This window comes from Leptosomus discolor, chromosome 12 (assembly GCF_034619465.1).
Source record: "Leptosomus discolor isolate bLepDis1 chromosome 12, bLepDis1.hap2, whole genome shotgun sequence".
Lineage (NCBI taxonomy): Eukaryota > Metazoa > Chordata > Aves > Leptosomiformes > Leptosomidae > Leptosomus > Leptosomus discolor.
Window position 1 is genome coordinate 1,314,529 of NC_141402.1, and position 117,660 is coordinate 1,432,188.

Below are 117,660 nucleotides of genomic sequence, written 5' to 3' on the forward strand. Positions count from 1 at the left end.
GTGTGGTTATATTTGCAGATGCCAGGAGGAAACACAAAAATAAAAGTTTCCATGGGCGTGGGGACCAGGTAGAAGCCAAGGAGACAGCAGGGATTTGAGGAGAAGGAATGAGCAAACGTCTTAAAGAAAGGGACAGGAAAGAGAATATGCAGAAACACCCCCTTCCTCAGCCTGGGCGGCTTCTGGGACGTCACTTGAATGGCATCCCGAGACAAAACAGAGGCACTTTGTTCTAGTTCTGAGACTTTTAAAGGTAATGCAGAAATCCCCCCAGTCCAGATGATGGGAAATGGGGCTATGAAGAGCTCTGAGGTTTCAACAGGTCCTCCAAATTCCCAAGGGCTTCTCCAATCATCTTCTCAGAGCTGCATTGCCGAGATCTCCCCTGACCACGACACCTGCAGCTTCTTTGAGCTTGGAGGATGGGGCAAAGGCATCAGAGTGGACCCGAGAAAGGCTGTAGGCAACAAGGCACAGCCCTGACCATCGCTACAGCTCCATGGGCTGCTTCTCCTACCAGAAAGCCAGCCTATAGTCTAGTAGGCTGTTCTATCAGAAACCCAGTCCTTTGCCAGCCTCCCTCTGGAAACCTCATCCCCCTCGTATACCTTCCCTTCCTCAGGGACTACCAGCTCTTGACACGGCTCTGCACCCTTCCTTTCAGGGCTGGAGACGTTTACCTATCCTCATGTAAAACCCCTTTGTTTCCAGACTGACCACTTCAGCGTTTTCCACTCCCTTCTAAAAAGGAGAGGACGGGAAGTCTTAAAATCCAAATTCATCTCCATCCCACAGAGAAAGTGGTGTTCTCATTTCCATTAGTGTCATCTATTTACATGAGAAATGCTTGGTGAGGAAATTGAGGTTACTGAGAGGAGAAAAAACGTTACTCACATCAGACACAAATCCCTGCGGTGTGTGTTGCCGTGTGCCCTCTTGCAGACCTTGCCCCACATCTCAAGTAGGGCAGGCTGCAATTAAAACACACAGCAAACAGAAAGTGCCATTGACCCTTCAACACGAGCCTAAGGTGGGAAGTGGCTGTGCTGAAATATTAATTTAGTCAAGGTCACTTTGGAAGCTAATGGCTGTGCTGGGTGTCTGAGGTCTTTCCCCCTTAACTATGCTCACTCCACCTCTGAGGTGGTGCTGGTGGTGTAACAGGCACCAGCTCGGAGACCCGCATTCCCCGTTAACGCCCCTGCCAGCGCGCCCACCAATAAATCATTTCTACCTGCGAAGAGCAGCCACTTCAGGGCTGCCAGGAATCAGCCGCAGAGGCAAAGCAGCACTGCTGTGTTTTCAGTCACAGAGATACGAGGTGCAAAGCACTCGGTTGTCCTGCCAAGCTGATGGCACACCTCAGGCTTTAAAGGGCGTTAGAGAAGCGTTAAAGAGCATTAGAAATCAGCTTGAAACCAGCTTCTACCGACCCTTGCCAGGCCCCGAACAAACGCCGTGGCATCTCTCTCAGCGTTCGTTGTCTCTGGGCTATCTGTGCGTGTTGAGCATGCTCCTGCAGCCGTGGACAGGTCTGCTGCCAGTGCTCAGCCCTGCGTCTTTAGAGAAGTACCAAGAGGAGCTCAATTTAAAAGCTCTTCTGTGCTGGCCAAGGAGAGAGGTGAAAATCCCAAGGCAGGCAGCCTTTGGGGCCAGGGCTTGTTCTGGAGAGACACCTGCTGGCAACGCCCGCCGAGCCCGAGCTGAGCTCAGGGACACGCTCACCCTCCTTCCACGGGAGCCAAGTGGAAATAAAAGTGTAATGGGGCTGTAAGGGGAGTCTGGGGAAAAGGTTCACGCTACTGGGGTCCCAACTCCACCGCCCCTCGTGCCTGACCGGCATTTCACAGCCCCAAACCAGGGCAGGTCACGGGGGTGAGAGCACCCGACAGACACTTCGCAAGAAAACAGTGCCAAGACCTGCAGGGTAATACACCCAAGAGGTCTGAGCTGGTTCCATCCTAACCAGTTTTTAACCACCCTCCCGGCCAGCACTCTGATTTTAGGACAGTCAAAGAAACCCCAAATTCCCACTAGGTGTGAGCTACATCAAAGTAAAGTGAAACAGGAGCATTCTGGGGGCTGGATGGGTCGGCTCAAAATCCCGTCCTGTTCTAGGCAGGGAAAATCTAGGCGTGAAGCTGCACGTTACGTGCAGGGGTGTGCACACTCATGAGGAAGGACATTTGCAGAAATCCTGGCAATCAGTGCCAAGGAGGCACTTATATGCCTATAAGGTACTTTAACTCCTGTCGACTCTCTGGGAAAGCAGCAGATTCAGGGCAGCTTCTCCTCCCTTTGCACAGGATCTGCTGGCAGGAGGTTTAAACAACAGCTATTCAGGTGAGAAGTGACTACCAGGACAACCCCGGGACTAAGCTAAAGCTCCAGAGCAGTGCTTTGGGGGTTGTTTTCTGATCTTGTCACAGGGGATACTCTGTTCCTGACTGGCATTTCGCAGCCCCAAACCAGGGCAGCACAGGACGGTCACTACTGCAGCAGACACTGCTCCTTCCCACAGCTCCTTCCCAGCCCCAGCCCCTTCCAGTCACTGTCTTGCTCTTGCTCTGCTTTATATTCACTTCACTATGGGCACTTGGAAATAGACTTGGCTTCAGTTTTCCTTTTTGTTTTTGTTAAAAAAAAAAGCAACAGTCTTTTGATTACAAAGAGAGGTTCGATTTTTAGCAATCAGAAATACTATCAGTGTTTCTTGCAAGTCTTTGCGGAGTGTTTGTCAACTGAAATGTGACATGCCACTAAAAACATAAACTAAGGGAACACTTCAGAAAGTTTTACATTGGTCTTTACCACCTCACCAAAAGATGCTTTTTTTTAAAAAAAAAAATTTGGAAAATGACCCAATGAGTTCCTAGGAGGATATTCATTTTCTAGGTGCCAGCCCCTTTAATCTGAAATTTGCTAAATGAGACCACACGTCCCGTGTTCAAAGAAAAGAGGAAAATGAGAGAGAAGCCAACATTCCCGGGAAGGCATTAAAGCCAGCTTTGAAGTAAACCACAAATAAACTAAGATTAAGATACACTTATTCAAAACACAGGGAGCCCTAATGTTCGCTGGGTTATGAAACCCCCCTGGCTGTGACAGCTGCTGCAGAGGACGGGATCCTCTGACACAGGCTTTAAGAAGGGCGAAAACTTTTAAAACTGCCATTGCATTTTCAAAGCAAACCAGGGAGCAGTGGATGGATGTCCTCTGCTGGCGAGGAAGGTGCTTTCAGTTTGGATGCTCCCAGATCACTCTGGGCCTGGATAGTTACTCCTCTGCTATTCAAGCAGAGTATTTCTAAGGAATTCCTGGACAAACACCAATTAAACAGCAAGAAAGAGCTGGCAAGGTAAATTCTTGTAGGATCATATTCAATAGCCTCATGAAATTCCAAGCCATTTTTTCCCCAATCGCTCTTTACTGCCACTTTCCAGCCAGAAATGCAGGAAGTAACGAAGGTTTGTTGCCTCATAAAAATACTGGACAAGAAACTGAGGTTCTGCCTGGCTGCCTTGGTCCCTACAGCCCTTCCCATCTGTAACTACAGCCCTTCACTGCGGCTCACCGGGAGAGGCAAGGAAGCAAACTAGAAGGGTGACAGGAGGGCAGAGGGTTTCTTCTGGAGGGTGATTAAAAGGGCTGTTATGTCCAAACTGGTGGGTTGTGGCTGGATTTTTTCTTTTGTTGCCATGTGCATGTTACAGCCTTGTGCCAACCTTCTCACGCCACTCCTCGCCTCCCCAGCCCTCTTCCGAGAGCTGCCCTAATCATTTGTGGTCTGGGGCTTTCCTCCACAAATGGTGCTGGCCTCCAAGAATCAAATTCTCAGCAGCATGAAGGGAAACAACTTGCATGTGTCCCCTATCCACCTGATTTGTAACAAGGATTGGCCAAAGTTAATATCATTAATATATCTTATTATTCCCAACGCTTCAATTGAAGCTGGAAGCTCAGAGACTATGAGAAAGACCGTAGCACCCCGCCACGAGAGCTGTAATTCTCAGACCCTGATACACTGATGGACAGCCACTACAATCAAGTTCTTTTCTTTCTTTTTTGTTTTTCAGAACAAAGGAAAAAATACTCCAACTCCAACATCATTATGCACGAGACTTCACAGTACCACGTACAGGTGAGTACGCAAGGAAACAGCCAGTGTCAGCGATAGGTGCAATGGGTTCTGTTTGCCCTGGACCTCCGTTAGGCCAAAGAGGAGTCAGGAATCTCCTTACAACAAGCAAGTGTCGCTCTTCCCACCCCGAGAGGCAAACAGCAAAGCTGCTAGAAACCTCGCATTTCTTTTCTACAGTTCTTGGCCCCCCAATGCCTGTAGATAAACTGGTCTCCCCTGGCATCCCACCCAGCCAGGCGCACTCTCTGGTTCTAGCCCTGGACTGTAGGACCCACTCGCAGACTTCGCCACCCGCTGTAGTTTTCGTCCTTGAGCTGTGGGTCACCACGGTCCTGCCAGCCTGGACCGAGGAGCCAAGACCACACAAGTCCTCTCAATCACATGGAACATGCTACTGAAGCTGGGGTCATCTGGGCTTCTCCTCCAATTCCTTCGAGCACAAAAGGGTACGAAAGTAAAGAGCAGGTGTAGGTGGAGCACAGGAATTTCTTCACCACAGACACTTGGAGGAGATAAACTAAGGGACTATGAGAGCAGCACAAGTCCTGAGACAATTCCTCTCCCAAGACTGACCCCAAGTCCTTCCTACAAGTCAAAGTTTCAGGCTGGACTGGATCCCTCTCCTTTCCTCTTAACACATTGCCCGCTCTGCCTGCAACCAATACCAGCCCTCCTGCAGTCTTCTACTCCTCTGCTGCTCCTCTCCAACTCCTTGCTTTGGAGCAGCAGCAGCAGTTGTTCCGTTATGGCATGGCATTATTTCAAAGCCCAAGCAAACCAACCCTGGTGTAGCTCACAGGTCCTCCCTCTGCACAGCCAGTGTGCTGACCTGTACCAACAGCTCAGAAGTTACTGGCTTGTCCCCTTTCCCTTGCTGGGCTGCATCTAGGGCCAGTGTCTGGGGACCTTTTGAGGTCAGCGACTCGGTCCTCTTGCTGTGAGGTGTGACATGTGCTTGGGAGGTCACCATCTCGGGGACGGGCTGTAGAGCCAGCACTAACCTGTTCAGCCAGACACTGTCTGTCATTACAGCCTGCAGATGGGACATCGTTGATGAGAAGGGAGGACAAAAATGGTCATTAAAGAATGTGAAGTTGGTTTAATTACATATGGACCTCTTTTCCACTTTAAATTTAAAGAGGCATATGAAACCATCATTTATCAACAATATATTTCCTTTCTGAATAATCAAAATTCAGCAAATTACAGTGTTGAGTAATTGGGGAGAGGAGAACTGGGGGGAAAAAGAAAGACGTTAAAAAGACAAAGGAAATTCTCTACAAGGAAAAAGGAAATGGAGAAGCTGTTGTCCTCTCTCCCTCCTCTGCATTTGAAGGGGAGCAGTGGGAGCTGCTGTCCCTCTCATCACCTCATGCTTCAAACCCTTTTTGATCAGCACGGACAGACAGGTTAAACACAGGGTTCCCGTGGCGCTTACAGGAACTCATCTGCCCAAACAGCAGAGATCACGTCGACTATCATCTTTCAGCTCTCCCTCAGCTACTGTGTCCTCTCAGGTAATTCAAAACCCTTCAACCACAACAAGCATTAAGCCAAATTCATCTCCCAGTGTCACAGACATCCGCTCAAATAAGAGGAGCCAGACTGGCCGTCCCGGGCCCAGCGATCCCTGTAATGCAACACGCCGGTGCAGGCCACCACGGGAACGAGGTGCCCATCTGAGGGCAGCTGGACCTTTCGTCACTGAAAACCGGGCAAGGCGAGAAAGGAAAACACTCCCCGAGGTTCCTATTTGGTAGACAGGGCCCTCTCTTCTCTGGCTTAAGACCCCGCTCCAACAGAGAGCTTAAGTACACAGTTAGACATAAAGGAGCCTGTTCATTGCTTAAAACGAAATTTAGACTTTTACAAACACCTGTTTGGAAAGGGGCCCTCGTTTCCATCGGAGAAACTAACTCGATGGCCAGCTGCCCCCTCGGCGACCCTGCCAGCCACCCCCACCGGCGACTCCTACCAAATAAAGTCATTCATGGAGGCCAAGAAGGGACTTTAAACAGTGACACGTACATGAATTCTTCATCAATTATATGCCATATGCCACCCATTTTGTGAGTCTCTACCTTGAACTTTGACCAAGGCAAACAGGATTCCAGAGGCAGGCAGTGAGGTAGGAAGAGGTTTCCTCACAGAGTGTGTGAAATGCCTCTTGAAGTAATCTATAAGCTGATCAAAGTTTAACAGTGGATGGAGTCATTGCCCATTCTTACAAAAGCTACTGTATTTAAATATCTACCTGGACAAAAAGGGTTTCTAATGAAATAAATCAAAGGCAGTAGCAAGCTTCTCTCCCTCTATCAGTATCTAAAGTAAATGGAAAAGAAAAAATACTCTAATGAATCCAAGACAGACAAGTAGCTTTCCCCTCCATGAAAATTAACTTACTTAACAGTAAACAACAAAGGAATTTATGAAGACTGTAAACCTGGCAGTTAAAATAATGGAACAGATAAGAATGCCCGTCATCAGGTATAAACCAATTCTCTTCACTGCTCAGAAAGCAGAGGGTTTGGCACCTCTGCACAGATAATATTGACTTTGCGAATACCTTTTCGTGCACTATTTTACAATTACAGTAACATGTACCTGAGCATGTTTTTCATATCTGATTGCATGGCTAATCTCAGCTTTCAGCTCAAATACCTGCCAGGAGTTTTGTTTAGACAGTGCCTCACCCCATACCTTTGCTTTACGAACCCAGGATTGGGTCTGACACTCTGCAGTGTTTATCCTCTGCTCTCTGTGAATTATCCAACAGCCACCTTCACAAACTGGTCACCACAAATCCTCTCCACCCCTAACTCCCACCATTGACCATCGTGTTTAAAGACTCGGCCCTTTCTGCCTGTCAGGGCTACCAGTGCTTTAAATCTGAGCCTTACCCCTGCATCCACCCTGTCTGGGGCCGACTGCAACCCTGGTTCTTGCCTGTGCTTCGACACGACCGCCCAAGGCTGCGAGGACACGCATCCCACTGGGGTCCATCTGCTCTGTACCAGACCCCAGCGTTCACAGCCTCTCCAAGGGCCCTTCATAGCCTGTTTCCACTGCAGGACAGTGCTGGTTCCCTCCCTGGGGCTGGAGCAGGGTCAGCTTTTGCTGCCTCTTAGTCCGCTTCCCACTTTTACAGGTAGAAAGGACTTCCTTCCCAAGCAACTCTCCCATCCTCCTCCATTGCCCTCCGAGGCACATGCTGATCGTGGACACTACCCCTTGGGTTATTTAATCCGCTCATAAGCCGAGACCGCTGCTGGGAACAGACAGATTTCCCCCCAGCCCTTTCTCCTTCTCTTCTTATGTTTTGCTTGCTTGCCAGTCTTCTGGGACAAAGACTGCCTTTTTGTGCCATGCTGGACCCCGACCCCCGATACGGCACCACTGCAGCAAGGAGTCAGCACCAGAAAGAAACTGCCTGAACCCTGAAAAGGTTATGTCTGACCACTGGGAGAAGGCACAAAGACAAGGGATCAGAGGGAGAAAAGCCAGGCAAAACTCATCCCTGCACTGAAGGCAACAAAGAGCCTCTCCAAATTTCACACCCCCAATTTGTGTCTTGCTTTAATTGTACCCCATTTTTCCAGCTCTTGCTTTCAAACCGGGCTGCAGGATTTCTGCACCAAAGACAAGCAGGAGCCTCCGCTGCTGCCACCCACCCACACACTCAGTGCCCAGCAGGGCTCCTTCTGGGCTTGCCGCACTGTTGCCCCCAGCGAACGCGTGTAACGCATCTGCTCTGCCCCCGGTACCGGGGTCTCCCTGCCAGAAGGGTTAATCTCCTCCGGGGCTCTTCAGCTGACCCACAGCTGATTCAGCAGCAACCCGCTATTTGCCCTAATGCCATTGAGCAGGGGAAGCAGGGCGAGAGGGGCAGGCTGGTGGAGGGGCCATCGATACGCCAGCAAAGAGAGAAAGAGCTGGGACCTCCTGGCGAGAGGCCCTAGGACCAGCAGTGGCACAGACATCTTGGTCAAACCTATAACCTGCCCATCCGAAACCCTCCTGCCTTTCTCTCCTGGAGAAAGCTGGTCACAACAGAGGATAAAGCGCCTCAGCCCCCTTCCCAGTCAGGCACATTCTCCTTCTCCTCTCCTCGCCAGGAACACAGCAGGGCAGCAGAGGAGCAAGGTGAAGTGCGACCGTTTCCTTTTCCTTCCTGAATTTTTTCCCCTGCCCTGTTGTCACCTGAATGCGTGGCCTGGCTGTGCTGCCACTCGCGCAGGGACAACTGCCCAGAAAACAGCCTGACTGCTCTGAGCAGGCAAAGCTCCCAGCTCCTCCTGCCTGGCAGTCCCCTCTGCTGGTGAGATGCCCGCTCTCCCCATCCGCAGAGAGCAGCGCTCGCTCTCACCAGCTGCTGATCTCTGGAGTGGAGAGAAATAAGATACCTGGATTTCTGGCCTCCCCCCACTGCTGGGGGGGCACACACACCCTTGGGATGTGACACGCTTCTCCTTCCTGCAGCTGCCTCCCTGCCCTGCCCTCGCACAGAGCTCCGGGAGCAGCCCAAAGCTGCAGAAGCAGCTGGATCACACAAACTTTGTGAACACGAGTGCCAAGTGCAAGGCTGGGATCGTCGCACGCTTCAGGCCACAGTTAGGGCAGGGATGGGAAAGCAGACGAGTGCAGTCACATGTGGGACATTGTCACCTTACCCGAGCTGCTCCCGGCCCCAGTGCATGCATCAAGGCAGCTCAAGAGGGGAGGACAGCAAGGAAAGCCGGCTGGCAGCGGGCAGAGCACTAGGCTGGGTTTATAGGGTGGAGGGAGAGAGGGAAGGAGGAAAACTAGGGTAATCTGGCAAAGCCACAGCGCAGGACAGAGGCAAGTAGCAAAAAAATCGCTTCTTACAGTCAGCAATGCCAATTTTCACTGCCTTGAGGGTCAATTTGGGGACTACTGGGGGGAAAGTAACATGAGGGAGTTGAAGGGCTGGTGCAGTCTGCTGCCAGGGTTGAGCTGTCTTGCAGACCAGGTAGCTTTGCAGCACGGCAACTCTCTGTCAAATCACCCAGGGCAGGGGACCTGGCCAAAGCCCACGCATCGCACGGATCCCACCTCAGCAGAGAGGACCAACATTTACCCACGGCTTGTGTGAGCTCATTGCCTGGGACAAATTCCACGCAGGGAGATCTGCTACATGAGAGGAGCAAAATGCAAGTGCTTTTAGCTTGGCAAGTGAAGCTTAACTACTGTATTTAAACTTCCAAGCCAGTTTCAGAAAAGCCAGGGGACTAACTCATGCAGCATCTGCAAACACACGCTGCTGGATGGGGGCCAGAGCTGCTAGAACTGACATGAGATAAATATGCAAGTGGTGAAACTTGTTATGAAAACCCTTGCTGCGTTACGAAACCCTAATCTTTCACCACTGTGGCCAGGCTGGCACTAACCACCAGGACATACCCTTTCTGCAGGGCCTCTTTCACGCCTGTGCTCTGAAGAACAAACAGTAGTTCAAGCCTTTAGAGATGGTTTCACCACTGATTTACGGTACACACACCATCAAAGCTTCTTCACCTGTTTTCTCCTCCTCTCGCCCCAACTTCAGCACTTGGCCACCTTCATCATGGACAAGAGCGAGTCCATCGTGACGGTGGATGATGCTATCCGAAAACTCATCTTGCTCAACTCAAAAGAGAAGATCTGGACGCAGGAGATGCTGCTGCAAGTGAATGACAAGTCCATTCGCCTGCTGGACTGCGAGTCACAGGTACCCAGAGCTCTGCCAGAGCTACTCACGGGTTGACACGTGGGTGCAGTGGGTGCCCTTCCCCTTCTGCCTGGGAGGGCCGTGGCTAAGGAACCCAAACAAGGGCGAATCTCTACTAAAATCCACTCCTGGGTGTGCGGGGGCTGGCTCACTCAAAGGGCAGGCGGGTGTGGGATGATTTATTCACGGCTCCAGAGCACAGACGCTCCAGGTGAAAGACAGCTCGAGCTGTGCTCCAGGCCAACAGTAAAACTGCTTTCTGGGGGAGTGATGCAGACTTACAGGTGCACAGAGATCTGCAGAAAGCATAAGCAGGAGGGAAGGACAATATTACTCGTATTAAAATAACACCCGGGATCACCAGTCTGAGAACAACGCCCCAGTTTGTCAGGTGATACGTGTACATGCACCCAGGGCACCTAATCTGAGGGGAAAGAGCAGCCAGATAGTGGGAGAGGGATGGTGCTGCCCTGATTTTAGCTATGAGAAACTAAAGAATATTAGCACAAGGCCATCCAAGGAGGCAGTGGGAGGGTAAGCCCCTCACAGAAAGCACCTTTCCTCCCGGTGCTCTGCTGGGACGCACGAGAAGCATACTGGTGTAGGCAGAGCACAGCAACAAGATGACAGTGAGCAACAAAGCTCAAGTTATTGAAGTCTCATGCTGGGCCCCTTACTCAGGGCTTGGAGAAGAACAAGACCTCCCCTCTGTTTGCCATCCACCTCTCTCCTATTCCGCAGTCCCAAGCCACTGCCCCTCTACATCCACCTTTGAAGAGCCCAGCAAACCACTGCTGGGAAGCACAGGCTCTGCCAGGTCTCTCTCCTCAAATAGGGGTCCCAGGAGTTCCTTCATGGGACCATTCCCCATCCATTCAATAGTTCCCCATTGCCTGACCCCTTCCTCTTTCTCTTCCAGGAGGAGCTGGAGGACTTCCCTCTGCCAACAGTCCAGCACTGCCAAACAGTGCTGAACCAGATGCGCTATTCCTCCATCCTCCTCCTGGTGTGCCAGGATTCGGAGCAGCACAAACCTGACATCCACTTCTTCAACTGTGACGAGGTGGAGGTGAGCAGGGCCCTCCTTGCTGGCATGAAACAGAGAACAAAATACACTCCTAGCTGTCTGCCAGCCCCTTCTTTCTTTGCCCACTTAGAGCCCGCAATCCTTCCCAAAGCAAAGCTCTTAGGAACATCCCTCTTTTATCTTTCAGGCGGAGATGGTTCACGAGGACATAGAAAGTGCCCTGGCAGACCACAAGCACGGGAAGAAGATACGACCACAGACACTCAAGTGAGTACTGCAGGAGAGAGCTGGGAGTGGAAAACCCAAAGAGCCCCATTTCCAACGGTGCTTTCGCACACCAGTCTCTCAGAAACGGGACCGGCAGCCACTGACAGGGTTGTTCTGCTGCTTCCCTTGCAGAGCAAACCAAGAAAAGATCAAGCAGAGACAATCCATCCTCCCACCGCCGCAGGGGCCAGCACCCATCCCAATCCAGCACGACACGCGAGGCTCAGGGATGAACAGGAACCGGGTGGCACCACCTTCCCAGCACAACCCAGGTACTGGCAGCACTCAGCGAGTCTGTCCTGGGGAGAGGGGACTCGTTAGCCCAGACAGGTCATTTCAGGCCCTGTGTTGCTGGGACACAGGGAAGCCCCGTGTCTTTTCACTGTGTTATAAGGTAACAGACACATACCAAATGCACACCGTTTTGTGGCATCTCTGGCTGTGCTTTATAAATGCCTAAAAATTGGGCCACAGCAAACATTTCTACCCACTAGGCCAGCAGTACCCATCTTCTCAATGGCCGCTCAATAAACCAAAGCTCCCAGAAACTCCTTGTAACAACGCCTGTATTCTGGCGATGCTGAAATTCCCCAAAGAGGTGAAAGCCCCTCATAAAACTGAGCTGCCAGGTGAGGCTTGGACCAGGCACTGGGTGATCTTAACGTGTACAGACAAGACAGCAAATTCCTGTCCCTCCTGCCTTCACAGGAGCCAAGATTTCACCCTCAGAAATCAAGTGGTTTGCACCAATTCTCCTAGAGTTGATCGTGGAAATGCAGATCTGAACTCACCTCTCTCATGTGCTAATCCAAAATCTTACTCCAAAACCATGCTGACTTCAGCCTCTTTGGCTTGAAAAAACTTGCATTTCTCTTTGGAGAAAGAAGTAATAGAAATAAGCTCTTTCTCTGACAAAAGCTCAAATTGACTAAAACGATGAGCAAACTGTAAGCCTTTTTCATCGCTGCCTATTGCGCCACCTTCTCTTAGGATTAATTTCTAGGTTCAAGGAAAACATGTAATCAGGATACTATAAGAAACTCCAAACACTGGCTGAGGAGAGAACACGCTCCTTTCCCTGGGATGGGATCTGAAGCCGAGCAGCTGATCTGCAGCCTCTTTCAGGTCCAGCTTTGGGTAGTGAAAACAAGATCTGTATTTCAGAGCTGGACCACGTATAAGCATTTATATTCTGATGCAGAGCAGTTTTTAACAAAACAGCCACCCTTAACTCTGCCCTTCCTGGGATCCTTAGCATAAAGCTTTCAATCCAGCGCTGACATCAGCGCAGCTGGGCATTTACCCAGGCAGGACTTGTGGAGCTGAGAACACAGAGCCTGGCACGAAAGCAGGTGACAGGAGAAAGCCTTGAATGGTGCCTGCTTGCTGAGATCGCTTCTGCTTTCAAACACGCCTTCTTGCTTTTTCTACAAAACCTGTCAAAACTAATCACCTCATCCTAACACTTACGGATGACGTACATTTTTCACGGTCCTTTGCCAAAACTGTCTCCCCAGTTCTTGCACTTTGTGCGTCCTGCTGTCCAAACACCCGCCGTGCTGGCCCTTGCAAACCCCACGTCACCCAGCTGACACCTTCTTCTTTTCACAAGAGGCCACCCGAGCAATTGTTCACACTGGAATATCACCCCCTTGCTGGGTGATGTCTTCTGGCAGCTGGGAGGTGCCTGTGGGGGGGGTTTTATTGCAGAAGGATTTTTTTAATACCCATTAAAAACACCTGAGAGACTGCACACGAGTCTGGACAAAACCACTGATTTGTGCATAGGCCTGCCTGAAGGTCAGTCACGCAGAATTCCTGGCCTGCTGCTTTCTAGCAAGCGCCAGTTGTGTTCACTTCCAGGTCTTACTTCTTCTCTCTCAACTCCTGCTTAGTTAAAGTGGCACCTCTGGGACACGGCTCCTGCAGAGCTGGAGGCTGGAAGGGAGAGTGGGAGTTAATCCAATCGCACTTTACACACCCGTGGAGCGCTCCAAGCGATGGCTCCGTTTCGGGCGCAAGTCAGCTTAGATGCCTCAGCAGCAAAGGAGCGAGTGACCGGCAGCAGCCGGGGCGCGGGGCCTGCCGGGTGCTGCCCGCAGCCGGCTGCCCTTCAGCGCCCGCTCACTGCTCCTGTGGAGAGCTGGCCACGTACCAACACAGAGCGTCAGCGGGCAGCTGCTGCGACCTTGGAAGGTTTCATCGGCCACTTTGATCACCTCCTGCTCTGCCTGATCTCCTGAGGTGCTGCCATAACCCAAGACCAACCAGCCAAGCTGGGAGTTACCATCCCATGGGTCCCCGCATTTAAGGAAGCCTATTTTCAACTTCTGACAGTAAATACATTTTTCTCTCCCTCATTTGCAGACTACGAACGACGAGGCTCCAGCTCTCATGACCACGAAGAGTCCCGAGCCCTCTTAGCACAGAAGATTGAAAAAGAAACGGTTGGTAACAAGAGCAGCGCGCGGGCAATAGGCAGAAGGAGAGGGAGAAGAGAGGAAGGAAGCCAGGGGCTCCCCCATGAGCAGACATTTCATGCATACTCCAGTCATTATTCAACTGGTATCAACTGGGCACAAAGTGAACAAAAGCAGAGCTCCATCCCTGGGTTGGGTACAATCTCCTTTGACCTGCGGCAGCTCCACCGATTTCAGAAGCTCTGCTCCTCCCCAGCCCACAGTCCGGTCTTGGCGTTATTTTCCCCATTAGCAGGGGTCACTTGTCACATTGGTAAGCGCAGCACACAACCAGCCCCAGCTTTGTGTTTGGGAAGGATGAATTCACCTGCATTTCATGCCTGGATTCCCCATCCCTGTGCATTCTTCCAGGAAATGGAGCAGGCCGGGAGCAACACGCCCTGGGATACGGGCTTCCCAGCTGTGTGCAGTTTGGGCTCTCTTTCACCTTGGATTGTTGCATTTCTGTCCTCACAGCAAATCCTGAACTGCACTCTGGATGACATCGAAGTGTTCGTCGCCAGGCTTCAGAAGGCTGCAGAGGCCTTCAGACAGCTCAACCAAAGGAAGAAAGGGAAGAAGAACAAGAAGAAAGGGCCAGCAGGTAGGGTGTAGCAGCCAGAACAAACGGGGCACGCAGGGGCATGGAAGAAGTTGGGAGGAGTCCTCAGCTCACATCCTAGCAAGGTCAGATGGATGCAGCGGCACGGCTATGGACCCAACAGCAGCTACACCAGTTTGGAAGGTGCTGCTGGTCTGTGGGGGACCTCTTGCAGAGCACACAGAGCTTAGTGAAACCTCCAACACAGAGAAAGACTTCTGGCTTTTCTTGAACCCTTGATTTTCAGTAGTTCTAGTCTCAGCACACATTACTGTTGTGTCTTCTGCATGCCAGCAAGACGAAACTTTCCTGAAAAGGGATGTTCTAATTAAAGTGTCTTTCTCTCCACCTTCTCATGAAAGAGGGCATGCTGACTCTTCGAGCAAGACCCCCAAGCGAGGCTGAGTTCATCGACTGCTTCCAGAAAACCAAACTGGCTTTTAACCTCTTGGTAAGACACAGACGGTATTTTTGTCCCATGCGGTGACAGGGCTTTTTCCCCATACATCCCAGTAGTAAGCGTTTAAAGGGGAATTTGAACCGAAAACACTATCAAGGGACAGAGGTGTGAATTCCAGATTCTTCAGAATCCGGAACAACCACTGTGTCAGGCTTGTCCAGGTTTCCCGGGCCAAGCTGTTAAACTAAAACTAGAAGCACAGAGTCCAGGATGGGACTGAGCAGCCAGGGGCCTTGCAATGCCTCGCTCTTTTCAGATACAGTCCTGACTTAAAGCATTTGTGAAGCCGTGAGCTTAGAGAGCCAAGCACTGCTGTGCCCGCCTTGCCGGTAGCTGTGCAAAGGCTTATACAGACACCCCCACTCCAGATATTCACTTCTGCTTGTGGCCTTTAAAAGTCTGGGTAGTTTTGAGAGAGCCTGAGTCCTTGTTATCCCTACAAAGGGCAAAACGGAGGACTGCAAATATTTTAAAAAAAAAAAAAAAAAAAAAAAAGTCTTATCTAGTTTCAATTGTTCTCTTCCAACTCTGCCTACAGAGCAGCTGTAAAGCTGCCTCAGCCAGGGTCCTGGAAAGTCTCCGGTTAACAACAACTGGGGTCCCCCGTTGCCCTGAGGTTCCTGGCTCCTCCTCTCTTTCTCCCCTGGAGGAGCCACCAGCTTAAGGAGGGGATGAAAAGCATAAGCGTAAAGATGTCCCAGTGCTGCCAGCTCTGCTTAGTGAAGTAGGCGAGACAGGATTCTGTCAGCTCCGGCCAAACTCGCCCAGCGAACGCAGCCTAACAAGACCCTTCCTGAGACATTATCAGTGAGGAAACCACAGAGACTGTAAACCACCTCGATGCAGGACACCAAGCTCCAGCCTTCTCTTTCAGAAGCAAATATGCGTATTTTTTGCCTGCTCAGGACCAGAACTGAGTCTTGGAGGTGGCAAATATCAGTCACCAACAATCCCTCCACGTGACAGAAAAAGAGAAGGCAAAATCAGGTTAGGGTTAAACTGGGTTTCCTTTTGCTTTTCAGGCCAAACTGAGAAAGCACATCCAGAACCCCAGCGCTTCAGAGTTGGTGCATTTCCTGTTTGGGCCCCTGGAACTGGTAAACCTTATTCACAGGTTTCACTGTGAACTCACTTTTTATTTCTGCTTTCACGCTTACAGGCAGCGAGGTTACGCAGAGGAATCACAGAATGGTAGGGGTTGGAAGGGGCCTCTGGAGATCATCTAGTAGAGTTAGAAGTCCGCTCACAACTGGCTAAAGCCTCCTCAGTAAAGTCTAGAAGCAACAACGCCAGTGTTTCTGGCCTCTGGTCTGATTTCCAGCTTGAACTAAATACACAAACCCTAGCAAATATGAATCTTTCCACCCCATTAATAAAGGCTTACTGCGAACAAAAGCGCCAGCCAGCTACGGTTCCCATCGGGAAGCTGCCCGATCACACCTGCAAGCAGTCACGGCTCAATATTTGCACTGAAATAGGAAGCAGAAATCACAACTTGAAAAAACAGAGGGGGACAGAAGGGATACAGAAATATCAAGTATTTTCCATTTTTTAAAGTGCCAGCTTGCAATGCACCCCGTCTCTAACAACACCTAATTTTTAGATCAGACCTTGCTTTGACTCCAATAGAGAAATTCTTGTGTTCCTCTGCACTGTCCAGCCTTCTTCAAAGATTTAGGTTGATTTTCTTGAGTCAACTGAGCTCATCTAAGGATTAGCTGCTGCCAACAGGAGTCAGGCCATCCCTTGGCGTGAAACCTTGCCCTCTGGCTTTCATCTTATGCCTTGGAGAACTGAGTCAGGAACTATTTGCCTTATCTGTCTATTTGCTTTTTCTTAATGAAATCTGCCTATCAGTGCAGTGCACGGGTAAGAAGGGGATGCTGAGGGAACACAGTTCCCTTTTAGGTGGCAGCAAACCATTACTTTAGTTCATCTGTCTTGTGAAACCTCATCCTTACATACGAAGGCATAGAGGAGAACTTAGGAAGCGCAAGTCTCATGGGAACGAGCCTGGTTTTTGAGGTACTCCCTATGGAAGGTACATTGGCTTCCTTTGGAGTGGGCAGGCATAGAGACTCCAAAGGATCCGAGCCGCTCATTTTTCTGTCTGACTTCCATCCCTTTGTGGGTTTGGTATTTTGAACATTTCCTGCAAAATCTCTCATATTTGTGTGTAATCCAGATCGTCAATAGCTGTGGTAGCACTGAGCTTGCCAGGTCTGTTGTCAGCCCACTGCTTTCTAAAGACGCCACAGATTTCCTCAGAGGACACCTCACACCGAAAGAGATCAACCTCTGGGACTCCCTGGGAGAGACGTGGACCAGATCCAGGTGAGGACAGAGCTGCCACCTCACCAGGCTCCCCAGGCTCTTGAGAAAGGCAGAGGGGCTGCTTGGGTTTATAGCCGTGTCAGAGGGTCAAGGATGCCCTGATGCCCCCTCTTCTCCCTGACACGCTTTCAGAGACACATTCCACGTGAATCTCACCACATTTTCCCCACTTCATGTCCTAGAGCTGAATGGCCCCGAGAAGCAAACATCCCCACCTACATCCCCAAATTCCGCAACGGCTGGGAACCGCCCGTGGAAATCTTCCGCGGAGCTCCCTGGGAAATAGACATCGGACACTTGCAAGAAGAGGTTAGTCGCGTGTCCCCAGGCATCCTCTCTTCTCTTCCCTTCCCTCTCTCCCCCTTTTTCAGAGCAAGAGATGGATCGTGGAGTTTGAGGTGGTGTGTAACAAGTAGTCAGCTCAAAACTGAGCTGGATCTGGTCGCTCCAGTTAAATCCAGAAAGCAAATAAGGCCAGAAAAGGGCAGCAATAATCAGCCTCACCTCCTGACCAACAGGAAATGGGATGCTCTGCCATGACTGAGCCCCAGGGATACAGGTTGGCCTGAAGAACATTTCTTTAGTGTGCACTTCATCGTGACCAGAAGCTTCCAGGCCATGGGTCATCTACCACTACCACTCCCTTTTCTCTGCCACAGCTTCTCCCATTCCTGTAACACTGCCTCCATGTTCGCCTTTGCAGCTATCATCAGCTAATGGATATCCCTACCGGAACTCCTCGCTCAAGCGCGGCCAGACCCCTGATCAGACACAGGCTGTGGATGCCTTTAAACAGAACGTAACTCAGCACGTCAATAGGTAACGTACCAGCACCACCCGTGGCACGGGCGCCTCCACTCCCACCTGCAACCTCACAAACACCCACTGCAACATACCACGACACCAGGATGCTTCGGCATCCACGATCCTGGTGGATCACTCTCTGCCATTATTAATTCAGACTTGTTAACGAGATCAGCAGAACTCAAAGATCAGACCTCAGCCAAGTCCGCCCAGGTGTGTGCCGAGATCACAGTCCTGGGACAGGCATATTTCCTGCTGAACTTGTGCTTTTTTTCAGAGTAGTTTGAACTAGTTTTCTAACCAAGAAACCCTACATTAGCGAAAACACCCATGCATCAGTACGTTTATTTACACCAGGGCTTCTGGCTGCAGAGAAGTATCAGGAAAGCCCCAAACAACATTACAATATTCAGCCAAGGTCACTTGTGTAAAACCTAGGTGCATACAAAGTAAACATTAGCCCCAAACTCCTCACCTCTTCCCTCACGACTCATTTACCTTCTGGAATGCTACAAAAGAAGTAATTTCTACCTAACTCGGGCTTTCCTCCCCTCCCTGCCTTCAGGGCACTGCTGGGCAAGGCCACCACTCCCTTTCTTGACTGGTGGATTCAGCCTGACTCTGCTCCAAGCTCTCCCCCACTCATACTTACAATTTATGTATTGTACGTGTCTGTAACTAGACCAAGAGTTGTCCCCAGTCAAGCGAGCTAAACACAGCACCACAGCCACGGGATCAAATCACCGAACCAGTGGGTTCAACCTTTTTCAGACCACCAAAAGCTATTGAATGAAGACAGTAAAATGAACTGAAACTCAGCCCGATGGGCTTGCTTTGCAGTCAGGCATCACAGATGCCTCAGAAGCAGTCCACAAAGAGCCGAGTTCCCTCAGATCATAGATTTAAAATCATTGACCAAACCCAAGAACTTGGCAATGAAAAAACACCAGGCTAAAAGCCGCAGTTGCTAGCAGTGCTGGAAGGGCTGGCTTCACCCAGTTACCCAGAAGTTCACATAAACTGGAGGAGAACCTGCCCCCCTGCGCGCATACCCACTGTCAATACAGCACCCGGGAGTCTCCTGCACCGCGTAGCTGTGCAGGTCATAAGCAGAAAGAGCCACAGAAGGTGCATTAAAGTATCTCCTACCTGCCCTTACACAACAAGGCAAGACAGTTTTGCCATACTGCAAACATTTTTGGAATTAAAAAAACAACACTACACTCACCCTAACCAGAGAAGAAAAGGATGAGATCTGCAAAATTCTCCTAAGCCAGGCAAAAAAAGAAACTACGAAAAAATAAGCCGTTTCAGTTTGGGTCAAAGGAACCTTTCATTGCACTTTTTCTGCCATTTTCCGCTTTGACAGTCTACCATATTTATTTTGTCTCTCTCTCCAAATGAAAAGTCAGTTCCACACTGAAAGCGTATATTACCGTGTCAGAAATCCCCAAGCAAAATACTTAAACACGTTCCTTTTCCCCCCAAATGTATCTTAGAACAGAAACACTCAAACTCACTTTTCCTGGGAACCCGCAGGAGCCAGTTTCAGCAGCTCAGCATTCGTTGCCTGATGAAAACCCACAGCTTTCCAGTCAGTTCTACCTCCACTCCTTTTCAACACCCTTTCTCCCAGCGCTGGCGCCTGCTTCTCCCCTGCTCTGGCATATGGGGCAGCTGTTTCCACTAATCAGGACACGAGGGTTTCACACTCACTTTTTCACAGGAGGTGCAATCAGAGCATTTTTGTGCTTTCTCAGTCTTCCCAGCCCTTGCAGAGCAGCATCTGACAGGGGAAGAAGTCCTTTCTTCCACCCTGAAAGCAGCAGCCCTGCGGTCCCCCAGGGGGGCCACCAACCAACCAGCCCTACAGCTTTTTGCTTGTTTGTTTCCAATCACAGGATGTTTCACTCAAATAACGGGTGAAAATCTTCCTCAAAATCGAGGAGCAAAGGGCACTACCCTCTCCTAACACAAGCACAGCTGGCTCTCTGCCTGCACTGGCACAGTCTTCACCGCTCCTCCTTTGCCAGTGAACCTACACTGCCCCAGTTATTAGATGGGCCTCCGTTCAAACTCCCTTTTTTTTTTCTCCTGCAGGAATTTTGAGGCACAGGGAATGGCTCCGCCGAAGAGATATGCCAAAATCCGCTACGACTTCACCGCGCGAAATGCCAACGAACTCTCAGTGCTTAAGGATGAAATCCTGGAGGTACGTGAACAGGCTCGGGGAAAAGGTGTGCCCTCCTCCCCTTCCCAGGAACAGCAGAGAGACCTCGAGATACCGGCAAGTGCCAGCTCAGTCGTGCTTGGTGTTTTCTGGGCAGTAACACAAAGCTTTGCTCAATCTAAAGCTTTAGGTCCGAGCTGGAGCAGGCTGACCGTACGCACTGGGTCACTTGCTCAGCTGAAACACAGCAGTCGCATCGTAAGGAGCGACGAGGAGGGAGGAAAACAAGTCACTGCTCACCCACTTGCTGGGCCTGTGTTCACTGATACCACTCCCCCTTCTCCAAGGAATTCTCTTCTGTGAAAACATCTTGTTTCATAACCTTTCTCTTACTGCAGCACCGGTGGCAGCTGGAGAATGTAGGACATGACTTGGTCTACACACTAACTGCAACAGACCTATGTCTTGAGAATAAGACTTCTGTTCAAAAATGCAGCAGAATGAGAAATGTGGGTGGGTCTTGCCAGCAAAGCTCAACCACCTGGGAAGGTTACTTTAAAAAAAACTAAAGAAAAAGATCACAGTTCCAGGTAAAAACAAGCCCGCTGAAAGGAGCAGGGGGGCAGGTACAACAGGAGGTACCTCAGCAAGGGCAGTCTCCTCTCCTGGCCACATCGTGGTTACGAGGTGATCACGTTGTGTGTTACGACGTGGCACGTGATCAAGTTATACAATAACATGCTGGCATCTGTGGCACGAGTTGCTCTTGATTTATTTTTTTTTTTTAATACAAAAAGACAACACAAACTCAGTCACTGAAGAAAAAAAAACCTGGAGAAACAGGCAAATTAAGTAGGAACTATGAGCTCTTCCACACCCCAGGTCTCTCGTCCCCCAGAGATGCTCCCCTGTTCAGCATCAGGGTAAGTTCTGACGCGCTTCAGGAAAGGCTTCAGTCCTGCATCGCAAATGGGTGCAACAGAGCTGTTTGCCAGCTCCTGGCCTCGACGACGTTACTCTGCCAACTCCGCGTTCCTGTGTGGTTTATTTCCACGACATGCCGTTTAGGTGTGCCAGAAACCTGCTCTTCTCACCAGCAAATTTATTTTTTTCCCCTCTCAGGTGTTGGAAGATAATAAGCAGTGGTGGAAGTTGCTGAACCGGAGCGGGCAGGCTGGTTATGTCCCTTATAATATCCTGGATGTGGTGAAACTGGAGGAGCTGGAACAGGTCTGTAGTCAGGTGATATTTAACTGGTAGCCAGCTGCAGGGCATAATCTGTCTCTGAGAATAACCTTGTCATTAGACCTCCCTGGATTTCTTAGGATGCTGTTGCACCAGCTGGGATGAACCCCCACAAGCAGACAAACCAGGATCCTGGAGATTCCCGAGTCTCCTACAATAAAACTCTCACATTTTGGCAGTTACCTTCCCCTCCCCAGACAAAGCCTATCCTTCCCATCCGCATGGCAGCCTTGTGCTCTCCTCCTGCTCCGAGACATCCAGCACATCACCTGCTGCCAGCAGTGCCGGGCAGGCAGGGTTATGGGACAGGCAAAGGCCGAGTCCTAGGCTGTAGGCAGCAGCCTGCTATGAAGTGAGACCCTAGCTCGAAGGGACACCCACCCCGAGCCCAGCACCGGGACTTGGCACCCCAACAGAAAAGGTCGTGTGTTGAGGAGTCACCAAACAGCTGCTGGCTATGGCGGCTTGAAAGGGATCCCCTTTTTGCCAGAGCCCACCCCCAAACCCACCTCCTTCTCAGCCTATGGTTCATCACCTCTCTGTTGTGAAACCCTGCTGCTTGCAGGGCTGCGCCAAGAAGAGGGTGAGAGAGCCAACGCAGCCATAAAAGCAAGTTTTGCCACGTAAATGCTGAGATTTTTGTTTGGGATTGAATTAAGGACAGGCAGTTCCCTCATCCAGTTCAGTTCAGCAGCAGGAACAAGTTAGCAGAGTGGAGGCAGATGGAAATACCATCTAAGTGAGCACCAAGTGAACGTTGCTCTCAAGCACCTTGCATTACAAAAATGTGGAGCTGGAGAGCTTTGAATGCCCTACGGAAGCTTCCCACTTCAGTATTTCATAGCTTGGGCAAAGCATAAGGTGTCCCAGCAGGCCTCTGGACGAAAGCCCTGTTAGTTTAATTGAGAAACTGTCAAAAGAACTCTTTCCAGACTGCTCTGGGCACTTGGCGACGGTCCCACTTAACATCCAGTTAGTAGAGCAGTGATGCTTTAGCTTCAAATGGGATTTCTGTTTGTTTTCATCTAAAAACCCTTTTGCTTCCCTTGCTCTCCGAGGAAGTCCTACAAGCAGTAATTTCTGCACAGCAAAAGGCTAAAGGGCCGAGTCACACACGTGAGAGCAGCAGTAAGGAAGCATAAACCACCGTGCCGCCCCCTGTGACGAGGGTGACCTGTTTTCCAGGGGTGTCAATGCCTTTGTGCAGTCTTTGGCCTTTGGTTTGGGTTCTGTTTGTTCCCACGAGGCTCCAGAAATTAACTTCTCCTGTGCAAATCCACCGAAGGTCACAGCAGCCTCAGCTGAGCGGCCCCAGATCCGCACAGGGAGAACATGGCAGTTTGTGCCTCAACTTGAGTGGGAGGCAAAAAGTTAAAGACAATGAAAAAATGGCCAAGAAAAAAAAAATTCTTACACTTCTTTTTCTTTCTTTCTTATCACCTAGTCTAACCAGAGGTACAAAGGAGACCCAGGCCCCAGGGGATACGGACCATCCAGCCCAACTCACAAGCTACCGGCCAGCTACGCCGGGGATAAGTGGGGCAGTGAAATGTTATCGCGCAGCTCTCCCCAGGACGCCAAAGAACGTACGTGTCCCCCACCGCGCCCCCAGCGCCCGGCACCTTTTGCACCCGCAGAGCAGCCTCAGGCAGCCCGAGCACACGGCACCACGGCTTTGCATTTCGGGGCTCCACTGAGAGGTTTCTGTGAGCACCTGCTTTTGCTCACTCTGTCCCAGAGCTTTTCTTTCTTTCTTTCCTTTTACCACAATGGTCTGTTCGCTGGGTTTGGTTGCTGTCTGCAGGCAACCAGGCCTGCCCAAGCGCCTTCCCTCTCGTGAGGCTCTGCACGAGGAGCGACTGCACCTTTTAGCGATAAGCCACAGCCCAGCAGGGGTTTTGGAGGAGCTGCACAGAGGAGATCCCAGGTAGTGCAACAGAGCAGCACTGAGGAGCTCGCTGACTCACGTCAGGGGTTCTCAGGCAGCCTGGGACAAGGAGGGCAAAAAGGTGATCACCTTAACCCTCCTTCCAGCTTGACCTTCCTCCTCCTCACAAGGAGAGAGTTTTCCTTCCCCACCAAAACATGTAAGTGTGTCAAAGCAAACGCTCAAGTCAATCCCTTTCTCTCTGTTTGCCCTTCTCCTGCCACACACGCAGCGCCCGCCTGGCCTGTTCCTTCAGGTGGTTTCAGCGAAATCCCAGCCACCAGATCTGCCAAATGTGAGACCCCCCACCCCTCCCTCACCCTGCGCGTGGCACACGGGCTCACAGAGCATTATCGCCCCCCGCGCACGCCAGCAGCAAGCTGCCTCCCCAGGGCCACAACCAGCGCTCATCCCCTGAGCCCTTTTGGGACGACGGAAAGCCCCACAATACGAGCATCATGGACACGTATCTATTAATAACACTGAGTTATGCTCCACAGTCCTCAAGAGTTCCATGGAAAAAGTGATACTAGAGGAGATGTCACTGGAGTTTTAGGAGTGTGCTGCTCACTCCCAGCTCATGCTTCCTCCCACTCCTGTTGAGCTGCACAGCAGAAGCTGGAGCTCTGAGGACTTGGATCAGCAAGTGCATTATTAGAAGGAGCAGAGAGGACTGAGAAGTAGAGGGAGCAGGGCCACAGCTCAAACCCAAGACTCTTAATTGCAGGTACTCTCAGAACTGGCCTTCCACACCAGGCGACAGCGAAGGGGCAATGGGAAGAAACCAAATGGCAGCACAGGGGCACAGAAAAATGGGAACCTCGTTCTCAGAAACGGATAGTCAGGCCTCCCTGACCTCTGCTGCCTCACGGGGTCTGGGGTTTTTCCCCTCCCTGCTGCTAAGATTGCAGAGCAATTTCCTTATTTCAATAGCCCGAAGGGAACTAAGTAACTCAGAAACAGGAAGATGACAAACTAAAGCAAAAACAGACATCAGGGAAAAGGGACTCTGTCCCTCGTCACCCCTTGACAGCACCAGTGGGAGCAAAGGCACTGCCAGATCAGGTCTTACACCCTTGACCAAACTTCTGCTTGTTGGTGTTGCAGGGTTTTACATCCTTTGAACGAGGAGTGATGAGCAGGATAGGTTAGCAACACGAGAAACAATTTGTCTCAATACAAATTTAAATATAAAACAGGTGAAGATACGGGCCCTTACCAGCACCTGCTACAGTCACCAGTCGCACAAAACGCATGTGTTCTTACCAAAATGTTCTATTATTTTGCCAAACGTGACACACTTTTCCCCCCCAAGTGCTTCTGAACAAGGATTTTCCAGGCAGATTGATGGGTAGTTTTGCTCCCACTGGCTGAAAGCAAGTGCAGACGCGAGCTCTCCTTTTTCACCCCAGACCAACCTCTACCCGGTTAAACACGGACTGGGCAATACGTTAACCAAGCCAGCTCAGAGTCGGCTGGTGTACACCACGACAGAGAATACACTTTTCTCTAGAAATTGTACAGCTGTATCAATGCTGGCCAGCATCAGAACCAGAGATTTCCTTCCTCCCAAGAACAGCAGCAGTTGCTCCAAGACTCTCCAATCAGCCTAATGGACGTTGCTGGAGCAAGGAGGCCAAAACCTTAGACATGCAGCGCTTGTACCAAACCGTGCCCTTCTCCTGGGGGACAGCCACGCTGCAAGAAACCCTTAGGCAGCTTTTTAGATTCAGTGACCGCTGTGTGGACGATGAGCATTTGGCTGTAATTTTGTGATTCCTCCTCTCCATCATGCTGGGGAAGAGCTGCAGAAATCTAGCTTTCTCCCAGAGAGCAAGCGAGGTTTCAAAAGCTGAAGGAAGTTGGGAGGAAAGGGGAGATTCCCACAGTCTGCTCCAGCAGCCTGCCAGCCTCCGACCCCGGGCCAGTCTCCCTCCACATGTTTGCTCCCAACGGAAGTTTGAAGGTCAAAATGTCAGCACTCAACCTATTGCTCTAAAAGCACTTAAGCTTGTTCTTTAAAACTAAAATACAAAAGTAAGCACTTTCCTTTGGTGTATTTACACAGTTAATTAAAATTGAGACACATTTTGATCTTCCTTACATTTTCCCCACAAACACATTAATTTAACAGGATTTGTGACTGAAGCCTTGATTCCTACTCTCTACCTTGTGCCTTCTTTCCCCAGAACTTATTCATCAAATGGATGAGCTGAATGATGAGTTGCTAAAGAAGATCACAAACAATAAAATTCAGCCTCCCCAGAGGAATTTCAAAGTGGAAAAGCCTCAGCAAGTTTTTGTGCCCCTCACCTTCGAATCCAGCACTGAGGAAGTCAAAGCTTGGCTGGAGGCGAAGTCATTCAGCAAAGAGTAAGATCTGCTTGACTGTCACCTGAAATGCTGGTCCTTCATTTGAAAAGGAGCAGGGGAGGCAGCTTGCAACATTTCAACTGGATTACAAGTCCCTTGTATTTACTTACAGAGCCTCTCCTTGCTTTGTGTCTTCCCAGGACAGTGGAGCACCTTGGCATCCTTACTGGAGCTCAGCTCTTCTCCCTCAACAGAGAGGAGCTGAAGAAAGTGTGTGGTGATGAGGGAAACAGAGTATACAGTAAAATCACAGTGGAGAAAAACCAACTGGAGGTAAGGAGCTTTCTGGGCATCTCCTGCCTGAATGGGTGCCTGTACCAGCAGTGTCAGAGATCCCATTTGTCCTGGTTTGACACCATTAAACACAATTAAAAAACAAACAAACAAACCAACCCAACACAAAACCAACCAAAACCCACACAACCAAAAAATCCAAACCACCTAAAAACGCTGAGAAGTCTTTTAAGGAAAAAGGCCCCAAATCTGTAAGGCAGATCACCCTGTCTCCACTAATGTGCCTTCTATACCAGTATCACTTATCCCTTTGAAACTAGCTCTGCTCTTACAGCGTTAGTGAAATACTATAATTTAACTGCAGACTGAAGCTAAAATTCAAACTTCCTCTTTTGTTTCCATTCTAGAAAAGCAGAGGGGAGTCAGAGCTCCAAGAAATCATGAAGCGTCGCCAGGAAAGGATCGATTCCGCTAATTAAAATCTATCACCTGCTTTATTTCAGCTATTAGTCGTAGTAGTGCAGAGAAAGGGAATGAAAGCAATGATCCCCAGTCCAGACAAGAGACAGCAGGGCTCCACTTGGCAGTGTAATTGCCATCAAAGGGACAACTTCTGGAACACTGTTGATAAGGGTAGACAATAAGACCGTGTCCCATTGGGAAAGGTGTTTTAATATTGCATGAAGTATTTTTTTTTTTATAACTATATATTTTATACTGAAATTTTATGTGCATGCGGTCAGAGCAGAGCAGAACTCACACGTGTCTGAATGTACGACAATGGCTGGATTCGAGCAAAAAAGACCCCGCCAAGCTTTCCTCGTAGGGCTGTACCTGCTCCCGCCCCCTCGCCGGCAGGGCACACAGCACAGAACAAGCCAGCCTGAATGTTTAGAGGCTGGACCACGGAAACAAGCCCTTCCCCCCACTTTCCATTGCCTTCTCTGTGGCAAATATCCCCTGCAGCCCACTAGCCAAGGCCCTGTGACAATTCACTGTCCTCCTTCTGTCCCTCCACGCCCCCTCGTTGGAGGAGGCTACGATTGCAACACAAGACTGGCGGCTTCCTTAACCACCCACACCAGTTAGCGCTGCCTTTGCACACTGGAAACGGGCTTTCGCGGCGTAGGAACGAGCAGGAGCCAAGTGACAACTGAAGTGATTTGAATCTGCAAATAGGTGAGCTCAGCCTGATCATCCCCGCTTACGCAGGGGCTGGGGCTCAGAGCAGCTGTGCAGCCCTTCACCTCGGCACTGAGCCTGCCCCGGAAAGCCGCAGCGTTGCCCAAGCCAGGCCTCACACGGAGACAAATCGCCCCTGCCGTTTGCTCCCAACCCAAAGCCCTTCCCGGGGCGTTCGCCACTCATCCCCACCTTCACGTTTTCATTGCAAAGAGTAATCTGAAACGCTTCCTAAATCTCTTAAGAAACAAAAGCACGCTTGGAAAGGCTGTTTTAATACAAAATAAATGGCCACAACAAAAAAATAACAACCTGATTTAGCAGAGGCTGTTGTTCTTCACTTCCTGGTTTTCTTAAGAACGTTATGTGCATATGTATATAGCTGTCGAGTGAAACACCCCTCGTCTCACACTCTGTAAATAGGGGTGAGGGAAAAATCCCCTTCCCTAGAGACGTAATTCAGTGATTACACATCAATAATTTACTCAAAGTTTTAAAAGCTCAAGCAAGCATGGAATAGCTTTCCTGTCCACGGCAGGTTTGGCCCACGCTGCATTTCTACCTATATTTTACTTACACACCAACCTGATGGCAACTCAGTAAAGCAAACACACCTACAGGAGCTGCTCACAGACTGGGAAGACTCTGCCTTTCTCTCCCCTTCGCACAATAACTTTGGTTGAATGGGAATGCAGGCCCAGGCTCCCCAGACACTTACACACGTGCTTTCCTTGGCGTGCCGTGAAGGGGCCCACCCCCCTTTAAAGGTTAAGCCTTTGCACAACTTGGCCTGTCCTTGCACATTTAATGGGAAAAGCTGTACAGGTGTAAAGCAGAGGCTGGGGAACACGTGTCGAATCTGAGAATACTGATGTACCTCTCAACTTTGCCTTTGTTCTTCCAAAAATATTTCTAATGGATGATGTCTTTTCTTACGCTTGGAACAGGACATTGCTACCCCCAGCAGAATTGGGGTGCAGGCAGGGAACTCACAGGGGAGGATCAGGTTTTTAGTCACAACCCTGCTGGCTTGTCACAGCGGCTGGAATTTGCAAAGGACACTCACCTCATCAGGGAGGGATGAAGAGGACGATCCTCCTGAGAAGCCCCAGCTCTGGATTAGGGTGGAGATGGGAAGCGGGTGTGAACGCTGGCAAACCATTGGTGTTAGAAGGGAGGAGGCTAAACAATGTCTAAAATGAAAACAAAAACAAATGGTGAGCTAGGAAACACGCCACCATTCTTGTCTTTGGCTACAAAGGAAAACAAATCACACAGAATTGTAGTTACTTGGGATTATAACAGAGAGGTACACGACAGCTCTGTAAAGCCGGGAGCCACGGGAGCATTTTGTAACAAACATACCAGTGGACCTTATTGCAGAAGTCACTTTTAAAAATTTCCATATGACTGAGCTGTGCGTCTGTTCTATTTGTACTGCCTGCAGATAATGCTATAATGTACTGTACATTAATGTAATTGAACGAAGGATAAAGTGATATAACCACGCACTGTATAAGATTTATTAAACTAGTTAAGTTATAACTCCATCTGTCTCTTTCCCTTGGCTATAAATGAAAGCAACAGGACCCAAGAACAGCTGTTAAGGGCTGGCTTTTCATAATGACTTGTTGCTCCAAGATACGCAGCAGAGCACCTGAAACCATGCTTCCTTTTGCTGCTGGGGGACTGCCACTCGTAAGGGCCTTGCTAACCATCCATGTCTAAAGCCAGGGGTCAGTGAAAATCCCACAGAGGAGAGCAAACAAGTGCCAGGAAAGCTCCCAGCTGCATCCAAAACATCCCCTTCCTCATCATATTGAAGAACAAACTCTCTTACCTCTGGGACATGCAACTGAGACAACACACCAGAGTTTACACAGACAGATACTGTTGAAGACTACATTTTGCACTGGGAAGCTAAAAACGCCCAACTCCGGTCAATGCCAGCTAAAGCAGGGCCGAGAACAAAGAGGAGGGAAGGGATATGCAGGGGAGGCTCTCTTGTTCCTTGGCAAAGGACTCTGGAGACAATGAGAACATGTTTCCTACACAGTCACAGAATTCAAACAGGACGTAAACCTAACGCCTCTTTCCATTATCCTCTCTCTGGGCTGAATAAAGCACGAGATGGTTGTACAAAAGCATATTCTTCTATATCAGGAAGGGAAATTACCATGGCAGCTTCCACAATTGAAACAACACAAGACAAAATGAGGGGAACAGCTTGATCCAAAGGGCCTCTGTTTAAAGGCCAAGGGGCAGACTCTGCAACGTTTCCAGCCACATCCCATTCCCTATTTCAGAATATTCAGAACAATATTCCAGGATCGCCTTCTCTGGAGTTTAAATGAAGGTTAGGTGAATGACAAGCTGCAAGCGCCCAAGCACGCGTGCCGGGCTGTGCCGGGCCGTGCCAGGGCCGGGAGCTCTCTCTGGCCCTGGCGGACAAGCTGTGTCCAGCCTTGCCACTACAGCGACAGAGGAAACGCACCACTCAGCTCCTGCAACAGGTTAACCCGGTCGTGGCACGGCTCCGAGTCTTTCCACAAGGCTGCCGGACGGGGCGAAGGCCTCAGCCTCACCAACCCTCCCGCCGCCATCTTATGAGCCCCCTCCCGGAGAGGCCCCGCGGGCCCAAGCGGGACGAGTGTCTGCGGGGTGGCTCGGGGGCCATGCCCGGCCGTGAGGAGGCCCCACGGGGGCTCCGGGGGACAGGAAGGCCCCCTCGTCCCCAGCCCACCCGGGCAGCGGCTCCCCCGAAGGCCGCGCTGCCCTCGCCCCGCTCGGAGCAATGGCGGGCAAGAGCGACCGCATCCCCCGTCACCAAGGTGACCACGCCCCTCCCCTCACAGAGCCGCGAAACCACCCAATCAAAATCTTTCTTCCTCCCCTCGCCCTGCCTCGGCTCCTCCTGGCCGCGTCCATCTTGCCTCCGCTCTCCCGATTGGCTCGCCGCCTCCCTCCTGGGATGGGATTGGCGGCGAGCGGGCGCCGCGCCCCGCCCGGCGGGTGTCGGGGGCGAGCGAAGCGGAGCGGCGGGTGCGCGCGTAGGCCGGCTCCCCTCCGGGCACACAGGGTTCCTTATAGGCGGCGCGAGCCCCCCCCCCCATCCCGCGGATTATGTCGGTGTCCCCCGTGAAGCGGCAGAAGATGGAGTCGGTGCTGGACCAGCTCAAGCACCACACCACCGTGGTGGCCGACACCGGGGACTTCAACGGTGAGAGGCGGCGGGGGGGGGCCCTGTCACCGCATTCCCCCCCCCCCCCCGCGGAGAGTGGGCGCGCCCGGCTGAAGAGCCGAATGCCCGAGGGGGAGCGAACTACCCCGGCGGCGCAGGGGGCGGGGGTCGCGGTGCGCCCGGGAGGCGGCGGGGCCGCGGCCGCTCGGTGCCGGTGGCGGCGCTTTGCGCAAGGCCGGCGCTGGGAAAGGCGCCGTTCCCTAACGCGGCGCTCCGGGAAGGGGTCGGGGTCTGTCCCGGCGGGAGGCGTCGAGCCGCCCCTCCCTTTGCCCCGAGTCCTCTGGGGTCTGACAGACACCCCCCCACCCCCCCCCCCCCCCAGGCGTTACCGGCTGCCGGGCCGGAGCGCGGATAACGGCCTTGATGCAGCCGCGGCCGGAGCGGCTCCCGCTCCACCGAACGCCAAGCCAGGCCGAGGAGCGCGGCCCGCAGCGCTCTGCCCGCCGGGGTTCCGCTACGGTGACTCCCGCAGCTCGCAGGGCTGATCCAGCCCGGGCAGACGCTCCTCAGAGCCCCCAGGGATTATTTTCCCCAGTTTGACCCACGCTGGACGCAATGGTCAGCGCCAGGTGCTGGTACTGGTAAGTGCCGGACTCGGCACGATGAGCTCTGTGGGGCCAACAAAGTTGGTTTTTCCAGTAACCAGTGGAGGTTTCATTTTTGGGGTTGTTTGTTGGGTTTTTTTTGCGGAAGCAAAGCGGTTCTGAAGGACAGAAAATAATGCAAGAGCGCTTTCGTTTTCCTCTCCTGAGAATGAGCGAGCGCTCCCCTCGCTGAGGAAGCGAGGTGGCATTCGATGATGAAGCCACTTGTTCCAAAGCGGGCACTGCCGGAGCGCCTGCACGGGTGTGCAGCTTTCCCGGTACATCAGAACTGACAAATCCCTCCCCGAGCGTCTCTGGGTTGTGTGGAGCAACTCTTGAATCCTGTCCTGCCGTCCCTGCAGTAATCTGCTGCTTACCTAATCCTGTGGGTGATGAATAAACAATCCTAAATGGCAACTATCAAGTGCCTTATATTAGTAAATTTAAGGTTAAGAACGCGGAGAGGCAGCCACAGCTCGGACACGCGCCTCGCGACGCCGCGTGTGTCGTTAGCATGTGCGCTCACCGTAGGGAACGAATGTCTGTGAAACGCTTTGGATCGCTCGATTTCACGTGTCGGGCCGCATGAAACGTTGCGGAGAAACGGTGACGTTTAAGAGTCCCTCTGACAGGAGACCACCCCGGTACCACAAAAGGTTGGGAGCATCGATGCAGCTTGGAAACCCAAGCGATTCGGTACCTTCAGCCGTGCCAGGCTGGCAAAGCTTTGAGTAGCAACAAACCCAGCTAAAGCCCCGCGTGCGCTGAAATTGCACGAGCTGAAAACTTGCTGCTGTCTACCCTGGTTTCAGAAAAGCATAATGGAAAAAAACAACCCCAAATCCTGGTGATGGCCGAGGGGGTGGCAGCAAGGAGGCCGAGCTCTGCCCGCTGGGAAGTTTTAGCAAGCTCCTTGGAGCAGTTTTGATCTCTGGCTGCCGTTGTCACCGGCGGGTCTTTTCTACAGCCCGAACAAGGCTGCAGTCGCCGCCTGACACCGTCCCTGCTCAAGGCACACGCTGCTGCTGGTTGAGGCGCGGTGGTTTTGAGCTCCAGTTCCCAGTTTTTAGATAAATGTGTCGGTACGGCGCCGGGTAGGAAAGATGCTGGTTTGTACGGCTCCTGGAGCAAGGACCTGCAGCGAGTGGCGGTGGCTTCGCCAGTAGCGGCACCGGTTTGGCTTCTGCACGAAGCCGGACCAGTACGCGCTTCCTCTTTTGCCCAGCTTTGTGCTCGCAATGACAGAAGGTGGCACAACGGTCACAGACCCGCCACTGAAAGCTGCTGACTGCTTTCTGACAGGCCTGAAGGGAGGCCGGGTGAGGAAAGCTGGGTGACAGGCTGACAGGTTACTCGTGCCTGTGTCCAGACACCCATAACAGCCTTCAACGCTGCAAGGCTGGGAAGAATAAAGTCAGTCAAAATGCACTTCTCTAAAATGGTGCGTATGCTTCAGCACCGAGTCCCCTCGGTGCACCGCGTTATTCTAAGCGGCATCGCTGTGAGCTGAAGCGCGGCTTGAAGGACCTGTTTGTACGGAACGGACTTGTGCCAGGATCATGGTCATTGCCTAGGAGGGAGCTACGGAAAAACAATACTTGTTTTCTTCCATGACTGGAAAAATAAAGTTGCACTCGCTTGAGTTTTCATCCCTGTGCAAAAACGCTGAGGAACGAGCTGGTAATAACTATTTTGTCGTTTTTGACATTGAGCTGTGTCAACAAGGGAGTTTGTAAGCAGAACTCACTGAAGGGCCTGCAGAGGCTCTCCCCCGCTTGCTGAGTCAGGCTCTGCGTGCCAGGCAGCTCAGCTGTGCTCAGGGCCAGCCAGTGCGTTGTCATTGTCATTACTGCTCTGGTAAACAAGGGGAATCACCTGAAATAGGCGGAGTCCAGGGCTTGAGGTAAGCCAAAGGTTCAACTATCTCCTGTCAGGAAGGAAGCCTGGGAGTACAAGGAAATGACAAGAGCAGAGACTAAGAAATGGTCTGCAACCACTTGAAAGAGTTTTAAAATGCAGTAGAAAAAGTCACTAGAGCCGAACAGAGGAGTTCTCCTCTTCCTAGTGCCAGGAGCTGTAGACAGATAAAACCCCCAACACCTCACTGCCAGAAGGGAGGAAAGATCCTCTTGGGATTCCTGAAACTCAGCTATGCCAGCAAATACAATGTGGACAGATAGAAGCTGAAAATTAGTCCCACTTCTCTTCATCTGCCACAGCTACAAGTTTCTCTCTTTTGGGCAGCGTCTACAGCAGTGAGTGACCTTCGCTGTACCCTCTCACTGCGCTGCTGCTCACCCTGTCCTGCTCCTGCCGCGGGATTTAACCCCCACTGTGCGCGGCTCCGCGCTGCCACCAGCGCCGCTATCCTCCAGCCGTAAGGGTTTGCGTTCTCCCCTGTTGGAGCAAAATCCTTCCCGTGGCTCAGGCTTGCCGATTGTTCTGAACAGGCCGTTTTTATTGCCCTAGCAATTGAGGAGTACAAGCCCCTGGATGCCACCACAAACCCGTCCCTGATCCTAGCTGCTGCTCAGATGCCAGCTTACCAGGAGCTCGTGGATGATGCTGTTGCCTATGGGAAAAAACTTGGCGGGTAAGCAAAGAGGGTTTTTTATCTCAGTAGATCTGTACTTAAGATGCTTATTTATACAAACAGTGGTTAGTACTACCAGCAATATACTGGTGCTTTCCCCTCCTGTACTCATGGGTGTATCTCCTGCCCCAAAAAGCCTCAAGCCTTAAAGAAAAACTTCCAACGCTCATTTCCGATGTGCTTTGAAGTGCCTCCCCATTTACCAGTTCACACGCTGCCTTCTAGGACTGCTCAGGAAAACACTCTTGAGCCGACTGTGTTCTAGGGAAGTGTCCGAAGGCCGACACTGCTGGTGCTGCCCAGAGGGCAGGACATAAACGTGGAGCAGAGCAGAAGTGGTGATTTGAGTTGTGGAATTCAATGTTAGCTGGGCTGTGAAATTTCATCTTCAAATCCATGGCAAGGTGCAAATGGGCTTTTTTTTCTTCTTCCCCTCTCCCCATAGAAATGATTTTGCGCTTCGTGGTTTTCAGGTCAGAAGAGGAGCAGATCAAAAATGCTTCTGACAAACTTTTTGTATTATTTGGAGCTGAAATACTGAAGAGGATACCTGGCCGTGTGTCCACAGAAGTAGATGCAAGGTTGGCTCTTTTTCCTCTGGGTTACCCTGGATATTTGTACATACAAAAAGAGACACGATGTGAGTTGGAGAAAGATGTTCTTGACTAGACAGCTCGCTGTTATAAGACTAGCAAGAGTTTATACTGTTAATATTTGTTTAATTAGAGAATGGATTTTACCTAGTTTGCTTGATTATAACTTGGTGACAAAACCTTATGACAAGTAATGCTGAGCTAGGATTTTTGTGACGTTCCAGTTCTTCCTTAAGCAAGGGAAGCCTCGTGCTTCCAGTATACTTAGTTTTGCTATTCTGTGTGATAATGTCTTCTCAGTTTACCAAGAGATCTGTCTTAACAGTTTATTTCAAGACTTGCATCAGATTTGTCCGTTAAGCTGCTCTCCCAAGTCACTATGAAAGACCGGAGGCACAGTTTAGTCTGTAACTTTCGCAAGAAAAGCTGTCATGAGCTCTGGATCCTCTGAAGCAAAGCGTAGCAGCGCTGTCGTACACCCCATGAGGGGCTCTCAATCCAGGAAGTATCTCCGAGAGCAAAAACCTGCTACTGGCATATAAATGCTGCTAAAACGGACTCTGTTTTTTAATGGGGGTGGGAGGGGGGAGCATTTTTAAAAAAAAAGTCAGTTTTAAGCAGTCCTGCTCTTGTTTCAAAGGTTGTCCTTTGATAAGGAAGGAATGATTCAAAGGGCCAGGCGCCTCATTGACCTTTATAAGGAAGCAGGAATTGGTAAAGATCGCATCCTCATAAAGCTCTCTTCAACATGGGAAGGAATCCAGGCTGGCAAGTAAGTATTTCCGTACCTGGTGTGCTGACTCAGAGCGTGCTTCTGCCTGTTCACAGCCACCTGACTAACACGTTCTGCACTTAAAATAAAGAATTGTTTTGAAAGCACCAGGAAATCTGTTACTAGGGCTCCAGCTAGCAAGCACGGTGCTCTGCTACAGCTTTCTGTTGAAGTAGGAAAAGTTTGTTCACACAAGGGCCAGGCCACAACGGAGTTTCCTGCAATAACACGCGAAGTTGTCTGCGTTTGGTTCAAGGAACAGCATTAAATAAAGCAGAGTCTGGCAGCGCAAAACATTTGTTGAAACTTTAAAGCTGATAAACTGCCCCACATTCCTGACAGAACTCAAGAAATTCCGTAGTTTTAAGCTACTAGCGTGTTACTGTAATACCAGTTCAGTAGGGAGCAAACTGCTGTTTTAAGCCAGCCTGTGTCTGCAGGGTTCTGGAGGCAGAGTACGGGATTCACTGCAACATGACCTTGCTGTTCTCCTTTGCTCAGGCTGTTGCCTGTGCCGAAGCTGGAGTTACTCTGATCTCCCCCTTCGTAGGACGTATCCTGGATTGGTATGTTGCAAATGGAGATAAGAAAACCTATGAGCCTTCAGAGGATCCAGGTAAGCTTTCCTTTTAACCTCTCATTAAAAATACAACAGCTACTTATTCAAATGCAGTTTACTCATATAAATCATCTTGTGGAAAAAAAAAAAAAACACATTGGTTTTGAGCACGTTCTACATAATTGTTTCTACTTCAAATGAATTATTCTGAAAGTTGCCAATTTCTCCTTTTTAGGAGTGAAGAGTGTCACCAAGATCTATAACTACTACAAAAAGTTTGGCTACAAAACTATCGTGATGGGCGCTTCGTTTCGAAATACAGGAGAAATAAAAGCGCTTACAGGCTGTGACTATCTCACCATTTCACCCAAGCTCTTGGCAGAGCTCAGCAAAGAGTACGTCAAGTTAACTCCCACGCTCAGTGTAAAAGAGGGTAAGTCCACAGCAGTCCGCTTCTGTGTAACATGGGCTCGCTCAGGCTCCCTTTCTTGAACGTTAAGGGGGTGTGGTTCCAGTCAGCTCTGTGGTGCTGGCTTCCACCCTGCTCTAAGGGCAAGTCTTGACCCCTCGCGGAAGGAACTACTGGAGCCTCATTACAGCAGTACTGCTGCACGCGCTGACTTCTTTAGGGTCTTGGGTCCCACAGAGTACACTAGCCACAACGCCACTAGCCAGGACTACAATGGGGTTTGAGTGTGCTTAAATACTGGGCACCCTCTCCTAAAAGGACAGGGAGAGCAGAAGGAGGAACTTTGTATGCTCAGCATGAAATTTTACTGAATATTAGCAAAGATGCCAAACCTGGTTTAATTTTATGTTAGTATTGCGTCAGCGATGCAGTTAGCTCTAGACACGCCCAAAGGGGCGCTTTCCCTCCAGAAACTCTAGAAATCAGTCGTATGCCAGAATAAGCAATCTAGTGATCCTGCGCCACGATGGTTTTGAATGCATGTTCCCATTGCACCACTCCTTGCTTTTCTGAAGCCTTATTAAAATGCTGCTTTGCAACTCGGAAGATGAGATTTGTGCACAGCTGTAGTCATGGGTTGCTGCTTACAGGGTGCTAGCTGGCTTGCAGGCGTGTTATCAAGTGAGCTTTTGTTAGGTGCTGCCAAAGAATCAAAGACCCAATTGTTCAGCATATTTGCTTAGAATGTCTCACTGCTGTAGGACTGTTGCATAATTCCTGATAATAGGCCTCAAAGTACCGTACCATTCGGAAGCAGATACAAGATAATGGCGCACACACACACACAGACGTTGTATTTTTAAGAGAAACTGATTCTCTGGGCTACCCCAAGCCAGATCAGGAGCGGTTTCACTCTCGCATCCCAAAGTGTGCTCCTGTAGCAAGTGATGTTGAAAGTGGGGTTTGGAATTTTTCAACAGCTGGAGACAGAATCTTGAGACTGGTTTAGGAAGCCTGTGGATTTTGATAATAATCTGACATTATGGCTTGTCTCTTTTTGAATTCCCCTTGCACAGCTCAGGCATGTGAGCTTGAGAAGATCCACCTGGATGAGAAGGCATTCCGCTGGCGCCATAACGAAGACCAAATGGCTGTGGAGAAATTATCCGACGGAATCAGAAAATTTGCTGCAGATGCAATTAAGCTGGAGAGGATGTTAAAGGTAGGGGTTACATCACGCTGCCTCTTGCCACCGCTCATGCAGTGCAGCTATGGCACAGTTCCTTGTGGGGTGGCTCCGGATTAGGAACCTGCAAGCAAGTCTGAGCAGGTTTTGGTGCAGGCGGTACCCGTTGTGTGGGGCAGGCAGCTAGCAGACTGGCCACCGAAACGGAGTGAACTTGGTAAACCTCACTGCAGCTCACGAAAGAATTCATGGCAGATGCCTACAGCCACACCTGCTGCTGGAGGCCCAAGGCAGTGCTCAGACTGGCAGCTGATCAAGATAATGCTGCTGTCAAAGCAAAAAGTCCCTCAAGTCTAATTCTGAACTGTCAGCAGGGGTACAATGCATGTAAATAATCTTCAGGTAGCAAGCTGAAATCAATCATGCTTGTACTTGGCACTGGGAGGCACCAAGAACCGATTCGCTGAGTGTAGCCAGGCCAGGTGAAAGTCTCCTGTCAGTTTACAGAGAGTCTTTCAAATGGGATCAATTGAACTGTGACTTTTGGGGGGGGAAAAGTAGACACCAGGTGTACCCAACGTAGGCACTTGTTCCTGTTGGCTGACAACTACTTACTAGTGCCTTAAGCCTGCACTGCTAAAGCACAGTTCCCAAACTCTTACTCAGCTTTGCTTACGTCTCTCTTTCTAGGAGCGAATGTTCAGTGCTGAAAATGGAAAGTAGAAAAATCAGAATTTTCCTGAGTGGTCAAGGCTGAATGAGTGGATCACCTGAGGTTAAATGGATGTACAAATGTCTTACCTGTAAAAGTCTTATGCTATGTATGGATAGATTTCTGTATCATGCTTTTTTATCAATTTGCAAAGGGACAAATAGAATTTCAAATTTTTGTGGTACTTTTGTCAATACATGCAAATTAACACAGACTTCCCTTGTAATGTGTTCATTTCACTGCTGCAGGAGACACCTCCTGACACAGTATTTTAATTTTTTCACTTTTTGTATTAAATTCCTAATTACAGTCCTAACATTAAGGAAGCAGTTTTGTCTTTCACGCTGTTACGTGGCACACACATCTGTAGACACACTAAACATTTAGGTTCCAGTCCCTTCCTTTCCTCTTTCTGCAGCCAAGGTGGCAGCAGTCGTGACTTACTGGCTGGCAAACCTGGTGAATGCCATCATAATTTGTATTTCAAGGCTTTTTAACGGGGAGGGAAAGCTGTATCATAAGCAATTTTTAGGAATGTTGTCAAACATCAGCTTTGTTTCCCACTTGCCTCAGAGCCTGAACCAAGGTAACAGCAAGAACATGTAACCGATTGAAGGTGAAAATACCACTGTGATTTCAACACAGGCATAAGCTACAAGTGCCCTGATGCTACTGAAGGCTATGCTTTCCAAATTAAGTAACCAAGTCTCTCCAGCAGTTATTTATTCACTTGAGAATTGGTTAATGGGAGCTGACAGAGTGAACATGTGGCTACAACTCCAGACTGTTTGTTAGAGCTTTGTATATTGTCCTTGGAGGAGTTACTGCTTTTCTGTATGCAACAGTCATGGAATTGCTGCCAACCCAGCCCCACAAATGAGGGGGTTTTGGGGTTGTTTTTTTTGTCTGTTTGGTTTTCTTTTTAAGTTCTGTCACCTCCTCCTTTCCTCATTGCCCTTAAGCTGCTCTTTTTGTGAAAGAGCTGTGGCAGCCTTCCTTGGGTATGACCTAATCCTAATGCAGCACTTAACCAATTACAGGGCTTTCTATTAAGTTGGGACGCAGCTGATTACATTTCACACTGTATTTCGTTAAGGCTAATTAAATCTCTTATTAGTTTATATAGGTCTGGTTCCATCAAGAGTAGACATGAGATTCCTGTTTATAGGTAGATGCAATTAACTGTTTCCTGGCAGAGTTGCCTGAATTTAGCCTCTTAAAAAGGGCAGCGCTGAGGCTACAATACTTGTAGGCACGTGTTCCATCCAGCATGAATAATCCAGGAAGAACAAGCCAAGGGAACAATCGGTCACTAACACCAGTGTGACACAGCAGCACTGTTGGCAGGACACTTGCCGTAACGACCTGGGAGCTGTTGTTTCAGCCACAGTGACAGCCAGCTGTGTGCTCACAAACCAGATGCAAGTCTGATCACCGTATGGGACATCCACGAGGTGCTGCACCCTCCAGGCCTTGCCCTGGACCTGCCCACACTGGCTGGCAATAGTGCCAGTCTGCCAGCAGGAGCTGAAGAGCTGAAGCCACCCCAGGGGACTGATCTGGACCCCTCCGCTCTACGGGTGCAGGTAATGGTGAGAAGCAGAGAGCGCAAGGTGTGCAGAGGGAGGTGACCTTCCTCCCTTCCTTTCACAGGCCAAGCTAGCATTAAAAGCTTTACCCTGCCCCCACCTCCCTACTCCGTGCCACACAGCCATCTGACCTACCACACCTCAAAGCCTGCGCTGGGATTTACATCACTGCAGTCATTACACACTGTTAGGGAGCATGTGTGTCCTGCTGAAAAGGGAACGGAACTTCAAGTAGAGCAGAGGCACCAAGTACAGGTCTGTCAGATCTCTGCTTTGGCTCTGGCTTTCTCAACGTCCGTTTTCTGCTCCAGAATAGAAGAGGAGAGGTCTAGCTTCTTAGCAGACCACAGTTTCCAAAACCAGCAAATTTGGCTCCAGGTGTTAACAGCTACAGAAGTACAAAGTCATGGCTTCCTCAGGCAAGAAAATGAGGCTTTCGGCCAGTCCAGAATTGCACTTCCCTTAATAAAGCTGCACAGCACCATCGTGAGACTGAGAGCTGCAGAGATGACAGACCAGTGAGACCCACGGCAAGACAGAGCGACCAGAGGTGACTGCTGAAAGGTAACAACTCCTGAGCAGGCACTTCAACGTGTTTTCTGGAAACTGCTATGACAGTAATGAGAACAGATGACGGGGAAGGACGGGGATCCTCAGCCAGACAAAAATATTTCCTGACAGCAACTAGGCTACTTCACCTAGTGAACGGTGAACATTAAACACAACGTCAGTGATGAAGAGCTCAAGTATTTCCCATATTCTGAAGAGGAAGATCTGGGGCTGTAGAAGTGGCAAGTACAGAACTACTGTGGAGAGAGGCCTGTGCAGTTGCTGCTGGTCTCCCAGAAAAAAAAGGATCGACCTTCCCCACGTTCACTGACAGGTGATAAGCCTCGCTCTCGGCTGTAACTTCACCTGGATGACACTCAGCCTGCCACAGCTTGCCTTACACCAAGGCAGGCATGCCTGACTTCTTAGCAAAGGAATTAGGAGGTATTTTAGGCCACTGCTGCATTCTTACAAGTGGAAGGGTTTGATTATACTGCAGAGAAGCTGCATGAGGCCAAGCTACCCGAGGTAGCGCTGGCCCTGGCCGGTCAGTCCGCAGACCAGCTTCATTCTAGGTGCAACACAGAAGGACCATCTGGCTGAACTTTGCATTACCAGCCGGCTGGCATCAACAGGAATCTCTTTGTTGATTCCTTTAGATGAGTCATTCCGAGATCTGTACCTATTTGACATTAAAAAATTGCAAGGCAATGCAGTGCTGTCCGGTAGCCCTGGGGCACCAACGCATCTTTTCTGCAGAAGAACATGGAGAGCTACGTGCCAGTTTCATGGCACAGCTCAGCTGTGCATCTGCTTCTGCTGCACCATCATTTCTCTGCATCTGTCCTAGGCTTTAGCTGCTCCTGATGAAGGGTCAACTCCAGAAGCAGCTGGATTTGACAGCAGTTCTTTGATATAGAAGCTGCTTTTCTCACAGCCAAAACCAACTCATTTCATCTGGACCAGGACTGGCTCTTGGGAACGCGACCTGGTGGTTATCTAGGGGTTAATCCTGCTCCAAAAATCCTTTACAATCCAGTCCCCTTCCTCCCACTTTGCTTGCAGAGTACATATTTTCCTGTTTCACAGGACTTCTGCATTAGCCCTTCTCAGGAAGACCTGCTGAGCCACACCTGGTGAATACAGGTAGGGCTCCACTGAAATCAGCCAAGGGGCATCAGTTTAAACTCCCCAAAATGTCTTTACTGTTTTGTGTATAACTCTCCAGGAACAGAAGTGTTAGTTGTCACTGAAAAGTCAGTGGGGAAGCCACGTCTTTAGGAAGATGCAGTCCTTTCAAACAAGACTAGGAAGCAGACAATGACCGAAGGAATCCAAGGTTACCCTCTGACTTGCATTCTGCAGGTGGGCTGCTGCTGCCCCTGCAGGCTGCCTGAAAAACGTTGTCTTCCCCATTACCAGCAAATTTGTTTTTTGCACACACAGCATCACAGCGCAGGGCAGTGAAAGAGACCCAGCTCCTAAAGACACCAGCCCCTTACACAGAGAAGCGTGACCCACGCGTCCAGGTGCAGTGTCACACTGCGACGTTTGGAGTCACCTCTGGCAGGCGACTTTTCTTAAAAAAAAATCCATACTCATTCACCTGAGAGCTGCTTTCATTTTCTCCCCAGTCCTACCAAATACTCTACAGTTTTTAAGTGTTTGTTTTTTTCCCCCAACACTGCTGCCTCCCTAGCACCCTCCTCTAGCACCATGACAATGCATGGACATGACCACCAAGTGAAGCCCCTCCACCATCTGTGACTCTTTCATCCGCCTTTTGATAACAACCATAGACAGCTCTGACTCTTCTGCTGACCCGCGATGCGGAGCACGGCTGTCTGGATCCTTGCTCATTCCCAATTTAACAATAAACTGCCAGCCTCCCTTCCCCACTGAGGTTGTGGGAGTCTACCAGTCAGAGACCAAAGACCTCTGTGCAAAGGCCAACTCCAAGCCCTTAAAGAGCCCAGAGGGGAGGAAGCTGCTATTCTGGCTCACGGATTGAACCCATCAACATAAACCCACCTGTAGACCCCTCCACCCTGCACTTCACTCAGCCATCAGAACATGGTCCCCCTTGATCTCTGTGGCTACCAAATAGCTCAGGAACCGCCTGGAAGGTGCCTGGTCTCCCTTTGGATAACCCTGCTGCCCTTGGGGAGCGCACTCCCTACGCGCCTCTCGTGCCTGGGATCCTCTTTTAGCCTGGAGTCCTGCTCCCGTGAGAACACAACCCAGCTGGGGCCCTTCTCAATTTCACCTATTTTGCATCTTTCCCTTCTACTACCAGAGAAGTCCAACAGAGACTCCTTAGACTTCTCCAAGCCTACGGCATTATGCGCCCGTGGCTTAATCAAAGCCCCTGTGTAGGTCACCAGTTCACACCGACAGACTGTGAAATGCAAACACCATCGTGTGCCTATGTCATACGTTACGTCGTGTCTCACATCCTGGGTTTTGGGTTATGGTTACGAGGACAAAAGCCCTGTCAGCAACAGGGATGAACCGTCATGGGATAAGAATGCAGGGAAGTCTCCAAAGTGGGTACCCACCTCCTTACTGTCAGTCGGGTAACTGGTAGCTCAGAGTGACAAACATGCTGGACTGCTCTTTTCTAGGCAAGGTCTGTCTGACAAATTGCTGCCCTTTCACTTTCCCTGAAGCCTCTTTGTTCTGGAGCCTTCTCAATCAGCAAGAAATCAACAATTTTTCTAAAACTATCTCCCAGTCAGCCCTAAAATACTAACAGATCGAAGCTGGTCACTGGGTGATGAGGATCCCAGTAAAACCTTTCTGCTCTGGAACAGTGTGTCCCAAGAGCTGGTAACAGCACGCATCTCCGTAAGCAATCAGCCTTGCACCATGGCAGGGTGGGAATTCAGGCACACAGAATTCGGGGGCTTGCTGCTGTGAAGCTGGGCAGTTCAGAGCCACTGCAAGAAGTACCCCTTCTTCCTCCTGGATGAGGGAAGTGCCCTGCACCCTCACACCACCAGCAGAGATACAGGATTTGTCACCTCATGTAGCTGTGACACAACTGGTCAGGGTCAGTAACACTGTGGGGTTCAAACCTAACTGAAGCACTCCAAAAGTTGCTCAAGAGACAATAAAATACTGCAGTGAAAGAGGAAGAGGAGGCAGGAAAGCTGTCTCAGTAACAGTCAAACCTTACTCTGCTTACCTACAGCCACATGGTCCCCTCAAGAGCTGAGGGGGCAGGAGATGAACAAGTTACACCTAAACTGTTCAAGGTCACAGGATCCCTTACCTGCTCCAGTAGCAGCTGCAGTTTCCCATTTCAGCACTGGGGCTTTTTCTCTTCAGCACAGGCCAGATGTTTTGAGGTGACTGGTGTGCATGGCTAAGTCACAAAGGCCACATCCATTCTGAAACGGAGCAAAACCACAGCCATAAACCTTCAGCCTATGCACCTGCTTATCCAGTCACACAAAGCACCTTTACCTCATAACTCTTTCAGAACTTCATCTTTCTTCAGGAGATGAAAAGATCTCTCCCAGGATTCTGTCTGAGCCAGGCTTACAAACTCCTTCTAGTGGCTTCCCAGATCCCCATAGCTCCTCAGATTAAGAAATCAGGAGCAGATGGCTGAAAACCTTTCTGGGAGCCAACAGCCACAAGGACAAGCTTGGACTCAACAAGTAGGGGCAAAGAAATTTCTGTTTTGCTCATAGAATTGAAAAAAACAACCCCCACAAAACACACAAATCATGAAAAAATATAAATTTGAGACTTACAAAAAGCAAGATAAATGGAAGTAAAAAGGTGAAGTACCTTTTATTTGGGGCCAAATGCAACATTTTGTCTCCTGGCTTTTTCTGCAGTCTGTAAAAATAGATATTAGATATATTTCAAAGAGAAAATGTGAAATAACCAATTTCAGTGATTTTGCTGCTTCTTGGCTAAAAAAAGTTTGTCATACTCAGTACAAGGTTGTTGAAAATGTGTTCGACACAGAGGTGCAATTTGTAGCAAATTAATTTAAAAAACAGAAGATCAATAATCCCAAGGTCATCTCTGGTCTCCCTATGGCACGTTTTATTACTCATCCCTTAGGGTACGCAGGCAAGAGCCTCCTTGTAACACACAGATGTATCAAAATACAGCCCCTGCGCTGAAGAGATGCCCGGCTGCAGGCACCCAACACCTCAGCAGTACTTGAGGGCTGTCCCTTGCCAGGAACCAACTGGGCTTGGGGCCTCCTGCTCTCATCGTGACACCAAACGGGGCTCTGCAGCGAGGCTGAGCCCCACGAACCCGGCCTGAGGCATCAGGGCTGAAGATCAAAGCCCGTGGCTCACAGATCTACCATACAGCCTCAATAGACCTGCAAGTAATATTTAGTATACCATAGGAAATAGCCTATGATAACTGTTAGACTAGGATTAGCTACGATTAGAAGTTTAAGTCTATACAAGTAACTATTAATACACCGGCATCTCAGATCAAGTTGGTTTTACTGTAGCTTATGTGGGAGTAAAAGGATCAGGAAGTTTTGGAGGGACGAGCCAGATAAAGCAGCCAGTCCCAGAACCTGCTGAGCTCTGAGGAGCCATGGAAGCTAATTTTTACCTTATGATATGATTCTGCCCAGTTCTTTTATATGGATTTAACTACTTTTATACTTGAAAACAATAGAACCGAGATTTGGCAGCACAACCATTCCTCTCCCTCCTTGAACCAACACACATGTAGAGGCTTCCCCCGAGGACACCCAAACCCATCTTGAAACTGAGGCATGCCGGATAGGGTTTGTCCTTGCGGATAATTTCTCCTTCGATCAACCCTAACGATGGTCTGAAAGAACACTAATACTCTCCTTTTTACTTCTGCTTCTCTTTTCGTTGTCTGTTCGTATGTTTTGCACAAATTCAAGCTCACATAACTCGTGAATGTCCTGTATTTGTCCTGCATTATTGCTTGTTTTCCATACTGTACACCTTCCTTGGCAAGTAAAATCCTTTCCATCTGCTACGGTGAAAGCTAACCCTCTTTGGGGTGGGGGGCTTGGACTCTCACCATTTCCCACCAACATCTAGAGGCCAAGCCTGTGCTTCACTCTGTCCTCCTGGTTGAGGAAGGCTGTGCTCTGACGTAGGACGGGATCAGCTCAGAAGGGACAGACCCCTGCCACTAACAGCTGAGGACTTCCCAAGGCAAACAGCGACCCGGATAGCATTGCCTTGGATGCAGGAGATCCATCCACACAATGCTTCAGGAGCAAAATAAAGCAAAGCTCTGTTCCTCTGCAGTTCACTTTAACAGGTAAATATATCCCCAAGGACATTCAGTTGCCACGTCACACCATTTGCATAGAAGCAAAAAAAAATCACAAAAGTCTGCTTTTATATAAGAAAGTAGTGCCATGGCTTGAGGGAAAAACAATAAATCAGCCTCTGACGGGTCAACTACAGGGACCTGGGAAAGTTACTTATTAAAACAGCTGAAACAGAAATCTCCTTGTTATTAATAACCACAAACAACAGCTCAGGCTCCAATAGATGATACGCATCTCCCTTGCTCCTTCTTAAGGACAGCCAAAACACTCAGGCTGCAGATCCTTTTAGTGTAGCGTCCTGCCTCCAACCATGGCCACCAGCTCTTGGGGAAGGTCTCCACAGAGCAAAGGACACAGGCCCAAGAAAACACCCTTTGTGCTTTGCTTTCCGGTGGAAAATCCAGCAGAGGACTGCTTTTCTGGGATCAGAAGACCTGCATGTCTCAGCCCAGCCTGACAATGGGGAAAGGATCAGCCTCCTGCCACGTGGAGAGTTTTCCTCTGCAGCGGTATCTGACCAAAGCCTGGAAAGGGACTAAGCACGCTCCACTCAGCACCTGCACAGCATCAGGCCCTAAGCTGCCATAATACCACGGAACAGCTATCATAAAATGCAGGATCAGCACCTAATGTCTTCAAAAAAGCAACAGGAGCCTCCTCAAATACCCCTGAGCCTAACAGCCCGTAACTGCCACTCTACGTGCATCAGCCATGCTGTCAGCCCTTCATCCCACCGGCAACTGCTGCTTGGTCTCCTTCGGTCTCTTTTGCTCTTTCAAACACACCACCAGTAGCGATGATCAGGTTAAGCCTGATGGTGTTCCCCACCCTCGGGACCTGGCAGCTCACGCAGGCAGTGCTAAGGTGACAGCAGTCGCGGCTGCTGCCTGGAAAGGAGGCAGGGTCAAGCTCCATCATCTCTAGCTGCTTTCTATAGGGCTGCTGGGCTTCACGGCTTTAGCCTGAAAGTCTTAGAAACTTTATACAGAAATTGTACGATTCAGCATTTGTATTTGAAGAGAAAATTTCTCTTCTGCTGCAAAAATAAGTAAAACCCCTCCACCATCCAGAAAGCAAAGGGCAGGCAGGCAATTCACGACTCTAACGCAATGGCAGGGCTGGCTGCTTTTGTGGTGCATGCAGACTCCAGCTCTGACGGGAGCACACCATGACAGTCAGCATCTGACACTCTTTCCTTGCCCTTCTGCAGGACAAGGGACTTGCAGGTCCCGAGTCCCCCAGGGTTGCACACACAGGGCATCTGCACAGCATCTGTGAACATCTCCTGGGAAAAAGCAACTGCAGGAGGCCCTGGCAGGCTTCTGGGAGTTTAGTGGCCACTGCGCTGTCAGGGTGAGCATTGTCAGAGGCCACCGGGGGCTCTGCTGCTCAATTTTTATTTCAGTATAACAGAAGGATGCTTATGATCTGACCTTTGGGGGTTTGACTGTGTTTTTGCTTTACTGCTGGGACCTAAGTCCGAGCTTAGATGTATCTGTATCATGCAAAGTGAGTATTTGCAAGGGGGTCTCCCATTTGTCCTGTAAATCCACACAATCACAGCACCCCCCAGGCACAGTTTTGTCTAAGGAAACGTAGCATTTCTAGAAAGCAGAGGGGACTCTTCTCTTGCTGCAGCCCATAACACCCAGACACATTGCTCAAATGGCATGGGATGTTGTGCCTAAGGTCAGAACTCTGCTTCACCTCTGCAGCACCAGAGTAGTACAAGTCCTGCCTCTTATTCCCAGGGATCTGTGACTCCAGTTTATACTGCTGGTGTTTGACCTAGGAGATGAGGAGACCAGAGCACGCCCACAGGCTCAACCTCACCTTCAGTGGCAGCACACCTATTTGGATTTCACTCAGTTGTTCAAGGTTAGAAATGAACAACTTAAAAGAATCTGCTACAATTCAGGGTTGGCCCGTGGCTTTACACAGAGCACAACTGCAAAGTGGAGACCTTCACAGAGTAAGAGGGTTTAGGGACAGGTGACACTGAGGAGGGATAATTTCTAAGGGAAGCACCCAGGGTAGCACTAGTGTGTGATGTTCCAGGAGGCAACAAAGGATTGAGGCTTTCATGACAAGATTTCTAACTATGCTGCGCTCATCCTCCTAAGAAGGAGCATGGCAGAGCAGGGCCTAGCGACACAGATTACGGGGAAGCCCCAGGAACAGCTTGTTACGTACAGCCCAGCTGAGTGTACGTAACCCCAGGTTAAGGTGCATTTTGTGCTACTGCAGCCCTGGCTGGCAGCCCAGGCTTTTCCCTCTTCCCACTGCAGCCCACTTGCCCAGCACAGGTACACACAAGGGACAGGCCCTTCCTTGGGGATTCGCAAGAGGCAAGGGACACTTTTGCACTTGGTGTTCGGGGATGGAGTTTGCTGGTGGCTGTGGAGGAACGCTCTGTACAGAGCGGTACCACCACCTCGTGGGGAGGCCGCAACACCCCACAGCACCTCTTCCTTTCCACAATCCAGAGCAGCCACTAACCGATGAGCACAAGGGCAAAGTTATCAACCCTCCCTCTCTCGTTTCAAGACTCAGCTCTGCACAAACATGCAAAGCATGGCAGGCACAGGGTTGGAAAAGCTTTTCCTTCCTCTTTCAGCTCCCTCTTGCCTTCCATGACACAATGTGCTGAGGGAGACGCTGCTGCTCCCAACAGTTGCTCTCAGCAGCTCCTGTATTCTTGAAGCAAAGGTGCAAGAGGAGAGGTACAGGAGAGCAGAGCTGTTGGGAAAACAGCCACCAGGGTCCACAGAACTGACTTAGTACATACATTCATTTATTTTCACTTTAAAATTAGAGATTCATTTATAAGGACTACCAAATACAGCCATCACAGGCTATTACAGACCACATTAAACAAGCCAGACAGTATCTGATATGCACCATTTGAAATTTTAAAGCAAATCAGGATCAAAGAGTAATTTCCATTTATTCTGGGTACTTGTTCTGATGCATTGGCATTACAGAGGAGAAAGCAGTGCCTGTGTCTAGTCCCAGAAGGATGACAGGTCAGCTTTTGACACTCATGTTTCTAGCAGAAACTTCAATGTCTGCCCATAAGAAGAGAGGAAAATACAGAATATGCTCCCACGCACTAAGCCCCAACAAGATGTAACATTCACATGTAGTTCCCTAAATAAAAAGCCAGCAGCTGGATGCTAACAGGAACAGCTGTCTAAGGAAGTAAGCCTGGCTGATCACATCCCTAGGATCAAAGCACCAAGCGCTCCAGAGCACAACACTGAAACAATCAGGATTTGTGCAGACTGAAAATCTCCAGAATTTGAAGCTTTCCATTTGTTTGAGAAGCAGTTTCTGGCCTTGGGACAAAAGGGCCTGTCATGTGGTTCAAATGCCAGAATCCTCTATAAAGAGCTGATCACAAAGACAGTGAAACACCAAGCGTTCGCAGGCATTGCCACAGGCTCGTCCTCCCTGCCGCGTTCAAACTGCGCTGCTCAGGGCAGGTAGAGGGGAAAAGCACCGCGCTGCAGAACATGCGCTGAACGAGCTTGTCAAGAGCCGGCATGTTTGGAGGACTCCTGGTATGGCCTCCAGCTGATTTCCCACCAGTTCAAGGCATACATGACTTCTAACCCACACCACCAGACAGATCATAAGCACCTGTCTTTACCTTTAAGTTAACTTTAAGCTAAAGATGAGCAGGCAGTGGTGAAGCAGAAAGAACGCGAACCACACCACAAGCTGAGATACTGGTAACGATCACCAGGCACAAGGCAGTGAGACACAACACTTCTCATCTGTGCTAACAGCACCCCCAAAATCCAGCTGTTGTTACTGGTCACAGCCTTGTTACATGTAGTCAGGTAAGAAAAGTATTTAAAATTGGGCCCCTAAGCAGTCTGAGCACACTTACAACTCGGGGAAGGAGAATACACACTGATTTAAGGCATGATGTTTTAGTCAAGGGGCAGAAAACAAACTCAGTATCAATATCACTGCTCGGATGCCCAGGATCTGACAGTTCACCAGCCTGCTGCTCAGTTTGACCAGGAAAGAAGCATAAGAGGCAGAAGACACAAGCTGAGGTATTCAAATTCCTCACACAGGAAGTTTAAAATGCGAGACTGATCCAAAAATGATCACCCTTTCTGTGATGGCACTTCATTTTAGTTGATGTAAATACCTTTTAAGCAAAAGAAAAAAATAACAAAAAACCCCGCAAGTGTTACATTTGTAGAACAAAATTAGCACGGAACTAAGGCAGGAAGCATGCTACAACACCCCAAGCTACAGACACACTGTTGCCTTTGAAGCCTGTACTTCAACCCTGCTGCTTTTAACTAGTTTCCAAATAAATAAAAGTTAGATATTAGCCTGATGCACTGCTGAAAACTTCTGTGGAGTCCAGAAGCTTACTGCTGCATTGAAAGCTTTTCCAGAACAAAGAACTAAATGAAAACTTATCATCAAGGTCATCAACTCTCTACATACCGTTCTTGATGAAACAGACTAAGAGTGCAACTCATTCTGTGCCCATGTGGTAGAGAAGTCAAACAACAGCGAGCAAAGTTACAGATATCACCTTCATGTTTTAATCCACTGACATAACACCCCCACCACCACCACCAAAATAAAGAGTAACACTTTCCTGAATGTATCTGGCATGACATTAAACAGCTTAACGTATTTTCTACTTTAGTTTTATCTTTTCCCACATTTTTAGAACTACTTTTTCCAGTCCTTGGCTGAAATTGGACATATGGCATGAGTACTTAGAACCGTCATCATCACCAATTGCTCTCAATTAGTGATTTCTAAAGATGACACCATGCTAGCCCACCATCCACGTGAGAGTGAGTTGTCTTTCTTTGTTGCTAGAAGTTAGGCCACATCGACACAGCCAGCATCCTCCTCCTCACCCGCATCGGAGCACTGTAGGCACTCGCACACATCACCTCTCCAGCCACTTTCTGCTGGATCATGCACTTCTCCCTCTGTTCTGCAAAAGCAGCTTCAATACCAGGGACAGTTTAGATTGCTGAAGAGATAGGAAGGGAGATGGGATGTGAAAGAACAGACACACACAGTAACTCCTCTTTATCTGCTCCCATATGGGAAGAACAAGGAAGAGCTGGGAAAATCTGAAGGCTGTGTACTTTGTACATCAGTGTACTTCCCACTACAGGCACAAACAGCAGTCCCAACAGGCCCTGGCTGCCACAAAATAAGGAAAATAGTACAATAGAGCATTGATCGAAGCCTGAAGTGGTCCAAATACTGTTTGTTCACCTGGCAGCTTAACGATGAGCCTGGACAGAACTTCACAGCTATGGAATGCAAACGGGACCCGGGCTGGCAGCAATATTCTATTTTGACAGGCAGGCAATGCAAGGTCCAGGCATTTTGACAACATCACACAGAAGCGCAGTCTCAAAGGTCAGACAGACTCGGAGCCTCTCACACTCCCACTTCAGAAACAAGACTCTGCTTTGCAGCTGCAGTCAGGGGTTAGATCGGGTTTGGCAATGCTCCCTCACCTCAGAAGCCACATAAATTGCACCCACCTCTGCCAGGCCCCCAGATACCTGACTCCAGCCCACAGAGTTCCCTGCTCAGGCAAACAGTGGAGTCCAGGGCATGGAGCTTCACCTCCTCTAAATAAAGCTTTCGTGGCAGAGAGCATCTCCTTGCTGCAGGTGCACAGCGTTCAGCACAAAGTGACCCCAATTCCAAACACTACTGCAGCACAGACACAAAAGCTTTCCGTGTCAGTTCAGCAGACAGCCCACTAGCAATCCAGATGGAAAGTATGCCCTGGTGGTGACAGAGGTCAACAAATCCCTAAGACTTGTCAGGAATGAGGATTTAAGCTATATGACAGTTTAATTTCTATCAAAGCCCAATTTTAATTTCAAATTCTAATTTTAATTTCTATCAAAGCCAAAAATCTGTAAGCTGGGCTCCAGAATATAACAGTGGAAGACTCGACAAATCCCATAGCAGATTATCTTTTAAAGTCACGCTGAATTCTTGAGACAAAACTAAAAAAATTAATTTCCACAGAAAAGACATAAATTTACCCTGCTTGATGACTGGTTATAACCAATACATCATATTATCCTGTTAAGAAAAAAAAGTCAACCACAAAGGTCCTTTCCCTCACAGAACACTGCAGAAATGTTGCCCTCAGTTCCAAGAGTGAAAGAAAAATGTTAATCTGTCTACGTTCCCATAGATTTAGTATGTCTGAGCCTGCAACAGCTAAAAATATTCTCAGCCTGATTATTCCTTCCCATGCTCAACTTCAAGCCACATCTGCTGCTCAAAAGGAGAGAAAAGGCCAGATTTCATCTTACAGCTGGTTCCCCAGAAGATGTGATCCACACTTGCCGCCTACATTTTTATTTCCTTTGTCCATGAAATTCCAGCAAGAGACAACCACAATGTACTTGCCAGAGAGGAACATTTCAAACATTTCAAAGAGAACAAAATCCATAAGATAAGCACCACAAAGGAGAACAGATAACCAGTCAGAAGACCACTGAAACACAGCGGAGCAAACTTCTTTAAACAATTCCAATAATGTGCACAGGCAAGGAAGGAAACAAGGGCACATTGTGCCAACAGCATCACCACAGTGAGCTGCCTTCAAACAACCGGTTCCACTTTATTCAGCTTTCTGAAGCATTTCCCACCCTATTCCAAGTCTATCCAAGTGTCCCAGACACATCCAGAGTTCAGCCAGTAACTTTGTGACCCACCAGAAGAAAGGTGAGAATGCATCTGGAAGTGCATTTCAGTGAAGGTCTAGGTGTAGGTTTTGATATTTGAAACCCAAACACCAGCTGGTTCACACAGTTCCAAGCCCTCTTTGGGGCACAGGTACTAACAGTCAGCACAACGTCAGCCTAGAGCCGAGGCTTCAGCTTCAGCAGTTTGGATTCACAGCAACCACCAGACACAGTTCCCACAGCTGTAAATTAAGGGTCTAGAGAGAAGCAGTGAAAAAAAGATGTAGCACAACAACGCCAGGTGGTTTCATAATCGCTTCTGAAGCGTGATGCACTTCAAAGTTCTCTTATTCACAACCTTCATCCACTCTATATATGCAAAACCCGACATTGCCACTTCACCGTCACAGTCACTTCATAGTCCAGAACAGAAATTCAGAGGATGTTTTATCCAGTCAACAGACAAGAAAATCCTTAGCCTGCTGGCTCTTCATCCATCCTATTTGCAAAGAGACCTGCTCCTTCATTTCCTGCTGAAACACATCCAAACATGACACAACCTGTTAGTCCACAGCCAGGAAAGGACTTTAAAACACATTCACCTGAACAAAAGGGAGATTTTTGTGGTTACTTATACATGTTCTATCTGGCAAGATGAAAGACAGTCAAACAGCCATTACCAAAGAAGTTAAATCCATTCATTCCCAGAATCCTAAAACACAGCTGACTACATGCTAACTTGCCAAAGCACAAAGAACACAAAGAGATGTTTCTCTTCACAGAAATGTTTAGTGAAGCCTATTCCGCATTTCACTTTACCAGTCCTGACAGACAGCTGTGCATTTCCCAACCCATTTTACCTCATTTATTTATTTTTTTTTTAATAACCACAAGTACTTTTTACCAAAAGACATAACCAACCGAACAGCCAGACCAAACAAAAATGACACAGTTAACCAAGGGAAAAAAAGTCTTTTCGGGACAATATTCCTGGAACTAAAAGACACTCACCACTGTCTGTTCCCAGTTCTTATCTCCCATATCGCCTCACCTGACATTGCAAAGAATAAGAAGATTCTGGACCGCAGGAAGAGTGGAATTCTCATTCTGGCCTGTCACCAGGTGCCTGTCCAGCACGACGTGAACAGCATCCGGACTGCTGGCTAAACACAGGAGAAAAATAAGCGTTGTGTTAGTGGACACCAGTTCAGGGTCAGTATCACACCTCTCACAGAACTAACACACACATTTAACTATTCTGACCAGACAGATCTGCTGGGGGACTGACATGCTGACCTACAGCCCCAACAGACAGGGACAACCTTGAGCCCTAATCCTGAAACAATTTCACTAGAAAGTCCTTCTCTGAAAGGACAGCAGGACTGGTCCCTTGAGTCACTTAATATCAGGGGAGCGAAGTGCATGCATCAAGAAATTTTCATAATAAAAACCTCAAAGTATGTATTTTACAGTTGTAACTACCCTGCAATACAAACTCTTCTTACACAAGACATCAAAGCTGTAATCCCCGTATTACAAAGAGCCTGCAGGGCAGCACTGATTTCCTGGCCAACTACAATACCCCAACACATTAATATCTACCAGCAGTCGTTCAGTGCTCCAACCAGTATTTTTAAGTTACCTCATTCCAGATAGACCCATTATTTCGTCAGTAATGAGCAACTCCTGTTCTCTTCCCCCTCTCCCAGCCACCGACACCCTAAACACAGCCTAAGTGCCTTCAAACCCCACACGCTTGTCCTCCTCTTGCTTTGTTTGTCTGTACCACTGCAACCAGGCGTACGGGATGTGACAGGTACCACCGAGCCCCTGGCTGCCGAGCCCTCTGCACCGAGCCCCCAGCCTCCAAACCCTCTGCACTGAGCCCGTCATGCAGAAGGTGGCAGCAGCAGCTCTTCCAAAAGCATAAAGATGCCATTTGAACACACAAACTGGCCGACAGCAGCATGGATGGAAGACGACGAAGCAAAGAACACACGGTAATTCAGTAAGACATCGGCATTCCTTCTTGGTGCAAAACGGATGCACGGCATCAGGAGCCTGGCTCTGTCTCCTACCCATGCCATGGGCAGTGTCTCTCATTTTACCACTTCAAATTGCATCAGTTCAGAGGGTGGCACTGTTCTGTTCAATACAGGATGACTTCAATACCACAGGCACCTCGTTAATTCTCTTTAAGGACAGATTCTAAACAAATTACCCAACAAAATAGGAGACTGAATGACAGCTGCAATGGAAAAACAGGGCCATTTACAGCTCATTGTTTAATCTCCCTGTAGAGCTTCAGTATGGCAAGAACACAGCATGTAAAGGAAAACACCGCTTTTCCCTGCACATCCAGAAATAATCTAGGAAAAAAGTGACACTGTGTGCTTTAATGGATTTAATTTCTCTTACAGGACAGAACTTCAGATTTTGAGGTTCAAAGTCAAACTGCCACATTTTGCCTAATAATAAATGAAACTACCAGTAACAAAACAAGAAAAAACCTACAAAACCAGATCTAGCTACAAGTAAAATACTTGATGGTAAGAGACAACTAATCACAGCAACCAAAACCATTGAGGATAGTGCCTCCAGCTTTAAATAAGGAAGCATTTGCTTGAATAAAAGGCAACCCCAAAATCCAGACCTTAACCTCTCCTGGCAGAGCCCACGCTCCCTGCCACGCAGCACAGTACAGACGTTCCCCCGCGGGTACAGGCTGTGCATCTGCAACTCTCCTGCACGCACCCTTCCCTGCAGGACAGGTTCTTCCTTCACAGCAGGACAAGCTTCACCAGGGGGTCAGAGCACGCGTGGACAGCCACGGAGCTCAGCGTGCCGGACTGTGCTGCCCTGCTTCTCCACACGCAGTATTTCATGGCATTTATTCTTAAAACACTCATCATTTCTGACCCACTAGGGTGTCTGTCATGTCCACAAAATGGGAATGCAAGGTGAGAAGTTCTGACAGAGTCCTGTTCAGCTGGGGCAAACTGGCACACGAACATTCATTTCCAAAACATGAAGTCCTGGACAAGAAGAGAATGACATACCACTAAATGTAGCTCCAGAATCTTTCACGAAATCTTCCACGATAATGGGCAAACTGGCAAAATTCGGCTGCCTTACTAGTTCGTACACAGAAGGCTGAAAAAAGATCAAAAGGAAGTAAGTCTGTCTTGCTTTTTATAAAAAAGTCAAGCAAAACCAACATGTATTTCCCCCAGCAATTTATTTTTCTGTTCCCTCTATGATTCTCCCAGCTGAAAACTAAATGATCATAAGCAGCTTCTACGGATTTTCTGCAGGGAGCAAACTGAAAGCTCTCCAATGAGACAAAGGGAGAACGACACTAAGCAACTTCTGCACACGACACTGAGCAGTGCACGTGCAAGTAACATCCTGAAAGCACAGACCTGTTCGGCTGCTGGGCACGAGCATTTGCACACACCCGCTGTGCCACCTGCAGAGTCCAAATAGCAGTACTCTGCTTTGGGACAAATATGAGAAACAGCTTAAAGAGAGAAAAATTAATTAAGAGTACTTAGTTCAGGTTTTATATCCACAGGAGGAAACTGAACTTTATAGTTTCCATAACTACAGCTAGGCCACATCATGCTTTATTTAAAATATTTTATCATGGACTGTAGTGCCACATACAAGCACAGCAGGACACTGATAGCTCTTCTGAGTCCCATAAACTTAATTTCTTAACTTTGCATGTAAATTCCCAACCCTAGAAGTTGTACTATAGAGGCTCACATCATCTTGGCACACAGGTACAACTGCTGTATGAATGGTCTGTGAGGTCAGAGGTATGACTGCACGTTTAATTAACATCAACAGTACCTGGCTACTTCATGAATTACAAGCCAGTTTGTATAAACACCTTTTTTCCTTCAACTTCCTCTACCTTCCAAAATGAAAGGGCACCTTGAGGAATACAACTTACCTCCAGCATTCATGAAACCAAGGAAAGTAATTCTCAAAAGCCCTCAACTACAAATCCAAAGAGCTCCAGCAGTCATCTCCAGCATTTCATTGCTTCAGTTTAAAGTTTACTGAACAACCGGAAGGAAAACGCTCTCCACATGACAGCAAAGTGAGACAATCCCTTCAGGCGCTCAGTGCTGGGCCCCCTTGCCAACGACTACTCTCCACATCTTGCACATAACCCCACAAGGGTACCAAAACAATGATTTATATTTGTCAGAAGTTCTAGGATAAGACCCCAAACAGCAAAAGTCAGGTGAAAGCTCAACCTACCCCTGTCAGGCTGTATCCCTGAAACACCCAGGATTTATCCTCATTGGTGGCACAACACAAAGCTGCAACTCCATGTCCAACGGCACAGATAGGCTCTAGGGAAAAACCAAAGCACCTTTGAGAAGTTGTGAGCATATTCGCATGTGTTCATGAGATTCATCATGTTGCAGCATGTTGCTTCCCTGCAATAAAATCATACTGCACTGTTTATGCTCTCCTAGGCTGTAAGGGTTTTCCTGCACACCCCAGTAAGAATCACCCAGTCTGGCAAAGAGTTACTAGCTGGTAACTCCAAGGCCAGAGACAGCACCAGTCCAAGAGAAAAACTCAAAAGGCAAATGAGAAGCACACACAAGTCTTCATTAACTACAGCCTTAATGACAATCCTGGTACATTCCACATTTGGCTCAGCCTTGAATCCTGCAAAGCTATTTCTGCACCACTGTAAGGCAGAGAACCCTCTTCTGGCACAAGCACTGAAAAGCTACTGATATATTTTATATGTATTTACATATAGAGAATATTTTTTAAAAAAGACAATACATTTCTCTACAGCAGCTCTTTCCAGTTCTAAATGCTCTTCAACTATGTAAACATTTTTAAGCCACTGGACAGTAATGGTCTGACACAAACAGCACTATTTTATTTAACAAAATAGCTAATGATGTTCACCTACTGTTCTCAGCGCTGAAGTGCTGCAGTATCTTAGCCAGGTACCCACTGTTTGCAAGGTCAGTCATAGCCCCAGGACAGTTTGGAATCAGCAAGGCGTGGTACCTAGCACCTAGTGAGGGGGGAAGGATAAACTAATTGTAATACAAGCAACAAACCAAAAAGCCTGACCATAAACCCATTTCAGATTTGACAAAATTAATATAAGAACACACAAGTCAGTCAAAAACTGGATAAACTGAGTGGACTAGAACTAAAACATTTACGTGGAGCATAAAAGGTCCTTTTTAGGACAAGGAACATACATTTTAATACCTCCTTACTCACACAAAGCTTAAAACTGCTGTCTGCTAGCTTCTACTTTAGCAAAATATTTATTTAAGAAAATTACAACATTCAGTGCGTATATATATGCAAAAGAGAGAATATATATAGTGTGTATATATATAAAATAAGACAGAATTCTCAATCCAAGATAAATGAGAAAACAGCAACTGTAATTGCCATGGCTTCCTCTTAAAACACAAGTTTTAAGCCTTTTCCGTGTCATTCTTCCCTAAAGACCCAACACCAAGAAGCCTCTGTTTCCCTGACAAATGGAGACGACACACTGGCCAACGGTAAAGCCCTCACCATCAATCGACTCCAACTTGGTAGGGTTTGCATAGGATTTCATGCGGAAGTCCTGTATCCAGCGCATGTTGCTCTCATTCACATCCACAAAATCAATTGACTTCCCCTAGGGAAAACACAGAGACTGTGGTTAGTGTCAGTGCACAGACATCTATGGCATTTCTTGAAGCATAACCATGAGGGATTTTGAGAGACTTTAGCTCTCAAAAACCTGAAGTTTTCCCACTTTTTCCACTGAAGCAGTTCTAATAGTTCTCCCTCCACTTTCTGTGGATAAGAAAGAGGGAGAGTTCAGAACCATACTCCAGGAAGCAGGCACTCCCTTCAATATTAAGAAAACAGAGATTAAAAAAGTCCCTTAATTTGTAAAGCAAATTAACTTCTCAAAAAACATTTCGTGTAATTTTCTCTTGTCAGTTATCAATTGGTTTCAGATTGAAATCACAGTAACTGCCCATTTTTACTTACCCCAGGAGTGGCAACTTGCAGATTAAAAGCAGAGCTACTCAGTGTAAAGCAGTGAAGGAAGGACTGGGCTGACACACCTGAAAAACAGAGCCAACAACTTAAGGAAACAAGTTACATTTTAATCCCAGCCACACTAGCTCATTTTACCTAGCAAGGTACACAAGCTTGGGGTTTTTGCTTATCTAAAAGCTCTCAGTAATTTCAGAGGGCTATTTTAAGACGTAAAACCACACAGCCTGCTAGCTCAAACCCGGACAACTGAGAAATACAAGATGAAAGTATCCTGCCTGTCCGGGTTGAAGGCTTAAGAGCACAGAATCTGGCTTCCCCCAGCTACCCATGCAGGCGCGGCTCCGCTGCACGTGTGCCCAGAGCAGGTCGGTGCAGAGGGGAAACCCAGCAGCTCTTCAGCCGCACAGCTGAGCGCGGGGGGCCACGCAGGAGCGCACCGCAGCTGAGCGCTTCGGGACACCCAGCACACCTGCACACAAGGCAGGTGCACAAGCAGCAGCGGCCGTGCACAGCCGTGGGGAGCAAGGCTGAGCCCAGCTGCGGGGACTCCGGGGCGCGCACGCACACACACACACCCGCGCGTGTCACAGGACGGTGCCTGAAGCCGGGAACGCCCATGCACGGCGCAGCCGAGCACACAGGGCGACACCAGCACGACATGGGCCATGTGTGCGGGGCACACCTCACCGGCGAGCGTGCAAAGCGCCCCACACCCGGGGCACCGGCCACACAGCGCGGCCCGCGGCGGGCCGCAGGGGACCCGGGGGCCGCAGGGGCGCGCACGGCCGGGCGAAGCCGTGGCGCCGAAGCGAGAAGCGGGGCCCGGCGGGACAGGGGTTTACCCACCCCTCCTCACCCCGAGGGCGTCTCACCCGCTGCCGCGGCGCTGGCGACGATGAGGCAGGTGGGCTTGCCCAGCCGGTCCGACATGGCGGCGGGCGCGGCGGGCCCCGGCGGCGGCGTGTGCAATCGCCTCACGATGCGGCGCATGCGCAGTGCCATAACATCGGGGGACGCGCGCGCCGCCTGAGGGGAAAGGCGGGAAGGTGGTGGGGGCTGATGGCGGCGGGGAGGGTTGGTGGGGCCGCCATGGCTTTTAACCCCTCGGGGGGACACCGCGGCGATCATGCGGATCACCTGGTGGCGCGTCCCACCTGCCTCCCTCCGCCCCGCCACCGTGCAGCGGCTTCCGAGCTTTATTTCCCCTTCATAGTCAGCGTGGTGTGTCCTTAGAGGCTCCTCCAGCCCTGCTCTAGCAGTACAGCTGTTTTCCTCGTCAAGTTTTATACTGGGGTTCGTTTTTTTGTTATATTTTGTTTATTTTTCCTCATCAAATTGATACAGGTAGCCAGTAGGACTGAAGACTTGTTATAGGGACCGCCCCACCTCAGAGGAGGGGAAGTCGGGGGCACCATGTTGTGGATTGAAAACGAAAAAGCAGGCATTAATGTCAAAATGTCAGCTAATTGTCAACACCCAGCTGCAGTGCTGGGTTTCAAACTCCCTGGCTCCAACTACGCCAAGTCCCTCCTCAGCCGACCGAACACCAGACGCTTTCCCGCAAAGCCCCGCCACCACGACCCGTGGTTTATTGTGCTAGTGATGTGTTCCTGATGCGTGAGATAAGGAGGAACAAAACTCCTTAGACAAACCCAAGCTGGTTTTGAGTTACTGGCTTCAGCTGTTCTTGGCTTAAGCTGTTCTTAAGTTATTTTGTCTCTCAGGTTTTGCTCTTGGTGCCTCTCACCCTCAGCATGAATAACCTCAGGGATGTTGTGGAGGGTCAGACGTACGTTCTGCTCTTTCGCATCCCTGGAGAAGCCACAACTAATTACGTTATATGGGATGGTATGAGATGCACACGGATCTGTCAGAGATTTGCTGAATAAAATGATGGGTGAAAAACATGGATGAAGAACGGGGTCATTTCGTGGAGCCACTGGGATGAGCATGGGAATTGCAAACTAAATAAAGTCATCCAAACCTTCCTGAGGCTGTCCTTCCCATCCTTCCCATGTGGTCCAGATTGCCCCCTTTGTGCATGCTCTTAAATCTCTAACGAGCCATTATTCTCCAAGAAAACCCATCATTTGTTGCAGGTGCCGTTGCTTTCGGCTCTGTGGCGCACCAGAGGAAAAGTAATTTTTGTAAACCTCGCTCAGTTCCTGGTTTTGCGTTTTTCATCTCTGTGTTAATATGTTTATCTCTTGATGATTGCTAGTGTATTGCAAAGAGACAATGCCATTGTAAAAATGAAAGATATAAAATGAAGACAGTACAATTCTGCCATTAATTTTGTTTCTTTATTTGAAAAGACCTAATTTCTGGCCTGGTTTCCTAAAGGAAATGTAGCTTATGCCGTCAGGCTGTCTGCTTGTCTGTCTTTTCAATCATTTGTCCATCAGTCTCCTTTTCTCTCCAAAAACGTGTTCTGAAACCGTAGGGTGGTTAACTGCAGAGATACCTGGATGTTCCTCTCGCTTTGCTCCAGCTTAGCCACCAGAAAATTATTTTTAAAAACCAAAAGCAGAACCAAACCCAAAGTGTATCTTTCCTATTCAGTTTAGCTACTGTGCAGGGGACTTAGTGCCACTCCAGCAGCCTAAGCCTTTGTGGCACAGAGCATCACATTTATGCTCTTTATTCCTTGCTTTTTTTTAAATCCAGTGCCTTTGTTGCCTAAATCCAAGAGCAGAAAGAAAACTGTCTCAAATCCTGCCCCATCAGCTCTTCCCATCCTCCCTAGGCTGCCCAAAATACAAAGCTTTAGAGGACTTGACAACGATTTAAGGTGAAGACATGGAAAAAATGGCCGTGAGAGTGCCCCAGTTGCTGGGAGATCAAATTGTAGAGTGATGTCTTAATACTTGATCTTCCAGCACTCGGCAGGTGCCTCAGTGTTACCAGAGCAGCGTTTTACAAACAGTCTTCTGTTGAATTCCCTTCCAGCAAGCACTGGATATGCTTTGCGGCCCCTCTCTGCTTAATTTGGGAGGTTAACGAACAGGAGCAGTAACTGGCGCCGTGACACAAGGACAATATCATTTGCTACTCCGCGCAGACTGTGCTTTTGGTACAGCCTGGACCCTACGGTTCTGTTAAGGCAGCTGAGCGCTTCCTCGTCTAATCTGGTAGAACGTTACCACAGCGTTTCTCATGTAAAGCGCAGTAATTTGGCACTGTGCTATTTGCTGTGGCCCAGGGGTGGCTGGAGTAGAAGGGAGAAGGGAAAAGCAATGCAGTTTAAGACAATTGTAAACACAGCCTCTGCTTTTCGTACTTTTTTAATTTATATAAATATATGGAGGGAAAGAAGTAGATCAAAGACATAACGGATGGGTGGAAGATATCCAAACCAGTGTTTGAAAGCACGGAGCTGATGTTAGCTTTGCTCCCTATGTCGGCACCACAACCGCACCGCTGCGTCTGTGCCGCTGCCTTCCTTGGCAGCGAGAAGAGAGACACATGTTTTGTTTGAAGGAGGCATAAGAGGGAGATCCCCCAGCCCATTCCCCCTCGTCTCTATCGAGCGAGCAGCGCTGTTCCAGCTCAGGCCGAGGAGGACCGTTGGTGCACGTGCCTCCGCTGATTCCAAATTAGGGGGAAACCCTCCACGTTGCAGCATCGCCCGCTGCCGTACCACCCTGCCGCCTTCCCCGCCGCCCTCTTCTGTTACGAGGAGCCGGGCCAGGCTCTCACTGGCAGGGGGTGCGTTTCCCCAGCCTAGGAACTAAAGCAGAGCCCCAGCTCCTTCGAGCAGCGCTCTCTTGCAGCCCGGGTAGGGCAGGCCAGGGCTCTGTCTCTGCCCAGGCAGCTCGTCCATACCTCACTGGCCCAATCTGTGTGCTGTTGCACACACCCTAACTGGGGGCAGTGGGGAGGGTCAGGCACCCACCCGCCCCAGCTTCTCAGATTCAGGATTCAGACTCAGAAAAGAAGAATTTATTTGCTCTCCCTCTCTTACGAATATTAAGCTAAAAAGTGAGTCCTCAGCTGTGTTTCTGCCACAAAAATCTCAGATAATTAATGCTTTGGCAACTAAAGGCTGCCCCGTTTTCCTGACCCGAAGGAGTTTACAATTTTTGTCTTCCCAGTTCTGAAGAGATTCACTTCCAAAAGCCTGCAGCCTGGTTGGAAGCTGGTGTGACGTGACAGCAACTGTTCGCAGTGCCGTGTGCTGCTGAAACCCTCCTCCCCTCTGGCAGGTCAGAGGGAATCCCTGGCTCGCGCCGATGTGCCGGGACCCCTATGGACACCAGCCAGGTGCTCGGGGCGGGGATCCCTCCTTGCGAGGATGGGCCAACTTAAAACCAAACCCGAGCAAATCAGAGCACCCCCTCGTTTGGCAGGGGAGAGGTCACAGCCAACAACTGTGCAGCAAAGCCTGGAGACCACCCTGCAGGCCGGGATCATCGGGATCAGAAAGGGTTTCCTCTGCGGCTCTGGATGAGCCTTTGATTGTTCTACACCTTAGTTCCTAGGAGGGAATAACAATACTCGTGCTTCGCCTGCTTTCCTTGGGCAGGCTGGAGTTTACTGGGGGCAGGAGCTGCCTTTTCTTACAGGTCTCGCTGGGATTGCTAATCCTAGCAAATAATGAGCCTGCGGGAAACACGGTCGTGAGTAAGGAGTGAGAGGGAGAACAGCCCTTTTCACTCACACCCCCACATACACAAAGATGCTCACAGGAGGAATTATACAATATATCTATGTGTGTATATATATCTCTATATATAGTTTATTTCTCACAATCCTGGTAAGAGTTACAGGTGTACTGGGAATCATTTACAGTTTCACAGCATATGGAGTGGCCATACAGCTTCTGATGTGAGTAACATACAGTGTGTAGAGAGCACACGTTTCCAACCCATCCACCCACCACTCATACAATGGGTTTTCAAAGCTAATACTAGATTCAGCTACGTAGAAAGCCTGGAAAATGTTCGGGTACAGCGTTGGGTGTCGTACAACACTGTCAGTCACAATGGGACAAGCTAAACTACTTTAATTTTCAATCTAGTATTTCTAGTCTACCTGCATTATTGCATTTATACGCTTTTTTTTTTTTAAGTCAAAGTAAATAGAATACTATATGGGAAAGGAAAAATTCTTGACTATTTTAGGATTTGAGCTGCAGCCCATACAAAGTGTCCATAGAAGCATAGACAAGATTATAAATTCAACAAGGTATAAATTAGCTGTATAGCTTTGTGTGTAGGTAGGTGTCCATTTCCCTCCAGGAAATGTGTCTAGCAGCATATTGTCTCTGAAAGCGAAAAAAAAAAAAACAACCCAAACCTGTATGTTGAACACAGGTAAATATGTGTCAGTGACAAGCAGGTCTGTTTGTACAGGGAAGAAATCAAGGTGTCACTCTGAAAATTACCGTCATTTGGAAAACACCTCCCGGGGCTGACTCAAAACCCACCGATGTCTTTGGAAAGATGCCTGTGGCTCCCAAGGTAGCAGCAGGCATTTCCCCACTACCAGTGTCTGAGCTTCCCGTCCGACTTCCGAGGACTTTGGATCAGTCCCAGGAAAAGTAACAGAATCCAAGCAAGCCAAAACAATTTAAAAAATCCCCTGTAACCTGACCTTTGAGTTCCCTTTCCACAATTTCGGGTTCTCCACAAATTTATAAACAACCTGCACCTACCACTACAAGAGAGTTGGTTTTCACTGGGGAGTCGAGATTGCACCTTTTAAAGATTTCGGTTGAAATGGTCTTAACCAGTGACTCGGGGAAAGGCACCAGGCTGAAGAAGGGCTGCTCAAAACTTAGTAAAGCCAAATTATTCACTTGTTGGTTTGTTGTTTTTTTTTGGGGGGGGGGTTACATGACAAAATTGTATGGCACCCTTGTTCTTATCAAATTGCCCCAGAAACTTGACTGCTTGAAGCTGCTGTGGCAAAACCAGGGATACAATGCAGGTCTTTACTGTTGCAAAGATGATTAAAGATTCCTCTCTTCCTGCTGGGAGTTTTGGTGCTGTAGCATCATCGTGCACAGACAGAAAGAACCTGTAACTTTATCTTGGGTACGCTGCCCTGGGGCTTTGCATTATGAGAGATGAAAAAATGATGGAACAGTCTGTGAATTTCAAGCTGGGAGCAACTGAAAGAGAACCAGGAGCAAGAGAAACGTGTTGGTCCAAACCCTATTTAACCCAAGTTACATTTTTTAGCCCCAAAAAATATTAAATAAATATCTATTTAATCGGCAGAGCATAACATCAAAGAGCAGAGAGCGTGAGTCCCCAAGCGCTGCATGTTAGAGCATCCGAACAGGGCGCACGCTGCCCAAAGCGGCGGGCAGAGCCAAAGTCTGTCACACGACTCGCAGCTTTGGCTATCGGCGAGCGTGGCTGGTGGAGCGAGATGTGAATTTTGAAGGCCCAGCGGCCTTGCCTGGCTGTGTCAGATGGTACCACCTGAGCCACCCGTTCAAGGGAAGGGTCCTCACGGCCTTCGGTGTCCCACCGCTAGCCGAGGATGACAGAGCGAGCTGCAGCGTGCCCCTGCACGTGAGCTGATGCTTCGAGGCCAGCAGAAATGCAGGTCCTTGACTTCAGCGGAGAGCCAGCTCTGCAGGGCTCGAGAACCTCTCTTCCCTGCCGGCATTTTTGGTGCTCCAGTCGCTGGAGGGCTGCGGAAGCGCTAACTTCAGCCAACGTATGCTGGTGCTGCGTCAGCAGCCCTCGAGCAGCCAGCGTACCTCACACCTGACTGGCAGGCAGGCTTCAATCCTGAGCAGACCTCGTGGCCATGCAGTGACTTAGTGACAAGGACAAGAAAGGGACCTTCCAGCTGTGGTTTTCTCATCTGCTGAGCTCCTCTGGCAGACAAGAGCGCTCAGCATCTTGCAGACTCAGACCCTCAAGCCTTAACGATTCGGGCAGATGGAAGCGTCGTACGTTCCCCGCTGTGCCACACCGTTCCTGCGTTCCCCTTGGGTGCTCGGCGGCTGAACGTTGCCTCTATCTTTTGGGGTGGGGCTACCCAAAACCTGCCTGTGCCTTGGAGCCAGGTTTCTGCCTAGGTGTGGAGAGGCCACACCTGCGGAGCTGCCTGGGAAGAAGGCAGGGAAAGGAAAAGGAATACGGTGCAGAAGCCAAAGCAGTAAAGGACAAGCGATGAATCACATCTCCAGAAACCAATGGAGCCGCATAGTTTGTAGGAGATGAAGACCTGGCATGAGCAGACAGCCTAGGATTTTGGGCATTAAAAGGGAAAGCAGGTCACAGGGCTGGACTGATGATCTAAAAACAGAAGAAAAAGGCACCATAAAACCCCTTTGCTCAACAGATTAAACTCCCCCGGGCCAGTCAATCAGCGTAATGTGATCCGAGCTACCCACAGCAAGATGCAATAAAAGATTAAGAAACATGGTGTCAGAACAGACCCAGCCAAGCCCAGCCGAATGGCGCGTGGGGCCTCTTCCAAGCCAATGTCTCAGTTATGTTGTGGTACCCTCAGTAGCACCTTGTGTCATCGGCTGGGCTCCTGAATTCAAGATAATCTAGCTGAAGGAGATCAACCTCCTGCATAGCTACCTTCCGTTGGATGAACCTAGACTACGTACCATCTCATTTTTGCCACGTGTTCACCATGACAGCTAAGACACCTTATCCCGTGCTCTTTGCCCTTACTGCCACTTAAAAAATAACTTCCCATTAATGCTTAAGTAATACTTCGAACAGGTAAACTTCAGGAGAGAACTAATGTCCAATTGAATGAGGACAGGAGAGGTTTTAAAAGGAATGGTGGGCCAAAAACGGTCACTGCAGGACAAGCGTTTAGGGACCGATGATGGGCTGACAACACAGCGGCAGTGTTTAATCCGCAGTGCTGGGCAGGCGCTGCTCGCGTTGCCCTCTCCTGGCTTCTTCGTAACCCGCAGAGCATAAATCCCGAAGTAGGTGGGTGGTGCCGCAGCCCCTGGTGCAGAAGATTGCTGCACAGGCTTCTTCACCTTCTGCGGTGGAGGTGTCAGTGAGTGCCCCTCAGAAGACCTAAACGTGCAGGCAGCCCAGGTCAGGTCTTCAGCACCCGCAGATTTCTCCCTGAAAGAGTAAAGGACCAAAGAGCTCTGGTGTAAATAACAGGAAATATCCTGATTCCAGCCTCCTGCGCCGAGAATTTAACTAATGCAGATACAGACTTGTTATTATCCAGGTCAAAGCCCGTGAAATTGTGCTTTTTTTCTCTGCACTTCTCTTCTCTGTACTGTTTCTTGCACCCTCGCAGAAGCAGTGACGTGAAGCTTTCTGGAGAACTGATTGAAATTCCAAGAATTTCACCTTTCAAATACATTTTTTCATTGCCTTCCTTTTTTGGTGTGTTTCTTGAAGAACAATTTTTCTCTCAAATCTTCAGGACTATTACTTTCAACCGATTCTGAGAATAGAAGGACGCAGATTTCTGGCATTTCCAGGAAAGGAAAGGAAATGTTTAAGGCAGAAATCACCTCTCACCAACTCTAGGGGTTTTTAGTTGCACTGTTGTTGTTCATACACGAGCGCTGGCGGAGGGATGAGCACGGCCGCGAGCCTGGCTGCCTCGGGTGATACCAGAGAAGACTTTCCTCACATTCAGCAGAAGGGCTAAGGAATGCTTTTGTCAGGTTTAAAGAGACCATGCCATTGAGATAATTTTACATTTTATTTTACATTTTACGATGACCTGCAGTCATATCCCTGGTGCCGATAAGACCTCGAAGGCCAGAGCAGAGCACGGTGAAGCCAATGGAAAAATTCCCCTTGTTTTCAGTAGCCTATGGATCAACCCCTAAATTTTGATTCAGCAGAAACATAAACCCCTTTTTGATTTATCACTCCACCTAAGGGAGCCAAGAAGTGCTTCAGGGCAAGTGACTGTTCAGTGCTTCAAGGGTGAGCCCGAGAGGTGAACGGCACCTGCAAGAATGCATTCTTACCCCCCTGAAAACGCTGCTGCATTATCCTTCGGCTTCCAGATTTATTTGCATCCTACTGCAAAACTGTTCGGAATAACAGGACTTATCCACAGCATATTAAATCAGTAGAAAGAGGAAGCAGACATGTAATCCGTTTCATCTTTCTTGAAGCTAGAAGCATCAAAAACCTTCTACTAAGTAGTCCAAGAGAGCGTAATGACATCTTTGTATTCGACTAAAACTGATGGCTCCTTAAAAATAGATTGAGATCAGGTGTAGCGATTGAATCTAGAGTTTTAGCGATGAGCTACAATGTCTGACGTCAGTTTTGCAAATTTATAATTTATAGACTTTATCAAAAGAGTAAACTAGCAATCTAGATCTCGTCAAATCCCAAGCACAGAATCTGATTAGTTTTAAGCGTTAGTTCATTCTCCCCACGGAGATACCACTAGAAGGACTTCATATCACAAACACCACACAAAGAATAACATCAAGCAAATAACGGCATGTGCTCAGTACGAGAAAAGACAACTATTTATTTAGCACAGCGAGGTCAGTCATTTAAGCCTTCTGCTTCGACAGATTTGGTTTCAATCTCACTTCGGTTCTGAGAGAGGTGAATTTGCTCTTCTCAGCCTAGTTCTCGCTGGACATTATTTTTTTTTTCTTTTCTCCCTCAAAATGAACCCACTGCACAGCCTGGCACATTAAGGCAGAACAGGAGGTGTTTGCTAAGAGGATGTCATTTGCAAGTCAGGACTGAAGCGCGTTGCCCCAGCTGCGTGCTTAGGAGCTCGTATGGCCTCTACGCTTGATCTACCTGACTCCAATCGACACTAGACCCACACTTCAAAAAGCGCTACAACACAGTCCAGTATAGTCTAAAAGTGCCTTATTTTAAAGCGAGTAGCCCACACGACTATCCGGGGAGGGGAACAGTAATTTTGAGCTTCTAGCACAACGGGCACATCGTACATTCAGCAGTTCACTAGCCATACATTCTTTGCACTGAGAAGAAACCAGGACTGAAAAGGAATCCAGGTGCTGCATGGCGTGATGCGAATGGCACAAAAAAGACACCACGGACACTTTGTGTGAATGCAGGGGAACAAATGAAGGGTCATCTCCAGGTTGGCTTGGGTTTTCCCTCCCCAGACTGCAGTAATAGAAACATTTCTGTATGTATACACACATGTGCAGAATATTCTTCAAGGCAGGGTGGTGTATATACACACACACACACAAACACAAGTGTTTCCCAAACCAAACCACCCAAGAGGCGGGTTCCGGTGGGGAATCCGGACAGCAGACAGCAATGGTGAGTGATCATAGCGAATGGGAAATCCCTTACGAGCAGGACATACCACGTTCACTGCCTAGGGAGGGTTCGCACGCGGTTACATACCCAGCTGACGAGCTGCGGTCCCGCCACCATCTCTGCGGTGTGTTCCTGGATGAAATTACTGGCCTCGCTCTAAGGGGGGGGGGGGGGGGGGGGAGGTGGACAGAAATGGTTAAGGCCCATGTTGGCTGAGAACTGTTTTTGTCCCCTCTTCTGTTGCCAAAGGTTAAGTCAAGGAAATAAAAACACTTCAGAAAGTAAAATGGGAGACGCAAATAAAGCAGGTGTTTCTTCCCCCCCCCTCCCCGTATCTCTCTATGCTGGTCAGGGCAGAATGGATAGATGCTCTGTCTGTAATGTTGTCACACACTGCTAAAAAAAATAATCACATGCCAGGGCTGAGAAGGAGGGACAGCCAGGACAGGTAGAAGCATCTTTTCAAGACAGGCCTCCCACTTGAAAGCAGAAGTCGCTGTCTGAAAGTCACCACCCTGATTTGGCAAACCCTGAATCACAGCAGGAGTGACCCATCTCCCTTCCTCGTGAGCAACATAAGCAGAATTTCCCTACGGCCAAGAGCTTTGTGCTTCAGAGACCTGAGGGAAGAGGAGCCCAGGAATAGCCATCCCCACATAGTCCTGCAGGTCAGGTTCCTGGCAGGACTGCACTGCCATTTGCTTCTGCCTTGTGCACCCAAATTTCTCTCGTGGGGAACCAGAGTGCGTGGTTCAGGGTGCAAGCAGGAGCCGGGGGAGCCGGCATGCAATGGGGTCTCTCCCCAGTAGGGCAGGAGGATGCGCCCAGGGCACTGGGAGGGGCTGGGGGCTCTGCAGCCCTCCCGGACTCTCAGTGTAGGTGCAGCCCGTCCTCTTGCAAAGCCCTGCCGCAGTCGCTGCAAGGGAGCTGTGCTGGGGCAGCTCCTGAGCTGTATTCTCTCTCACATCTCCACTTCCCTAGTTTCTTTGCCCTCCCCCTCGCAAAAAAATAACCTCTGAACATCTGCAAAACAGGATGAGGGGAAATCAGTTCTCTAGGCAGGAGGGGCGTTACAGAAACACCCTGCCATGGCCGCTTCTGCTTCAAACCCAATCAATTCTCCAGGCTGTAGGTGACATACTGCTACTAGGAGACACATCCCCAATGCACGCAAAGAGTGCTTTGAGCTACCAGGATTTCACTTGGGGCTGTAGCACTTGTTCCAAAACCCACTGTGAACCCAGCATGCCCACCCCCTGTCTCGGTACTGGTAAAGGCAGAGGTCGACATTAAACTCAGCTGGTTGTTCATGAGAAGACAGCATCTGATGCTCCCAGAGGCTGCGCACCTTTGGGAATATTTTATGAGCCTTGAGGAGAAGAGGATGACAAAGCTCACCGCAGGGATGGCCAGGCTGCATCAGAAGATTTTCTGTTTGGGGAAGCCGTGTGCTTTGAGCAGGCCAAATTTGGAGGTCAATAAGACAGACATGAGCCAAGAGAAGAATTGCCAGCTCAGGTTATACAGACCCCCACCCTACCCAGCAGTCTTGCCAGAAGCAGACACTGCAAAGGCAGTACCTGAGGAACGTTCACCTTTGTCTGGCCCTGGACCCACTGAGTTTATACATCCAGGCTCAGTTAAAGGTGTATGACTAAGGCTCTTTAACTGAACTCTCTCCACTTTGTCACAACCTCTTGCTAATCGTCGCTCCAAAACCCTGCCCATCGGCTGCAACTGCTGCTGAGCTCCAGAGACCCTGCGGTTCTGACCTCATCTAATCTCTGACCCAATTTAGAAACAAAACAGAAGGTCTTTTTTGCAAGAGACTTTTTTCCTTTTTTCTGTCTCTAAAACCAGCTCATGTCTTTTTCTACCTTCTTATGTACCAAGAGACCATAGCCTTCGAGGGGGGGGGGGAATCAGCTGAAAGGCCTGATTCCAAAGCCTAAAGAAATGAACAGAAAGAGTCCAGCTGACCTTAAGGGACTTTGGGCTGAGGCCACAGCATCTTGCAAAGCCCAGCCTAACTTTAGGAAATACTAGATCCAAAACAAAGTCTCCGCTGCCCACAGGACCTTGGCAAGCCATGGGATCCTGAAGGCTGCCTGCCAACGTGCAAGAAACCAAGCAGACGGCAGCTGCTGCCTGCCCGAGGTTGGCATGGGACCTCGCCAGGTATCTCCACGCGCTGCTAACTGCGCTGGCGGTCACCTCTGCTTGATCCCCCGCTGGCAGCTCAGCCAGAGGAATGACTTGACGTGACATTCATACTCAGCTCTGTACCGTGCTGCAGTCTCAGCCACCAGCTGCAGCCAGCCTGTTTTCTCTGGGGCGCTCTCCAGTTGGGGTTTTAAAGGTGGGTTGATGAGCAGCAGGTACACAAGACACCTATTAGAGATCACACTTTACTGTTTGGGTCAAGGAGCCGCCTTCTGCCTGCGATTGCCCAGTGCTTGCTGGATAACCACCAGCCCAAGACACAGTGACAGGCCGACTGGGTCTTGGCACTAGGCTCCATCTCCCCTTACATATTCTTTACCACAACCCAACTTAAAAACAAACCAAACAGAAACCAAAACACAAAGCGAGGACTCTGGATGGGATGTAGAACACTTTGGACTCGAAAACGGGGGACTTCGAGAGAGATGGGGGTGTCACCCAGGGAGGACAGCAGGGGAGGGGAGGGGACACCGTCGTTTACACCGATCAGGAGAAGCTGTAATCTATACACAGTGGTATAAGCCAAGATATATTACATGAAAGAACACACTGAGTGCATGGAGTTACCCACACTGGGTCAAACTGGCACAGTTGTCTTGAACAAGACTCTTGGAGTTGCAGTTGGTGTTTGTTGTTGACCTATCTAGCGCTCTCGCCCTCTCTATATATATAGATATGTATAGAATTTTTCTGCATGCATTTGTCTCAAAAGGAGCTGTACAGCTGGGTTGGGTTTCTCATCCCCACCCTGTCTCGGTCTTCATTTTTTCCGGGCTAGGAACGCCACTCCCACAATCACAGCGAGCGCAGCCACCGCCACTCCTCCGACGATGATCAAGGGCTTCATGTTGTCGAAGATGCTGCCTGGTGACTCCTCGGAGCTGTTTCCCTTGTGGTCAGAGTCAGGGGACTGGCCGGTGGCCTCTTGTGTCTCCGTGGTGGCGGTGCTGGGTTTCAGGTTGCTGTGGTTGTTCACGACGGCAGCATCACCACCTGCCTTCTTGGTGGCGGAGGTGGCAGTGGCAGGAGCAGGCTGCTCTTTGGGGATCTCCTTCTTGTCTGCATTCGTGGCAGGCCCAGGGTTGGGCTTTTCTGGCTTTCCGGAGCTGGGGGCCTTGGCGTCGGGTTTGTTTCCGCTTCGGACGTTGCCTTTGGAATCCATCCCTACGAGTGCTGCGGGTAGCAACCGGACACGCGTGGGGCTATCCCGGCTCTTCGCCTTTGCCCAGCTGCTGGAGAAAGCAGAGGAGCCACCTGAGCTCAACCCCTTGGAGCAGTTGGCTTGGGATGATTCTCACGCTGGCAGTGTCCTATCTGGACATGATACGGCACCTGGAAGAGGAAGGAGAGCAATGAGAGGTGAGTGAGAGGACAGAGCCGTTCTACCTGCAGGCAACAGAGGAGGACAGAAGACAAAACTGGAAAACTGTTGGCTCTTTTTTTAGTAACTGAGAGCTGTATTCAAAGCACCTGCTACAGTGCCTGTACCTGCAAAAGCAAACAAGTCACAGTGACTACCATCCATGGCGGCCACAACTCGGCTCCATGGGTAATCAAGACAAGTCCTCCCTGGCCACGTATGTGGTGCCGTTTGTGTCAGTGATGAGATACACTCGTGTCCAACCCAATAAATCAAATCTTACTTTTCATTTGCTCACCACAGCTCCCTTCCCCCTGGGTAGGGAAAGAACATTTTGTTCGATGGGAAAGCGGATCAATAGCTCCTCCCGGCTTGTATCTCACCCTCTACCCTTCTTTTTGCAGCATATCCCAAGGTAAGTTTAGGAAGTGGTTAATATGTGACCTTGTGTGGTACCCTCCATCCAGATGGGTACTCCAGGAAAAACAGGATTAGTTCCTCGGTTATCACAGGTATCAGAGCTGCAAGGATTATTGCTGTCAGCGTTGCTGGTGGAGCTAGAGCGGAATAAGGCAAGCGCCAGATCCTCGGCTGGTGCAAACCAGCGTATTGACTCCCGTGCAACTGCGTGAATTGACTGTAAAGCTGGAGCCCACGGTGATTGAGAGATCTCACTCCTGTCTCCTCCTTGCAGTTAGCTGGGGTGGCCCGCAGAGCCGAGCAGGACGCCAGATGTACCGCAGATGATGAGCTGGAGCCATTTTCCCCAGGGAGCAGGTGAAAGCAGTGAGCAGCAGGGCTGCACCCAGAGAATTCAGCAAACGGACACAGTGGGCTTCAAAGGGTTGTAAAAACACAACAAGAACATCACCCCAGCAACCTGCGCAGGGTGAGCTGGGAGATGGAGCTCCCATGGCTACACCTCTGCACAACGAGAGGAGAGGAGACGGCCGCTGGGCAGCTTGCCATCAGGCCTCCGGCGGTGCAGCACCGTGTCCGCCTGGAGCTTGGGAAATAATGAGTAAACAAGAGGCAGATCCGAGTCGCCGGCTTCATTACCTCCCTGCTGACCTTCAGCCCTGCCAGGAGCCTGCCAAGAGCTTTCTGCCCGCTAAGTGAAATATGAACTTATTAGCTGTCTGGATTTAGAAATACAGAGACTCCTCCAAAACCTCTACAGATAGATGTTTCTGCCAAAGTGGCTCAGACCGCAGATCGCTTCTCTAACACCAGACAGGAGGACGGTCCCAGGGTTGCAGCAATGGTCTGTGCTGCCGACTCTTCTGGCAAACCGGCTAACGAATGTGGTGTTTTAACCTCCATCCAGGCAGAAACACTGGCCTGGACAAAACCTCCTTACAGAAATGCCAGGTTTGGGTCCCCAGGAAAGCTGGGCAACATCTTACAGCTTGATATTAGATAGAAACTCCCCCCCTCTCCTGCTCCTCCTTGTAAGCCGTTGTTTGATGGCCACCATCTTCTCCAAGGTCAGTCAACTGGACTTGACTGAGGGAAGTGTAGCACCAAAATCATGGAAGTCCATAGCTCTCATGCTGCACCAGGCACGGTGATACGAGCACGCCCTGTACTGAAAGGGCTGTCTGAAAGGTTGGCAGTTAGCCTAGGAGGGTAGTCTGAGCTCTTCCTGGAGCATGGACATGGGACAGGCACTTCCAGAAGGCTTTTCACAGGACCTACCTTACTCACCTCCCTTAGAGAAGATGAATTTTCACCGGGTAGTATTTCCTGAGATGGAGCCTGAAGTCTTCAAAAGGCATTGGATGATCCAAGCTGGCCAGTTTTGAAATAAAACATTGAAAGGCGAGAGGCAGATAACCTGCCCCAAGGGCTACTTAGCCAGCATTAAGCAGGCCAGCGGCTCTACTTCCCTTAGATTTTCAGTTCAGTCTAACCCCAAGCTCCTCCCACGGAATAAAAAAAAATAAAAATAAAATCAAACCAGCTCTTCACTTGTTTAAAAACCAGCAATCACGTTTCCCTAGCAGCTCTACGTGGGTGAGAACTACTTTGTCTGTAAAAAAGCGTGGTCTGAGCAATACTTACATTTCTGAGTTTGTGATTTTAAGCCGTTCTGGAAGCCCAAAACGCCACCACTTTCTCCTCATGCTTCACTGAAGATATACCATACACTTGGGCGTCTTGTACCACACAAACACAATCCCAGATGCTCACCAAGCTTAAGAGCTTCTCTTGGCTTAGGACTTGGTAGAGAAACATGGTTTTGGCCAAGTGCGAGAACATTTTCCTCTCCTCTCACTTTGTAATATTTCTGTAGACACCCTCTGCCTCACCTTTTCCCCCCTGCTGCCTCCAAAGAGCATTCACACTGCTCTGCTCAGCAGAAATCCTGCGTAGATCCAGGCCTGAGGCTGCACGCAGTCACTCACAGGACTCTGGTCAGGCAGCAATTTATCCTCATTTTACAGCTGGCACAACCACGACACAAAGTGGAGCCCAAGGCTGAACAGGGCTTAGAGGTTAAAGCAGGGAGAGCCAGATTCATCATGTCATAAATATTCAATTCCCTGCTTGGTCATTTTGATATCAATTAGCTGGGCTGCTCACAGACTCACTAGTATTTGTGTGCTTATACTACATGAACCCAGCGTTAAGCTGCTGCTGCTTCCCCCAGGAAAGCGATGGGCAGCCTACAGCGGTAGCGGGGTAATTCACGGGGAGGAAAAACCGGCCCCTTTGCTGAGAAATGGGGCCTCTGCGCAGCCCGAGGGCCCCACAGTTTATCCGCACCCCTCGTTGGGCAGATCTGCTTTCCAGATTCCTGGCAGCAGGAAAGCTGGTTTTGCTCAGAGCCTGCGCTGTGCCACGGAGCCTTGTCCCGCAGCCGTGCCCTGCACGGCTGCAAAGAGCTCGTTAAAGAATTCCTTGGGTTTTAGGTGGGTTTCCACTAAAAGCAATACAAGCCCCTCACGCAGATTAGAAAAGGTTTCGAATGATGTAGAAACCCAACTAAGCCAAAAATTGGTATCAGCGGTTCTTAAGTGTCCACGTGACAGGGCTTTCTGTCAGTGGTTTTCCATCGCTGGAACTGGCCACAGAAGTGCCCAGCATCTCTCCAGACCCTTTGGCTGGGCTGAGCTGGTGCTGTCAAACACTGCAGCCGAGAAGCTCGAGCACCCTTTCTGCCCCCAACGGCTGCAGCACAGCTACCAGAGCCACCGGCTGGGGTAGCATCCTGCTGGCTTGCAGCCCTCTGTGCTGCCCTCCCCCTCCTCTGGACCCAGGGTGCTCTCAGCAGCACATCCTCTTCCACCATAGTACTTAACCCCCTTCTGTATATTATTAGCTACCTCCCAGTCAGACTCCCCGCTTTGGGCATCATCCCCTCTTTCCTTTTGCTCTCCTTCCCCTTCCCAGCCCTGTTCCTCCAAGGGCATGAAGATGTGCTCATCCCTAAGCAGCTCTGTGTCTCACAAACTGCAAAGAAAGGTGCTTTTCTCCATTTCAAACACAAAGCCTGCACTTGCAGACATGAGGGTTTTTTTCCCCAGTCCTTTGTCTCCTCCTCTTCCCTCATTCCATCACACAAAGTTTTTCTCTAATGGCCTGTCTCTCTACCTTTGCTTTCTTCTTTATAGCTCCCTCACATCTATTTATTCCTCCCTTCTCTCTCCTCCTCAGCTGCTGTCTCTGCCTGTCTACCCATTCCTCCCCCGCCAGCTCCCTCTCTGCCTCCCACACAAGACAGCAGCACTTGGGAGTAAGGTTTTGTGAGAAAGAAGCTTCATTCCCTCCCTTCCCCCGCCACCCCCACCCCCCCCCAACTCCATGCCATTTCTTTGTTTAACAGTTTGCGCCTTTTCAAGGAGGTTTTCACTTGCCGGCAGCTAACCAGCTCTTTCCCAGGCTGGAAAGACAGAGCAGAGATCATGAAAGCAGTGATCAAGGAGAAAAAGGAAAAGAAAAGCCCTCAGAATTCCTGCCACAGCAAGGAGCAGCACACCAACACCCCAGCCCTCCTGGGATGCTTCTGGTTGGTGCAGCTCTCAAGGTCAGTGCAGCCAGACCCGCCAGCGCAACAAGCTGGCCCCAGCCAAAGCAACAGTGCCGACGTAAGGAACGGCGTTCCTTGGCTCCCTGAAGGGCACCTTCTCTGCCTCAACCCCCCCCCAGCAAATTAGCAAATACATCTCTTCGTCTGTCTCCTGTGCGCGCAGATGAAAGCTGCATCAATCCTGCACCGAACGGAGCAGATGAGTCATTGCTGGCTTCATCGCAACATATCACCATGAGAAGATCCTCTTCCCTCTGCAGAGCCCCAGCCCCACGCCCTAGAATCTTCCCCTCGCCGTTTCAGGTTGGAAGGAAAAGCCCGCGACTTCGCGAGGCCGAGCAGCCGCTGCAGGGTGCGGGGTCTGGGGTGCGGCGGGAAGCGCGGAGGGTCCCAGCAGCGCTGGGCGCGGGGCTCATACGCAGGGCGCTCCCTCCTTCATGAAAAGCAGACCTCTTCCCTTGGGCCCTCAACTGCCGCACCGACAGACCGGCAGCAAGAGACAATTCAACCAAAACCACCGAGATTACCTATCCGAATTCCTACTTGCAGCAAAGGTCCATCCACACGCTCCAGGCGTCCTCTGGTTGCAAACATCGGTCTCAGAAATAGCTACAGACCGTGTCTGACCTGTAGCAACGCTGTGCAGAAAAGACCTCCTGTATATCCTCAAATTTTCTTCCTTACCTCCTAATCCCCCCTTCACTTCTTTTTGCCTGCCTGGAAAAAAGGCAGGAAGGTTGTCCTTTTGGGGGCAAAAAGGAGAGCTGTAAGCACCAAAGCCTCATTCTTTTGAGCTGCACGGCCTGTGGTGGCTTTCAGGCAAAGAATTAAATGGGTCCTTATCACTAGCCAAGCACTAACGCTTCTTCCAGCCTCATCACCACTGGCAGCCCACACACCCCTTAGCCTGACGCAGCTGAACCCAGATGAAGACCACCCCACAACTCCACATTTCTCGAGCCAGGCATGGTAGCAGTCTGCTTAACCCCACGGGTTGGGGACAGAGGTCATCTGCAAGGAGGCACGGTCTGCAACCAAGCCTGCTCACGATTCCCTTCGAAACGGCGTAGCTGGAGGTCAGAGAGAGCTGAAAGCACTCCGCAGCGCTGGAGGAGACAGCTTGTGCCTCACAGCACCAGGGCCCTTCGTCCTGAAGCCAAGGGAGGGCTTTGAACCACAGAACCCAGCGCAGCCCCCGTATTCTTCAGTCGATGGCTCTCACACCAACACAGCGGAAGGTTTTCAGTGTCGTGGAGGAAGAACACGCACTGAATACCAAGTCATTTCGGGTCCCTTCAGCGGGTTCGGTAAGTCCCAGCTGGCATGCCTGCGTTGGGTCATTTAAGACCCAAACTAGCTTCCTAAGGGACAGAAAATGGCCCTTTTCTCAGACAGCTTCCTCTTGGTGAGCGCAATTTGCACCTGCCAAAACTGGCTCACAGGGTTGAATTACCATCACGGATTCAGGCGCCGGCAGCAGCTGGTAGGTGAAGAGCAGGTCATTTTAGAGTGAAGTCTGCAGATTTCGTTCCTGTGGCTGTCAGCGCACATGAACAGGGGAAATTAGAGTTTGGCCACTTCAAAGAGGCACCTGAAAATACATAACTTCCTGAAAAGGGAGAAAAAAAAAAAAAAAAAAAAAAAAGCAGCAGTGTTCTGACTACGACAGGTAGGGCAGCTATGAGCTGAAGTGACTGGGACCAGGCTGTTAGAAACCAGGGTGTTACTGGGGGGGTTAAGTGCTGCCACAGGCTTCCTACATGACCTTTGCGTTTCACAAACTCTCTCCTTCGGTGCAAACCAAGGCCATACAGGGGGCTGAACTCACCCATGCGAGACCCTCAGGTGGAGGACAGCATGTATTACCATCACCAAAGAGGCCTTGGCTGAAGCTGTCGGAGGAAAATCAGCTGGAGCACACGGCTGAGGTGAGTTCATGACGTGCTGAGGGAAGCGCCAAGTAAAAGGTAGCCTGTTCTGACAGATCAAGGCTTCCCCAAAGAGGTCTGAGGTTACTGGCCACAGGGCAACGGTGGTTCATTGCCACTTGTCATTTTAGGGCAAAAGAATAGGCTGCAGTCGAGCACGTTGCCCTGGAGAAGGCATTACTTCAGAGAGCCACTGGTGCAGGGTTTGGGGTGTCCCTCCTAAGAGCCTGAGGCTCAAGACCAGTCTCACCTCCCTTTCCTCCCCCAGACTGGCGAATCTCCCCATGCACAACGTGGCTCAGAAGAGAATTAAGGAAAGGAGGGGAAGGAGGGACTGCGAGCACGGGCTGAAACGAGCAGCCTGCAGGAGGGGGCGCAGGTCCCGGCTAGCTCAACTGACATCGTGTAAGAAACCATCAAAACCCACCTAAAAAAAAAACCCAACAAACAGAAACAACAGGATTTGTCCCACCACTGCTGCTAGCTGAAGGCAGAGCTGGAATCACACTTCTGAGTTATTTTAGGGTAGAAATTAGAATCAACTTGCTAACTCATAGCCAGGCTAGCCCTACTTTCCCCGCCGTGAGATTCACCTTAGAAACCTCACGGGCTCAAAGGTAGCACCTCCAGTGTCCCTTGAGGACATCTGCCCATCGGAGAGTTTGTATCAGTCACCAGGGCATCCCACTGCCTCTGGAAACCCAAGGAGAACTGTCAGTCAGTCGTGTCTTTTCATTTGTATAGCTCTGCTTCAGTTTAGGGTCTGCTCACCCGAGCTGTTTGGTAGCTTATGTCTCTGCCTGCCTTGCATTTGGCCACCGTTTTCGCCGGTTCATGCTCCCGAGATGCGCTCTTCCATGTCTGCGGGTGCTCCTGCAGCCCTGCCCCTGCTCCAGGCTGAGCCCCTCAAGCATCTAGAGGACCAGAGACTGTCCTTTGGGAAGTGTCCTCAGGCGCCTGCAGCCGTTTTCTCTGCCGTATGGGGAGTGATCGGTCAGGGCTGGAAGGATTTGTGTTCATTCCCATTCCCCTGCCCCATCCCGGCCTCCTCCTGCAACTGAGCAGCACATTTTGTTTCCCAGTGCTTCAGCTCCCCGTTTCCAATGGGGACAAGCAGCACTTCTCCCCCTTTCTGAGCTGCTGGGGGAATAAACACGTTAAAGGCAGCGAGCTGCCAGGCAAGCCCCTCAGGTAGGTGAGAGCAGAGTAGCGTGACTAAGCCTTTTCCCCCCATCTCCGAGGAGTGCTGCGAAGACAGATGAGGTAATGCAGTGCCTCTCGGTATTACCATAAATATTAAAACAGCTTTACATAAGGAGCTTGTGTTTGTTCACTTGCCGTGGGCAGCTCCCCGAGGAGGATTTTAGCTCCCTGATGGTCTATTTTGGCCCCCGACTCCTGACGCAATGCACAGCGAAGGTGATAAAACACAACGCAAGCGGGAGGCGCTTTTCAACAGCCTCAGCCCGCCAGGACCAGGCTGTGCAGGGAGACCGCTGCGCCTGCCAGCCCTCCCAAAGCCAAGCCTCGGCGACGGCAGCCCCGAGTTACAGCAAACGCTGTTGACCCACTTCACTCCGATGAGATATTTATGAATCCTTTCCCCAATCTGCTGTTTGCTACTCCCCACGTCCCTCCCCCCCCCACCGCCCCTGGCCCGGGATTAAACATTTCCCTCTCGAACCAACCCTTTGAATCTTGACGTGGAGATGCTGAAAGTCTTTTAACAGGCGGCAGCAGCAGCAGCGGCTTCAAGTCGCTGCCGCGGGGGGAGATTCGCCAGCAAAGCCTCCGCTCCACGGCTGCGGCAGTCCTGCGGCTGCACCGAGACCCGAGCGCTCTTGTCGCTTCTCCGGCTGGTGCTGCCAAGGACCGAAACTGCAACCAGCACCCACACGGCCCCCAGAGCTCAGCCAGCCTCGCAGGACCCTGCCCCTCGCTCCCTGTGCCACCGGGACACGTCACCTCTGTCCAAGCCCGGGCGATGCATCACTGTTCGGAGGTTGGGTTATACCTGGCACCGAGGCGTGGGAACGGGACGGGCTCCTGCAGCCCGGCAGAACTGGCTCTGTCTGACACCTGCAAAGGGGAGGGCTGTGGGACGCGGACCCTGGGCACCCCGGTGGGCCAGCAGCTGCACAGAGACGGAGCGAAATCCCAGCTTGCAACTCAGGTGCCAGTGTCCCCTCCAGAGGCTGCCCGGCCACGCGCCCCACACGGGTGACACAGCATTTCGGAGCCCTGCAGCCAGCCCCGACACCCTCCCTGCCAGCATGAGCCCAGAAAAAGGCTAAACTGCCTTTTTCTACTGTGTGACTTCTGTGGGAGATGATGTCTGAGCCAAGTGTCACATCTGCAAGCCACGCTTGTCCTGACCCCAAAGATCTCACTGGGATGGATGTGGCAGACATTTTATTCCGAGAGATGGAGGCGACACTGCAGACGCACGCACCAAACCCCTGCCAGGGGCTTTACTTTTGTTCTTCTGGTTGGGTTTTGGTTGTTGTTTTTCAAAACCCAAGACACAGCTCTAACCCACCCTGTTCAGGCTCTCTGCCTGTACACAGCCATGTACATCACAAAAACATACTCCACATCTCTGTCCCGTTACCTTCTCTCACCCTAGGTGAAAACAAAGCAATAAGAACCATGAGAAATGGTAAACCTGACTGACTCTGCCCTTAACCGCACAGCACCGAGGGAAGGACAGCTTGCTGCTGTTTCCCCCCGCCCTTCAGCAGACCCACAGCGAGCTCCCGTCGCACCTTTCCTGCTGCACCATCTGCAAAAGCTCCTTCCAGGGCTCCTCGCAGGCACAACCCCGGCCATTTCTCTGCAGCGACACAAGCTGCAAAGCCCTTGCAGCTCCGGTCAGCCTCCTGCCCACAACGCTGTCACAAATCCACAGGCTGCTGCCAAAAAACCCCAGCCAAGCCCACTCCTTCCCTCCTCCATCAGTGTTCACCGTGCACAGTCCCAAAGGGGCAACTCACCCCCTGGACTCAGCGCTGCCTGGCACCCTGCGCGGGGACGGGCACGGAACCGGCACAAACCCCTTTCTCTCACGCCTCACCTCACGGCTGCCCCAAAACAGGGCAGAAACCAGGAAAGCGTCACCAAAACAGCCGGGGGAAATAGGAGATTTTTGTCTCAGACTCTCCAGCGGTGCCAATCGCCTGCCCTGACTGATACCCATGCGGGTGGGCACTGAGTCACACCCGGCACGGACCTGACCCACCATCGGCAGGAGAAGTCACGCCTGGCAAGGCCACCCAACCTGCCTGGTCACCCACCCGGGTGCCACCAGCCCTCGCGCTGCAGCTGGACCAGCCGCACTCTCAGCCACAGTTTACAGCATTAGAGAGAATTAGGGAGAATGTGAAAATATTTTGCAGAGGTTGGGCTGGAAACGTCCTTCTGCTGCAAAGCCTGGCTTCTCAGGGCCGTAACGCGGCGCCCCCCCAAAGGGGGACTCTCATAACCAAAACAATTTCAGAGCGCCTCACTTGGCTGTGCTCTCCTAGCTCTAATCCTGGGTTTGAGCCCCGCTCAGAATCAAATATTGGGTTTCCACTTTATAGATCCTTTTTTTTTCAGTGGAACAAGATCGTAGCTTTTACCCTTCAAACACCACGAGGTGTTAGATCTTAAGCCTCTCCCTGACTGGGCTGAGCATCGCTCACCCCAAGACAGACATTTAGGGGAGCAAAGAAAAGGATTTACAGCCAAGATGACTTCTTTTCCATGGCAGCTATTAGGCAGGACACGAGACCAAAGCACTGGAGTAGCTTCAACGGAGCAATTCAGGAGACGCAGTGGAAGGTGCGGAGCCACCAACACGACCCGCGGTGCATCCTGCAGCCCACCCTGGGCACCTCCTCAGGTCTTGACTTTTGCCCCACTCAGCATTTTGCGAATACACTCGTTTTGTTTCTTTATAACGTTTTCCCAGCCCCCCCCCCCCCGCCCCGAGACAGCAGCTCTGTGGCACTGGGGACGAGTTGCTGCACCGAAAGGTGGCACAGCCCTTCTTGGGGACAGGCTGGCGCCTGCTGTGAGATCAGAAGAGAGGCCATGGGAGCCCAAAAGCCCCAGCAGAAGCTGGCCCGGCAGCCTCCCGTTGCAGCCCTGCAATCAAGCAGCTAATTCTTGTCCTTCCAAGCTCAGTGTCAGTGACACCCCCTCCTCCATCACCTGGAGGTCTGCACCGCTCTTGGCTCTGCTCAGCCATTCTCCCAGATTGCCGCTTGCTCCAGCAGGGAGGTTACTGCCCCCCCCCCCACAAAGCACTTGGGTCTCCCCAGGGAATAGACCAGTGAGTCCCCGTAACATCCATCCCAACGCCCAGGCTGGGGCCATGGGGCAAGTCTCAGCTCTCTGCTCAGCGTTGGGTCTGCGGTGCCAACTCGGGAACACTGTGGTGGCGCGGTCAGCAAGTGGTTCGCGCCTCCTTTCTGCCTCTTGGAGAAGGGTGAACAGCTCATTCCTTTCCACCACAAAGCCCTGCTCTTTACACTGAGCCTGCCAGCGCTTTGGAAACTGCTTTAGGGCAGATGCTTCCAGTTTGGGGGGGCTGCTCCCCAAGAAGCTGGGAGCCGGTGCCCAGATGCAGAAGGCGGGTTTCCTGACACAGCGATGCTTTTAAGGCCCCTTCCTGGCAGTCAGTGGGTCCTGAATCTCAAATGCAACCGCCGCAAGCCCAAAAGATGAGGCAGGGTCATCTCGGCCACAGCACACCAGCCCCAAGCGCTGCAGTAAGCAGCAACAAATTTAACAACTCTCTTCAGCTTACGGGCGTCCCAAACCCACCCCTTCCGACCGAGGCAGGACTGCACCAGGCTCTCGTGGCATCACCCTCCTTCGGGGCTCGGCCGTGGCCGGCAAAAAGATGACAGAGGCAATTCTGCCTGCGCAGAGCCGGGTCCTGGATCCGACAGCCCACAGATCTGCAGGCGTCAGCCCGAAAACTGTCGCTTTGCAGCTGCAATGTAAGAAGCCGCTGCAGGCAGAGGAGGCACCCGTTCAGCGCGAGGCAGTGACCTTCTAGGGAGGCTCCTGGCACGCTCTGGGGTAAAGCCCATCGCTCACCTTGTGCGGCAAAACCAGAGCACTCTCTCCCTACCCTGCGGGAAGCTGGAGAGGGTCTGGGGAAGGATGACCAAAGCACCGCCAGCACAGAAGCGTTTGCTCAGAGAGCTCCATCCCTCCCGTCCGCCTGCCCCCATGCCCAACCAAGGATGGGGAGAGTGTGCCAGGGCTCTTGCCAGCCCCTTTAGGGGAATTCTGGATTTTCTTCCCCTGTCCTGCCACAATATCATGGGGTTAGAGGCCGGTGTTGGGCACCGTGGCTGATGGAAAACGCTGAAGGTCAAACCCATGAAGGTCAGACTTTTGTAGGTCAGTCCTGAGATGGAGCAGGAAGCTCAATCTAGCATAGTCCACCCTCCCTCTCCTGACAGCATCCTGCCCAAGCTCCACCCAGGAAAACGGGGCTGCAACGGGGAGAGCTTCCTCTTCGTACCCCCAACGCCAAAGTTTTGCCAGGCTGACCTCGATTCGAGAATAAAAATCCTCTTCCTTCCCACCCCCAATGCCAGCAGAAGCTACCAGATGGTCAGAGAGAGCTAAGCAGGAGCAGGGACCAAATCAACAGGTCTCTGCCAACACACAGGGCGCAGATGCGCGTAGATGCGCAGAGAGGCAGGGACATCAGACCCAAAAGGCAGGGATACCCCCCCCCCCCCGTGCATCTCATCCCTGGAAGCACACGCACACCTCGAAAGAGGAGCCCTGCTCTGGTGTCCTCCTCCCTCCCGCTCCTCTGGTGCTCTCTTCTCCCCGTAGCTGACAACAGGCACCGTCACCTCTGTCATCTCTCCCCATTTTGGTAATTCTTGGGGGGGGGGGGGGGGGGGGGGGGGCAGAATTCCCTTTGCGAGCTCCTTTCCAGCACAAGCTGGGGGCCATCGCACAGGGTACCCCTTTGAGATCAAACCCCCTCTGCCGAACAGAACGAGGGTGCAGACTAACAGCCAGGGCTGCTGGCTGCTCCCAGCCGTGCCTGCTCCGCTTCGCCGCCTGCCTCGGGATTAACAGCAATTAAAAACAGAGACATTAAACCCATCCAGGCGACGCGAAGGGCGAACAAACCCCACTGCCCGTGCAGATGGGAGAGGAAACGCAGCTGGAAACCCGATCGAAACCGTTCAGGGAGGCGTACGGGCTTCCCTGCCAAGGCTGGAAGGTTTTTTCCTGGGGTTGCTGCTTCCCCTCCTCCCTCCCAGCCGCCCTGTTTCCGGCACATGGCCGACTCCGCTTCTCCTTCCTCGGGGCCGATCTGCCTCCAGAGCCCTTCTGCAGCACCAAACCCCCGTCTCCATCCCCGGGGTTGCTGCCTCCACCTCGCTCAAGCCTGGTGGCAGTTGGCAGCGGCCAGCCCAGCTCGGATCAGGCAAGCGCAGCACATCCCACAAAGGCAGCGGAGGCGACCGCAGGTACGTGGAGGCAGCAGGCAGGCAGGCAGGCAGCAAACAGCAGGCAGGGAGCAGGCAGGGAGCAGGCAGGGAGGCACCCACGCGTTTGCAGAAATGCCTTCTCTGTCTGCCTGACCTTGGGAGCAGAAGAGGGGAGCTGGGGTGGGAAGGGAACCGCTCGGGACCAACCATCCTCACTGCGCTCGTTGTTTTGGGTTCGAAACAAACCCTCTTGCCTCTTAACAGGGAGAGCGGCGCGGGTACGCGCTCCCGAGCCGGCATGGAAACCCCCGGCCTCCAACCCAGGGAGCTGCGAGGAGGTGGGCACTCACCTTGAGCAGGTAGATCTGCGCCTCTGTTTCGCTCTGTCACCCCGAGTGCGAACGTCACCCGTCTGCCCGCCGGTGCCCAGGGACCCCCGGCAGCTCTGCCCCCCTCGCCAGCCCGCGCGGAGGGAAGCGGCAGCCCTTACCTTCCGTCCTGCAGCCCTGCACGGGTCACACCTTGGGAGCTGGCTCTTCCGCAGAGAGGAGGGAGGGAGGAAGGCAGAAGGGGTGGGAGGAATTTGGGAGTTTCCCACAATGCACCTCTGCAGACTGCATGAAGATGGAGAGCGGGAGGGGCGGGGGGGGGGGAAGAGGCAGCGCTCCAATCCAGAGGGAAGGGCTGGGGCTTTGGGGTGGGGGAATGACACAGGATGGCGAGGCGGGGGGCTGGCAGGGCGGTTAGGGCAGGCCAGCTGTGTCTCCACATCCCTGGGTACCTGGGGCTGAGCCCTGGCTCGGAGATTCGGGGCTGTCCCTGCAGCGCAGAGCCCCCCCCCCCCCCCCCCCGCTCACTTCGCTCCAAAGCCTGCCGGGGTCTGCAGCGATTGCAGAGAATAGAGCCACAAAGGGGGGGGGGGGGGGGAAAGATGCTGGGGAGGGGGTCAACCTGATGAATTGGGATGCTTGTGCGTAGACAAGAGAAAAAAAAGGAATATGGGGCTCCCCCAACAAGGATAAAGGATCTCTGAGTGCGACGATCCCCCAGCAGCGAGTCAGGGGCTGCAGCTTGCCTTCCCGAGGAGCAGCTCTGCACCATGGAAGCTGAAAAGCTGCGCCTTGGGGTAGCTGAGTGCCAGCTCTGCTCCCCTTCTCCCCAGACCCTCCCTTGCCCCAGCAGGCCGGGGTCTGACTCCTGCAAGGGACTGCGGGCAGCCCGAGGTCGGCTCGGAGCCGGGCACGCAGCCCAGGCCCCGCTGCGGAGCGCTCAGGCACCCAGCCCGGCTGTGCCAGACACGCCGCCTCCTCCTTCGCCGCACGTTGGTTCAAAGCAAACAGCCCTCCTTGTCACAGCCTCCCCTCCTCCAGCCAGGCACAGCTCTCAAATTCACACCACTCGGGTCAAACCTTGCTTCTATCCCAAACTGCAGCCAGGTCCTGAGCTCTTTTGGCCTGATTGTCTCAGGAAATAAGGGCTGTGTGACGCTTGCCCACCTTCCCCCATAGTTACTTCGCACCCACTGACCAGCTTCGTAAAGAAGACGCAGACACAGTAAGGAGATTATACTCAGAAATCCACAAGGAACAACCTTTGCCAGCTCAGCCACTCACAGAATAATTCACTTTACATCTGTGGCCACTGTTCTTTTTCTCCCTCCCATACACAGCAGACAAGCAACAGCTCAGCCTCATAGCCTGTGCAGTAGGGCAGAAACTCCAGAGAGAAAAATCAGCGTTTTTCTTCCCTGACCCTCTCTGGCTCTGCCAAACAGCCCGCAAGAGCCAAGCTGGTGTCTCTCGCTTATGCCAACGTGCCAAAAAATACTCAGGCTGCTTAAATTCCGCTGCAGAGAAGAATTCTGCCCGAGTTTGAAGGAAACTGCAGAAAACACAGGGGCTGGATGTGGGAACCCAAATCTCCCAGGAAGGGCCGTGCTCCAAGGGGCTAGTTTCGGCTGCAGCTACCACCACTCCCTCGGAGCAGGGAAGAGCAAGGTTACCTTGAGGTAGCCCTTGGCTTCAGGAGCTGCTGGGCTCCGATGCGCTGGCACGGAGAGGATCAGCTGTGGCCGACGCTGATGTCCCCTCTGCCGCCTGTCTGGTCCCACGCTCGGCCGCACCAGCCCTCCCCGCTCTTTCAGGGACTTGTGCCAGGCACAGCCGGCACCGTTCAGCTGCTTCCCCTCTGTAACGCCTCCCAAACCTGCCCATCGATCGGCAGCAGCGGAGAGAGGCGAAGGTTCTGCAAAGCTTGTGAAAAAGCTGTGATTTAAGGCAGGAGAGACACCCAAACCGCGGCTCCCGGGAGCTGGGCGCAAAAGCCTTCTTGCCAAACCTTCTCGCCACTTCGACATGAGGCAGAAACACCCTGGGCCTCTGCGCCCGCCCTCAACACGGCAGGAGGAGGGACGGAGCCTCCCGTGGGTGGAAATTGCCGGCTCCAGTCCCCAGAGCCTGGATGAACTGAGGCCAGGGGGTTCCGGCTGCGATTTCCTTCGGTTCACACATGCTGCCTCCGCCTGAGGAGATAAACAGCCCCACACGATGCATTCCTATGCCTTGGATTTTTTGGAATTCGTATTCTGTGCCTCAGATTTTGAATTTCAAACCTATTTTTACCAAAGGAAAGGAGCTGTAAAACCAATAGCCTACATACACACACACACATTGCAGAGAGAAGCAGCCAGGAAAGCAGCACCAGAGCTCGGGAGCCCTCAGAAACCCCCTGGCACCGAGCCCCGGGGAGGGTCCCCTGCGGCAAGTGGGTCACATCGCCCCTGGCACGGCACAGGGCAGAGCCGAGCGCCGGCACAGCGAGCAGCGATTCAGCTCAAGTCACAGCAAGGTGAAAACAGCTTCTTCAAGGTCAGGTGGAGAGGGGGAACCTTTAGCAACGGGGCTGCTGGTTTTTTCCTCCTCCCTCCCGCCTCGCAGCACGCCCCAGGAGGAGTTAGCAGGGATGGGAACAGCCCTGGCTCCTGGGGAGCCCCCTGCAAACCCTGCTCCGGGGGGGGAGCTTGGTGGCAGCAGCATCCTTGGGAGGGGACATGGTGTGCCCTGCACTTTCGGAGAGAAACGGCTGATCCCGGACTTGATCCATGTGCTGCGAGCAGGAGGGACGGGATGACGGCAGGCTCCGAGCGGGGAAACTGAGCTGGATGGACACAGCTCAGCCCACGGTGCCGCAGAGCCGAGCTCGTTTGGGGGTCTGTGAACCCCTGAATGGACATTGTTTGGGTTGAACCCTCTCCCCTTCAGCTCTGCCCAGCCCCTGGCAGAGCCCGCTGGCCTCCCTTGCAGCAGGAGCCGCCCAGCAGGGACCCCACGAGCCTCGCCACAGGGGCTGCACCCTTTGCCATTGGCAGATGTTGTCAATAGGGAGCCTCTTTTTCCCCCTTCCTCCTTAAACTCCCCATAAAACATCCTAAAACATGCCTTAAAACATCCTTTCCCAGCATCCCCCAAGGGCAGCTTCACTAGACACATCCCCCTGAAGCGTTTTCTTCTCCGTCGTGCCTGGGGGACACCAGCCCCGCACGAGCTGCGGGCGCTCGCCAGCCTCGGCTGCAAAATCCCCACGTGCCTCAACCCCAGTGCCCCAGTCCCTGCCTCCTCCTCAGCACGGCTTTACCCCGCTCCTAACCAAGGCGCAGGTACCCTGTTCAGAACCTGGAGGGTGAAGAGCCGGAGAGCAGCTCACGGCATGGGCCCCTGGGCATCAGAAACCCCCGAGGGAACCCCTCGCCTTTCCTAGAGCCCCACTTGCAACCCACCCGTGGCTGGAGAGGGAGGAAAAGGCAACACAGCAGCAAAAACCTGCGGCCATCGGGGCAGCAGCCGTCTCTCCTAACCTCTGTGGTTCCAGGGAAGCGGGATGAAGGACGTTCCTCACGGCGGAGCGGTTTGCCACGGCAGCCAAGGGGGGTTTGCGGTTGCTGCAGCAGCCGAAGCGCTGCCCAGCTTAGCACCCTGCACAGAAACCCCTTGCAGTGAAAATACGAGCCCCCTTGCCCCCGAGGGGCCACCAACAGCCCCAAAGCCCTGACCAGCCTCATCTGTGGCCTCCCCAAGCGCTGCCGTGGGCCCCTGGGCTCTATTTAAGCTCAGCCCTGGGCACACAGTCTCTGCTGGAGTGGTGCTGGGGGTGGGGAGCGTGTCTCCAGCTCTGTCCCCCGCAGGAGCTTCAGCTCAGGGCTGCAGGCAGCTCGCCTCTCCGTTGAGCCCCTCGGAGATACGGACGTGGCTCTGGGATGGACCTCGCACCCGTGCAGTAGATAGTCCTTCTCTAGTCCTAGTCTGGACTCTAGGAAGGATCCCAGGTCTGGGTTGTCACCTTGTTTCGGGTCCTCGGCCCTGCCCTGTGGCTTTGTTCCTAGTCCTGCCTCTGGCTCCGGGTGCCCCCCAGGTCTGGTGCATCCCCCCACCCTGTTCCAGCGCTGCCCACCCAGTGCAGACCCTGCGCCTCACCCAGCGGAGGCTTCTCCGACGCTCTCCTCCTGGCAACGCCGAGCTTATTTATGGTATTGTCAGCTTTCACCCATAGTTCACATAATAATTAGCAATAATAATTACTTAGAAGCATTCTAGCTCTACAGTATATGGTAACAATCATAATTAGTAACATTTTGCAAAACTGCAAATGCCATTAACCGCACAGCAGGGAGCGTTAAGAGGACAGAGCAGCATTTCTACAAGTCTCCATCCTTTAAAAGTTTCCAAGTACCTCCCCATAACCTGACAGCGATGGGATATTTTCCCCTCCCCATATAATTTCCAGTTACCCAATACATTTGCCTTTAGCATGAGCAAGATTATGCTTGTTATATTTATATTATGTTATATATATGCTTAACACACAATTCTTTCAGCCTTTAACTAACCCAGTATTGCTAGGGCTTAATTTTCCGCCCATCTCAAACACTTTTTCCCTTTCTTGTTTGATTTCCTCCCCTACCCCCTTTGCAAATCCCTCCTGACTTTCCACGGTGGCTTAAGGGGCTGTTACAGGGTTCAGGGTCCCTCACCAGGTCTAGCTCCTTCCCGGTGAACTGTTGTCCCACCAGGCTGAGCCTGCAAGAGAAGAAACCCGCCAAGGTCACGAGGCTGTTAAAATTTCGGAGCGTTTTTGCAATGCTTTAACTGTGAGTCCCCAGCCTGGGCGGATCCAGACCTCAGGAGCTGTAACTCTCCAGGCTCTCTTGGGAGCTGTACCGGTTTTTATTCTTGCCTCCCAAGTCACTACTATTGCTTTAAGTTGTTAGACCAAGCTCAGCAAGACCACCACAGGGCATAGGTTAGATATTTAGTCGTGAAAAATCCCGGTGCAGGAATTACTGGCTACTCTGGTTAGACTGAAAGGAAACAAAGCTCCAGATGGGCAAACTCTGACAGCCGAGGCCCGAGGAGCTGCCCTAACACACAGCTCCCGCCCTGCAGAGAGCTCTTCCCGCCTCCCGTGGTCGTCTTCAGGAGTCCAGCAAAGATGCTGCAGACCTTCCCGTGGCTCGAGACGGCAGCAGTTGATCTCTTGGCTTATTAAACCGTTTCTCAGCAGTGTTTTCAGGCTTCCCACGTACTCTGCTGTGCTTTACACAGATTTTCTTCCCATTGTCTTTCCGACCTGTCCTTTTTTTTTTTTCCTTACTTTCTTACCATCTTTTCTTACCTCCTCGTGGGCACCTTTGGCCAGCAGGGAGGTGGCAGAGGCGCAGGAGCATCACCGTGTCCTGCTGCTGCTCCCCTCGGCCGCGGGATCACTCCTTCCAGCAACCCCCATCTTTCCTTCCCATCCCCTTTCATCAGATCTCCTAAATCCTTTAACGCTCTCCAGAGCCCTGAACATCCTTGACCCATTTTTCCCCCCCGATGCACCACCCCTGCTATTGCCGCTTCCCAAACATCCCCTGCTCCTCCGCTCCGGTGTCCACCCCCCTCACCGCTGAAAGCCACAGCTCCTGCTTGCCCCACGTTAAATTTCCCCCTTTCCTCCTGAAAACCCAGGGCACGGTTACTGCCATCGCCCCGTTTCATCTGACTTCACGTCCTCGGCGAGAGGGGCCTGTCCTGGTCCCTCAGAGCACGTCAGAGCACGGGCTGGTGGAGCACAAGCCCTGAGCATCGAGCTCTTTCGTTTCCATCCGACCCAAAGCCTGAAGACATCTCCAGAAGCGCCACACTCCAACCCCCAACGGGGCTTTGGTTTTGCAGTCTCGCAGGCCCCGGGACAGCCGTTACACTGGGACAGCGGCTCTTGTTCCCAGCTCCTCCTTCCTTTCCCCAGCTCCTTTCTGTCCCTTCTCCGTCACCCTGATAATCCTCTTCCTCTGACAGCTCCCAGCCTAATTCCCCGTTTCCCGCAGCTATTTTTAATTTCTCTATCCTGCTCAGCTTTTGCCAGCACCTAAATTTAGCTTCATGTTGCCCGTGATGGGGCGCCCTTGGAGGTCTCCCTTGCTCCAGGGCGAAAGCTGCGGCAGGCAGCCATCCCCGCGGGAAACTGCGGCTTCCCTCCGATTTCCTGGATTTACGGGAAACTGAAGGTGGCTGGATCTGCTCCCGGAGTGCTGCGGGATGGTACTTGTCTCCTAAAGACACAGGAGACTGGAAATGAGGAGGAGAAGAGCGATAGCAGGGATAAGCAGTCCCAAAGAGGGTGGAGGAGAAAGCTCCGAGGCTTTTCTTACCCAGACGAGCCTGATAAAAGGCCTGGGGACCCCGAGCAAAGCGCGGTTACTCTGGAAGGGTCGGAAATCCAGGGGCTCCGCGGTTTTTCAGTCAAACCGGTTTTTCAGTCAAATCTGTTGTTAGGAGGAAGGTGAGCTGCCAGCACCGGGGAGGCGAGAGGCAGGAGAGGGGCTGCAGCACCCGCGAGCGTCGGCGCGCTCTCCGAAAGCTGCCTTTTCTCCCCCAAAACCTCATCTTCCTGGCGGGGCTTATTGCCGGGAGGCCTCGAGGGATGGAATTGCCCATCCGGGTGGTTTTCATGGAGGCCGGCTGGCGAGCGGCCCCGCGGCGGGGCAGGAGGAAGGGTGTGCCGGATGTCGGGTTGCCGTTGAGAAGCGAAACCCTGCCCGGGGGCAGGACGGGGATTTCGGGCAGCGGCTGAGCCTTTCCGGCAGGGCCCCGCCATCCCGCCGCCCGGGCGGTGCGGTGAGTGCATGGCGGCACGGCCGGCCACGCCGCGCCGAGGGGGACCGGGCTGTCCCTGGGGTGACCCTGCTGCAGCGCCCAGTCTGGTTACAGGCCCCCAGGATGGTGTTGGGGGTGTTTTTCTGTCTCTCCTGGGCCCCATCCCCGGGGGGGGGACATCCCTACGGTGCCGGATCCTGCAGCGCCCACAGCCCTTGTGACCTTGCCACGCTGGCATGACTGTCCCCAGCCCTCCCCCAGCGCAGGAAGAACGGGGCTGTAGGGGACAAACTCAGTGCCCGGCTCCAAAACTTCTTGCCGTGGCGTAGCCATGATTTCTAACCGTTGACATTTTCAGGTGACACCCGGTGATGGCAGGGGAAAAGCACGCGCTAGCCGTCCTCTTACGAGCACTGCAAGGTCTCACACCTAAAGACTTCCAGGAGTTTAAGACGAAGTTATCGGAGGTTCCCGTGGCAGGAGGATGGAATATCCCCAAGGATTCGCTGGCGAAGGCCGCCCACCCGTGCGCGCTTGCCAGGTGCATGGGCGAGAACTGCGGCGGAGACGCCGCGATGGACGTAGCGATCGGGTTGTTCGAAGAGATGAACCAGAGAGACCTGGCTGAGAAACTCCTGCATGAGAAGGTGGAAGGTAGGAGACCAGTGTACATTTTGCTTTTCTTTGTCTTTTTCTTTTCCTCCCCTCCCTTGAGTGATCCTGGAGACGGGCAGAGGTTGGTAAGAGCAGTTTTTGGCTTCCCAGGGAGCCTGGGAAGATGAAGGTGTCCCGCTGTGATCTGATTCGCCTGGGGGCTGTAGCCACCTCTCTTCTTGCTGTCCCCACTTGCTGCCGGGCTCCCTCTTCTCCTGGGGAAGGGCCTTCAGCTCTCAGCACCGCCTGGCAGAGCCTTTCCTCCTGGGATGGGGACTCAGGGCGTCTCTGCAGAGCTCACGTTTGGTGACGCTTTGGAGCCGGGGACATCCCCGAGGGGAGCCCAGGGACGGCGCCTTTGGCCCCAGGGGCACGAGCAGAGGGGGCAGAGGCTGCAGGTGGCCCCAGGCAGTTGCATTTGCTTCCAGGAGGGGTGAGGATCTCAGGGTGGTTAAAAGAGGGGTTGATGGCTCGGGATGATGGGGGGACCCGGCAGAGGAGAAGGACCCCCCGCAACTGAGCAGAAGCCCTAAATTCTCGCAGGTGATGTCCTTATTGCTTCTGCCAGGTGTAGGAAAGCCCTGAAAGGAGCGTCCCGTTGGTGTGGGGAGCGCGGTGGGGCTGGTTAGGAGCAACTCGGGAACCCGGCTGCGCTCGGGACTGACTCCACTTCTCACCGGTGCAGAGTACAGGCGGAAATACAGAGAGCACGTGGTGCGGGGGTTCCTCCGGTACAAGGAAGCCAACTCCTGCCTCGGGGAGAACCTGTCCGTCAGCAGCCGCTACACCGCCCTGACCATCGCCAGGAAGCCTGGGAGCAAGCATGGAGGCGGGCGGGAAGCCGTGGGGGGCGGCCACGGACGTGCCAACACCAGCGACGGCCCAGCCCCCATCACCGTCACCGCGCAGACGCTGTTCGAAGCCGACGAAGACGGGCAGACGCCGCGGGTCGTGGTGCTGGTGGGGGCCCCGGGGATGGGGAAGACGATGACGGTCAGGAAGGTGATGGTGGAGTGGGCGGAAGGGACCCTCTACACGCAGTTTGACTACATCTTCTGCATGGACTGTAAAGATATCGCCTTTACCAAGGAAGCGAGCGTGGCAGACCTGGTGTCAAAGTGCTGCCCTCACAGGGAAATGCCGGCTGGGAAGATCCTGGATGACCAGAAGAAGATCCTGTTCATTTTTGATGGCTTTGAGGCCCTGGGATTTTCCTTGGTTCTGCCCGAAGACGAGCTGAGCTCTGACCCCAGGGAAGTGAAGCCGCTGGAAACCACCCTGGTGAGCTTGTTGAAGAAGACTGTTCTCCCCGAGTCCTCCTTGCTCATCACCACGAGGCCGACGGCTCTTCAAAGCCTGGGGCGGTGCCTGGAGGGGGAGTATTATGCAGAAATACTGGGATTTTCAGCAGCCATGAGGGAGGAATATTTCCACAGGTATTTTGAGAACGACAATAAAGCCGACGTGGCCTTCAGGTTCGCCAGAGGCGACAAGATCCTCTACAGCTTGTGCATCATCCCCGTCATGAGCTGGACCGTCTGCACCATCCTTGAACAGGAGCTTTACAAGAAGAAAACCCTCGCCGAGTGCTCTAAAGCCACCACGCGGATGAGCTTGTTTTACCTCTCCTGGTTAGCGAAGCGCAGGGGCAGGGACAACCCACAGGACCTCCAGCGGTTCCTGCACAAGCTTTGCTCCTTGGCTGCCGACGGCATCTGGAAGCACAAGATCCTCTTTGAGGAGAAGGAAATCAAGGACCGTGGCTTGGACCAGCCAGACCTTCTCCCCCTCTTCCTCAACGAGAAGATCTCAAAGAAAGGCGTAGACCACGAGAACATCTACAGCTTCACCCACCTGCACCTCCAGGAGTTTTTTGCAGCCATGTTTTACGTTCTGGAGGACAAGGAGGAAACGGTCAGCGGCTCGGGGGCTCCTGCAAAGGATGTAAATATGTTGCTAGAAAGCTATAGCGAGTCCAGGAAGGATTTGCACTTGGTGGTGCGGTTCCTGTTTGGCCTGGTAGGCCAAAAATCGATAGAGTGCGCGGACGAAATCGGGTGCAGAATTTCACCGCGAGCCAGGGAAGACATGCTGCGGTGGCTTCGGAGGAGGCACGGAGGCATCTCCCAGCCCAGCCAAGCGCTGAAGGCTTCAGAGTTGGACACTTTCCACTTTTTGTTCGAGATGAACGAGAAGAGCTTTGCTCAAAGCGCGTTGGGTCGTTTCACTGACCTAGACTTGCGGGACATCAAGCTGACCCTGTACGACCAAACGGCTCTTTCCTTCTGCGTCAGGCAGTGGGCTGGGCTGGGCTGCGTCACCCTCCGGGGATGCTCCTTCGACCAGCAGGATCTCCGGGAGGAGCTGCCCGCGTCAGTGCCTCAGTAAGTCCTGCCCCTCTCTGCTCTAGCGACCCACCCCCAAAAAAAAACCCAAAAAACCACAAAGTTTTCTCCTTTTCCACCCCAAAGGACAATTTTCAAGGCAAACTGGTTCCTTCCACCCAAACACTTGTCCTTTCCCCGGGGGTTTTGTTCCTCAGCAGAGGATTTTACTTCTTGGGGAGAACAAGGACCCCGCAGGCTCCTCCATCTGCTGCACGCGGTGGGGTTGATGGAGGTGATGGAGCCTCTCGGCTCCGCTTCCCCAGCCTGAACAGCCCCACCTGTGCCCGGCCGGCGGCCTGGCTTCACAGCCCCTTGTGCAAAAGGGGGAGAAAGCGAGGGCTGAAATTCTGAGGGAACCTCGAGCTTTGCTTGAGAGAAGGCGACTCCAGCAGCAGCTCGGGTCACCCTTGGCATCTCCAGAGCCACGGAGGTCCCTCCCGAGGGAAACTCATGGGGGGGGGGGGGGGGGAATTGTTTACCGGCGTCGAAGCCAAGCGCTCCCGGTGAGAGCTGCCCGTGCCCCTCGGGGCTCTGTCCTCCTGCAGCGCCGGTGCCTCGGGAGCCGTCGGACATCCCCGTCCCCCGGCTGAGCGGTGGCGGGAGGAGCCGCACTCACCCATCCACCCGCTCTGCCAGGCGCTGCAGCACCCGGGCAGCGACCTGCGGGTGCTCCGGTAAGAGCCCCGGGGTGGGTGTGGTCCCTCCGTGCTGATTGGCCAGGGAGTGGGTGGGTGTGGTCCCTCTGTGCTGATTGCCCATGGTTGGGTGTGGTCCCTGCGTGCTGATTGGATGGGAGGGTGTGGTCCCTTCACGCTGATTGGCTGGTTGATGGGAGGGTGTGGTTCCTCCGTGATGATTGGCTGGGGGGGAGGAGGGTGTGGTCCCTTCACGCTGGTTGGCTGTGGGGTGGGTGGGGTGTGTGCCTTGTGTGACGATTGGCCAGTTGGTGGGAGGGTGTGGTCCCTCCGTGCTGATTGGCTGTGCTAATGACAGGTGTGGTCCCTCCGTGCTGATTGGCTGTGCTAACGATGGTGGTGGGGCCTCCGTGGTAGTGGGGCAGGGGCCGAGGTGGGCAGCGGGAGCCCCTGTGACGAGCCCATCGGTTCTCTGCGCCTCTCCCCGCAGGCTGCAGTGGTGCGGGCTGTCGGAGAGCTGCTGCGCCGAGCTGGCGGCGCTGCTGGCCCAACACCCCCGCCTGGCCCGGCTGGAGCTGGGCGACGGCACACTTGGCGACGCCGGCGTGCGCCTGCTCTGCCAGGGGCTGCGGCACCCCGGCTGCCGCCTGCGCGCCCTGCGGTGAGTGACCCCGACCCCCCTGGGCATCTCCCCGGTGGCCAAACCCGCGGGGAGGAGCGGGGCACTGGGGAGGGACCCCAAGAGAGTCCCTCAACGCCAGCATCGTCCCTCTGTCCCACTCTGCCGGGGCGAGTCTCTCGAAAGCACCAGGGTGGGGACCGTCACCGTGGTGGGGTGGCACCGGGGGGGCCCTCGGGCAGGCTCTGAGGGTCTTTCCCCGCGGCTGCCCGGCAGGCTGTGGTACTCCCGCCTCACCAGCGCTTGCTGCGAGGACCTGGCCGCCGCGCTGGGCACCAGCCCGCGCCTGGAGGAGCTGGATTTGTCCTTCAGCGAGGGGTTACGCGACGCCGGCGTGAAGCTGCTGTGCGAGGGGCTCCAGCGGCGCGCCTGCCCGCTGCGGACGCTGCGGTAAGGGGGTGGCGGGGGACCGGCCCGGCATCCCCTCCTTCCCACCCGCAGCGGGTCACCAACCCTGTGTCCCTCCGTGCCTTGGTGCCGCAGGCTGGGGAGCTGCCGGCTGACGGGCGCCTGCTGCCGGGCCCTGGCCGCTCGGCTGCTGGAGAGCCCTCACCTCACCTGCCTGGACCTGAGCGACAACGAGCTGGGAGCCGACGGCGTCCTGCAGCTCTGCCAGCAGCTCCGGCATCCCGCCTGCCCGCTGCGGGCCCTGGGGTAAGGTGCCTGGCACGACCCCTTTCCATCCCCCTGCATCGCCACGCCGGCACCCCGGGGTCGGAGGGAGGGGGATCCCAGCATCCCCGGGGGGCAGGAGGGTGGAGGGTGGGGTTTTAGAGCTTTTTCTCCTTTTCATCCTCTCTTGAGACTCACCACGGCGGGGTTGAGCGAGGAAGCGCTGCAGGAGCTGGCCGCCCTGCGGGCACTGAAGCCCGACCTGAAGATCGGGCACCTCCTGGAGCCGCAGGACGCGCCGCAGGCGGGGGCCATGGCCCGGCTGCCCTTCCACCGCGGCGTCTTGCCGGGGGGCAGGAAGGCGCTCCCCTCCTTCCCGAGAGATCCTGGCACCAACCGGAGCCGTTTCGAGCCCAATTCTGGGTGCTGCTGATGGAGGGGAGCGGGGGGGAACCCCCCCCCTGGGTTGGAGGCTGCCCCACGCGTGGGGGCACAGGGGAGGGGGTCCTGCCTGCGTCTGCTGCGGGTCGGGGCAGAGCCGCTCGTGGTCCTTCCCTCGCCCATTTTCCCATGTGTGTCGGTGGGAATAGTTGGGGGGGGGGGTCGCTGGTGCCAAATAAAGGCCCCAGGGCCAGTCCCAGGGAGCCCCCTGTGCTCTTCCTCATCCTCCCCGCGGTCCCCAGGGATGTGTCTGTGGGGCCAGCTCCTGCCCCACGTCCCCGAGCGATGGCTGATGTGCCCCAGGAGCGAGGTGCCAGCCCTGGAAGTGAGTCTCCAGCCAGTTTGGGGTTTTAATAGGAAAAAAAATTAAAAAAAGATAAATTCACAGTGAAATAATTAAAAAAAAAATAATAAAAATCCCTGCGGCGTCGCTCATGGGAGGGACACAGGAGCTGTTTTGCTGCGGTCCTGGGCAGGGAAAGGTGACCTCTGTGGCCAGGGCCACCCCTTCTTGGGGACAGAGCCCCACCACCCTGCAGTGTGTCCCCAGGGACGCCGCGGTGTGGCCCGGCCACCCTCACAGCGACGTCCCTGGGGTGCTGATGCCAGCATCGTCATAGTCTGTGTCCCCCAGGGGCTGTGCCAGGGGGTCCCTTGCGGCTCCTGGGGGACTTGGGGGGCGTGAGCTCCCACCTTAGGGGACAGCAAAGGCCGGTGCCTTAGGGGGGGGGGGCATGCTGCTTCGTGTCCCTCCTGCCAGACCCTGGCTGGGGTCTTGCCGCAGCCCCCGTGGATTTGCTGCCTGCTCTCTGCCCGCCACCGCAGCCAGGTGGCTCTCCAGGGGACAGGGCGGCCGTGGCCCCTTCTTACCTGGGGGGGGGCCACAGCCCCAGCTCCTCCGTGCCACCCCCTCCGAGATGTCCCCAGGGCCGGGAGCGGGGGACTCTTCTGGCACAGCCGCGACATCGTCATAGCCATCCGGGGGGCCGTGCTGGCCGGGGGAGTCTGGGACAGGCACGGGAGTGAACCGGAGGCCGTGGCAGGGGTCTGGCTGTGCCACCCCCCTCCGGCCACACCACCACGGATGTCCTGGTGGCACCGGAGCTGCAAGCTCCCAGCCAGAGCCGCCGCAGGGATTAACCAGCAGGGAAAGGTGACGGGAGCTGAGCTGGGCTCGCCTGGGTGAGGGGCACCCGTGTCCCCTCGTCTCCCCAGCGCCTGGACGTGTCCCCTCTCCCCAGGGGTCCCCGCCAGGTTCCCGCCCCCGTGCCCCTACCTGGGGCCGCCTTGGGGTCGCCCTCCTCCGCGCTGTCCCCACTGTAATACGGCAGCTTCGTCCCCGACCCCTCCGACAGGGAGCCTGGCGGGGGGTGGGCAGGGGCGTTGGGGGTGGCCGGAGCTGGCACCACGGGGCCACGGTGGGAACACGCCACGGGGACGAGCCGGTGCTGCACCACCAGGACCCGGTGCTGCGGTGGAGCCGTGGGGCCAGAACCCCCTCCCCTTCAGGGAGAGCCACCGGGCACGGGGGGGCTGCACCGACCTGAGCGACTCGGCACCTCCTGGTAGTCCGGCATCGGGGTGTAGTCCAGCTCCTCGTAGATGGCGTCAGAGACGGCGTCCTCGGCTCTGCCGGGGCCTGAAAAGACAGGCAGCACTCACCCGGGGCCGTGGGGACTGCGGGTGGCACCGGGGTCACCCACTGCCCCCCTTCTGAGCCGCCCTGGGGCGGGGGAGCCCTGGCACCCCCAAAGCGGCTCTGCCCCGGCACCCACCCACCGGGACCCACCTCGGCGCCGCACCCGGCACGCCAGCACGGCCAGGGCGCCCAGGGCCAGGCACAGCAGCGTCCCCAGGACCACGCACAGGACCGTGGGCACCAACGTGGTGGTGCTGCCGGGGTCACCTGCGGGGACATGGCCAGGCGGTGTGAGGAGGGGGACCCCAGCCAGCCCGGCGCGGGGGGCTGCCGGCACGGGCAGAGCTACCTGCGCAAGCGGCACCGTCCGGGCAGCGACTCTCCAGGGACGGGGTGGGCGTCCCGCTCGTGCCGTCACCGTCCTCCTCACACTCGACGTAGGCATCCCCGCCGGGGCTGCAGGCCTGCAGGCGCCACGGTGCCGAGCGGCATCGCCAGAGCGAGCGGGCGCCCTCCTCGCAGCCCACCCAGGCCAGCCAGGCGGGGGCCGGGTCCCCACCGCGGTCGGCCACCAGCGTGCCCTGGTCCCCGCAGCCCAGCTGCCGGCAGGCGGCGGTGGCGGTGGCGGCGCCGGTGCCGTTGGCGCACACGCGGCCCCACGTGCCGTTGTAGAACACCTCCAGGTGCCCCTTGCAGCGGCCGCCGCCGCCCGCCAGCCGCAGGGAGAGCTGCTCTGCAAGGGGGTGCGGGCGGGGGTCACGGCACGGCCGGGCCAGGCACCCCCCCGGGGGAGGGCACACGGTCCCCCTGCTCCCTGATCCGGGGGCGCACGGCACCGACCTGAGCAGACGGCACCCGCCCCGCCACCGCGCCGGCAGCCGTGCGGCGCCGAGGCCGGGCAGTCCCAGAGCGTCGCCTCCGTCCCGACGCAGCCACCAGCGCCTGGCCACAGCGGCCCCGTGCCGGCGCCGAAGCGAGCCGAGCCGGGCGCTGCCAGCGCCGCTCCGCAGCCCAGCTGGCGGCAGACGACGGTGGCATCCGGCGTGTCCCAGGTCTCCTGGCAGACGGTGCCCCAGGTGCCGTTGAGGTAGACCTCCACCCGCCCGGCGCAGCGCCCGGGGCCGCCCGACAGCCTCACCCGCCGGCTGCCTGCGGGCACAGAGCAGGGACCGGGCTGCGGCGGCCGCTCGGGGTGCCGGCACCCCCCGGCCTTTCCCAGGCCCCTCACCCGAGCAGACGACGGCCACCTCCTCGGGGCTGCCGGTCGGCGCGGCGGCTGCCGCCGAGGTGTTGCACCAGGCCAGGCTCTCCTCGGTGCCGGCACACCGCAGCCCCAGCAGCCCCGCGGTGCCCGAGCCTGGCACGGCGTAGACCTTCTCCGGCACGCCACAGCCCAGCTGCCGGCACACCACGCCGGCACCTCGGGCATCCCACAGCCCCGCCGGCACACGGGCCCAGGCCCCGGGGCTTGTGGCAACCTCCAGCCGCCCGTCGCACCGGCTCTCCCCCTCCACCAGCCGCAAGGGCTCGGCGATGCCTGCAAAACGGCCGGCGGGGCCGTAGCACCAGCGGCGTAAGGGCCCTGAGGGGATGGCAGAGCCCCGGCTCAACCCTCCCCTCGCCCCGAGATGGCCCTGCGTCCTCTGCTCTCCATTTTTGGGGTGTCCCAGAGGACCCTGAAGGCTTTTCCCGGGGAAGGGGTGGCGCCATACAGACCTGAGCAGTTGACGGCGGCGGCGTGGCCGGGGGGACAGGAGGGCTCCCCCAGCACCGCCACGGGGCACTCGCCTGGGTGCCGCTCGCTCCCGACGCAGCCGAAGGCGTCTCGCCGCAGCGACCCGCTCCCCGCGCCGAAGGAGCCTCCCGGGGGCACGGCGACGGCGGACCCGCAGCCGAGGTGGCGGCAGAGGACGTGGGCGTCGGGCAGGTCCCAGCCGGCGGCGCAGAGGGACCCCCACGTCCCCCCTGTCTCTGCCTCCACCCGCCCGGCGCAGCCCGAGCCGTTGGCCGCCAGCCGGAACCCCGTGTAGGCTGCGGCAGAAAGGACGTTGTGGGGGGGGGACACGACGGTGCGGGGACCCCCCCGACACCCCCCGGTGTCCCCGGCACTTACGGGAGCAGACGATGCTGGCACGGCCGGCGCAGCCCTGGCCGCGGGGCGGCCGCCGGGTGCAGGCGGTGAGGAGGGGCTCGGTGCCGGTGCACTCGAACCCCCCCTCCCAGAGCGGCCCCGTTCCCGCCTCAAACCGGCCGGTGCCGGAGACGGCCAAGGCCGTGCCGCAGCCCAGCTCCCGGCAGACCACCTGGGCGGCCTTGATGTCCACATCGTCCTCGCAGACGCCGGCCCAGGCTCGGCCCCGCCGCACCTCCAGCCGCCCGGCGCAGGCGGCATCGCCGCCGACCAACCGGGCAAACCCTGCCGGGAGAGGCACAGGGTGGGGGGGGGGGGTGGGGGTGTCAGTGGTGAGGGGTGCGCCGGGACCGGCACGTCCTCCCCACCGCCCGGCACCTACCTTGGCAGATGACGGATGTGTCGAAGTCGTGAGGGCCAGTGTAGGGTCCCCAGCCGCGGATCTCGCAGTCCCAGAGCAAGGCCTCGTCCCCACGGCAGTTGACCAGAGCCAGGCCAACAAAGCCGTCCCCTTTGCCAAAATGGCTGCCGGCGTGGTGGGCGCTGGCGGCCGAGCCGCAGCCCACCTGCTGGCACACCACCTCGGCGTCCTCTATGTTCCAGTCGTCGTCCGCTACCGAGCCCCAGTGGCCCTGCAGCTTCACCTCCACCCTCCCGGCGCAGGGACCGCCGCCGGCCACCAGCCTCAGCTCCACCGCCTCTGCACCGGGGCACCGGCACGGCCTCAGCCCTGCTGGGGGATGCGCCGGCACATGGCGCTTGTCCTGGCACGGCCGCCCCCCACCAGCACCACCCCCTCACCTGTGCAGGTCACCCCCAAGTCCATGTCGTGGCCGCAGAAGTGCTGTCCCCAGCCAAAATGGGGACAGTTCTCCAGCACCTCCTCGGCGCCCCGGCAGAAGAAAGGCTGGAGCCAGATCCGGCCGGTGCCTTGCCCAAACCGGGTGTAGGGGGATGCCTTGGCCGCCGTGCCGCAGCCCAGCTGCCGGCACACCACCGTGGCCCAACGGGCATCCCAGTCGAAGTCGTAGGCGCAGACGGAGCCCCACTCGCCCTCGTGCTTCACCTCCACCCGGCCGGCGCAGCGCCCGCCGCCGCCCACCAGCCGCAGCTCCGCGCTGCCTGCGGCAAGAAGGGTGCTGAGCCCGGCCCGGGGCTGGCTGGCGGGGGTCCCTGCCCCACGCCTGCCCCCCTGCCACAGGGCTCACCCCGGCACAGCTGCACACACAGGAGCAGCCCCAGCACCCTGACGGGCACCATCCTGCCGTCTCGGACCCCCCCTCCTCCCCGGCACGGGGTGGGTGATATACAGGCAGCGCCGCAGCCGGGAGCCAATGGAGGCGGCAGCACCTTTTGAGCCGTTATCAGGGGGGTGATCTCCCGGCTGGCGGGGCCCCGGCCTCCAATAACCTGCTCCGTGCCCAAATATGAGGCTCGGCTCCGCTTCTGGCGTCACACACCTCACCACGGTGGGTCGGCGCCCGGATGTCCCCGGCGGGGGGGAGCCAGCCCCCAACACCGGGGCATCTGCCACCAGCACGGGCTGCACGGACCCTTCCCACCCATCTGCTGCCAGATCCCAGCAGGGGCCCAGTCCCGATGGTGACAAGACTCACCCCAAAACCTACCAAACCCTCCGCGGGGCTGCCCTCACCACCGGCACGGGGCAAAGCCCGAAGACCCCAGCACGCCGTCACCTCTCCTTGGGGTGCTCCCCTCCCTGGGGTGCCTGGAGATCCAAGGCGGGGGGGGGGGGGGGGGGGGCACTGAGGTGGAAGCAGCCCCCCAGGCTCCCGGCGGCGTTTGCAGGTGGCGCGTCCCCCGGTCCCTCGCGGAGGCCGGCGGCACATGGCGGCGCTGCCTGCAGGTGTGCGCCCGCTCTCGCCGCGCGGTGCCGGCAGGAAGGCGGCGGTTTCCCTCCCAGGCGGGGACGCGGCGTCGGCACCGACCGCACACGCGGCTCCACGGCCACCTGCAGCGCTTCCCGGTAACGCCAGCACCTGCCCGCGGTGACACCGGGGAGGGGGGGGCACGGAGCCGACCCCACGCTGGCGGGGGGCACGTCCCACCTGGCTAAGCCAGGGCTGAGCACCACCGAAAACCGAGGGGCGCAGGAGGTGGAAGGGAGCGGGGGCTCCCTTGAGGGCCCGTGGCATCCAAGGACGAGGACGGGGCTGAGCCACCGGCAGCCGCAGGACCTGGGGGGGCTCCGCCGGCGCCAAGCAGTGCCGGTGGCCACAGCGCGGACAGGGCAGCGGGACACGAAGGAGGTGACGCAGCCGGAGGGTTCGCGGGAAAGGCACCAAAAGCACCGGAACGGCCCCAAATCGTGACAGCGGTGGCAGGGCCCGGCGCCATGCCGGAGGCCGGTGCGACCCTTCCCGGGACGTGGCTGAGCGCTACGGGAGGTTGTTATAATGGAATATTCCCCCCTCCCCCACCGCCGCGGCCCCGGTTTTGTCCCCTCAAGGCGCGACCGGGGCTCGAACCGGCGGCTCCACCGCCGGTGCTTGGGGCTGGCCCCGCCCACTGCCCGGAGCGCCCACCCACCCCGCGGCGCGCGCTCCCCGCCGGCAGGGGGCGCCGCGGCGCTTGAGCGCGTCTCTCCGGAAAGAGCCGATCGGCGGCGGAGGCGGCCGAGACGGTGCGGGGCGCGGCGCGGGGCGCGGGGCGCGGCGCGGCGCGGCGCGGGGCCGATGGCGCAGCAGGTCGAGCAGCTGCGGGCGGACGGCGTGCACAAGGAGGTGCTGCGGGAGGGCACCGGGCCGCTGCCCGATTTCCGCGACGGCACCAAGGTCAGGGCCGCGCCGCCGCCTCCGGGCCTTGGGCTGGAAGGGAGGCGGGAGGCCGAGAGGGGGGAGAGGCGGAAAACGGGATGGGCGGGGCGCGCATGCGCGGGCCCCCCCTTCCCCCCCCCCCGTCGCCATGGTGACGCCGCGGCCTACTTCTCCCGCCCTCAGGCAACTTTCCACTACCGGACGCTGCGGTGCGGGGATGAGGAGACGCCGCTGGACGACAGCCGGGCGCGGGGGAAGCCGATGGAGCTGATCGCCGGCAAGAAGTTCAAGCTGCCGGTGTGGGAGGCGGCGCTGAGGACCATGCGGCCGGGCGAGCGGGCCCGCTTCCGCTGCGACGCCAAGGTGGGGCGGGGCGGGGTGGGGCGGGGCGGGGCTAGAGGGGGAGGGCGGGGCTTGCTCTCGGGGGTGCTGGCGGGTGGGTTCGGGGGTGCGGGGGGGTGCTGGTTCGGGGGCGGGGTGTGCTAGTTCGGGGCGGGGTCTGCGCTCCCCAGGGGGCGGGGTGTGCTGGTTTGAGGGGGGGTCTTTACACCCCAGGAGGCGGGGTGTGCTGGTTTGAGGGGGGGTCTTTACACCCCAGGGGGCGGGGTGTGCTGGTTCGGGGGCGGGGTCTTTACACCCCAGGGGGCGGGGTGTGCTGGTTTGGGGGGAGGGTCTTTGCACCCCAGGGGGCGGGGTGTGCTGGTTTGGGGGCGGGGTCTGTGCGCCCCAGGGGGCGGGGTCTGTGCGCCCCAGGGGGTGGGGTCTGCACGCCCCAGGGGGCGGGGTGTGCTGGTTTGGGGGGGGGGGGTGTCTTTGCACCCCAGGGGGCAGGGTGTGCTGGTTTGGGGGGAGGGTCTTTGCACCCCAGGGGGCGGGGTGTGCTGGTTCGGGGGCGGGGTCTGTGCGCCCCAGGGGGTGGGGTCTGCACGCCCCAGGGGGCGGGGTGTGCTGGTTTGGGGGGGGGGGTCTTTGCACCCCAGGGGGCGGGGTGTGCTGGTTTGGGGGCGGGGTCTGTGCGCCCCAGGGGGCGGGGTGTGCTGGTTCGGGGGCGGGTCCCGCGCCACACCCACACATGGCGCAGCCCCTTCGTTGTGGCTCGGTGCCGGGGTACGATGCCAGGAGGGTCCCGGTCCCGGTCCCGGTCCCAGCCCAGCGCCGCCACCCCCCTGTGCCCCCCAGCACGTGGTGCTGTACCCGCTGGTGTCCAAGAGCCTGCGCAACATCGCGGCGGGGAAGGACCCGCTGGAGGGGCAGCGGCACTGCTGCAGCATCGCCCAGCTGCACGAGCACTACTCCCTGGGCTACCCGGACCTCGACGAGCTCCAGAAGAACCCCCAGCCCCTCATCTTCGACATTGAAGTGCTCAAGGTGAGGCACCCGCCGGTGCTGCCGTGGGGAGGGGAGCTTAGGGGTGGCTGCCTGCACCCCTGCCCCAGGCGGAGGCTGCGGGCAGGGGGCACTGGGGCTCAGCCCCTGCCTGGAGGCAGGCTCTGCTCTCACGCTGGGGTGCTGGCAGGTGGAGGCGCCCGGCTCCTACCAGCAGGACCCCTGGGCCATGACGGATGAGGAGAAGCTGCAGGCCGTACCCCTGATCCACAAGGAGGGCAACGAGCTGTACCGGCAGGGCAAGGTGCAGGAGGCCGCTGCCAAATACTACGATGCCATCGCCTGTCTCAAGAACCTGCAGATGAAGGTGGGGTTCCCCAGCCCCTCTTTAGAGGCCCCCCCCACATCCCTCCTGCTGTGCAGGGCTTGGGAGCTTCCCCCTCCTCTCCTCCTTCATCTCATCCTACAGGAGCAGCCCGGCTCTCCAGACTGGATCGAGCTCGACCAGAAGATCACACCCCTGCTGTTAAACTACTGCCAATGCAAGCTGCAGTGCGAGGAGTACTACGAGGTGCTGGATCACTGCTCCTCCATTCTCAACAAGTACGAGGGTAAGGAGCCACGGGCCAGCCCAGCCGGCTGCGGTGGGCGCCGACGGGGCGAGCGGGTGCCGGGGAGTCCCCACGCTCCCCCAGCCCAGCAGCTCTCTCTCCCCCCAGACAACGTCAAGGCCTATTTCAAGCGGGGGAAGGCCCACGCGGCGGTGTGGAACGTGGCGGAGGCGCAGGCTGACTTTGCCAAAGTGCTGGCCCTCGACCCCTCGCTGCGCCCCGTCGTCTCCAAGGAGCTGCGGAGCCTGGAAACGCGCCTGCGCGAGAAGGACGCCGAGGACAAGATCCGCTTCAAGGGCATCTTCTCCCAGTAGAGCCCGCAGCCGCAGGGGAGAGCCCCACGCTCTCCGAACAGGTTCTTTTAGATATTCCACATGTGGAATGTTCATGGATGTTTATTAATGTTTAATACAAATTTTACTTATTTGAAGTGGCCCGGGAGCTCGCCACGGCCCGGTGACACGGCAGTGCACTTCAGTTGCAGTGTTAAGCAGCGTATCGCAACCGCAGCCCACGGTTGAAGCGCGGCGCCTTGCCGGGCTCTAGCCTACGCTCATCGTCACGCTGGGAAGGGACGCACGGGGGGACACGAGCTCCAGCCCGCTGCTGCTCTGCTGAGTCCTTTTAGTCTTGTTGGATGGTTTTATACTTTCTGTTGGGCTGAGCCGCCGCGCCCCGGGGCTGGCCGAGCTGTTGACGGCCGCGGGGGGGGGCTGCGGTGCCAAGCCTTGGCCCCGGCTCTTACCCCTTCGTGCCTGTATTCCACGCCACGTCCTGCATCGTCACTTCTCAAGGCTGCTGCTATCATCCCGAGCTGGTGTTTCCTCTGTGCTACGTCATCATGGCAGCGTCGTAAATATTTTATATAGAATAACTGCTTGTTACCGCTATCTATATAAAACTCGGGTTGTGCAGATAAACAAAAGTAAAAGCTAAACAAAACCAGTCACAGGTACCTGGTCACTTAGAAAAAGGGCTGTTAGAGGTGAGTGAGGTAAAACAAAGTCGCAGGCAGGCCAGGAACAGGTCCCAGGGCAGGAGCCTGGCAAACCCTGGCCCTGGGGCTGGCAGACTCACGGCAAACCCGAGTCTTTACTTGCTGCGGTAAGAGCCCCCCCACACACACACCCCATCATGGATGTGTTAGAGCTGCTAATGACTGGCCTAAGGTGCAGAGCCAAGAAAAACGCTCCAGCAGGCTCTGCACGGTGTAAAAACAGCTCGAATGCACAGAGGTCTTGTCATGGGGGATCCTTCCACGTTGCAGCAGTTCAAAGCGGCACCCCAAACCCCGCAGCCCTCACCCCCTGCCCAGCCCGAAGGTGACGGCAGGGTGGCCGAGCTGCCCCAGCCCTGCCCTGCTCGCCGAAGCCAGCAGCCTTCCTCCTCCTGCTCCCACGGTCCCTCCACCCCTGCCCTAACCCCGCGGCCGCCCTCTCGTGCGGAAGCTTTAGCCGCTCGCAGGACGTACGGCGCGAGGTCGGCGTCACCGCGGACCCGAGAGCAGCCCCGAGCCAGCCCAGGCTGTATCTCCCAGCAGGGACACAGTCTTTTTTTTTTTCCCCTCCTGTGACGTGTCCTAAATGGCTCATGACCCAACCGCTGTGCCCCAAGGGCCACCTCCATGCGTGACACTACGTCCCCGAGTCCGAGGGTCGCCAGGGCTTTGCTGGCAGGGGAAGCCCCTGTCCCCGTCCCCCCGCCCCCGCGCTGGCCGGGCGAGCACAGAGCAGACACGCAGGCCCCGGTGCCTCGTCTTTACGTCGCTTTTATTTCACACCGAAACGAGGAAAACAAAGGAACCGCTTTTGAACCCTGTGGCCCTTCCCCTGCCCCGCGGCAGGCGACACCGAACGGAAATAAATAGGTGGGGAGCAGGGAGGTGCTGCTTGTCCTGGGGTGCAGCCATGCCCCCCCCCCCCCTTCCCCCCAATGCTGCCTGGGGATGGAGGAGCCCGGGGGGCAGCACCCCGGCTTCGCCAGGGGCCAAACCCCACCGGGCCCTGCCCAGCAGCAGCTCTGCAGCCCCAAAGGAACCGGGGGAACGGGGCAGGAGGGTGGAGGCAGAGCTGGGGGGGCAGCAGGGGGGGGGGACACGCAGCCCCGAGGGGATCGCTGTGGCCCGCAGAGGGGGCTCGGAGTGTCATCTCCCAGGGCCCCCTCGGTCTCAGGGGACCCAGCACCCTCGTCTCCTTCCTGTGGGCTCAGGGCCCATCGCAGGCTCCGGCCCCCAGGGTGCTCCTGGCTGGGAAATGAAGGCTGCGGCGGAGTTGGCAGGAGGGGGACGGTGGCCACACGCCACCACCCTCACTCCTCACCCTCCAGCTTGAGGCTGACGCTGCGGGGCTTGGCCCGGGGCAGCCCCGGGGGTGCCGGCGGGGGTCCCCCATCCCGCTCCACCTGGCTGGAGCCCCGCGACCGCAAGAGCTGGCTTTGCTTGCGTAGGAAGTCGACGGGCGCCGGGCAGCCGTAGGTGCCTTTGCCCAGCACCGGCCGCGGGGGTCCCTTGGGGGAGTGGGCCAGGGCCGCTGCTTCCAGCTGAGCCAGGTGGGCTACGTAACCCTCGGAGAGGAACTGCGGGACACACGGACAGCCTGAGCCGGGGGCCCAAGCCGTCACACGCTCCCTCGGCCCTGGGCGGGGAGGGGGGTCAGCAATTGTCCCCCACAGCCCCAGCCTGCCCCCAGCCCCACCACCGTACCTGGCACTGGTTGTGGAACTTCTTGACGGCCCGGCCCACGATGTAGATGTGCGCCGGTGCGAGCCCCAGCGAGCTGTAGACGGAGACGTCCTTGGTGGAGCCGTAGCCGGCGACGATGGTAATCTCCGCCTGCCCACAGACAGGAGCGTTAGGGCAGGGAGTGACCCTTCCCGCGGGGACAGCCACCCCCCAGGGGACTGGGACACCCTCGTTTTACAAGGGAGGGTTGCAAAGCCCACGGGCTGCCCCTCTGTGCCCTGAGCAGGGTCCCAGGGCAAGGGGGTTGGTGCCAGCGTGGTCCAGCTCCAAGCCTCCCATGCAGCTCCGCTGATCCCCGAGCTGGAGACGGGCGCAGGCTACTACCCCCCCCACCACCATGGGCCCCGTGTCCCCACCCCACCAGCGTCCCCGTCCCCACCTCGGCGCGCAGGCTCTGCAGGAAGGCGGCTTTCTGGCGCAGGGGGTCGTGGGTGAGCCCGTCGCAGAAGGAGACGGCGCCGTGGGGGAAGTTGTGCTGGGAGAGCCAGGCCACCACGCGATGCTTCTGCATGTCGGGGCGCCCCGTCACGTAGATGATCATGTAGCCCGAGTCCTGCCAGTGCCTAGGAGGGGACAGGTTGTTGCTGCCAGGAGCCTGGGAGGGGACAATCCTGCCGGCAGGAAGCCCCCAGGCACCTCCCAACACATCACACATGGGTGCTGCCTCCAAAACCTTCCTCCTCCCGGGGATTTTAGCAAGGCCGAAGGCACAGCAGAGCTGTGGGGTATCACAGCAGTTTCAGGACCAAAACCAGGAGGGGACTTGTTTTCCCCCACGAGAAGGCACCAGCGCTGAGATGCTGTGAGAACTCTGTGGGCGAGGGGGCAGCGGGAGATCCCCCAGCTCATCCCTGGGAAGGCAGCTTGCTCCGACGCCCCCCGCTATACCCCCCTCGGGTTGTCACCACGAGCAGAGAGAGAGATTGTCCCCTTTATTTGAAAAGCACCGACCGTACGACGTCGACAGCCCCCGCCCGCACTTTGGGGTCGCTGCCCATGATGGAGACGCTGGCGGTGAAGGAGCCATCGATGCTGAACACGACCGACTCGGTGCCCCGGGCCACCACCGTCAGGTACGCCTCGGCGTAGCTGTGGTCCCCCCTGGGACGGGAGAGCGGGGAGGCTCAGGGGAGGCTCTGCCCCAGCGGGGGCAGGTCGAGCTCTGCCGAAAGGGCTGGAGGAGAAACCGAGACGGCACGGCACGCCCGCCTCTCACCTGACCACCATGCGCACGGGGTAGATGCCGATGGCCAGAGCCTTGTCCGGAGGGATGGTGAAGGTCAGGCGTCCGCTGCCGCTCGTCACCTCCGTGCCGTAGTACAGCCACTTCCCCGACAGCGGCTGCGTCATGATGTAGATGTCCACCTGGGAGAGGGAAAAGGGCTCAGCGTGGACTGAACCTCCCCATCCTGCCATGTCCCCAACCTACGAGGCCTCACGACCCTCTCCCACCCTCCCGCAAGGTCCTATGGGGTCCTGTTGACCCCGTCCCTTCCCCCGCCGCGGGTGACACCAGCCCCGTGCCCCCTCCTGGGCATCCCCACCCTGTTTGATGGGGTCCTGGTGGCACCCATGAGCCCAGCGGTACCTTCTCCCCAGTCAGTGTCACCACATCCAGGGGTCCGTACATGAAGCGCCCGCTGAGGACCTGCGCTTTGCCCTCGCACACGATCACGTCGCTGGCCCGGTGGTTGGCCGTCACGTTCTGCGGGGACACGGGGCGGGGGGGGGGGGGGACTCAGCAGCTCACACCGGGACCCGATGGAGCCCCCCGAGGTGGCACAAGGGCCCCACCGGGCTGCGGGACCACCCCGGCATCCTCCTGGTAGAGGGGGAGCAAACCCTCCCAGCTGCATCACCCCACGGCCAGGGTCTGCCCAGGCACCCGCGGGTGGCCAGAGCCCGGCGCTGCCCCCGGCAAAGGGTCGGGCTCCCGATGGCCACGGGCCACGTACCCGGATCTTCACTTGGGTTCGCTTGCGCTGCCACTTCTCCCGGGGGATGGCGGGGCTGTAGATAGAGCTCTCCTCGCTTTCCGCCGGCTGCGGCCCCTCCTTCTCCATCACCTGCCGGGCGGCACAGCCCCGGCTCAGCCTCTGCCAGCCCCGGCGAGCCGCGCCGCCCGCTCCACCGTGCCCGCCGTTACCTGGCGCAGGATGAAGGCCACCACGTCGGAGGACTCCCAGTAGCTGGCGTGGAAGAGGTGGGGCAGGGTGATGGTGGGGAAGGCGGTGAGGGCGTCGGGGCAGTACAGCGAGTAGTCGATGCGCTTCGGGCCCCACCAGCGCTCCAGGACTGCGGGGAGAGCTGGGATGAATCCGTGCCCGGACCTTATCCCGCATCGAGCGCCCCAAGGTGCCAGCGCGGGATGGGAGGCGATGGGCAGGGGTGGCACTTACTCTTGACCACTTCGTTGGTGCTGGCGGGAGTAGGGGGGTCTCCCGGCTCGCTGCCCCTCCAGAAGCCCCCGAAGCTGCCGGTGGGGGTAGGGGGGGCGGCCACGTCCACCTCGGGCAGGAACAGGGCAGAGTGCATCTGCAGGGCCTCCGCTGCCGAGAGAGACGAGTGAGGACACACAGAGCCCCTGGGGGACACCAACCACCACCCTGGGGCACCCCCACCTCCAGCACAGCCCCACGGGGGTGAGCGTGGCTTGCACATCACGTGTCTCCCCCCACCCCACCCCAGCCGGGCTCCAGGTGCTCTGGGTACCCCGGCACAACGCCGGAGCCCCTAACGCACCCCGGGGGTGGCCGGGACCAGCCCAGCGCGGGGGGTGCTCACCCAGCAGGGAGGAGGTGCCGTCACCCAGGGGGTACTTCTGGTAGCGGGGCACGCTGAGCGGGGGGACGGCGTGGAAGGCCTTGGCCAAGAGGGGCTCCAGGCGAGAGGCGCAGGGGTCGGCCGCGTGGAAGAGGTTGTAGATCTGCTCGCAGGCAGGACGCAGCTGGGCCACTGGGGTGGAGAGAGGGGGGTCAGGGCTGCCCAGCGAGGAGCCCGACGGGGATGGGGCATGAGAGGGGGTGGGCACGGGGCAGCGCAGCCGGGAGCTCAACACCCAGCGGGGAGAAAGCAGAACCCAGCGAGAGGAAAGGCTGGGGGAGGCAAACCCAGGACCACCGGTGACAGCCAGGGGACAGGCTGGGGCTGGCACAGAGCGGGGAAGGGGATGCTCAGGCATGTGCCAACACCAACACCCAGGCAGCAAGGGCTGGACGTGCACAGGGCTCAAACCCAAGTGGGGCTCAAACCCAAGTGGGGCTCTTTGGGGAGGTCCCGGGGGGGGCGCTCAGGCTTGCAGGGGGAGCACAACTTGGGGGGGGGGTCCTCACCATCCAGAGCGGGCATGACGGTCTTGCGCAGCGCGAGCACCAGCCCCAGCGGGGAACCAAAGAGGAAGAAGCCGGATACCTTAAAGTCGAGGCGGGTGCCGGTGCCCTCCGCCCCGTCCAGCGCCGCGGTGCCGCTCCGGGGTGCCTCTGCCTCCTCGCTGGCCTGCAGGCTGGGACAGCGGGGCCAGTGGGCATGGGGAGAGACAGAACCGTCCTGCTCGCACCAGCCCAGGGGCAAAGCTGCGCCCAGTACAGCCCCGTTAGCCCGGAGAAGCTGCTGGAAGCAGGGAAGCTCCAGCAAGACACCCCCAGGGCAGGCTGCCACCCCCGTGCAATGCTCCTTCCCAGGCTGGTGCAGACAGGGAATTCGTCCTTTCCATAAAGCACAAAATTAGTCAGGACAGCAGCAGGGCTCCCACGGGGATGGGCCACCGTGCCCCCCGCCTTGCTCTCACCTGCACGAGGAGCTGTGATGGTGGCCGTCCCCCTGCTCCCGGCAGGGTGGCTGCGTCCCCGGCTCGGGGCTGGTCTGGCCTGAGCCCACGGCTCCGTCCGCCCCGTCGGCCAGAGGGTCCCTGCCGCCGCACAGCTCGGGGGAGACGGGCTCCGTGCTCTGCGGGGAGAGGGGCGGCGAGCGCCCGCACCCCGCTGAACCACCCCCCCGCCGCCAACCCTGCCCCCCAGCACCCAGGGGCGCGAATCCCCTTCCCACCCTCCCCAAACCCGGCCGGCGGCGGGGTGCTGCCGGCAACTCACCAGGCTGCCGCGGCGGCTGCTGCCGCGGCTGCCCCCCGAGCCCGCCCGGCTCTGGCAGAGCGCGTCGAAGCCCAGGATGCCGCCCACGCAGTCCCCCAGCAGCACCACCTGCGAACGGGACGCACCCGTGCCGAGGGCGACGAAGGACGGAGCCCCCAAGCCCCCCACCCAGAGGCAAAGTGGTGGCCAGCGTAGCCGAGCCCCAGCTGGAGCCCGGAGCCCCCCCCAAATCTCCTCTCACCTGGCCGCAGAAGCCGGCTCCCTCGCCGGAGTGCAGGAAGGCGCCGTACGCCTGGTTGGCACGGGCGATGACGGCCGCGACGGCGTGCTGGTAGCTCCCCGAGGAGGTGGCCAGCAACGGGAGGGCTGCCAGCGGGATGTGGTCCTGGCTGCTGGACAGGCTGTCCCTGTCGTGGCTGTAGGGGCTGAGCCTGAGGGTGGGGAGAGGGGGGGGACACGGAGGGGAGAGCATGAACAGGGCTGCCCCGACGGCCCCGTCCCACTGCGCAAGGCTTGCTCGCCCCGGGATGCTGCACTGGGAGTTATCCCCATCCCATCCCATCCCATCCCATCCCATCATCCCATCCCATCATCCCATCCCATCATCCCATCCCATCCCCCCATCCCATCCCATCCCATCATCCCATCCCATCATCTCATCCCATCCCATCCCCCCATCCCATCCCATCATCCCATCCCATCCCATCCCATCATCTCATCCCATCCCATCCCATCATCCCAGCCCATCCCATCATCCCAGCCCATCCCAGCCCATCCCAGCCCTTGTCCTGGGTGACACCCCAGGAGAAGGAAAGTCCCCTCCCACAGCTCTGGGGTGGTTTTCCAGGGGGGACAACCCCCTCCTCGCCCCACAGCACGGCACGCGGCGCTGCCGCCCGTACTTGGAGACGAGGGCGTAGGCGGCGGCGCAGATGGGCGGGCAGGGCACCAGCCGCAGCGCCACGTGCCCCAGCGCCTCGGGGAAGTGGACGCGGGTGACGGCGTCGAAGGTGGCCGCCAGCGTCTGCACGTCCGCCTGCTTGGAGCCCGGCTCGCCCGCTCCCTGGTCCAGGATGTTGCCGCTGTGGAGGATGAGGAAGAGAGCGTGGATCCGGCACGCCTGCGCCGCGCTCTCCGCCGAGCCGCCCTGCGGGAAGGAGAGCGCTGCCGTCGGCACCCGTGCCGGGGGGCGGGGGGCACGGCCGGAGAGCACGACCCGAGGGAGGGGACGAGTGGGGCACGCACCTCGGGGAAGCTGGACACCCCCAACCCTTCACCATCCGCCTTGGAGGCGCCGGCTCCGTCCCCTGCGAGGACACCCCCCCGGTGAGCCCAACCGGGGCGTCCAGGCAGGGATCGGCCCCCTCCCAGGACACCCACGCCGGGGTTTGGGGCCGGGGCCCCCCCTCGCCGCTCACCCAGCGCCTCGTCCAGCTCCGCCGGCCGCTCCAGCGTGTCCAAGAAGTCGTTGGAGCTCCACTTGGTCATCTCCTTCGCAAAGACCTCGTCGCTGTCGGACAGGTCCTCTGCGGCGGCAGGGAGGGGACGGTGGGTGGGGGGAGCCCCCCTGCGCTTGCGCCCCCACCCCAAGAACCGCCCCCTGCCGGGCGCATCCAGTCACCCCGAGCTGGTGCCAGGCCCCTGCCACCGAAAAGCGCAGCCGTGGCCACAGGGCTGCCCCCGCCGTACCGTGGGCATCGAAGAACTCCTCTTCGGAGCTGTTCTCGGAGTCGCGGGCGATGTTCTGCATCCGCCACTCGGACAGGCTCTGAGGAGACACCCCCCCTGCCACCAGCGTGGGGTCAGAGCCCCCCTGCAGCGAGACCCTGCTCCTGCACCCAGACCCCCCCGTGGGGAGACCCAGGGCCACCCCTGGGTCACCCAGAGCTCCCCCCCAGGAGCCCCAGGCCAGGGAACAAAGCGTTCCCTGACGCATCTCCTATGGAGAACAGCAGCTGGGCGGGGGGTCGGGGATCCCCATCCCACCCCACGCAGGACCTGGTCTCTCACCTCCATGCTGGGAAGAGTAAGAGGACCGAGAAGAGGTGGACCACTGCTTGGCAAAGGTATCGTCAGGGGAGGCATCGGCCGCCCCCTGCGCCTCGGCCCCCTCCTGCCCGCTGGCACCCCCCGGCTCCGGCCGCCCCTCGGGGCTGGGCCCGGCGGCGGGGGTCTCCTCGGCCTCGCCGCACTTGGCCATCTTCTGCGCCAGCATCCGCGCCGTCTCCTCCTCCAGCTGCCGGATGTCCTCCATCGTCAGGTCCGTCCACTCGTCCTGCCAGCACCAGGCCTGGCGGTGGGCGCGCAGCATCACCTTCCGCAAACCTGCGACGTGGCGGCGGGTGGGAGGGCGGGGAGCGAGCCCGGCATGGCCCCGGGGCTCCCCAAACCTGTGTCGTATCCCTCCCCCCCCACCACCCCCCAGCGGTGCCAAGGTGCTGGCGGCCGAGAGCTCGCCGCTGCCGTCCGTGTCCCCCCCCCCCCCCCCCCGCCCCGCACTCACCCACGTCGTGGATGAACTGCTCGATTTTGGACTGCATCCCCCAGTAGCGGAACTCCACCTTGCAGAGCTTGTAGGCGCACATCAGGGGCCCGCCGGCGGCCACCTCCAGCCAGTCGTCCCCCAGCGGGCCCCGGCCCGTCTTGGCCGAGTGGTAGAGCTTGGGGTCCTCCTCGGGCTTGTATTCCCCGGGGGAGATGGGGTCACGCACGATGTCGATGGTGTCTGCAAGGAGGGGGGGAGGGGGGAACAGCGCTCGTCACCTTGCGGCGCTCCGTGAGGGGACACGGGCAGGCGGGAGCCCCTCCTCGGGCAGAAAAGCGGGGGAAAACGCCCGAAAATCAGAGGGGGCACCCGCCAGCGTTCCCGCAAGCCGTGTGCCCAACGCAGCCGTTGGCAAACGCTCTCTATCCTGCGGCTCTAACGTCAAAGATGCTCTTGATTCCACCCAAACTTGTCCCGTCCTTGCACGGGGGGGGCCCGATCCGGTGCCCCACGGAGCGGTACGGCTGCGAGAGGCACCGGGGGCCGTGGGGGGGTGAAGGCACGGAGGAGGCGAAGCGTGCGAAGAGCCAGGGGCTGGCACGCATACACGCATTAGCCAGGAGATTTGGCAGCCGGGAGAGCGGCCCCGGCGACCCCGGGATCCGGCGGCCGGATGGAGCCGCTCGGCGCAGCAGGGAGCCCCACCGGCTGCCCCCCACCCCCGCCCCAAGGCCTCAGGGTCCCCCAGTAACGGGTCACAGACCCCAGCAAAACCACTGTGCGACCCAGGAGGAGACCCCGTCGAGCCAGGGGGGTGCGATGGCAACATCCCCCTTTCCCCAAAATGGGGGTGGCCTGCCCAAAACTGAAGGGGGGGGGGAGCTCACGGATGATACGCAGGAAAATGTGACCCGATAGCCCTCGGGGGGGCTGTTCAGGTCCAACCCTGCACAAAATCTCCTGCAGTTTGGGTGCTCCAGCCCCGGCTCTAGGCCGGCTCCTTCCAGCCTGGTCTTGGGGCGGGGGGTGTCCCAGGGTGCAGGGTGCACCCTGCAGAGCTGTCCCCAACTCACCCCCCCAGGCTGGGCCAGACCCTGCATCTCTTTGCCCCCGTTGATGCCCCCAAGGTGCCTGCTGGCCTCTTCCTCCAGCTTGGGCCAAAAAAAAACAGGGAAAAAGGACTTTTAAGAGTCAGAAAGTGAGGAACTGTCGCAGGGCAGGTGCTAAAAAACGGAGCTTTTCCCGCTGCAACCCCTCCAAACCCCCCCGGGCCTGCCAAACACACCAACGGGGCGGGAAAGCAGCCCCCGCAGCGCCCAAACGGCGCGGCAAGAAAGGCTGAGAAGGCACCCCGGGGCTGGCACCCCCCCGACCTGCGCTGGTGTCACCCCCAGTGATCCCTGTGCAACGGGTAAAGCACCTCCACGGCCACGCCACGGACACTAGAGGTACCCCCAGCCCCAAAACCGCCGCTGCCCGGCGCGGGGCTGATGCACGGCACATGGCTCGGCCGCAGCGGCGAGGCAAACGTGAGCCCTGAAATCAGCCGAGCAGCTCGGGTGATGGCAGGGTGCGGGGAGCCGGGACAAGACCTGCTGGCCCCAAGCGGCTCCCGGCAGCGTCTCCTGATGACCTGCGGGTGCCTTGGCTTTCACCGCCGCGAGAAAATTAGCGAGGACCCTTATCCCCGCAGCCCACGCCAAAAGCCCGGACCACTTCGCTCCGCCGCCCTTCGAAACACGAGGTGGGGTTTAAACCTGTCCGTGCTACAAGATACCAGGGCGAGAGCGAGAGCTGGCGAAGAACATCGCGGTGGGGTCTGCCCCGGGGCTGGTCCCGCTCCCCGTGGGAGGCAGCAGCCCCCCGAGACGCAGCGTGCCCTGCGGAAAGCCCCCAAAACGGGCACCGGGCGGGGGTGGGGTGGGGGTAAAACCAGGCAGGGCAGCGGGCACAGGGCTGTGCTACCCACTCGGCCCCAGGCGGCTGCTCAGTGGTGGCAGGGGCAGAATTTGTGCGTCCCCTCTCGGGTCCGAGCCGCCACCATCCCGGCCGGACATCCCCGGTGCCGCAAGAGCCGATGAAAGAAATAGGTCAGATGAATCATTTCCTCCGAGTGCCTATTTTAGGCCTCCATTTTCAGAGGCAGCGCGTCACGCTCTGCACTCCAGCGCCTAAAACGACGAGATCGACACCAGCGGGAAAGCGAGGCCGCCGGCAGCCAGGGCCAAACCCACCGGCGAGGGAGGAATCCCAGCCCGGGCTCCCGGCTCTGCCCACCGGTTCCCCCCGAGGGGCCCGGCGCTGGAAAGCGATCTGGAGCAAAGCCCTGGGGAGCCGGGGAAGCAGGGCAGGGGGTAGGGAAATGGGGACAGCTTTTCCAGCTCCCCCCCCCCCCCCGCCTCCAGCGGATCCAAAACACCCTGTAGGAGTCTGGGGTGGGTTCCCACGTGCACCCGGAGAGGGGCTGGGAGGAAAAGCCGTGCCAGACGGCGTGAGACGGACACGGAAGGAGAGGAGAGCAGGCTGGCACCAGGAAGGGGAGGGCTGCAAGCAGATACACAGGCAAGGGAAGAAGGCAGAGGACAAAATTGCCCCCCAAAACGTCTTTAATGCAGGCCAAGGGAGCGGGCAGGGAGCTGTGGGCAGGGTGCTTGGGGCACGGGCACCTTCTCCCGCCAGGGTCCCCCCCATAGCCATCCCCAAAACACAGGGAGAGCAAAGCCGAGCGTGTCGCAGACCCCGAGCCCCCACAGCCGGCGGGGAAGCTGAGCCCCTCGGGCACCGCAGCGCACCCAGCCCGGCGAGCGCCGCGTGGGAACGCCGGCAGGCACCGGGTCCCGCCTGGCGCCCCGAGCCAGCCTGGCGGGGGCCGTACGCACCCAAAATCCTCTGCCTCTTCTCAGCCGCGCTCAGGTTGAAGACGTTGGTCTGCTGGCCCGCGTCCGGCCGGTAGTAGGTCTCGATCTCGATGGAGAACTTCTCCACGAAGGGGCAGGTGTACCTGGGGGGACGTGCGGGGATGGGGCTGAGCCCCGCGGCCCCGCCGGCCCCGCAAGCCCACCCCAACGCCCCCCGCCGGGTCCCAACCTGGTGCGGGTGTAGGGATAGGCGTTCCAGGATTCCTCCTCCACCTGCAGCGCGGCCTTGGGGAGCAGCGCCCGAAACCAGCTGGGGATGTGGGAGCCGACGTGGTAGATCTTGTGGGTGTACTGGCCGTTGCCGCCGGGGCCGTCGCTGTAGGGCCGGTTGGCCAGGATCTCCACGCCGCTGCCCTCGCCGA

The 117,660-nt window shown here is 54.8% G+C and overlaps 8 protein-coding genes across 11 annotated transcripts in view; 4 read left to right on the forward strand and 4 right to left on the reverse strand.

Annotated features, from left to right (window-relative positions):
• Positions 1–297: 297 nt before the first annotated feature.
• Positions 298–26,249, forward strand: EPS8L2 (EPS8 signaling adaptor L2). The gene is made up of 22 exons (XM_086472365.1): positions 298–459; positions 1,376–1,532; positions 2,119–2,237; positions 3,444–3,582; positions 4,077–4,141; positions 9,708–9,869; positions 10,789–10,938; positions 11,084–11,163; positions 11,296–11,435; positions 13,531–13,610; positions 14,100–14,226; positions 14,586–14,674; positions 15,706–15,780; positions 16,869–17,017; positions 17,200–17,326; positions 17,721–17,836; positions 19,922–20,033; positions 21,114–21,221; positions 22,681–22,822; positions 25,353–25,536; positions 25,677–25,809; positions 26,178–26,249. Exons 1-22 carry the CDS (start codon positions 298–300, stop codon positions 26,247–26,249), a joined length of 2,688 nt encoding a protein of 895 aa, XP_086328491.1.
• Positions 26,250–30,000: 3,751 nt separating this feature from the next.
• Positions 30,001–37,815, forward strand: TALDO1 (transaldolase 1). Its single transcript, XM_086472113.1, has 8 exons — positions 30,001–30,172; positions 33,247–33,370; positions 33,844–33,951; positions 34,604–34,735; positions 35,176–35,351; positions 35,530–35,727; positions 36,780–36,925; positions 37,580–37,815. Exons 1-8 carry the CDS (start codon positions 30,076–30,078, stop codon positions 37,610–37,612), a joined length of 1,014 nt encoding a protein of 337 aa, XP_086328239.1. The 5' UTR covers positions 30,001–30,075; the 3' UTR covers positions 37,613–37,815.
• Positions 37,816–52,270: 14,455 nt separating this feature from the next.
• On the reverse strand, positions 52,271–58,801 carry GATD1 (glutamine amidotransferase class 1 domain containing 1). 2 transcript variants are annotated; one of them, XM_086472212.1, is made up of 8 exons: positions 58,684–58,801; positions 57,800–57,876; positions 57,332–57,437; positions 56,703–56,810; positions 56,027–56,121; positions 54,814–54,907; positions 52,806–52,917; positions 52,271–52,287 (listed from the first exon to the last, which is right to left on the reverse strand). In XM_086472212.1, exons 1-8 carry the CDS (start codon positions 58,799–58,801, stop codon positions 52,278–52,280), a joined length of 720 nt encoding a protein of 239 aa, XP_086328338.1. In that variant the 3' UTR covers positions 52,271–52,277. The 2 variants fall into 2 exon arrangements, with proteins under 2 accessions (XP_086328338.1, XP_086328339.1); XM_086472213.1 differs by lacking the exon at positions 52,271–52,287 and having other exon boundaries at positions 52,802–52,917.
• Positions 58,802–71,029: 12,228 nt separating this feature from the next.
• On the reverse strand, positions 71,030–71,431 carry CEND1 (cell cycle exit and neuronal differentiation 1). The gene has a single exon (XM_009959945.2). The coding sequence runs from the start codon at positions 71,429–71,431 to the stop codon at positions 71,030–71,032; it is 402 nt and encodes a 133-aa protein (XP_009958247.1).
• A 20,112-nt stretch (positions 71,432–91,543) lies between these two features.
• On the forward strand, positions 91,544–96,575 carry LOC104350321 (NACHT, LRR and PYD domains-containing protein 12). Its single transcript, XM_086472366.1, has 7 exons — positions 91,544–91,829; positions 92,515–94,213; positions 94,762–94,890; positions 95,342–95,512; positions 95,747–95,920; positions 96,014–96,184; positions 96,335–96,575. Exons 1-7 carry the CDS (start codon positions 91,547–91,549, stop codon positions 96,573–96,575), a joined length of 2,868 nt encoding a protein of 955 aa, XP_086328492.1. The 5' UTR covers positions 91,544–91,546.
• A 585-nt stretch (positions 96,576–97,160) lies between these two features.
• Positions 97,161–101,613, reverse strand: LOC147414567 (scavenger receptor cysteine-rich type 1 protein M130-like). The gene is given in 13 exon segments (XM_086472367.1): positions 97,161–97,246; positions 97,454–97,588; positions 97,860–97,952; positions 98,136–98,222; positions 98,373–98,489; positions 98,560–98,955; positions 99,063–99,375; positions 99,377–99,764; positions 99,938–100,253; positions 100,336–100,638; positions 100,736–101,053; positions 101,155–101,475; positions 101,562–101,613. Coding segments are annotated over 13 exon segments (2,925 nt in total).
• Positions 101,614–103,049: 1,436 nt separating this feature from the next.
• AIP (AHR interacting HSP90 co-chaperone) lies at positions 103,050–105,754 on the forward strand. 3 transcript variants are annotated; one of them, XM_086472179.1, is made up of 6 exons: positions 103,050–103,199; positions 103,314–103,493; positions 104,310–104,498; positions 104,647–104,823; positions 104,926–105,067; positions 105,176–105,754. In XM_086472179.1, exons 1-6 carry the CDS (start codon positions 103,050–103,052, stop codon positions 105,379–105,381), a joined length of 1,044 nt encoding a protein of 347 aa, XP_086328305.1. In that variant the 3' UTR covers positions 105,382–105,754. The 3 variants fall into 3 exon arrangements, with proteins under 3 accessions (XP_086328305.1, XP_086328306.1, XP_086328307.1); XM_086472180.1 differs by having other exon boundaries at positions 103,050–103,148; XM_086472181.1 differs by having other exon boundaries at positions 103,050–103,148; positions 104,926–105,059; positions 105,176–105,285.
• A 1,620-nt stretch (positions 105,755–107,374) lies between these two features.
• Positions 107,375–117,660, reverse strand: part of PITPNM1 (phosphatidylinositol transfer protein membrane associated 1) — a 10,743-nt gene continuing 457 nt past the window's right edge. Inside the window, exons 2-23 of the mRNA XM_086472368.1 lie at positions 117,468–117,652; positions 117,260–117,381; positions 114,399–114,620; positions 113,906–114,220; positions 113,585–113,680; positions 113,314–113,421; positions 113,141–113,202; positions 112,798–113,042; positions 112,137–112,326; positions 111,896–112,003; positions 111,595–111,752; positions 111,140–111,309; positions 110,592–110,762; positions 110,207–110,356; positions 109,954–110,102; positions 109,763–109,873; positions 109,396–109,512; positions 109,024–109,172; positions 108,759–108,908; positions 108,187–108,370; positions 107,769–107,897; positions 107,375–107,641 (exon numbers count right to left, since the gene is read on the reverse strand). Of these exons, the coding sequence (XP_086328494.1) occupies positions 107,375–107,641; positions 107,769–107,897; positions 108,187–108,370; positions 108,759–108,908; positions 109,024–109,172; positions 109,396–109,512; positions 109,763–109,873; positions 109,954–110,102; positions 110,207–110,356; positions 110,592–110,762; positions 111,140–111,309; positions 111,595–111,752; positions 111,896–112,003; positions 112,137–112,326; positions 112,798–113,042; positions 113,141–113,202; positions 113,314–113,421; positions 113,585–113,680; positions 113,906–114,220; positions 114,399–114,620; positions 117,260–117,381; positions 117,468–117,652 (3,558 nt within the window). The remainder of the gene's footprint in view (positions 107,642–107,768; positions 107,898–108,186; positions 108,371–108,758; positions 108,909–109,023; positions 109,173–109,395; positions 109,513–109,762; positions 109,874–109,953; positions 110,103–110,206; positions 110,357–110,591; positions 110,763–111,139; positions 111,310–111,594; positions 111,753–111,895; positions 112,004–112,136; positions 112,327–112,797; positions 113,043–113,140; positions 113,203–113,313; positions 113,422–113,584; positions 113,681–113,905; positions 114,221–114,398; positions 114,621–117,259; positions 117,382–117,467; positions 117,653–117,660) is intronic.

Bases quoted from the DNA above. Each gene is read 5' to 3' on its own strand.
- TALDO1 (XM_086472113.1), top strand. From the start codon at position 30,076: ATGTCGGTGTCCCCCGTGAAGCGGCAGAAGATGGAGTCGGTGCTGGAC. The intron at 35,728-36,779 runs GTAAGTCCACAG...CCCCTTGCACAG, and splicing joins CACGCTCAGTGTAAAAGAGG to CTCAGGCATGTGAGCTTGAG. The intron at 36,926-37,579 runs GTAGGGGTTACA...CTCTCTTTCTAG, and splicing joins AGCTGGAGAGGATGTTAAAG to GAGCGAATGTTCAGTGCTGA.
- CEND1 (XM_009959945.2), bottom strand. From the start codon at position 71,431: ATGGATTCCAAAGGCAACGTCCGAAGCGGAAACAAACCCGACGCCAAG.
- AIP (XM_086472179.1), top strand. From the start codon at position 103,050: ATGGCGCAGCAGGTCGAGCAGCTGCGGGCGGACGGCGTGCACAAGGAG. The intron at 103,494-104,309 runs GTGGGGCGGGGC...TGTGCCCCCCAG, and splicing joins GCTTCCGCTGCGACGCCAAG to CACGTGGTGCTGTACCCGCT. The intron at 104,824-104,925 runs GTGGGGTTCCCC...CTCATCCTACAG, and splicing joins TCAAGAACCTGCAGATGAAG to GAGCAGCCCGGCTCTCCAGA.
- LOC104350321 (XM_086472366.1), top strand. From the start codon at position 91,547: ATGGCAGGGGAAAAGCACGCGCTAGCCGTCCTCTTACGAGCACTGCAA. The intron at 94,214-94,761 runs GTAAGTCCTGCC...GTCCTCCTGCAG, and splicing joins CTGCCCGCGTCAGTGCCTCA to CGCCGGTGCCTCGGGAGCCG. The intron at 95,921-96,013 runs GTAAGGGGGTGG...TTGGTGCCGCAG, and splicing joins TGCCCGCTGCGGACGCTGCG to GCTGGGGAGCTGCCGGCTGA.
- EPS8L2 (XM_086472365.1), top strand. From the start codon at position 298: ATGAAGAGCTCTGAGGTTTCAACAGGTCCTCCAAATTCCCAAGGGCTT. The intron at 14,675-15,705 runs GTAAGACACAGA...TTTGCTTTTCAG, and splicing joins AACTGGCTTTTAACCTCTTG to GCCAAACTGAGAAAGCACAT. The intron at 20,034-21,113 runs GTACGTGAACAG...TTCCCCTCTCAG, and splicing joins TTAAGGATGAAATCCTGGAG to GTGTTGGAAGATAATAAGCA.
- GATD1 (XM_086472212.1), bottom strand. From the start codon at position 58,801: ATGCGCCGCATCGTGAGGCGATTGCACACGCCGCCGCCGGGGCCCGCC. The intron at 56,122-56,702 runs GTAGGTGAACAT...GTTTTTCCCTAG, and splicing joins GCACTTCAGCGCTGAGAACA to AGCCTATCTGTGCCGTTGGA. The intron at 52,918-54,813 runs GTATGTCATTCT...TCCTGTGTTTAG, and splicing joins TTCTGGAGCTACATTTAGTG to CCAGCAGTCCGGATGCTGTT.